This window comes from Panicum virgatum, chromosome 4N (genome assembly GCF_016808335.1).
Source record: "Panicum virgatum strain AP13 chromosome 4N, P.virgatum_v5, whole genome shotgun sequence".
In the NCBI taxonomy this organism is placed as follows: domain Eukaryota; kingdom Viridiplantae; phylum Streptophyta; class Magnoliopsida; order Poales; family Poaceae; genus Panicum; species Panicum virgatum.
Genome location: NC_053148.1, coordinates 42,134,148 through 42,273,210, shown reverse-complemented (window position 1 = coordinate 42,273,210; position 139,063 = coordinate 42,134,148). Strand labels below are relative to the sequence as shown.

The 139,063-nt window shown below is 46.8% G+C and overlaps 13 protein-coding genes, 1 long non-coding RNA gene and 1 pseudogene across 19 annotated transcripts; 9 read left to right on the top strand and 6 right to left on the bottom strand.

The window, feature by feature from the left end:
- Positions 1–12,331: 12,331 nt before the first annotated feature.
- LOC120669412 (translation initiation factor IF-2-like) lies at positions 12,332–12,907 on the bottom strand. Its single transcript, XM_039949171.1, has one exon. The coding sequence runs from the start codon at positions 12,905–12,907 to the stop codon at positions 12,332–12,334; it is 576 nt and encodes a 191-aa protein (XP_039805105.1).
- Positions 12,908–21,926: 9,019 nt separating this feature from the next.
- LOC120671226 (oxygen-evolving enhancer protein 2, chloroplastic-like) lies at positions 21,927–23,523 on the top strand. The gene is made up of 3 exons (XM_039951508.1): positions 21,927–22,533; positions 22,677–22,960; positions 23,053–23,523. Exons 1-3 carry the CDS (start codon positions 22,119–22,121, stop codon positions 23,311–23,313), a joined length of 960 nt encoding a protein of 319 aa, XP_039807442.1. The 5' UTR covers positions 21,927–22,118; the 3' UTR covers positions 23,314–23,523.
- A 6,446-nt stretch (positions 23,524–29,969) lies between these two features.
- On the top strand, positions 29,970–33,641 carry LOC120671224 (triacylglycerol lipase 2-like). Of its 4 annotated transcripts, XM_039951507.1 has the most exons (10): positions 29,971–30,307; positions 30,780–30,978; positions 31,425–31,659; positions 31,738–31,878; positions 31,953–32,066; positions 32,149–32,292; positions 32,382–32,422; positions 32,730–32,809; positions 32,920–33,015; positions 33,089–33,526. In XM_039951507.1, the coding sequence occupies exons 3-10, from the start codon at positions 31,492–31,494 to the stop codon at positions 33,409–33,411; spliced, it is 1,107 nt and encodes a 368-aa protein (XP_039807441.1). In that variant the 5' UTR covers positions 29,971–30,307; positions 30,780–30,978; positions 31,425–31,491; the 3' UTR covers positions 33,412–33,526. The 4 variants fall into 4 exon arrangements, with proteins under 4 accessions (XP_039807438.1, XP_039807441.1, XP_039807440.1 ...); XM_039951504.1 differs by having other exon boundaries at positions 29,970–30,307; positions 30,780–31,659; positions 33,089–33,641; XM_039951506.1 differs by having other exon boundaries at positions 29,978–30,227; positions 30,780–31,659.
- Positions 33,642–42,039: 8,398 nt separating this feature from the next.
- LOC120671222 lies at positions 42,040–45,361 on the top strand. The gene is made up of 3 exons (XM_039951503.1): positions 42,040–43,033; positions 44,430–44,733; positions 44,833–45,361. Exons 1-3 carry the CDS (start codon positions 42,152–42,154, stop codon positions 44,967–44,969), a joined length of 1,323 nt encoding a protein of 440 aa, XP_039807437.1. The 5' UTR covers positions 42,040–42,151; the 3' UTR covers positions 44,970–45,361.
- Positions 45,362–47,192: 1,831 nt separating this feature from the next.
- On the top strand, positions 47,193–52,137 carry LOC120671220 (plant UBX domain-containing protein 4-like). Its single transcript, XM_039951501.1, has 4 exons — positions 47,193–47,859; positions 50,091–50,376; positions 51,356–51,451; positions 51,547–52,137. Exons 1-4 carry the CDS (start codon positions 47,264–47,266, stop codon positions 51,904–51,906), a joined length of 1,338 nt encoding a protein of 445 aa, XP_039807435.1. The 5' UTR covers positions 47,193–47,263; the 3' UTR covers positions 51,907–52,137.
- A 116-nt stretch (positions 52,138–52,253) lies between these two features.
- On the top strand, positions 52,254–59,743 carry LOC120671219 (protein STRUBBELIG-RECEPTOR FAMILY 8-like). 2 transcript variants are annotated; one of them, XM_039951499.1, is made up of 16 exons: positions 54,534–55,059; positions 55,137–55,269; positions 55,861–55,932; positions 56,016–56,081; positions 56,160–56,231; positions 56,323–56,394; positions 56,517–56,588; positions 56,680–56,745; positions 56,842–56,907; positions 56,992–57,308; positions 57,612–57,868; positions 58,076–58,347; positions 58,434–58,569; positions 58,716–58,855; positions 58,942–59,098; positions 59,303–59,739. In XM_039951499.1, exons 1-16 carry the CDS (start codon positions 54,972–54,974, stop codon positions 59,453–59,455), a joined length of 2,139 nt encoding a protein of 712 aa, XP_039807433.1. In that variant the 5' UTR covers positions 54,534–54,971; the 3' UTR covers positions 59,456–59,739. The 2 variants fall into 2 exon arrangements, with proteins under 2 accessions (XP_039807434.1, XP_039807433.1); XM_039951500.1 differs by lacking the exons at positions 54,534–55,059; positions 55,137–55,269 and adding an exon at positions 52,254–52,294 and having other exon boundaries at positions 59,303–59,743.
- On the top strand, positions 52,304–54,537 carry LOC120671221. Its single transcript, XM_039951502.1, has 2 exons — positions 52,304–52,901; positions 53,460–54,537. Exon 2 carries the CDS (start codon positions 53,563–53,565, stop codon positions 54,502–54,504), a length of 942 nt encoding a protein of 313 aa, XP_039807436.1. The 5' UTR covers positions 52,304–52,901; positions 53,460–53,562; the 3' UTR covers positions 54,505–54,537.
- A 1,128-nt stretch (positions 59,744–60,871) lies between the features above and the next one.
- On the top strand, positions 60,872–69,212 carry LOC120671217 (annotated as a pseudogene). Its single transcript, XR_005673544.1, has 9 exons — positions 60,872–61,197; positions 61,881–62,101; positions 62,619–62,684; positions 62,865–63,002; positions 63,193–63,270; positions 63,368–63,418; positions 63,524–63,558; positions 67,316–67,424; positions 68,724–69,212. The product of XR_005673544.1 is annotated as a nudix hydrolase 2-like (transcript).
- LOC120671218 lies at positions 63,790–68,641 on the bottom strand. Its single transcript, XR_005673545.1, has 2 exons — positions 67,850–68,641; positions 63,790–64,077 (listed from the first exon to the last, which is right to left on the bottom strand). It is a non-coding gene; the product is annotated as an uncharacterized LOC120671218 (long non-coding RNA).
- A 6,998-nt stretch (positions 69,213–76,210) lies between the features above and the next one.
- Positions 76,211–79,416, top strand: LOC120671214 (nuclear intron maturase 4, mitochondrial-like). Its single transcript, XM_039951497.1, is given in 4 exon segments — positions 76,211–76,430; positions 76,530–77,633; positions 77,636–78,885; positions 78,887–79,416. Coding segments are annotated over 4 exon segments (2,466 nt in total). The 5' UTR covers positions 76,211–76,351; the 3' UTR covers positions 78,920–79,416.
- Positions 79,417–81,293: 1,877 nt separating this feature from the next.
- LOC120671215 lies at positions 81,294–83,664 on the bottom strand. Its single transcript, XM_039951498.1, has 3 exons — positions 81,998–83,664; positions 81,829–81,875; positions 81,294–81,733 (listed from the first exon to the last, which is right to left on the bottom strand). The coding sequence occupies exons 1-3, from the start codon at positions 82,122–82,124 to the stop codon at positions 81,434–81,436; spliced, it is 474 nt and encodes a 157-aa protein (XP_039807432.1). The 5' UTR covers positions 82,125–83,664; the 3' UTR covers positions 81,294–81,433.
- Positions 83,665–85,885: 2,221 nt separating this feature from the next.
- LOC120671213 (alpha/beta hydrolase domain-containing protein 17C-like) lies at positions 85,886–96,752 on the bottom strand. Its single transcript, XM_039951496.1, has 7 exons — positions 96,251–96,752; positions 88,424–88,460; positions 88,063–88,299; positions 87,945–87,992; positions 86,739–87,172; positions 86,545–86,624; positions 85,886–86,242 (listed from the first exon to the last, which is right to left on the bottom strand). The coding sequence occupies exons 1-6, from the start codon at positions 96,577–96,579 to the stop codon at positions 86,558–86,560; spliced, it is 1,152 nt and encodes a 383-aa protein (XP_039807430.1). The 5' UTR covers positions 96,580–96,752; the 3' UTR covers positions 85,886–86,242; positions 86,545–86,557.
- Positions 96,753–99,462: 2,710 nt separating this feature from the next.
- LOC120671211 (amino acid transporter AVT6A-like) lies at positions 99,463–102,796 on the bottom strand. The gene is made up of 6 exons (XM_039951494.1): positions 102,522–102,796; positions 101,474–101,914; positions 100,925–101,077; positions 100,626–100,829; positions 100,080–100,545; positions 99,463–99,994 (listed from the first exon to the last, which is right to left on the bottom strand). The coding sequence occupies exons 2-6, from the start codon at positions 101,895–101,897 to the stop codon at positions 99,862–99,864; spliced, it is 1,380 nt and encodes a 459-aa protein (XP_039807428.1). The 5' UTR covers positions 101,898–101,914; positions 102,522–102,796; the 3' UTR covers positions 99,463–99,861.
- A 443-nt stretch (positions 102,797–103,239) lies between these two features.
- Positions 103,240–104,572, top strand: LOC120671212. Its single transcript, XM_039951495.1, has one exon. The coding sequence runs from the start codon at positions 103,362–103,364 to the stop codon at positions 104,280–104,282; it is 921 nt and encodes a 306-aa protein (XP_039807429.1). The 5' UTR covers positions 103,240–103,361; the 3' UTR covers positions 104,283–104,572.
- A 28,989-nt stretch (positions 104,573–133,561) lies between these two features.
- LOC120670612 (protein GLUTAMINE DUMPER 5-like) lies at positions 133,562–134,262 on the bottom strand. The gene has a single exon (XM_039950758.1). The coding sequence runs from the start codon at positions 134,170–134,172 to the stop codon at positions 133,822–133,824; it is 351 nt and encodes a 116-aa protein (XP_039806692.1). The 5' UTR covers positions 134,173–134,262; the 3' UTR covers positions 133,562–133,821.
- Between the last annotated feature and the right edge of the window lie 4,801 nt (positions 134,263–139,063).

Genomic DNA, 139,063 nt, shown 5'->3' with positions numbered 1-139,063 from the left:
CAGAAGCGTTTAGAGGGTCCTGAATCTAGCGACCATGTCTGGGGCTCGAGCTATGGGCCGAGTATGCTCTGATACCATCTGAAACAGACCGGGTTCCCGAAAGGTGAACCCGACCCTCTGTACCAGGTGAGGTAAGCCCTAAAGGAGCTGTCTGTGTGTGGTCCTGTTGGATGGACCAAGTGCTCGTCTGCCTGTTCCCATTGGTCCACCCACGGCTGTATCTTGGTGAGCCAATCATCAGAGCATGGCAAGCCACTCCTTGACAACCTACAAAAGTGGACCACGAAGAATCGTTAGATTCGACATGAATGTATGAGCCAAGTTCATTCATAATTACTTGTGGTCCTGGCAACTGACACGCTCCAACGCGGTGGGAACCAGAAACTCCTGGCGCTGCCCAAACTGTCTCATGACTCTCCAGGGGCAATATGCCTCAACCGCGATGTCATAAACCAGGACGGCTGTAGTAAGCCACAGGCTCGCATTCATGGAGCAGTGCGAAGACAGGCCTGCTGGTGCACGGGTAGCCACAGCCTCTGGGCTGTAAGGCTCCCAGACAACATCCTCGGGCGTCAGCATATCGAGCTCTGAAACAAACTCAGGATATGCGCGTCTAACCTGCGCATGCGCCCAGGACTTCTGCATTCCGAATAAGTAAAATTAAAAGTGCGCTAATGCATCATGTAACAATGAATAACAAAATTAGATTTGTTGCGAACGTACCTGACGCTAGATCCAGATAGTTCCCATAGTGGGCCTGTCGTCCTCCTCGTCGCCGTACATGGCCCCGTGGTAAGGCTCGTGGCTGACCATGGGCCGACCAACGGCTAGCCTCTCGTACGACCAAAGCTGTAGCAGTAGTGGGCACCCTGCCAGGATAGCGTTTCCATGTGTCTTCATGCAGCCGTCGCAGAGTCCACGATAAGTGGCTGCAAGTACCGCCTCACCCCAGCTGTAGGCCGGTACGTCCTCGTCTCCATCCGCAATCTCCTGTGCATACGGAAGGAGAATCCTATCGACCGAGTTGCCATGAGTGTTGTTGAACATGATGTAACCAAACAACCAAAGTAGGTACGCCTCCAGCGATCTGGTCACACTGTACTCGTCGGCATCCGCAGCCAACAGGACAGGCTGCATAAACAATTAAGATTAATGGTTTCAACTGACAATGCAACATGTGAATTGTAACAATTAAATTTAAATATACAATGAATACGTACTGTAAACTGTAGGAACCAGGTCTTCGAAGGACCTGCTGCTCGCGGGTGCGGGTTGATCGGACCTGCTTCTTCCACGCGGTCAACCAGGGCAAAACGGGCCTCCAGGTCATCCTTCCACGAGGCCGCCACCACACGCGGACCTACAGCCTCCCCGACGATAGGGAGGCCGAGGAGGTAGGCCACATCCTGCAGCGTAGGAGTCATCTCCCCATACGGGAGGTGGAACGTGTGTGTCTCCGGCCTCCATCTGTCAACGAGCGCCGTCAGGAGGGATCGGTCGAGCTGAATAGGCCCACCCTCGACAAGACGACCCAGAGTCAGTAGACCGGCCTCACGTAACTACATATGCCAAATTCTATTCTAAATCATAATTAATTTATAAACACGTCTCTAATAGTACTGCAATTGTAATAATAAACGCGTAGTACTAATTTTCTAAACTAATTTACTACTACGTAACTAAAGTATCATTAAACTCCTACTTAAATGGTTCTACTATAGCACTAATTAAATTAAATTACTCTACAATATCAATGGAAAAATACATAAACTAAATGTACTAAACTTGCAGATCACAAGTGCGGAATCCGGCAGGGCTTCGCCGCTTCCCTTCTCCTCACCCCTCTCTTTTTTCCTGAATTTTTGGTGGAATTTTTGGGCTCAAATGAGAAGAGAATGGGGGGTAGAATCCTTATATAGAGGGGAATGACCCGGTCGCTCGGGGGGGGGAGCGACAGGCCCCCTGTCGCGCCTGTGGACGGGGCCCACCGGTCGCCCGAGGGGGGGGGGGCGACAGGCCCCCCTTGCACGCGCGCACCCCCGGCCAGGGACCTCGTTGTAAATTTAAAGAAAAAAATTATATTTAGGGCATGTCGCCCCCCATAGGGCAACCGGAGTATATTTTTGAAATTTTTCGAAACGGACATATATTTTTGAAATTTTGATTTTTTGAATATAAAAAAGAAAAAACCGCGTTGTTGTCGGTGTCGCACAAGCCCACGAAAGCGAATGGCCCAGCCTACTTGTACGTCTTTCTTATTTCCTTTTTTTCCAATTTGTACACCACCATACACACTGTCGTCACCCTCGCACATAAAAGGTCCAGAAACAATAAACGGAAGGCAAAATATAACATCTTTGACGGACACTTTTTTAAGGTCATGTTGGTTGGCAGACATGGTTTAACATCAATAAGAATCTAGGTTGATTTTCTTTAAATCGTAGTTCAACATATTCTTAAACCTGATTCAACAACCAATGAAACCAAAGTCTAACACTTTGGGTAAATCGGAAATGTGCAAACATGTATATTCAAAATACATTTGCAATTTGAAAGAAAATTGAAACCAAAGTTCCAAATCCAAAGGAAATTTCTTCAACTACCCATACACCGCAGTCACCCATGTGTTGCTGGGCTGCTACAACAATCGCGCGCCCACACTGCTGGCTGCTAGCTTCGACCTGCGCACCCACACATTTTATATTTTGAATAAAATTTAGCAAATATAAATAGCTAGTTTAAAAATCAATACACACAAAAGCAGGACAGCGACGGAGCTACGCTGAGGAGTGTGGGTGCGGCTGGACTCACAAAATTTCATAATCACTTATAATTTCTAAATTTCATATCTCACTAAAGGTACTAATATGTTATCCCTATGAAATATTTCCTTGCTCTTAATGGGTGACTTATATGAATCATGGTTCAAGAAAGGCTCAACTGATACAATTCACAAATGATCTAAGAGCTTCCATGCAAATGTTTTGGCTAGGTCGGCGAGGAAAACTACACTATCCGTTGCCTCTCCTATATAAAGGGCCCAATCAATTATGAGGGGTGGACTCAGAACCCCCGTACTCCAAGTGGGAGATCCACATGGATCACCATCTAAATGGGTGATTCACCCACATACTGAGATATCCATAATGGATCACTCACTAGAAGAGAAATTTAAATGGATGCTGTAATCTGCTTGTGTACACGCAGTTAGTTATTTGCTCACATGCATAACTTTCATGTTTGCATTGTATAAACTCTATATATCATCGATATTATTGTTTATTCTAACAATTTGATCAACCTAGAATATTTAAGTATTACCAGGGTATAGCTAACTTTAGATTTTTTTTCTCAAGTCAAACCTTTTAAACTTTGATTATGGATAGTAGAAGAATCATAAAGATTGACAACATAAAAATGATATCGATTAATTCAAAATAAAACCAGTTATCATAACATGTGACCTTTCTATTTAAAAATTATTTTTGAGATATTATTGGTCAGAGATGAAAATATTTGAATTTGACTAAGTCTAAAGTTGCTATATTTTGGAACGGAAATAGTCTAAAACATTAAAAGTGGAATCCTTATTAATCCATTCGGCCATGGTGGTTCTAATAGCTGCAACAACCAGCAAGTCTTATCATACTAGATGTGCCCTTGTTGGCTGCAAGCTGTATATTTATGGACATTAAGAGTAATACGTTATACTAGTATTATTTAGTGTCTGCTTAGTTAGCTTCCAATCTTTTCCCAGCAAAACTAAGATATGTCATTAAAATTTGACTATCATTGGTTCGTGTCTAAAAAATTGGCACTTCAATATTTATGACCAAATCATGGAAAATTACTATAACCTTCTTAATGAGAGAGAAAATAAGTATTAGCCTTATATTTAGGCACTAAACTAAGTGAATATCTAATTTTCCCCCCATACTTTGGCGTATCCTGATTTTTAGCAAGCCATGATATTAGCTTTGCCATGGTTTTAGCTAAGCAAAAATTGACATCCAACCAAAAAAAGCTCTTAATTGTAGTAATTAAGCTTTGGTCCAATTTTGAATTTGGCTCTGGCCTGGAATTTTCTGGGACTGCCCTGGTGACAGGTGCACTGCCATGACCGTCTCCCTTGTGCCTGCCAGATGTGCAGCCGACATGGATGTCCCAGGGTTCACCAACGGTTCAAGAACATGTTGTTTCTCTTCTTTCCCTGGCTCACACCTGGCCTCGCTACACGCACGCTGAAGCGGTTGCTGCGAACGGCCCAGCTCAGAATGGTGCAAACACTTTCCATTTTACCTATTTTTTAGTTTCACAGGTAGGGTACGGGGAAGGCCACAAGTTCACATGCTAGCCCATAGAGAGAGAGAGAGAGCCTTCGGATTGGTTAGTACAAGTTAGGTATGTTCCATGTGGGGTGTGCACATGTTGGGCATTGATCATGTTGTGATAGGGCTTTTTATATTTTTATTTCAAATTTAGCAAAAATAAATATCAACTTTTAAAATTAGTACAAATAGGTTGTGATTGCCATGACATCTGAACATCTATATATGGGCAATCCATAATGGGTCTTCCGCTTAGAATGCTGAGGATCTCCCTTAGAGGGTGATCCGTATGGTTATCTCACTAAGGGTACTAATATGTTATCCCTATGAAATATTTCCTTGCTCTTAATGGGAGATTTATATGAATCACGGTTCAAGAAAGGCTCAACCAATAAAATTTACAAATGTTTTGGCAAGGTTGGAGAGGAAAACTACACTATCCGTTACCTCTCCTACATAAAGGACTCAAGAAATTATGAGGGGTGGAACCAGAACACCCATACTTCAAGTGGGAGATCACCATCTAAATGGGTGATTCACCCTTAGACCGAGATATCCATAATGGTTCACTCACTAGAAGAGAAATTTATAAGGATTGTCTGATCCTTGGTGATCCGGTGACAAGAGACTATTTGTGGTAATTCTATTTAAGATTAATTATGTTTGAAGATACTATTGGTCAAAGATGAAAATATTTGATTTTGACTAAGTCTAAAAGTTGCTATATTTTGGAACAGAGGTAGTATAAAACATTAAAAGTGGAATCCTTATGAATCCATTCGACGATGATGGTTCTATAGCTGCAACAGCCAGCAAGTCTTACCATAGTAGATATGCCCCTGTTGACTGCAAGTTGTATATTTATGGACATTAAGAGTAATACTTTATACTAGTATTATCTAGTGTCTGCTTGTTGACTTCCAATCTTTTCCCAGCCAAAACTAAGATATGACAATTAAATTTGACTATCATTGGCTCGTGTCTAAAAAATTGGCACTTCAATATTTATGACCAAATCATGGCAAATTACTATAACCTTCTTAATGAGAGAGAAAAGAAGTATTAGCCTTATATTTAGTCACTAAACTAAGTGAATATCTAATTTTTCCCCATGCTTTGGCATATCCTGATTTTTAGCACGCCATGATATTAGTTTTGCCATGGTTTTAGCTAAGAAAAAATTGACATCCAATCAAAAAAAAGCTCTTAATTGTAGTAATTAAGTTTTGGTCCAATTTTGAATTTGGCTCTGGCCTGGAATTTTCTGGGACTGCCTTGGTGACAGGTGTGCTGCCATGACCGTCTCCCTTGTGCCTGCCAGATGTGCAGCCGACGTGGATGTCCCAGGGTTCGCCAGTGCTTCAAGCACAGGCCGTTTCTCTTCTTTCCCTGGCTCATGCCTGGCCTCGCTACGCACGCGCTGAGGCGGTGGCTGCGAACGGCCCAGCTCAGAATGGTGCAAACATTTTCCATTTTACCTGTTTTTTTAGTTTCACAGCTAGGGTACGGGGAAGGCCACAAGTTCACATTCTAGGAGAGAGAGAGAGAGAGAGAGAGAGAGAGAGAGAGAGAGAGCTCATAGTGAGTTTTTTGTGGGCCTTCGGATTGGTTAGTACAAGTTACGTATGTTCCATGTGGGGTGTGCACATGTTGGGCTTTGATCATGTTGTGATAGGGCTTTTTATATTTTTTATTTCAAATTTAGAAAAAATAAATATCAACTTTTAAAATTAGTACAAATAGGTTGTGATTGCCATGATATCTGAAAATCTATATATGGGCAATCCATAATGGGTCTTCCACGTAGAGTGCTGAGGATCTCTCTTAGAGGGTGATCCATATGGATATCTCACTAAGGGTACTAATATGTTATCCCTATGAAATATTTCCTTGTTCCTAATGGGAGACTTGTATGAATGACGGTTCAAGAAAGGCTCAACGGGTAAACTTTACAAATGTTTTGGTAAGGTCGGAGAGGAAAACTACACTATCTGTTACATCTCCTATATAAAGGGCTCAAGAAATTATGAGGGGTGGAACCAGAACACCCATACTTCAAGTGGGAGATCCACATGGATCACCATCTAAATGGGTGATTCACCCTTAGACCGAGATATCCATAATGGATCACTCACTAGAAGAGAAATTTATATGGATTGTCTGATCCATGGTGATCCGATGATAAGAGGCTATTTGTGGTATTTTTTCAAATAACATCATTTACTCTTCCTAAACTAAAATGAAGAAAGTATAAAAATAAAAATGTTTTTGTGATGCATTTAAGGCTACTTGTTATATCTTCCTTTACATTCGTTGAATGATGAATGACATTTGTTCGTACAAGAAGTTGACACTTTAATCTTGAAAGGAAACCTGACTAGTAACCCTGAAAAAGAAAACCTGATCCTTAACCCTCTCATAAAAAGGACAATTTTAAGAATTTTTAAATAGATTTTTTCTAAATATTTAGGTAAAAAATAAAATAAAATAAATAGATAATTTCTTCAAATATTTTTAAATTATCTCCTACTTCTTGAAATCATGCATTTGAGGTAGTTTTCTAGAAAAATTGTTAGAAGCATTTTTCTGAAAAAAAAAACTGATGCAAATAGGTTTTCTATTAACTTAGTACAAAAAATCTGTTATACTTGAACTTCTTATGATACAAATATTTTGTTTTAAAATTTTCTATAAACATAGGGGGGTAAAGGGGTGTCTCATCTAGTTTTTTCATAGGCATATGCAAGGAAGCATGCCAACTATGGATAGCGAAATAAGGAAACAAAAAGGAGAAAAAGAAGGGGACAACCAATAGAAAGCATGAGCCAACAACATTATTTTAAATAGTGGGTTATAAGATTTAGCATTAGTTTTTCAAAATACTGCTATTGTCTGCTATAACCCGTTAAATCCCACTATACCCCTCTAAATCCCGAAGCGGTGTCCCTCTGAAACCGCTACAGTGCCGGTATAGCTCCTCTATTTAAAACACTGGCCAACAAAATATCGACGAACACACCCCCCCCCCCCCCCCCCGCTCCTAACACATATTTGCATGCCTGCCCGAATGAGAATCACATGCCTCTCATAGGAATAAATCAATTTTCATCAACTAAATAAATAGACTTATTTGTAATTTGGTAATAGTCAAGGATCATATGGAAATTTACCAAATTTCGTTTCGTGTCCCCTTCCTTCTCCCGCCGCCTTCCGCAAAAGGGGGTTTCCTTCTTCCCCAAGATTATGCTCTTCCCCCAATATTTTAGGTTTTCTAATTTATATGGACATGGGCCCATAAAGCCTTATTTGCTACCACGAGGTTGGCCTGGTTCCCTAACTTGGCACAATAGGCCCACTCCTAGTGGGCCTGTCTCCACAAACCATCAACTTTTAGGCTAGCTCTTTTTCCAACCTGGTCCCCTCTTGGGCATAGGCCACCGGAGTCCAACCCGTTTAGGGTTTGCCCTAGCTAAGAGCTCACAGTGAGTGGCATCAACGGTTTGATATGTTGTGGCAGTATTGTGCGCAATGCTAGGAGGTCCAGACGATGGCTCGGCTCACCAAAGCAATGAGGGAGTAGGCCCACATGGGGTCTAGCTACCTCATTAGCTGACTTTCATAGAGGGCAGAATGCACAATGGCACGCGCACATCGTCCCAAAAGAATAGAAATGGGTTAGCTTCCATACCATCATATACACCAATAGTTGTCAGGTAACACGTATGACCAACTCTCGCACCCCCCGGGCAGAAGGGAATGGCTTGACCATGGTGAAGTGGAGTCTCAGAGCTCATCCACCCCTCCATGGTGAGAGTGGTGTGGAGCTCGACCTCCATTCATGGAGAAGGGTAGGAGGAGATGAAAAAACAGCCAGGACAGGACTCGTTCACGTGGTGGCAAGCAACGACCCCCGTCAAGGTGATGAAGGTCTGCAGTAGCCTCCAGCAAGGTGAAGGTCAAACGACCAATGAATGGTGATGGTTCAGCAACAACGCGACAAGTCATTGTCCGCTAGACATAATAATTAAAATGGATCCATTTTATAGTTATTATTATTTTTAAATAAATAAGATTCAGATAGGCTACATTTTTAGAAAAAAATTGATACCAATTTCATATTTTCTAATATATATGGAATTAATTAGTTTTGATTTTTAGATATAATCAAAACTTTTTATTTATTGACTTTTTTAAAAATAATATATGGATTAAATTTTTCAAATTTTGATAGTTGGATTGCTTTCATTATCCCGTTTTGTAGTTAAAGGTTGAAAGTCGGAGAGTTGTGGTAGTTTGAGGGCGGAAGTTGAACTTTTCTCGGCATTAGAAATATGCTGCTAGTAAAAAATATTGGACTACTAGCATAAGTATTAACTTGGAAAGCATAGAAGAGAATGAACAAGATAATCGTATGGAAAATACTGCATAAAACATTGGAACCATAGTTGTAAAACTAGTATTTCTTTGGTAGCATACAAGAGAATGAACATGATAATGGCTTGGTGTGTAGTTAGTTTTTTACTGCAACTGCTCATGTACAGGCAGTTGGTTGCTCACACGCATAACTTTCATGTTTGCATTGCATATACTCTACCATATCATCGATATCATTGTTTATTCTAAAAATGTGGTCAAACTTAGAATATTTAATTTGGTATAAAACTGGATTCCTTACGAATCCATTCGGCTGTAGTTCTATAGCTGCAACAGACAGCAAGTCATACCATAGTAGATGTACCCTGCTGGCTGCAAGCTGTATATTTATGGACATTAAGAGTAATACGTTATACAAGTATTATTCAGTGCCTGCTTGGCTGCTTCCAATTTTTTTTCCCAGCCAAAACTAAGGCATGTCAATAAAATTTGACTACCATTGGTTCGTATCTAAAAATTAGCACTTCAATATTTATGACCAAATCATGGCAAGTTGCTATAAACTTCTTAAACCTTATGAGAGAGAGAGAGAGAAGAAGTATTAGCCTTATATTTAGGCACTAAACTAAGTGAATATCTATTTTTTCCCCATACTTTGGCATATCCTGATTTTTAGCAAGCCATGGTTTCAGCTAAGCAAAAATTGACATCCAACCAAAAAAAAGCTCTTAATTGTAGTAATTAAGTTTTAGTCCAATTTTGAATTTGGCTCCGGGCTGGAATTTTCCGGGACTGCCCTGGTGACAGGTGCACTGCCATCACCGTCTCCCTTGTGCCTGCCAGATGTGCAGCCGACGTGGAAGTCCCAGGGTTCGCCAGCGATTCAAGCACAGGCGGCCGTTTCTCTTCTTTCCCTGGACCCTGGCTCACGCCTGGCCCCGTTACGCGCGCGCTGAGGCGGACAGGCGGTGGCTGCGAACGGCCCAGCTCAGCAAGTGTACGTCCAGCCGCGGCGCGGGCGCTGACTGCAGATGGACCTGCCAGGCCGCCGCTTCCTCGAATTGTCGAGTCAAACGGTCGTGACGATATCCATGCACGGCATCTACTAGATAGATGTTGTCCAGCGCGGCTTTGCTTGCGTTGGTGGTGGGTGTTCCATCGGCGCAGCAATGCGATTGTCTTGGCATGCCAGCACGCAGCACTCGCGCACCAACCAACCCCCGTGATAAATTCTCTCAGTAAGTGGTGAATGGGACGTAAACACATATAGTCAAGTTGGATATGGATAGTCAAGTTATGGCCGGATCAGCAAACAATTTGGTAACAAAGGGTTGGGAAAGTAAAATGGAATGTGTAAGAGATGAGAGAATTGTTTGAGAGTGCTAGGATCGAGAGAGAGAGAAAGAGAATCCAAGTACAATATGGGGGTATCTTAATTTGTGTCGCGTAAATCGCGCATTTTCACGAGCAACGACGTGTGGTAAACTATGACGTGTGCTGTCATCCACATCAGAAAGAGTCACGAGAATGCCACTAAGCTACGACTGTTTATGGCGTATACGACACTGAGTCCCTATATATACCCCTAGAGGCCACCGAACAAACGCATCGACGCCGCCCCTTTCCCCTCTGCTAGCCGCCTCTCACCTCTTCCCCTTCTCGCTACAACCCTAGCCCGAAATCAACCAGATCCCACTTCTCCTCCTCGATTCCCCTAGCCTAGCTCACCACCGATGCGAATTCGCGTTGAAACCCGTCAATCTCCATCTCTACCCGACGAAATAATATAGAATCAACACTATGATCTCCGGTACCACAAAAGGGGCTATAAGCCTCAAAATTGACGATTTGCAAGTTTTGTGATGTGAAGGAAGGTTATATTTCAAGCCTCATCAACGACATGAAGAATCATACGGTCAGATCTGCTTGTAGATCTGGTAAGAACCATGTTCGTACTCTTTTTTCCGATTTGTTTATTTCTACGGGAATGGATTTCTATATAGAATTAATTCTCGCTACAACCCTAGCCCGAAATCAACCAGATCTCACTTTTCCTCCTCGATTCCCCTAGCCTAGCCCATCACCGATGCGAATTCGCATTGAAACCTGTCATCCTCCATCTCTACTAGACGGAATAATATAGAATCAACACTGTCATATCCAGTACCACAAAAGGGGCTATAAGCCTCAAATTCGACGGTTTGCAAGTTTTGTGATGTCAAGGAAGGTTATATTTCAAGCCTCATCAACAACATGAAGAATCATACTGTCATGAAGAGTCATCTGCAAGCAGATCTGGTAAGAACCATGTTCGGACTCTTTTTTTCCGATTTGTTTATTTCAGCGGGGATAGATTTCTATATAGAATTAATTCTATCATCTCTGGTGCTACAAAAGGGGATAGAAGCCTCAAGTTCTTGAATTTTCTAGAGCACATAGAAACCTCAAGTTCCATAACAAGTATTAGTCAAAGCTATGTGAGATCGAGGAAGGTTATATCGCTAGTGTCGTCCACAACATGAGGAAATATCCTATCATCTACAAGCCACATCTGGTGAGAACCCTATCGGATCTTTCTTTCGAATTGCTTATTTCATGATTTAGGATACCCGTGTCTCATACAAGTAATCTAGATATATAAAGATACCCGTGTCTCATACTTAGATACCCGTGCTTCATACTTGCATTTTTTTTTTCTCCTTACCCAAGTACTCTCAAATAACTCTCTCATCTCTTGCCCATTTCATTATTTTCCAGCCTGTTACCAAGTTATTTTTTCTAGTGGATGAAAACCATAATCAGTCGACTAACAAAGATCTAGATATATAAAAATCCATCTCTACAGGATTGCTTGCGCTTTCAACGTTGGTAACAAAAGAACAAGCTTTTCCATTTTTCTTAGCAAGTGGTTCGCTTCTCCACTTTTTAACTGAATGCACATAGAGCCTGTGCAGATTAGAACAAAATAATCATTAGCTCCGTCTCCAAGAACACAAATCGTCTATCCTTTTCTAGTCCAGGTTTTTTCACGTTTCGTCCCCTACTGCCAAACAAAGGAAAGGTAGTACTTATCTGAGAGAGAAGAAAAGCTAGAAATTAGCGTTAAATGAAAAACTGCTAAACAATATTTTGGAATACTAGGTGACAATTAATGTATGCTAATTTGGAAGCATACAGTGAAGAACATATTGTTTGGAAAAAAAACGGCTGCTAAAAATTGGACCACGGAGCACACGAGAATGGTGATCAGGCTGCTGAAAAACGGCTGCAGTTTGTTTTTTTTTTCTTCCTTTTTTTACTGTGATGTGTATATTTATGTATATGCAGTGAGTTTTTTTTCCAGACACAGGGAAATTGAAACCAAAGTTATATTATAACATAGAAAATAAACTCATACTATTGTGAGTTTGTGACATTCCACGGTCAGGAGACCAACACAAGTCCAGGTAATTAAACAGGAACACACACGATAAGATACGGCATTATAGAAAGACTACGACGACATTATAGAAATACGGTAAATAAGATAGCATGTCCAAGGAACAAAATCGCAGCCGCCGCGCACGCAGTCACCGGTCACGCTCGTCGTCCACTTCGCCATGGCACGGCCACTGCCTCCACACTGCGCCTCACCAGAAGAAGGTGCGCGCAGCAGACGAGGACGCGCCGTCGTCGGTGAAGTTGTCCCCGACCACGGCCTGATCAATCTCGATCGGGCGCTCTGGGGCGGCAGGCGAGAGGGACAGCGACGCGCCGGCGCTGACGGGCCCGGCGCTGCTCGCCGGACGGTTGAGGTCGGGCGCGACGTAGGCGCCCGGCACGAGAGTTACCTCGAAGAACGCGCCGCCATAGGCTGCGGCGTGGATGGCGGCGGCGGGGGTGGACGGAGTGGCCGCGCGACGGTACGCGAACACCGCCGCCGGCGCGCGCTGCTGGCGCTGCGGCTGTGCCGGCGCGGCCGCAGCCGCCGGCGCGGGCGCTGCCCAGTGGGGAAAGGGCACCTGAGCACGGGGCGCCGGCTGCTGCTGCTGCTGGCGCGCGGCAGGCTCCTGAGCGCGCGCGAGGTTCTCGGGCGCCCCGGCCGCCGCCGCGGGCGCCGCGGGGGCGGGGAAGTTGGGCCTGGCCCAGCGCCCGAGCAGGTGCCGCGCCGCGGCGTCGTAGGCGTACGCGGCCTCCTCGGGCGTCGCGTACGACCCCAGCCACATCGGCCGCTTGATCGCGGGGTTCCAGACTACGGCGACGTACCTGCTGCCGCGGCTCTGCACGCCGCGGTACCTCCGCGCCGGCAGCGGCGCGGCCCCGCGCGCGCGCCGCTCGTCGCGCGCCGCGGCCGCCGCCTGCCTCGCCAGCTCGATGAGGCCGCCGCCCTGCATCTCCTCTCCCCTGGCCTGGTGCGCGCTGCTGTGTGCCGGTGTCTTGTGTGATGATGAGCGCCGATGTGACAGGAGTTCGCGTGTTGTTATAGAGGCCGGCCGGCCGGGGGGGTGCTCGCGTGTCGCGTGTCCCGATCGAAGCCAGTGCAGGCAGCCACTGAGCCACGCACGCCGCCCAGGCAGCAGCGCGCCCCCCGGCTCTCGTCGCGTCACTCCACTCGACCACCTCGCGTGCCGCGCTTGCTCCGTCGCCCCGGTCGCGCGAGCGGTTTTCCCTGTATTTCCTCGCGCTCTCGCCCCGTCGCCCGATCCGGGTGGCCTAGCGTCCGGCCGCTTGCGCGAGTCAAACAAAGGTAGTGATGGTGTCCCTCGCGAAACAAAAGGCTGGAGATGACGTACGGCGCGGCCGGTTTTGCTTGCGCCGGTGGTGCTCGATCGGCGGCAAAGGGCATTTCCGGAATCTCACTGCATTGGAAGCGGGAGGAAGGAGAAACGGATTCTTTGTTTTCTTCATGAGAAAGACCAGCCGCCTCTTGGATTTTTTTTGTTTTCTTCGTAAAAGCGTCGTATCCTAGCAATGGCAACGCAAGGTTCCGCATCATTATCTTCTTCATTTTCTTGTTTACTTCCAAGTTATTACTTGTATCAATAATATAATAATAGTTCAATATTTATTCTTAGCAGCTTTTCACATTAGACGCTAGTTGCTAGTTTTTCTTCTTTCGAAAAAAACAAAGTTACTAGCTTTTCTTTGTTTGGCAAGAGGATATGAAACGTGAGAAATCTAAACAAGAAAGGGATGCTCGGTTTGTGTTCAGAGGTATGTAGAATCAACATCCTTCTATAAAAAGAGAAATAGGTAGAATCACACAATAATTATTATTTGCTTTATTTATACCAGACTCTATGCATGCTTTCCGGTGAAAAGTCGAGAAGTGAACCCTTCCTTAATCTATACTATAAAAATTGAAATATTTTAATACATTTCTTACCAAGATTAACCCACCCACCCTCTCACAAATCCCCTCTTTAAGGCCCACATGTAAGGCTAAATGTTTGACACCCACCCCCTCACAAATCCGCTCTTTAAGGCCCATATGCAAGGCTAAATGTTTAACAGCACCATGGCAGACCCAAAAAACTAAATGAAGGAGAATGATTCCATCGTTTTGACACTATTTTTTCACATGTTTTTTCTTTACCCGCATGTGTACCCACTTCTAATCTCGCCCGTCAATCAGACCGCCTCCCCCTCGCGACGCGCCCTGCCCCCCTCCTCCTCCTCGCTCGTGACGCCGCCTCCTCGCTCGGGACGCTGCCTCCCCCCGACGCTCCCTCCTCCCTCGCAACGCCGGGTCCCCCCGACGTCGTCCGCCCCAACTCGCGGCTCTTGGGGGCGCCAGCTTGGCACCCTCAACCCCAACGCGCGGCGCCGCTATGCCCCTCCGCGCGACCCTCGGGATGCCGCCCCGCCACGACGCACAGCCCTTGGGGTGTCGGATCGGGGACCTCGACCCCAATGTGCGGCGTTGCTCCGCCCTGATGCACGGCCCTCGAGACGCCGCCCCGCCGTGAAGCATGACCCTTGGGGTGCCAACTCAGGACGGTGTTGCGGCCGGCATAGCCATGCGGGGCCGCGGCTCGCGACAGGCACGGCCGAGCAGGGCCAGCGTGCTCGGCGGCACGGCGCAGGGGTGCTCGCAGCCCACGGCGACGACGCAGGGGCGCTTGCAGCCCGCGGCAAAGGCGCGACAGCCACGGTTGCTCCCTGAGAACTTTCTCATGCCCCAGGTCATGCCGGAAAGTATCTAGGCCCCTAATTCGAGTTTTGGTAATTAATGACAACATCTATGGACGAACAATTTTTTGAAAGAAATATGAGTCTAGGTTGGTCCATGGGTGAATGAGCATACCTTGTTGTCAAGGAGATATTTAGGAGATGATGTTCAAGGCATGAGTTCAAGGCAAAGGTATAAAATAGAGCTTTTTCCTTTTGCCGGTCATGAGGTGATGATTAGAGGATGAAAAATGACCGGATTAATAGGATACATAGCTGTACTATCAAGAGGGGTCCTTGTGCCTTTGCTTGACTGTCCTTTAGTGCCATTTTGCTCAAACTATTACATTGCATGCATGAGGGCTAACACCGTTTGAAAAATGGCAAAGACAAGTTTCAAAATGTGAGCTGACTGCTAGGAGCGGACGGTTCGGTCCCAGGGGGCGGATGGTCTGCCCCTCCTTGGAAAATCTAGTCAGAGACACTTGTGTCTCTAGTGGGCACTGAAAATGTAGGGTGGGCGGTCTGGCCCAATAGGGCGGACGGTCCACCCCCTTAACTTTGTGTTTGGATAGAACCATGGATGACTCTGTGTGCGCTGAAAGGTTGAACGGCGGAAGGTCCGCACCAATGGAGCGGACGGTCCGCCGGTCACTTGTAAAGTTTGTCCAGAGACATTTTTATCTCTGGTGCTCAGGGACTTTGAACAGCGGACAGTACGCCCCTAGGGCGTGGACAGTAGGCCAGGGCTGTAAAGGTCATCTCTCACACGTAATTGACTCACGGTGTTTTGAATTGCAGACGGTCCGGTTTCTCTGAGGCGGACAGTCTGCGAAAGCTCTGTTTTTACGGGTTTTGAGTGTAACGGCTAGTTTTGGAGAGGGGGTCATATATTTCACTTGCACAGCTGTGAGAGTGCCCTATTGGCCACAAAGCTTCCTTGACATACTTGATCTAGTTTCCTCCTCTCTCTCTCTCTCTCTGCTTAGAGATTGCATCCTTGTGAGTGTGAGAGCATCCTAGTGTATTGCATCAAGAGTTTGAGTTTTGTGATACTAGGAAATCTTCAAGCAAGCGTCATTGGCTTGTTACTCTTGGGAGTTGCCGCTCCCTAGACGGCTTGGAGAAGGTGATTTCGTGGAGTCCTTCAAGAAGATTGTGGAGGTGCCTCGAAATTAGTTGTGAGAGGTTCTTGTGCTCACCTCGCCGGAGTAGTGAAGAGCAACTCTAGTGGAATCGAGGTTTGGAGAGGTTCATAGATTCAAACCGGCTCAAGATCAAGAACATTCTTGATAGAGGAGCGGTTGACTCTTTGAATCCACCTCAACGTGGATTACGAGTGACCGGCAAGTCATCGACACCACGGGAAAAATTTCTTATGTCAAGCTCGGTTATTTCTCTTGCTCATTTCAATTCTTGCAATTTACTTTGAGCATTTACTTTCATAGAGCTTAAATTGCCTCTTGTCACCCTAGGTTGCAAACCCCACTAGTGATAGGTTTTGCTAGACATAGGAGCTCTCTTGTATTACTAATTAAATTTCTTTAGTGTTTGTGTTTTTAGTTTGGGAAAAAGTCCGGTTTACAACCTTGAACTGTCGCGAAAGTCTGATTTTCAACATTAAACTACAAAACAGGATAAGATAGGTCATTCAACTATCGAAACTAGTAAGTTTGACTCTTAGGGTGGTTTCGAATGTGACTTTGTATTTTTAAGAAAAATTAAAAATTCTAATGAGATTTATAAAATCAAAACTAATTATCAAAAATTTTCTAAAAATTTAATTTATCTATTATTGCTCTATTTGAATCTTATTTATTCAAAAATAATAGGCACAACTACAAACAACCAAATACTATGAACATAAAAAATAGATTAGAATAAATGACTAGTACAGTGCCAATAGATATATTACATTTTTAGGAAAACTTTTATACCCATTTCATATTTTTTTATTTAAAATAAATTACTTATGAATTTAATAGTTTAAATTTGAATATTTTTAATTTTCATAAAATGGAAAACCATCTTCAAAACCTCCTAAAGGGCCAAATTTGTCCAGTTTCAATAGTTGGATGGTATATCTTATCCAGTTCGTAATTTAAGGTCGAAAATCGAACTTTTGTGATAGTTTAAGAGTGTAAACTAATTCTTTCCCTTTTAGTTTTAAATCACCTAGTCACCCCTTCTAGTCGGTGTCCTTGATCCAACGATGCCCCCCACCCGCCTCCCTGCCGACTACTTCCCCGACCGCGTCCCCATCACCATCATCGACACATTGTCCAGGTGCCCCCATCCCCCACATCTCGGATTTATTAGATCTTCGTGGAATAATGGAATTCGCGTTTTGCGCGGATGGTACATTTGTCTCTTTTCTTTGTATCCTTGTGGTTGCAGCCCGGAGCAGAAGCCGAAGTTGATCATGGAGTGCCAGGCAGCCGATACGGTGGTGCTCACGTACGCCTGCGATCGACCTGCCACGCTGGAACAGCTCAGTTCATTCTAGCTCCCCGAGCTCCGGCAACTCCAGGTAATGCCACCCTACACATTAGGGCGGGGGTTCGTGGTGTAGGTTTAGAATTTAGATCTGGTGTGTTGTCCTTCCTATCTTCCCCAACGTTGTCCTACAGATCGTTTCATCACCACCTCTATCTTGCCAAACAATCCTCCACCATGCACACTCCAGCGTCGAGAAGACTAACGTCAGACTGTGCATGTGAAAAAAACCGACAACGACCTTGCTCCATCCCGCTAAATCCTCCTTGTGTCACAGCAAGGAAGGGGGAGCCGAGGAGCTAAATCAGGAGCGCCCCGCCACTAGTTGCAGGTACTTGTTTTGCATTTATCTGTTACCAGCTGCGGTGAGGTGGATGGGCGCTATCTCAACCCTAGGGTCAACATCGGCCTGCTTGATGGAGCCGCGACTTGATTTGCATCTCCAATTTCTCACGTTGGTACATCATCCAGACTTCATCTCAATATTACTCCATGTTTTTCAGTTGCTTGCCACAGGTAATGGACAGGTACGGGAGCTCACAATACTCCATTGGAGCCAAGGTTACCATACTTCATCTCAAAATTTCATCACAAGAGCTCACAATTCTCCATTGGAGCCAAGGAAAACATTTGTAGTATAGATATTGCTTGCTTTCCATTAAGAAATTAGTATTTGAGTTATTGCTATCATGTCTCATTTATCCTTATAGAGTTACTCTGTCTCATTTATTGCGGTGATATACATTTTACTTTACTAGTACAGGGGGATAAATTTTGGATCAATTTTCATGTAACAATGTGGTAGTCTTTGCCTGCCTATTATTTTCTCTTAAGTAGTTCCTTGGCTGATATTTTGATGAATGATTAGTTTAATCAATTAGTGTTCTGGTAAGCTACTAGCAAGCTTGCTCACATGCTGTCTAGGTGATATGTTATTATTTCTTCCTTGCGGGTTAATTCCTTGGCTTGGTCATTAGCTATTAAGGTTATGGTGTTATGTTGGCCAGCAGGGACATGATTTTCCGGAGCTGGATGCACTTCTCTTTATTTTTAGGACATGCAGAGCAAGATTAGTTTGTACATATAGGACATGGAAGAGTGGGAGCCAAAGGCAATGCTGCTGCAGAAGTGTAGACCTGGTAAGAACTCTTATTGTCGGTTTTGATATTGTATTTTCAAATCAACATCTCTTTGATTTTTAAATGTGGATGCAAATTATCAAGATTAGAAAATTGATGAGTTTACTATTTAGTTTTTAAAATTCCTATTTTTTTAGTGACATTGTTACATGGTATGCAAAACTCAGGAAGGTCACAACTCTCTGCATGTTTTACTTGATCAATAAATTTAGATAAAATATGTATGTTATTTGATATAAAAAGATTCAGGAAGATAATAACTCTTTGCATGCAGAATGGTGTGGGAGTGCATAGCGACTGGGGTGGCGATGACCTCCCCAAGTGGCAATGGGATTGGTCCCATGGCTTACTGTCTGCCCTCGATGGCTACTACCGAAGACTGACACAATGCGATCAGCCAGGGGTAGGAGATGGATGTTGGACAAAAGCTTTGAGGTAATGTTGTCTTCGTTGCTCATCTTGTCAAATGCATAGATAGTATTCCATTCCTGCTCCCACCTGCTCCTTGCATGCCACCATATGCTTGATGAAAGGCAAGGATCGTAGTTGTCCATGCAGTTGTTATAATATTTGTTGTTTCCAATAATAGGATGACTAAAGTGTTTTGATGCTGAGATCAATTTAGCATCTTGGTCCAATTATCAGTTCGATACATTTAGTATCTGAAGTTTCAAGTGCTTAGGATTTCCTGCAGTTTGAGGTGGTTAGTGATTTAACTCATGCCGTGTACATGCCTTCCTTTTTGACTGATGGAAGACAGAAAAGAAATTCTTTTGTTGTTGATGTGCGATCTAAAAAGTTTAGGAAGAATATGACACATGACCATTGGTTCTGGACTTCTGGATACAAGAGCAACTCAAAGCTTTGCTCCCTCATAATTGTACAAACTAAATTTGAGTACTTATATCAAACACGGAGTAGTCCATGGGCTACAGATTTTATCTAAATGATATGTCACACGGATGGTTTTTGGGTGATATGGCTGCTTTCTTATTGCGCTTGTGAGAGCTTCATTCTCAGCATGATCATTTATTATCGCTGTGTGCATATGTTGATTTCTTGTACATTATTAACTCAACAATAGGTTTTCCTTCTGTGTTGAAGATAGACTCAAATCTTTGCTTTGCAGGTCCATCACAGTACCAGCACTCTAAGGATGTGGAGTTGTCCTTTTTAGGAGTGAATGATCTTCTTAACCATAACATTGATAATAAGGTGATTTTGCTTCTTTTTTTCTAAGTGCATATGATGTGTTGTACTTTAATTTTTTGCATACTCCTATTGTATTGGAAACATGTTTTTTTGCATACTCCTATTGTATTGGAAATAACATGTTTTTCCATGCTCCAAATATTGCATTAAGAACTTTTCAGCTCCCGTAACATGCTTTGCCATGCAAAGGAAGCAATTGCTTGATATGTGTAATTAAAAATCAACAAATTGTGGAAAGAACATACTTTGCTATGTTGCAGGTAGAGCTCCTTTTTAGCAATTCACATTGGTTGAAGAAAAGATCCCTGTAAGGTAGCAATTATAAAGATGATGTACGCTCATCTGACATGTATACTATCTGATTATTTTGCTCACACAAAAAGGATGAGGTGACTGAAACTTCTATTAAAATAAACTAGATCGATGTTGTGCATATGACTATTTGTGGTTCAAAAATATGTTATGGATTCTCCTGGGATGTTTGAAATACTTGTCTTGAATTCAAAATGTTTTCAATTTTATATTTGAAATGTATGAGCTATGATAAATGGGGCAATAAATCTAATCATCTATGAAGCATACTCCCTCCGTCCCAAAAATGATGTAAATCTCGCTTCTCTAGGAGTCAAATAATCTTAATTTTGACTAAATTTATAGAAAATAGTATTAAAATTTATGTTACAAAAAATATTATTAGATTAATCATGTATTATATTTTCATACTAAATTTATTTAGATACATAAATGTTAGTAATTTTTTGTATATAAATTTGGTCAAATTTAAGATTGTTTGGCTTCTCGAGAAGTAAGATTTATATTCTTTTTGGAACGGAGTGAGTATGTAGGATAGTTGCCATAATCCCATGAGCACCCTGATTAGATAGGGCATCCGTGTCCATCATAAGGGATCAGGTGCTGCAGACAAGCAAGATATGAATTTCGCCCCGCTATTGACTTGTTTATGTCATAAATTGTTGAGTATAAATAATTGGCGTATGGGTTAAAAAAATTTTAAGTGAATCGTTTTAATTATTAAATTGTTGGTTACTTGATTACTATTTTTTTAAAAAAATATCCGTACCTCATTTATATCGTTAGTATAAATATAAATATAAATTTGATTTATATTATATTCTATTAATAAAATTCTTATTTATTAGGTTTTTAGAACACGCGCCGCTCCACTAGTCTATCTATAAAAAGTTGAAACAATTGAAAACCTTTCTTACTAAAATTAGGCTCATCGTACCCCTCACAGAAACCCCACTTGTCAGAACAAAAGGTTTGACAAAAGGAAGGGGGAGATTGATTTCGTCAATACTTTCCACTAAAATCCTAATACTGTTTACACCAGTAATTTCATATACGCACCTCTTGTACCCGTGTATTACTTTCATTTGGCACACACTTTACTTTTCTTTGCACATGCACTGACCCATAATTCACGTCATTTTATTTTAGAAGGATAATAATTTACATTATTGTTTAGGGAAGAAAAAGGAAGACATTTATTATTTTTGAAAGAAAAATAAATGACATCGTTGCTTGATGGAAGAAAAACTACATGTGAAGAATGGAAAGCTGGAGCAATCGGTGAATGTGAGGAATTTCCTATTGGAAGCTAAACCATACATTTTTCTCGTCCCTTTTCCTATCCTCAAACCGAATCAGGGCTTGTGTGCAAAGCTCCCATAAAGCAGAGAATGAGCTAGTGGAATTATATTTATATACGTAAGGGAAAAAAATCGGGCCAAAGATTTCACAAGTTTTTTTGGTGTATGAAAATCCCAAGTCGGTCTATACACAAGGTTGTCAGGATCATGATCTGGATCGTCGAATATTTATGATACCACGATTCTTCAGAGACTAAGCAAAAGCAATTCCGATACCACCAAGTATTATAATTTTCATAGTATCTTAGTTCTAGAAGAGGGTTTTTGTTTTGTAGATCAGTAGCACAGTAGGATCTTATTTAGGATGTCAACCCAATAGAAATTAGTAAAACTTTAGCAGTATATCTAATTAAAGTTGGGTAATTTCTATGAGAAGCTGAATTTTGTCAGTTTGCTCATATATTTTTCCTGGTTTTCATGCTGCGATTCATTAAAGTAATTTGATAATCGACGTGTGAAAAATTTTAAATAATGGTTGAGAAGAGATAAAATATTATTTAATGTGGGTTCAAAACAATGTTAATATACTGCGATGTACGAATTGTTTTGGAAACATTTGTTACCAATTAAAATCTCGCGTCGCGAGCGCACCCTCTCCTCCCTCCACGGCTGCCACTCCGGCGCTGGGGAGGGAGCTCGGGGAGGACGAGAGCTCCGCGCCGGCGCCGGCCAAAAGCAAAGTGCTGTGCGGAGGCAGAGGAGAGTTGGAGCAGCATCGCCCAAACATCGCGGTCCGACGTGGCCCAATGACGCGTCGCGGAGCCTTATCCCCTGATCCAAACTCCATCCGCCTGCCGCCCAGCCGACCCCACCGCCCCCTCCTCTCGTTAACACTCGTAGCGCCCGGCGCATCCACAGCTCGTCTAGACTCTAGAGGAGACAGTCGCAGGAGGCCAGGAGAAGCAGCCGGCGAGCAGCAAGCCATGGCGTCCACCACCTGCTTCCTCCACCAGTCCACCGCCCGCTTCGGCGCCGCCGCCGCCTCGGCGCGCCCCCAGGCGCCGCGGGCCCAGCAGCTCGTGTGCAGGGCGCAGAAGCCGCAGGACGCCGCCGCCGAGGGCGACGCCGCGGTCACCCGCCGCGCCGCGCTCACGCTCCTCGCGGGCGCCGCCGCCGTCGGCGCCAAGGTGAACCCCGCCGCCGCCGCCTACGGAGAAGCAGGTAACGAGCTTAGCGTTCTCGATCGATAGATTTGAGACGCCAACGTCTATCCCAGCTCTTATTAGCTATATTGGCCGGCTTGAGATCGATCGATCGGTTCTTGATTGACACGCGCGGATGCAATCGGCCGATTGCGCTCGCAGCCAACGTGTTCGGGAAGCCCAAGACGAACACGGAATTCATCGCCTACAGCGGCGACGGCTTCAAGCTGCTGATCCCGTCCAAGTGGAACCCCAGCAAGGAGCGCGAGTTCCCCGGCCAGGTGCTCCGCTACGAGGACAACTTCGACGCCAACAGCAACGTCTCCGTCATCGTCCAGCCCACCACCAAGAAGACCATCACCGACTACGGCTCGCCCGAGGAGTTCCTCGCCCAGGTCGACTACCTCCTCGGCAAGCAGGCCTACGCCGGCAAGACGGACTCCGAGGTTCGTAGCTACCTCGCATGCATCTGCTGATTCTCCGGCGACCTCCGCTCCGGCGACGGCTACTTACCGGCGGTGCTTGCGCGCGCGTGCAGGGCGGGTTCGAGACCGACGCGGTGGCCACGGCCAACATCCTGGAGAGCTCGGCGCCAGTGGTGGACGGGAAGCAGTACTACAGCGTGTCCGTGCTGACCAGGACGGCGGACGGCGACGAGGGCGGCAAGCACCAGCTCATCACGGCCACCGTCTCGGACGGCAAGCTCTACATCTGCAAGGCGCAGGCCGGCGACAAGAGGTGGTTCAAGGGCGCCAGGAAGGGCGTCGAGAAGGCAGCCAGCTCCTTCAGCGTCGCATAAGCAGTGCACGCATCATCTGTGTGCCGGAATTTGTTTCTTTTGGTTCAGGGATGCTTACGTAGATAGAGGTTGGGCATGCGTGTGCGCTCCGGCCTTTGATTGTACATGAGAACAAAGACCAAGGAGAGCTCCATTTCGTCCCTGCAAGGATTGATTTCTGCTCTCACGATGTTTAAGAACTCCTAGTACTAATAATGCTTCGTTTTTGTATCTTGGTGCTCTAGGTAGGGGGTGCGTGATATACTAGTACTTCCTCCCATCATCTAAAAGTAGATAGTAGTGCAAGCTTCTTCCAGGGGGATTTCTTCTCCACATTCATCCACACAAGAACATTTGACACACAATATAGTCATGACCACCAGCTCACTGATGACAGTGTGAAATGTTCTAGAGAAGATATATATTTGTTTGATAGGATAAAGATGGAGAAACTCTAGAATTGTAGAAGAGTATAGAAAGTGGACACATGGCAACACCATATGGGCTATGGAGTCCTATATATGGGGTCACTCCTCTCTCCCAAGCCATGCCAAGTAGAAGCAATTTACAGATGGTATAAGTAGCCATCATGGAGAGCAGGGGCGAAGCCAGAAAAAAAAAGGCACGGAGGTCGGAACAAACTTACAATACCAACTTGGAAATATAGTATCATGCACAATGTCGATAATTGATAAAAGTACAAAGGGAATGTTGTGACAAATACAAAATAAATTTTCATCCTTTCACAGTAGTAGCTGCCTTATTATTTCTTCTTTCTGCAGCTACGATCCTCCATCTTGTTAAAGCGATCTATCACATCATCAATTGGAATTTTGGCTAGAAATCCTTGTTCCACAAAGCATATGATACAATCGTTCATAAATTCATCGCCAATACGATTTCGCAATATTGTCTTCACAATTTTCATTACTAAAAAGCATCTCTCGACCGATGCAGTGGCAATAGGAAGAACTAGTACTAGCTTGAGAAGCCGGTAGACCAAAGAAAAAGAAAGATTCTTTTGAGTATCCACCATCAACCTAGCAAGCTCAAAAATAGTATTCAAATTGGCAAATCTTTCATCAGCTCGCACATTATCAATGTAAATCGGAAGCTCGCGACCAAGATCCTTCAATTGTGTTGAATTGAAATCATCAGGGTGTGACTTAGCCAATTCCATCAAGCTCTCAAATTTGAATGCCTTAGCAATCTGTACCCTGAAGTTATTGAAGTATTGGACAAGCTAAGGCTCTTTAGTGATATTACTAAGCTTGTTCAGATTGCTAAGCACTTCAATAACTTCAGGAGAGAGTTTCAATACCTTCATGCCACGAAAAGCTAAACCTTGATTAAACAAGTATCGGACAGCTTTAATTGAAGTTCTCAACCTAATCAATTGCTGCTCTTTAGTGATATTACTAAGCTTGTTCAATTGAGCACCAATTGATTGGCCAGGCTTCAACAAATTTTCACATCGTTTCACAGCTGTATTATGAAAACTATCACATTTGGTGCCTACATGATCTCGAAGCCTCTCAGATTTGTTCCAGCCATCCCAACCATCAATTACAAATGCATCATTCCCACTTTGGCCCTTGTGGCAATCTCTAAACATGTAGCAGTAGAAACAAAAACACTTATCCACCTTTTCACTATACTCTAGCTAATTGTATGTTGTGAACCATGTAGGTTGACATCGACGTGGATGACCAGTTATCATTGTTTCTGGAAACTTAAAACCAGGTTGTGGTTTAAAAGGGCCTCTAATCAGATACTTTCGTCTTACGTCATCTTGTAGTGTTTGGCCTATGTAATCTAATATTCTCCTTCTATCTGCTGGATCATATGGAAGCTCATCAAACTTTACCTCACGACATGAGATTCGTGAAGAATGATGAGTAGAATGATTGGTGTTTAATGCATCACCAACTCTTCTTGAAGTGCCTCTACCAGGACTATCATCAGCAGTAGCTGGGGATGATTTCCTTTTCAAGAATCGTTCCAGCGTGCATTGATTTCCTATCAAGTTAGTCAATTTTCAAGTGTCAACATAATTTAACACTAAATTAGATACTGAATGCAAAACAAAAGTACCTAATTTGCACCTTTTCTTACCTGACATTTTGTTGGATTGTTGGAACGAGGAGCAGAACTATTGAATAAAGTTTTTTCCTAGGATGCAAGCAAGAAAAAATTCACTTTGATTATGCTTTCCCATCACGTTGCTGAAACAAAAAAATAAAAATATTAAAACCTAAGATCCCTGCTGATTCCAACCCAAAAGAAAAACCCTAAGTAATAATCAACTAATCAAGTAAGAAGGAACTAGATTATTAATTGAGTAGCAGTTGGGGTTACCTCCTCCGAGGCTGGCTCCTATCATGATTCATGGCCGAGCAGATGCACGAGAGTAGGTCGATTTGGCCAGTTGGCCTTGATTGAGTCGGCACAAGAGAGAAGAGGAATAGTCGCAGAGAGAAAAGGAAGAGTCGCTGTCAGACTGTAGATCGATTTTTGTGGGTGGGATCGTTTTCTTGTTGTTGCCTCTGCCTGATGGACCCTAGTATGCCTCTGCCCTCCTGGGCCAAGTTTTATATGCTAGTATACATTGGCTTGGGCCAATTTATGGTTGTGCATTTTGCTCTGCAACTTGCAACGAGCTGCTAGCCTGCTACGGTGCTACTTGGGCTGGGCTTACTGGGGTCTTGTTGATTTTTTACTGGGGTCCTACATGGTGAAAATTTGATAGCTACTGAGAGTTTCACGGAAGTCGTCGGGGTCGGCGGACCCCGACGCGACCATGCAGTTCCACCCCTGATGGAGAGTTGAGTGACATGCCATCAAATGCCATTGGATGGCATGAGTGGAGTGTGGTAGGGGAATGAGCGTTGGCTCCAGAATTTGTTTGCAGAAGTCGAGAATTTGTTTACACCAATGTTGCATCCATAGACAAAGTAGTTATTTACAGGCGTAAGAACTACTACTGTTGTAAATCAGTTTTGTCCTTGCCAACAGCACATCACATGAAAAACAAATGTATTTCTAAACTCATAGTTTGGTTATGTCATCAGAGAGTTCCACCTCATTTTGGCTATGGAATATCATGTAATGAAGAAACTTGGCCCTAAGCTCAGAACTGAATTCCTGTATTTTTCAGAGGCATGGGTTACATATAGAATTAGTACCAAATATTGAATTAAATAATGAACCTAAGATGTATAAGATGGGTGTTAAGAAATTACTGGGAATTTATAATCAATCTCTCATTTGTCATCATTATAGTGCTGAAGGAAAACTGGGAAAGCAACCCTACTAATGCTGCCAGACTTTCTAATGATGGCACTGCCTCGGCTTGAAACTTGCCTTCTGGTCCTGTAAGAGGGAATTCTGGAGTGATCGCCGCATTTTGGCTTTATCTCTTCTTTAATTGAGACGCGTGGAAAACAGGATGTACCATCGATCAAACGGGCTATTTCCATCTATAAGCGAAAGTTCCAATCTTATCTAGAATTTCAAATGGACATAGTACGGCTCAGTTTGTGCTGCCTTTTTCCTGACACTGTGATTTGTTTATGAGGTTGAAGTTTTAGATAGACCCTTTCACCCACCAGTTCTCGCTCCGATTTCCCTTGATATGTTTAACCTGGCTCGATCTCTGCTATTTATGGTTCACCGTTGGTAGAAAGCCTAGTACCATTCATTAATCAGTGATTCTTTTATTGGTTACTTTAATTAACACTTTGTGGAACCTGTCTAATATCTTTTTCCTGAATGTAAGATGATGGACTAAATGTCTGCCCTCATCTTTTCCAAGGTAATCCAAGATATCAACTTGTTTGTGACGAAAGTTAATTACATATAATATCCAACGATTAGTCCAGAACATTGGTAGAAATATCTGCGTATGACCAAATTATAGAAAGGAGTCAAAATCAAATATTTACCATAAGCTTTCGGATAGTACAAATTAAAAGCTTGTACTTACATGATGGGCAATTACAATATCCTCTGGCTCGTACAAATTTTTAAGGGACTTGACCAGATCTTTTTCGTCAAATTTTCCAAGGCGAAATGGTTTAGGATGCAGAGATGCCTATGATTTATACCAATATAAGAAACATTAATGAGAAAAATTGATGAGTGGAAAATTAAAGAATCAAAAGTTATAGATTGAGTATTATTCAAGTAAAGCAACACTAGGGCTGCCTAAGTGCAGTATAAACAGAATCTTGATCTTGTTGTCCCATCTTTTATCAAGAATATCCCAAGCAACTTTGTAGCGACTCTCATCATTGTCAAACCTCTCAGAAATTTCTTTCTTTGTCTCAAGCATTAATCCATGGAAGAATCCCATCTCTACTACATCACTGTCCATTTTTCCTTAGCACATTAGCCAATGAATTCCCAAAAAAAAAGCACATTAGCCAATGGCTCAAAGAAATTAGCTACCATGTTAACATTTTTCCAAAAGCTTTTTGATCTCACCACTTTGTTGGCTTTCTTTCCCTTGGCCTTATGTAGGTAACCCAATTCATTGAGCTCATCTGATCTGAACAGCCTTGTCAACTCCTTTCCTGTTGTCTAGCAAGCTTTTCAGATTCAAATAACCAGTGGCAAATCGAGTAACCCAGAGCGAACCAAGTCTTTTCCCAAGAAATTTCCTCATCAAGTCCAACACCCTTGTATGAGCATACAAGAACACAATCGCTTGTCTTGCACTAGCAATAGTTTCGTCAACTATTTTAAGTTACTTGATGAGGACATCAACATGCTAGATACAGCCAAGATTTGGTCTTCTATGAGTTGCAAGCAGGGTACAAAATAGCGGACTATAACCCCGCTATAGCCTTTTATAAGGGTCCCCGCTATGCTATTTGTATGTGTGCTGCTATGGTAGCTATGGGCGCTAAATTAGACTATAGCTGCGCTAAATGATATACCTTTAGCGCCGCTATAGCCTTATCCTTAGATCTATTTTGGTCTTTTGGACAAGTGAATATTTGATTGTATGAATTTTGTTGTATTTTCAACTTAAATAATGTTCACGTAGTCCTAGAGACATATTTATGTTTATGAAATTCGCTAATTACTATATTTTTATACATCTATTACTTGTATTTTTCATGGTTTAATGGTTTAGTTGTAAACCGCTATTTACCATAGCCCGCTATAGCCTCCGCTATAGCCTCTTAGCCTCCGGAAAAGTTACGATGCTATTTAAAACCATGGTTGCAAGATATCTCCAACTTGGTCATCGTGTCCGGTTCGGAATCAGCCGACCACCCTGGACGGAATTGGCCACATCTCCCGCATACGACATCGAAACGAGGCGTTTTTTGATGCGTTGGAAAGCTAACGACGAAATCGTAGCCCCAGCTCTGCAAATCTCGTGGATGATTCTGTATGACCACAACAAGATGTTGTGTCACTGGTTTGGGCCAAGGAGGTCTTGTATGGTGTTGGCCTTAAGCCCAGGTTGTGCCCCCCTCCCCCCGCCACCCCGGTCGCCCCCAAACCCTAGGATCCCGCCTTTTTCTATCATAAACACAGCGTCCGCCACCTCAGAGTCTTGGGTTTTATTTAGATCTAGTTTTCCATCGAGAAACAGACATAGTTCATTGTAATTGTGATGTCGAGTCCTTTTGCTGTGAACCAGGGCTCCCGTTCTTCTTCTGCACCATTATGGCAATTAGTCCTTTTGTGATTGAGCTTGGACACCATATTCATCTTTGCTTCATATACATCTGCAATTTCAGATTGCGCGTTTATCCTTTCTTGCTTGTGTTCTTTGATTCGCTTGCAGGAAAAGCCTTCTCGATGAGGTCAATCGAGTTGTGCTTGGTTGATAACCAACAGAGTAGCGGTGTAACGGTTGCAGAACTTCGAATCGTGTCTGATTAGAAGTATGGATCGCCAACGTCAAGTCTCCACCAATCGAAACTACCATACTGATTGGAAGATCAGGTGCAATCCTGGAGCTGAACCAATAGAGCTAATATTTGTGGCCTTCGCACCTCCAATTGACGAAATCGTCATAGGCGCCCCGCTGTCGACGGGTACATCGCCTAACACGTCGTCTACCATTGAAAGAATAGCACAAGGAACCTTAAGAGCTAAGCTACGCTCAGTTCACTATTAAATTTAGTGTCCTTCGTAACACTGATTTAGTGTTTGTAACACCAATTTATTATCAGTTCACATTGATCGATCAAGTCCAGATCAAGTCCAATGGATGAGGAGGATCAAGGTGGGGTGGAGGAAGCAGAATGGTATTGCAGAAGAGGAGGATGTGAGTGGAGCTGTGGAATGTGAGATCTTCTTTTCTCGTCAATTTTTTTAAGTTTGTTTTTTGAAATTTTTTCTTCCAAATTTTTCTAGTCAAATTTTTTTTTGCCTCTCAATTTTTTTCCTTGAAAAAAATTTCAGTAAAAAATTTATCAGAAAAAAATAAAAAATTTACTAATAAATACGGTCGAAAAATCGACCGCACGAATCTCAACTTACAGTCGCTGTAAACTAGCAGCCCCCGCCCGCATGACATAAACCTGCGGGCAGAAGAAAGCTACGGGAACAATGGAAAAGTAGTTGAGAAATATTCTCGTGCCACAGCCTAGTTAGGAAAGCAACGGCACATCGGCTGCCCTAGCCCACTTAAGCAGCCAATCGCAGGCCCTCGTGGGCCGTACCGCAACAACCAGGCCGTCAGGCGCAGCAAGCGGCGGCCCGGCCCCTTCTGCGATAGCGCGACCCGCTTCCGCGCGGGACTGCGGACATTGGCAGCCACCGCGGCCGGCGCCGGTCGCACGTGTGAGAATTCCGACTACCGGGAAGACCAGTGCGGCCGTGCAGCCGTGCGGCGGGTCTCCACTTGCCCACGCCGATGGCGGGCATACAAGATGCATGGCATGCATCGGAGGGACCGGAGCGGAGGGCAGGTAGTCATCCTCCTCAGCTCATCACCTCGGACGCACGCCACGTGTTCGTGCATATGCTCGTGAAGGCTTTCCTGAGTAAAGTACGATGCTCTTCCTCATTGATTTGTAGATTAGTTCTCAGAAACATTATCACCCTTGTGGCTAGCAATTGGTCAACGCGAGCCTCCTGATATATCCGAGACAATTTGCCCCCGGCTTCTTTTATCTAGTGACTACTGAGTGTTTGTACGCGAGCGTTAGCACAATTGGTGCAGGAGAGCCGAACTGTTGTGGTTCATATGAGCACTCGTCTTTGGCCGTCAAAATGTAGTCTATTTCAGAGCATACATCTTTAAGGGGCTGATGTATAGTGCATCGTTTTTTTTTTTTTGGTGCTTAGTGACCAATCAGCTTACTTTATGGCAAACAGATGTTATCGTATAATTCATATGCAAACAAGTTATCTCCGCTATCTTCAGAATGCTAGGATTTCACCCTTCTTTTTTGTATTGTCTTTCATAATTTCATCTACAAATTAGTTGGTTTTCAGCTCCGATCCTCTTGTTCATGCAGAACTGATGAACGTGGTGTATATAAGTGCATCTGGATAGCGTCCTCCAGTGACGCTACTTGCTTCTAAATTGCAAATAAATTCCATATGCCTTTTCGTCTGCAACATTCCTAGTGGTCATGAACAGAATTTGGGATCACAGAATTGTTGTGAAGTGAGATCTACGCATATTCATTTCTGATCATCAAGATGGCGTGACTGGTATTATGACAACTAGTTCTGTTTGTTTCACCTGATTAGCTCATGGTTATGCAATCTCACATTCAATACTTATAATTACAAAAACTACTGTAATAGTTTGTGTTTTTTTTCTCATTCTCATGCTTCCGTGACAGAGAAAATTAATGCATAAATAGAAACCAAACTCCAGTACATAGCACAGCCAGTTCTATAAATTAGCGTTCCTTACCAATTTGGGATTCAGCTAAGCTCAGTCTCATTCAGAGATCATCCCTGCAGCTAACCCCCACCCCTATTCTTGGAACCACACAAAATTGTAGTAGTCTACATCCTATAGTTATTTTCAGGGTTTGATACAAGAATACGATTCATTTCTAGTGCCAAAAATCATAGTTCTGTATTCAGATGGCTCGGAATCTTTATCTACTCTGTTTCCTAATTCTTTTCATTTCCTTGAACCTGCGAAGCGTTCTCTCATGGAGGATCCAGAACTCTACAGATGATCAGTGCCCCCCGCAACCCCATCCTTTAGGTATGTGCAAGGCACGAGTAGCAGCCTATGGCTATCCATGTGAAGAATATCAGGTCACAACAGAAGATGGCTATATTCTTAGCTTAAAGAGGATCCCCCATGGTCCTTCTAATGCTGACAACTCGACTGAGGATAGGACACCTGTACTTTTATTCCATGGGCTGATGGTGGTAAGGACATTGTTGAACATAATATATACAATTTGAATGCTTTTTGTAACTAAAATGAATATGCTGTTGATTGGACAGGATGGTTTCTGTTGGGTATTAAGTACACCAAAACAATCGCTTGGCTTCATTTTGGCAGACGGTGGCTTTGATGTTTGGATTGCCAACTGTCGTGGAACAAAATCCAGTCGAAAACATACCACCCTCACCCCAGAAGACCCGGTTTGCATCTGTAGCTTGATTAAGAAACTGGAAGTCGTATATTTCAGTAAAGAAATACCTGCATCTCTTTGCAGGCTTTCTGGGACTTCACATGGGACGAACTTGCTGCTTATGATCTTCCTGCAGTACTTCAGTTTGTCTACAATCAAACAGGAGGCAAGAAAGTCCATTATGTCGGTCACTCCCTGGTATTCTTATGACCCTATTTATTATTTAATATTACCAATCACTTGGCTCTTGGAACCATGCTAAAACTTTTCTATTTTCTAGGGAACCTTGATTATTCTTGCAGCCTTCACAGAGCACAAGTTAATAGACATAGTGAGATCAGCTGTGTTGCTCTGCCCAATTGCTTATCTGCACAGGATGAGATCCAGACTCATATTGCTAGCGGCTCGTATCTTCCTTGCAGAAGTAAACCATTGTAGAACCTTCTTATTCTTATTGTTAATTAGAATGGTCATGTTCAATGTATTACCTCTCTCTATTTCTGTATCATGCAGACAATTCACATGCTGGGTTTTCACGAGTTCAATCCTGTTGGGTAGGCATCTCTCTACAACTTCTTGAATTTCTTATCAGGAATAATATAAAGCATGTGGGCTTCAATAACATTGCCTTTCAACATACTAGTTATGAATAGTTGTTTGCTTAAACTCTCTGATGAGCTCATGGAAGCTGGACTGCTGGAACTTAAGATGTTAGAATAGCCTAACAAGGGTTCTTTGCTTTATTATGAAAAAGAAACCTTCCACTGATCTGTTTAGAATGTGAAGATTCTGTGTGCTGTTATTTTGGGTAACCCATCTCAAATCTCATATGTTGCTAGAATGCTCTGCTGTACTACACAGGCGAGTTGCACAAGAAGTTTTGGGCGAAGTCTGCACCGACCCTGAAGTTGACTGTTATGATTTATTTGGAGCTGTAGCCGGTACTGGTGTTACCTCCACTTAAATTAATTCCAGCCAATATATATGATGCTGATACTGGGCCGTTATCATACTAACTGTTGTTTCAATGAATTTGATCTGATGACCAAAGGACCGGACTGCTGCCTCAATACTTCGACCACATGCATCTTCCTGCAGCATGGTCCACAATCGACCTCTGTGAAAAACATGATTCACATGTCGCAATGTAAAAAATCTTTCTCAGAAACTACTGCTCAAAGCCCAGTTGCAGCACTAACGTTTCTGTTTCTCAAATGTAGTGGTCAGGAAAGCTGGGGTCAGAAGGTACGACTATGGAAACGAGAAGGAGAACATGAAGCACTACAATCAGCCAGAGCCCCCGCTGTACAACCTCTCGTCCATTCCACCCCATGTCCCCTTGTTCCTCACCCATGGTGGCCAAGATTTTCTCGGTGATGTCCCCGACACCAGGCACCTCCTGCGGACGCTGGTCAGGGAGCACGACAGTGATGACATTGAGGTGCTGTACATGCCTGACTACGCTCATGGCGACTTCGTGATGGGTTACAATGCTCCACAGCTCATATACAAGCCCATAGTGGAATTCTTCAAGCGTCACTGACACTGAGAACCTATGCTGCAGGTCACTTTATCATAAGCTGTAGCCTGTAGCAAACATCAATAGTTTCACTGTTTCAGATCAACTTTCAGTCTATGAAGGTTTGAATTACACCTCAGTCTCTGCCTTGCCCTCAAAGAGGCAGCTTGTCAGGCTATGCTACGGTTTTGTTTACCCAGTTTGTCTGCTAATATATTGCTTCAAGCAAATACAAAATTCTTGGCTTGTCACACTATCTCAAAAGTTTGAAATCCTTTTCACCGCTGGGTTTGAACTTCGGACCTCATTTCATTTTTGTTTGCCACTGGGTTCCGAACACTGAAATGTGGCCCAAACCATATCCACGGTCCAGTGCAAGAAGGAAATGCTCCAGTTTGAAGGCTTCAAACTCTCAGAGCTGCTCCCCTGTAAATGACGGGGTTGTTTCATCTTCTTTTGTGTGATGCCACTACATGCAGCTTTCTTCAGATTTATGATGCAGAGCAGATCGGGCCTGACATTATTGCTCTATTAGAGCATATCAGGACAGGCCAGGCCTGTTTTAACCGATTGATTATTGTTCCCAAAATTTAGAGCCCAGTCTAGCCCGATCGATCACCGTAGGTTCAGGCTGGGCAGAAGAATTCAGCTTAGATGCAGAGTGTCTTTTGCCCTCTTCTTCTGTTCTTCGTGTTGCTCAGGTCCTCGGGTAGTCATTTCCATAGTCTCCTACTCTCCCAAAGCCAGAGAGGGGGAAAAAAAGTCCATCATCAGTGATGGATGCTCATGTTCCCATGAGAAATCAGAATTCAGGAAAGGGCTGACGAAGAGGAGTTTGGCGCCGCTACAGCCGGCAGAAGAGCCAACAGGGCCCAGGTGTCCTTCTGCACTGCCTGCCTGAACTTTTCTGCGAGACGGCCTCATGTGTCGTAGCGGTGCGTAGCGGCTGCCGCTGAGCTGGGAGCGGTAACTGTTGCCATCAAGGCTTGATGGGCCCTGAGAGATACTTGCCGGCCTGAGGTTGCAGCGAGCTGGAAGGTGATTGCGCTTGTCATCTCACGATTCCGACGAATTACGTGCTTATATTAATCATCACTAATTTATTATTATACCCGGTTTTCAGATACTTCCTTCGTGTTAGTAAAGAAAGTCGTTTTGAGTTTGTCTTTGATTAAATATTTTAAACTTTAACTATAAATAAATTCTTCCGGATTGAGTTTGAAAATATGAAAGCGATTTAATTAGATTTATTTTGAAATGTAGTTTCATAAAAGTGTATATTGACTGTATTTTATAATTTTTTATAGCAAAAATATAGTGGTTAAAGTTTTTTTTGGAGATCATGTCGACGTCCGAAACTACTTTCTTTACCAACATGGAGGGAGTATGAATCATGTAGATTTTAATAAGATAATTTTGCATAAGTTCTTACTCACGTTCCAAAAACCGGCAAAGAAAAAGGAGAGAAGGAGAAGCTGCCCCAAGCGCATTTGTTTTCTCAGGTTTGAAACAGCAAGTGAGCCTTCTTCTGCTTCAGCTATTCATTTCCTCCTTTTGTGTCACCAAGAGTTGCCCTACATAATCTGGCTCTGCAAATCATATGTGGATCTCCTCCGTCGCCTCACAGATGTGTCATCTGTGCTATCTCACCGACCGCAACTGGTCCTGAATAGTGCCCCGCTTTAACCCCATTAGAGTATATCCAAGAACTCTTGTATCTTGGGCGAGTTAACTAAAAAAAGAAAAAGAAGATAAAAAACGCATATCCAACAGAAACTCTATCTATCTCGTCTTCTATCCTCGTTTTCTATCCAGAGGGTGCCGCTGGGCATCTTTGCCTAGCGCTGAACGCTAGTCATCCCTTTTTGGATTTTGGAGAAACTGTTGAATTTCATCTCTTTTTCGCTAGCTATTTCGTTTTACATAATAACTATATCAAAATTTTAGCTATTTATAAATACAAGAGCTCTCGGAGATACTCTTATTCTCTCCCAATAATGTCATGCCCCGGTCAATTGTTTTTATTTCTTTTTTATCTTTGGAAATCAGTTAAGTCAATTTGTTTCGGCCAGACCAATCCGATTAATCAAACCAAAAGTAATGCAATTAATTTTTTTAGAAAGAAAAGTACTGCAATTATTGAGACAGGTTTCGTCACTCCGTGCCTTTGACGCCTTTGACACTGTGACAAACCCGCTGAGTTAAAACACTTAATTAAGCGTAACCACCATCATTTGGCGCATTAGCTTAATTAAGTGTAACTTGACAGGCTGTTTCCAACCCACAAAAATCGAAACTCTCCTAGACCCTAGTAGAGTGATTCATAAGAAGATGATTGACCCAAAAAAATCACTTAAAACATCCTAAAACGATCAATCCATTTAGCCCTAGCTTGAGTACCTTCTCAAGTTGGAACTGAAGCCACCCCGTTAAAACTAAAGCCACCCCAGGGAGGAGCACGTGGAGTAGAAGGTCCTCCACGCCGATTGGAGGCTCCCTTGTCCTTGAGATCAAATTGAGAGGGGGTTGGAGCCCTAGGGTTGGGGGGGAGTGAGAGCGTGAGGGAGAAGAGCTGACGGGAGAGAGAGAAAGAGTGATATGGGCTGGTGAGTGAGTGAGAGAGGTTTAAAACGTTGGTGGAGCCTCGGTGACAAAATCACGCCCGGAGTATCCGGAAACAAACCCGGAGTATCCGGATTATTCCGGAAGTTCCGGATTCACACCCGGAAGTTCCGGGTTCACAATGATTTCCATAGATAAATTGCGATTGAGTCGACTTGATTTGTTTTGAAAATTTGTTCAAACATCAAAACTGAGTCATTTGGCACCCCAACTATATTTTTAGCTAAACATTCTTCTTTCCCTGTTCCTACCTTTTAATATTATTTGATTTCAAAAATGACGCGAACTTTTATTTAGAAATCATTTCAAAAGAGATTTTCTCATTTCACAGGTTAAATTGCTAGCAAGAATTTCTTTAGTGGTTTTGTTCAGGCAAATTTAGTGCTAACAATCATATTAACCATGGGATTAACTTTACTGGGTGTTACAGACACCATCTTTTGGCCTCTCTTCCGTCGAAAGAGAAGGGCCGTCTTCTGACGGGTTCGTATCAAGCAGCCCTTGCGACTTGCAGTGAGGGATAACGAGGCGGTGTCAACTTCTCCTACCCCTGATAAGAACCGAGCAGTATGTAACATGCCTGATAAGCCAGTCAGAGAAAGAAGAAAACACCTGGCACCTGGCTCCCAAGTTTCCCCAAGTCAATCAATCAATCAACAATCAGTGGAACCGGAATGCGACACAGCACAAGGCCGCAGCACCCGAACTTAAAATTAAAATTTTCGTGCCCTACATAATTTGTAACATTTGACTACTAATTATGAGTATTAAATATGGATAACTGACAAAACTCATTCCACAATCCTCGATCAAAATCGCGAGACGAATCTAATAAACCTAATTACGCAATGATTAGATAATATTGTGCTACAGTAATTAATCTTTAATGATGGATTAATTAGGCTTAATAGATTCGTCTCGCGATTTCCCGTCCATCCGTGTAATTAGATTTACAATTAGTTCATGTTTAGCACTCCTAATCTTCGATTGAAAATTGCTACAGTAATTTTTCCCAAAAAAATTTGGAAACTAAACACGCCCTCTATCTACTACTGGTGTGGATCATGCGTGACCAGGGTTAACAATTTCGGCGGAATTTCGGTAAAAAATTTGTTTCGAAATTCAAAAAAATTGTAAAAAAATATGATAAAAAACTAGGTGCTTTTTTGAGCGAGTAGCACTTGAAATCGTTCAAATATAAGTTGATTTGGTTGGTTAAAATCACTAAATGGTTTCAGACCCGTTAATGTTGAGTAGACCCGAGCGGATTTTGGTGATTTCCCGGCGAGAAACCGGTGAAATCGACCGGATTTCGCCGCGGCTCCGGGAACTTAAGGTATGAGAAGTTTTTTTTATGTAGATGCTTGTTGATGTCGATCTAAGTTAGTTGATTTGATATTCTAGAGACCATGTGACATAGAATGCATAGAAAAAATCAGTTAGTTGATATGTATGAATTGCTAGTTTTAATGAATTATTAGTTTATGTGATATTCATGGATTGTTAGTAGGTATTCATAAAAAAGAACACGAGTTGCTACTTCATGTGATATTCATGAATTTACACCTTACTATTCATGAACTTCATGTGTTAAATGGTGTATTTGTCATTGTTTTGTGGAGTTATATATATATATATATTATGCATTATAAATTGTCAATATACACATAATCAGGAGAAACTCTGCCAAAATTTTCAATTTTTTCATATATACATAACACTGACATCATTTTTCTGTTAATATGCATCATTTTCCGGTAGAAAAATCACGAAAATTTCGCCCGGAATTCTTCGGAATTTCGTTTTTGAATTCAAAAACCCCTTTCGTTCAGAAATAGCGAAATCCGCCGAAATTTCGGCCAAAATTCCGTTTCCGGTGATCGGCGGGATTTTAAGAAATAACGGAAAGGTTAACCCTGTGCGTGACTCAGCACCCGGCGCTTCGTCACTCGCCGAGCCGTCGACTTCGGAGCTCGGGAACCTGAAGCGTCAGGGCACCGGCAAACGACGTCCCCCGCCGTCCGGCTAGCCACGGAAGAAAGAAAGGACCCGGGCCGCGGCGACGGCGCGACGCTTCGAGAACCTTGCGCTGCCGCGACCGGAACCGGAGCCCGGCCGGATCACATGGAAATGGATTGATGGCTCGTCATGACGCGCGCGGGAGATCGATCTCGACCGACCGACCTCACAAGCTGCGGCTTTTTCCGCTGCGCACCGTCCGGCGCGAATCATTTCGGGTCTCGCGACGATACACCTGCCACGGCTCTCGGCCTCGTTTTTTTTTTCCCCTGGGCGCCCCTACGAGAATCCCCTGCCTGTCGGGCTCGCTCGCTGGATCCTTCTTGATCCTCCTCCTGAAAACGAAAGGGGTCCCATAACTGCACCGAGTTATCGTTTGCGCAAGGTTGGAATGGGCAAGAAAAAAATCAGGAGACCGGCACCCGGGTTCCTGTGCTGCGCAGAGACGCGGCAAGGTTTCCCTTTGGCGCCGGCCAAGCGGCGGCGGCACAGGCCGGGCGCGCGGTCCCTTTCCGGCTTGCCGCGGTACAGGGGCCGGACACGCCGGGTGGCAGCCGAGCCAAGCAACGCCGGTACGCGATGCCCTCGCCGCGACGACGTCCGAGCGCGACGCGCGCGCGCCGCGGGAGGGGGAAGGCGCGCGCGGTCGCCGGTCGGTCTCCCGCCGCGCCGCGCCGCGCCGCGCCGCCCTGTCCGGGATGCCGCCGATCCGCCGCCTGTCGCGTCAAGGCTGGCCACAGGTGGTGGTTCGTGCTCCTGCTGAAAGCATGTCAACGTTGGCACATTGGCGGATGCGTTACCCCGGGGACAGCAGGTGTGCCCTCTGCCACAAGTTCTCTTGGTGCAGTTTCAACCTAATGCCACGTTACGGAAGTGTTGGTGCGACACCATGTGTGTGTACGTGTACCTGAAGGATATGACCCATGTTACTTCCGAGAGTTCCAAACGATGCAAGTAGACAGATCCAGTCAACTCCAGCATCCTGCTGATCCAATCTCGGCTTGTCATGGCTTATCTTCTCTCACATAATACTATTCATTCTACCAACCGAATACTATTTACCGGATCAACCAAACAGCCTCTATCTATATCTAGGCCATTGCTTTGTGTAAAATTTTGAAAGAAAATCTTTTCACATTTAAAGTATTAAACATAAACTCATCACAAAACTAATTACAGAACTCGCATGTACACTAAAATAAATTTATTAAAATTAATTAATTCATAATTAGCACTAAATGTTTACTGTAGCGAATTAGTGTCTAGATTCATTAGATTCATCTCGTACTTTACAAACAAACTATGTAATTAATTTTTTATTTCATCTAAATTTAATACTTTATGTATGTACCGCACATATTAGATGTGATAATTTTGGAATTTTGCATCTAAACAAAATCCTGCTATATGAACATACGACCCAATCTTAGAGCAACTCTAAGAAATTCTCTATATCCATCCTAATTGTTAGGAATACAGATTTTGATGGAAAAATAGCCTCCAAAAGCTTCTCTAAGTGGTTATCTAAATATAACCATCATCTATTTCGGATTTCTCACTAGGCAAAGATAGATAACGAAAATAGATCTCTAGAGTGTAAACAAAATATAGAAAAGCTGTTGGAGAGTGAAGATGTATAGAGAGCGATTTTTATGTACATGACTCTCCAAATGATAATTTAGAAAGTAAAATTTAGAAAAAACTCTTGTAGATGCTCTTACACTATCTGATTATTCGAAAACAGTGGTTACGAGAGCCGATACAGCGGCGGCGTGCGCGCGTGACACAATGCTGAGTTTACAGTTGACCGTAAACTCAGCAACTCCCGGTTGATTTCCATTCCCTTCCTGTCCCCCGCAGCCTTCCCCTTCCCCATTCCCCCTCACCATTTCCTTCCCTTTCCTCTCGACAGATCCGACCGGCGGCGTCCTCTTCCTCTCGATGGATCCAGGCGGGATCGGGATCGGCACGCCGCCGCCGCCGCCGCCGCCTCCCATTCCTCCCTCAAGCCGCGCTTCCCTTCCCTCGCTGAGCCGGCTCCTTCCCCTCCCTGAAGCCGCCGCGCCTCCCCTGCCGCCGTCGATGGACCGCCTCCCTGGGCCGCCGCGGGCTCCCCCACCGCCGCGCGCCGCCAGATCCGCCCCCCTGGGTCGCTGCACGCTCCCCCGCCGGCGCCGCCACGAGATCCGTCTCGCTGGGCCACCGCGCGCGCGCCCGCCGCCGCCGCCGCTCGGATCCGCCTCCCTAGGTTGTGCAGCGGGGATGAGCGGCGCGGCGGGCCGCCGACGGGAGGCGGTGCCGAGGGCCGGCGGCGTCGGCGGGGGAGGTAGGTTATTTTTTATTTTTTTTATATATCAAATTTTTTTACCGACCTAAATTTTGACCCAAACTTTTTTTCTTTTCAATTTGAAGCAATTTTTTTATTCTATAAGCATTTTTTTGTTTTCGGATGCAAATTTTTTTTTACTAAATTTTTTTTGCTCTGAATGTAAAATTTTTCTCGTCAAAAATTTTTCTCTCTCCAAAATTTCTCCTAGAAAAAATTTCTAAAATCGAAAAACAACAAAAAAAATTTCTAAAAAAGGAAAATACGGTCAGGAGATCGACCGTAAACTAGCAAGACCCGCGCGTGACTCCGTCGGCGAGATGACCGCAACCGACTGCCGCCGCGCCTTCAGCGCCCGCACGTATAGATGGCCATGTAGCCCAAGCCCGTCAGCCCGGCCCAAGGCCCGTTATTTTGGCCCGGCCCAAGCACGGCCCAGCCCGGTGACCTACAGGCTCGGGCTGGCGCGGCCCGGGGGTGCAGGCCGTGCCTGGGCTGCACCCCAGGCGTGGGCCGGCACGGGCACGGCACGGTCCCAATTGTCGGCCCGGTAGCGGCCCGGTGCCTCCTGCTGGCCCAGCCCACGAACCCCCCTGCCCCATATAAAAATGCCAAACTCCACCCTCCAACCCTAATCATAAAATTCCCCTCCCCGCCGCCACTCACGCCTCACCTCAGATCCTGCCCGCCTCCTCTGCCCCTCCCTTTTCCTCGTCGCTCTTCCTCGTCGGCACATCCTCCCGAGTCCCGCACCGCCACCGCCACCGCCACGAACGGCGCCAGCGTTGCCGCCACCGCCTGGTCCCTATGGAGCACCTCCTCCTCCTCCTCGGCCCTCGCGGGGGCCACGGCCGGCGAGCTCGGACTCAATCGGCGAGACGCGCCTCGGCGAGAGGATCCTGCGCGGGTTGATGAGGCTCGGGAGCTTGGACGATGGCGAGCTGCGGCCTGCGGAACGATGGCGCCAGGGGCTGTGACCTGTGAGCAACGCGGCGCGCGGGGAGCTGTGGGGCTGCTTCCTCCAGGTGGTGGCCGTCCGCGGGGAGCTGGCTGTGCAAGGCGGCGGGGGGTGCACGGTGCAGGTGCTGCCGGTGTGCCAGGGTACCTCACGGACACGGCGGCGAGCGGGACCCGACAGCGGTGCGCGCGGCCGTGGGGCGGCGGGGTGAGCGGTGCGCCGTGTGCCAGGACTAGGCTGTGGGCCGGCACGACACATTTTTTCGGCCGTGCTTCATGGGCCGGCACGGCCCGAAAAACGGCCCATAGTGGGCCAGGCACGAAGCACGCAGCGGCCCGGCCCGCGAGGCACGACGGCTCGTGAGTCGTGACGGCCCAACCAATAACGGGCCGTGCCGGCCCGACATCGTGTCGGGCCGTGCCGGGCTGACCCGACGGACATCTATACCCGCACGTCAAAACCTGTCGCCGTCCTGCCTGCCGTGAAGAAACTGGTAAAAAATCGCCGTTCCCCCTCCCCCGCTGGCCGGATGGGAGTGGAAGCATCCAACCCTTCCACTCCCGGTGGCACCCCCGCCGCCCCGCCACGCAACCCCACGCCGCGCCGGATGCCTAGATCCCCTGCGCACGCAACCCCGGCACAAGCCACTCAGCCTCAGCCACCATTACATAAACCCGCTCGGATTCCACTTGGATTCTTCCACCACCACCACCACCAGTCCACCACCCGCGTCACGCCACACCACGCCACGCGCGCGCGAGTCCGGGCCGGGCCGGGCCGAGCCGAGCAGAGCCACGCGGCCGATCGATCGAATCGACCGAACCAGTCGCGTTCGTGCCATGGGGCGGCGGCCGAGCGCGTCGGCGGAGCCGCTGCTGCCGCCGGCGCTGAAGCGCGGGGTGGCGGCGGTGGAGCGCTGCGCGTCGCGGGCCGACGACGAGCTGCGGTGGTTCCGCTCCTGCCTGCGCTGGGCGTGCATGGACCACTCGGGCCCCGCGCAGGCGGCGCTCTCCTGGCTCCTCTTCCTCGCGCTCGGCGTCCTCGCCCCCGCCGCCGCGCACTTCCTCCTCGTCCTCCGCGACTCGCGCCGCCCCTTCTCCGCCGTCGTCCAGCTCTCGCTCTCCGCCGCCGCCGCCGCCGGCTTCCTCTGCCTCTCCGCCTCCTTCCGCCGCGTCGGCCTCCGCCGCCTGCTCTACCTCGACAAGCTCCGCACCAAGAGCGACCGCGTCCGGGCCCACTACACCGCGCGCCTCGCCTTCTCCTTCCGCCTCCTCGCCGCGCTCGTCGCGCCCTGCTTCGCCGCCGAGGCCGCCTACAAGGTCTGGTGGTACGCCACCTCCGCCGCAGGCGCACCCTTCTTCGGCGGCGACGTGCTCGGGGACGTCCTCGCCTGCTCCGTCGAGATGGCCTCCTGGATGTACCGCAGCGCCGTCTACCTCCTCACCTGCGTCCTCTTCCGCCTCATCTGCCACCTCCAGGGGCTCCGGCTCGAGGACTTCGCGGGGACGCTGCTCGAGGAGGTCGAGGAGGGACGGGCCGGGATCGACCGCGTCCTGCGGGAGCACCTCGACATCCGCAAGCAGCTCAAGGTCATCAGCCACCGCTTCCGCAAGTTCATCGTCGCCGCACTGCTCATCGCCACCGCCAGCCAGTTCGCATCCGTGCTCCTCACCACGCGCCGCGACTCCGTCGACGACCTCCTCAACACCGGCGAGCTCGCGGTGAGTTCTACTTCTGCTACTGCTTAATTGCTCGACTCCATCACCAATTTCTGACGCCCTGCATCCAATTAGGCACCGATTGTCTAATTTATGACGCCTTGCATCCAATTTGGCATCCCAAATTATCTGAACCACAAACCCTGATCAAGGAGCGGAAACTTTACAGCTTCTCCTTTCTTAACTTAGACGAAACGAACAATTGCCCATGTGTCACGTTTAACTAGTAAGCTGCAACTGGGCACAATAGAGGATCATTGATGGATTGCCGGCCTACTTGAGGGGATCAAGAATTTGGGCAATAACCCAATCGAGAAAACACGTGGTCTGAACACTGATTTGGACCGAGAATTCTCGATGGTCGTACTGTGACCTCCTAGCCTCGTTAGTTAGTCCCAGTGTGGTCTTAAGAAACAGCGAAGCTGAGGTGTGACGGGATATATAATGCTCAACTAGCTATCTGTCTGGTGCTGGATCTTAATTCTGAAAAGATATCTCCTCCTGCACACCTATTCCTTCATTTCTGGAGGCACAGTGGCAAGCAAAACCACTCTGCCAAGATGCAAGGACAATTATAGTAGTTGTAATTGATATCACAAGCAAACAGCTCAAAGCTAATCATTTTGAGCTACTACTACCAAGGAGATAACTGATGAATATAACTTGGAAGTTCCTATTGCAATTTTACACCAGCTGTTTATTACTGAATTTCGCAGCCACCATTTGCGATTTCGCAGCATAGGTTGTTATCTAGGCGTAGGCAGGATGGCGATTCTTCTGAAAGATAAATGGCTAATAGCTAGTTAAAAGCATTTTGAACATGCCACAGTCAACGAGTAGGATTCCTGGTATTCGCCTGCATGCCCATTCAACAACAGTCCCAATGTTTTGTTTACTAGTAATAGAAAAGAACAACTGATACAATATTAGAGTCAGACTGCGATTTATGTCAACAGGCGATTTCAAAGGGTGTGTTTAGATCATTTTGCATTTTGCATTTTTGCGTTTTTGGAAGGGAATCTTCAATATTTGAAGTATTAAATGTAGACTAATCACAAAATTAATTACAGATCTCGTCTGTAAACTACGAGACGAATCTAATGAGCCTAATTAATCCATCATTAGAGTATGTTTACTGTAGCATTATGTAGCAATTTAGTGCCTAATCACGTCATAATTATGCTCATTAGATTCGTCTCGCAATTTACAGTCTATTTGTGTAATGCGATTTATTTTTTGACTACATTTAGTACACCATGCAAGCGATTTATAAAAAATTTGCATTTTGCGTTTTGAGATCCAAACAAGGCCAAAATCCAACAGTGGTTCAATGTTTCTACCACTTTTTCTTCTTCTTGCTGAATACCCTGAATTCCTGACGTCTTCTCACGTTTTCCAGCTATGTTCGGTCGTGCTCATGTCCGGGCTCATCATAATCCTGAGCAGCGCCGCGAAGATCACCCACCAAGCGCAAGCGCTCACGGGCCACACCACCAAGTGGCACGCCTGCTGCACCATCGCGCCCGTGCCGGACGAGGAAGGGGAGCCCGGGTCCAACCAGAACTCCATGATCGAGCAGGACCCCTCGAGCGACAGTGACACCGAGTCCAGCGAGGAGACCGGCGACGAGGACCTGCTGGAGAACACCAAGATCCACCTTCCACAGGCGCACGTCATCTCCTTCCAGAAGCGGCAGGCGCTAGGTAACCAGCCCGCCATTGTTGGCTTAAAAACAGCTCCTCCGCATCACCATTCTCCTTTTGCTGAAAGCCTGAAACTGTTGGGCTTCGCTTGCATTGCAGTGACGTACCTGGAGAACAACAGAGCCGGGATCACGGTGTTCGGGTTCACGCTGGACCGATCGTACCTGCACACCATCTTCATGCTCGAGTGGACACTGTTCCTGTGGCTGCTCGGCAAGACGATCGGCTTCTCGTGATATGAAATGGAAGACGGCGGTGGGGGGAACGGTGCATATACATACGGCGTACGTCCAGGTGGTCGTTCGTTCTTGGAAGCTGAAACGAGTTTTGGGTTGCATTTTTTTTTCTGGTGATGACCTGTGCGTTATTGGATCGGTGTGAAATGGGGGAAGGCCTTTTCGTGTACGCGACCGGCTGGCGCGAGAGTGTTTGTGCGTGCATGTATAGTAGCGATAGCGAATTCGTATGGCGCTTGTAAATTGCGTGCTGATATTGCCCGTGCATGTAGATGCGTGTTGTAGAGTATCTGGGATTTACTTAATTTTTACGATGTGAAGATTATTGGGTTCTGTTTCAGTTGTTTGCATACGTGGAACTCGTGAAATGATATTTCAGATTGTTGGCCCTAGCATTTCCTGAGAAATATTGTCTCGACCAATTTGTTACGGACTCCTTTGGTACAGTACAGTGGTGGATGCAAGCATTGTCGGTCGTTGGTTCGTGGAGAGATCGGGGATTAACATCCATTACCTAAAAATTGCTACTGACTCCTTGTCCAATCAGACGGCGCTCTCCTGGCGACTCGGGGGGCGACCGCCGCGCCTCAGCCCGCCTCCCTCCCAAGCCGCCGCCGGTGAGTGTCCGGGCGGCGGCGGCCTGCGGCTGAGCTTGCCCCCTCGCCCCTCCTTTCTTCCTCCATTCGCCCACTTTCCCCGACCTTCAAACCTAGGCGCCATGGCTCCACCGCCGGTGTCGGATCCGGCCCCTTCCTCGCCAGATCCGGGGTCCGCCGGGCCGGATCTGGCCGTTTCGCCTGGCTCCCCAACCTCCGGCCAGCCTTCCCTCTGTTGGCGCGGTGCCCTTGGGGGCGCGGCCCTTCGGCGCGCTTGGTTGGGCGGTGGTGTTGGAGACGCCGCCGCCGCTCGCCGGGTGTCGTCCTCGCCGGTCCCCATCTCCGTTTGGTCCTCGGCAGCCGCTCGTTGGCTCGGGCCGGAGGCCGCGTCGCCGTCGCGGCTGGTCCTGCTGTGGCCTGCTGCGTCCTGGTGGCCGGCTTGTGCTGCCGGGCGGGCGGTGGGTGCGGCCGTGCGTGCAGTTGATGGCTGGCCTCCGCTTTCCGGTGGGCGTCCGCAGTGGGTCGTCCGGCGGTTGTGTGCTGATGCGGCCTTCTTCGATCTTTGGATCTCGGGGGGGATTGGGGTGGAGGCGAAAGCCTGGGCCTGCTTGTGGGTCAATGACGGCGACGCCCGCGGGCGTCGTATACCTTGTTGAAGGTGTCATTTTTGCCCCTCTCCCCCCTCCTCTCTGGTGTGCTTTCCGGATGAAAGCCTTGACCTTTTTGGTCGGACGACGACGGCACCGGTGGCGTCGCTTCCTCCCTGGAGGCGTCGTTGGAAGCTCTGCTGGTGGTGGTTGTCTGTTCTCTTCGGAGAATGTCCACATCTGCGCCTGCCTTTGCTCACCTTGTCTACTTCGCCGGGTTGTTTCGGTCGTCGCCTGGCGGATGCTTTGCCGCCTTGCTCGGGTGGATGCTTTGCCGCCATTGTCGCTTTGGTTTCGAGCGGATGCTTTGCCGCTTTGTTAGGTTGGATGGATGCTTTGCCATCTTGTTGTGTTGTTGATCCTTGCACTCTGATGTTGTAGCTTCTTTTAGCAGGTTTAGTTGTGGTCGTGTCTAGGTTTGCGGGTTCGACTTTATATCTCCCATCTTTCTTGCTGTTTTTTGTTGTTTGGGTCGTCTGCCACTTTGTGGTGTTTTTCCCTTAATAGCCTCCGCCTATTAAGATTGTAATAGTCGTATTGCTTTTTTTAATGAAATACGTGCTCAGGCACGTTTGCGAGAAAAAAAGGACTCCTTGTCCAATCAGGTACTACATGATGCGTCGTATACTCAGTGTTGTACACGAACACGAGCGATATATAATAGGCCCGACACTCTTGGTCTTGTTTCTATGGGAAAATATGTTTATAGTTTCTTGGGAAACATGTTTCCCGCCCCCTGTTCTGATTTCTGAATGATTTTAGTTCATGCGCTCAACCAAATGAAAAGCCTGGTAGCCTACAGTCAGAAAAGCGAGGCTTGCCCATCAAAAAAGAAAAAAGAAAAGCGAGGCTTGAAAGCCCAATTTGAACTCTTGACCTGCGAAGGCCCAGAACCAAGCGCCTCCGCCAAGGCCCAGACGGCAGACTCCGAGAAGGTCAAAAAGGCAGGAAAAAAAATTGGGAAAAAGCAGACGGCCAAACCCCAGCCCCGGCCCCAGACGGCAGACGCCAGCCGGCCAGACCACCTCGACACGCGGCCGCCGCGGACGAGATGGCCGCCGGAGACGCCGGCCGCGCGCCGATGCCCGCGGACGCGCAGTCGCTGGTGGAGTCCTTCTGCGGCATCACCTCCGCGGCCGCCGAGGAGGCCGCCTTCTTCCTCGAGAGCCACAACTGGGCCCTCGAATCCGCGGTCCGCTCCTACTACGACTCCGTTGACGGCGACGCCGGCGCCGGCGAAGCCGGCGCAGCCGATTCGGCGCCCCCGCCGCCGCCCCCTCCCGCCGACAGGGGCGACGAGGATTCGGAGGACGAGGACTACGTGGGCGGCGGTGGCGGCGGCGAGGACGAGGACGACGAGGACTACATCGGGGACGACGACGGCGACGATGAGGACGCCGCGGTCGTCTCTGCCGCTGCGGCGGCGGAGGGGAGAAGGAGGCCGTCGAAGAGGCTGAAGAGGAGCCACGAAGGGCCGGGTGGGAGCGGTAGCGGCAGCAGGGCGGGTGGGCGTGCGAATGGCAGGGGAAATGTCAGGACGCTCTCCGATCTCGGTGGGGGCAAGCGGGGCGCGGGGTCCGACGAGGACTCCGGAGAGGATGATGAGTGGGCGCCACCACCCGAGTACTACACCGGCGGCGAGAAGAGGTGATTTCTGCTTGTTCTACTGGGTTTGGGGATAATTGTCTCGTTCTGAACTAGTATATCATAGAGGCACTGATCTCTAGGGCTTTAGGTTGTCTTGTTTACCTTATTGTCTAAAATTTGTGACATAGAATTGCATGCTGAGGTTTGAAGGGGTGTCCTGCTGCTGTTAGGATCTTTGTGTTTCGATTAATATCCATTTTACTGAATTTTAATCTTGCGCAGGCTCTGCTCCATAAAGTTGTTTTGGACCCTAGTTCATGTCCTGATCTGTTCTTCAGCATTATATTAAGCACAATTGACGATGCATGTAACCATGGTGCAACCCTTTTGACAGTGGTGCAATGTCCTTGCATAGGCTAGGAGTTTATGTTCTTATGATGAAGTGCTAGAGGTTATGCTTAGTACTGAGCTGGAGGGCTATGTGTTGGTTGCGAAGTTAATAATGAGAGAAGGCATTCATAACTTGATCGTCAAGCCTGAATGCTAACAATATGTTAAGTTCTGAAGTTGTTTGTCCCGTGATATGCATCACTCAGAAGCCATTGGCCCAAACTAGCTAGAAAAACATGAGATCAATCATTTGCTAATGGCCTCAAAACATTTGCAAAATTTAGTGGGAACCCAAAGATGTCACAATAGTGATTTTATTATTTCTAAGAGTAGCCTGTAGTTCTGAAATCATTCAAGTGTTGTTCCAGGTTTCATTATGCAATTACTAATCTTGGCATAAGATGCGGATGAATAATACTTTCCATCTCCTTTTATTTTGTTGCGTGTTTTTCTTGACGAATGATGTATGCTCCTTGTAATCATAATAAGTTACTTCTAACCTCTGTATGGCACTGGGGGTGGATTATGGTAATCTCTTTCTGTACAGCTGCTTTTAGATATTTAAGTGTTTGGCTAACTGTGTTCTGTTTAGTATAAAATTGCAAATGAAGATATTAATGTGGATCATATTACAGAAAGTAACCCCAATGAGGGCCAAGAGTTCAGTATTTTATGATTGAACATTATTTTATTTCCTGAGCAAACTATAGGACTTTTCACATATTTGTTTCTACAGCAACTTAAAAACAACTGTGGTGCAGCGCAGGAACTGCAGCAGTGACCCCTAGAATGATACGGCCATGAGCTCCTAGCAGTACAGATTGTGTGTAGTTAAGAAATATATTATACTTTTGTCTTTCAAGGTGGTCGGGCGTCACCTGCAGTGATAGCTGATTAGGCAGGCTATGGTTCATCGGCATTAGGCCCCAGCTAGGATGGTAGGGCCTAGTGCTTAGCTGAGCTATTGATGGCTGAATACCATTGTCAGTGACAGACCTTTGGAAACTTTTACAATGACAACTAATTGCTGATGATAGCAGGTTGAATTGGTGAGCCCAATAATGGTTAAACTTGTTGGTTAGCAATTTATTAAGTATAACTCCTTAATTTGAATCTTTTCGCCATTATAATAGTAAGGAAAATGAACTACGCCTGAGTTTTGAATGTTGGTGCGTTCCGGATGGCTTTGTAATCAGCCCTTTTTTGGTGCCATGTTGAGTCATGGAAGTTGTCTTATTACTGCATCTGCAAGTAACCTGTTAAAATTTAAAATTTTCATTCTTGCCTCATCTGAACAGGAAATTGGAATAGTACAAGTTCTGTTGCATGCTAGTTGCAGATTGTAATAGTTATGTGTTTCTGTTTTGCTTTTTTTTGAACTGTTATGGAGGAGTTACATTTCCATGTCATATTGTGGCTGCACTGCTGTACAGGAAGCAGGCATCAGTTGGCTGCTAGTGTATCTGATCTGTACATTTCGTCGTGGGTCATTGTGGCAGAACCGCCCAAATTAATCCGGCTCAAGTGCGCTAACCATCTCCATAAAGGCAAACCGGTTAACACGCACTTCAAACGGAATAACCCGACAGCACTGCCGGATTACTCCGTTTGAAGTGCGTGTTAACCTGTATTGCCTTTATGGAGATGGTTAGCGCACTTGAGCCGGATTAATTTGGGCGGTACTGCCACAGTCATCTTGACTAGACTAGTGAAATCATCAAGTTTTAAGGAAAGCCTACGTCTGCTATTTGTATTAAACTACTAAACTGTAATCTGGCAAGCATGGAAAAAAAAACTCAGTAACCAACTTTTTTGACCTGTCCCTGTCAGTAACTTCATCAATACGCTCTTGTTTTTTATTTATATTTTATTCCTAATAACTTTTGTTTCTCTATCTTCAGTGGAATGGTCGTTAGAGATCGATCAAAACGTAAAAATAATACGGATGAGGTATTCAAGCAAGCTAAAAGGAAGGGGGCTAAGCAAGGCCATTTTGAGCCTCGCCGGAGATCTACTCCAAGGAACTTTACTGGGACTGGCAGACTTTTGACAGGTGAAACTGTACAGCGTGATACACCAGAGCCGCCAGAAGAAATTGTTCACATCTACTTCTGGAGCAATGGCTTTACAGTAAATGACGGTCCACTTAGAAGTTTTGATGATCCAGCAAATGCATCCTTTTTAGAGGTAAAAAAACTTTGTTCTTTCCAACATCACACATCATATTTCTGTCTACTATGCCTGATTTTATGTTAGGTACCACCCCCCTTTTTCATTAATTATATATATAACTTCAGCTTTTCTCTTTGTTCCGAATCCAAAATGGAACCTCTAATGATGATTTTTTTTAAAAAAAAACAGTGTGACACATAGCCAAGCATTTGTACCCAGGTTTGTCAGACTTAAATGAAATAGATTTCTGATGGAGGTGAATCCATGGATCATGTGTAATAATCTTTTATTTTCACTCGACTTAGCACTATTGCCTCTCAGCTGGTTTTTATCATTACATCTCGCAACTGTTTGATTTTTAACTGGTCCCCTATCAATTTAATGTATGGCTGGAGCTGTTTGGTAGGTGAGGGAGGGGGGGGGGGGGTTAATAAGCAATAGCTTCAGATTTTCCTACTAGGGAACAGACTGTTTCTGTTTGAGAAATCTGTCTCAGTGTAATCCTATTTCGCATTTGAATTTAGAGTGAGGGAAGGAAAACCATTCAACCCATTGTCAAGATGGAAGTAACACTTTGGCTTATGTTTACCAAGTTATATGGACCAGCTAATTCAGCAAAATGTTAAGCTGCTAAGCAAATACTAATTGAGTTTTATACTTGAACTCTTGCCTCATACAAAAGGTCCACCACCAGGTATTTGACATAGTAGAAGAGGGCCACCGTTTTTTTCTCTCTTAAAATTGCATAGTTCATGTCTCGAACTCAGGACTTCTTTGCTCTGATGCAGTAATACTTCAGCCAAAAGCCTTACGGTTGTGGTGCATAGGATACTCACCAATTGTAGCATATTCTTGTAATATTTTCGTTTAATTTTGTTGTGTCTTGGATTGTTCACTCCTTTGGTTTGTTGCTCTTTCCATGCACGATTGTGTTTGCTTGGACAGCTTGGTTGTACTGCATGTTAAAAAAGTTAATTGCCTTTTTTCTGATTAGAGCATCAAGAATTCTGACTGCCCAACTGAACTTGAGCCGGCTGATGGGAAATCTAAGGTGAATGTGAATCTTGTGCGGAAGGAAGAAGAATTTACCGTAAGTTTCATTATCCAAAAATGTTACACCTCATCAATTGTACCTCAAAGTGCTTAACCTTACACTAAACAATATCCATAACTGCCTTGCTACAGGAGCCAGTCAAGCGTACTGCTCCATTTCAAGGGGAACGAAGAACTCTTGTGGCCCCTTCTGATAATAACACCTCCAGTGCTGCTGCTTCCAGTACGGACACTGCCCCAAGGACAATCACAGTGGACGATTCTTTGCCATCAACCTCCCTCCAAATCAGGTTCGCAGATGGCAGCCGCTTGGTTGCACGTTTCAACATGAGCCACACAATTAGCGATGTGCGTGCATTCATTGACGCAACCAGGCCAGAAGCCAGCGAATACACGCTGCAAGCCGGATTCCCCCCTAAGCCGCTCGAGGACGCGACCAAGACCATTGAGGAGGCCGGCATAGCCAACTCGGTGATCATTCAGTCAATCTAGCTCTCCGCCGAACAGGTGTCGGCCATACTCATCAAATATGCTAGGCATCTGAAGCTAGCACCTTCCTTGCTCTTCTCTTCCCACATTTTGTTTCTCAAATTTAGCTTCCGACCTTCCATGGCTTCATCGTTCATTAGCGCTACTCGAGGTATTGGGGTTGTAAAACAGAGGGATCTGGGTGTACCCGTCTTATTCATCTATAGCACATACTAATCACTTGGCTTGCATGTCTCCCTCAGTGTTTGGTGGGTTAAAGTGCCCTCTTGTTCTTATCTGATCCCCCGCTGGTTGGTAGAATGTCGGCACTTGTGGACAAGGTTGGTTGCACCAGATGGCCAATTTATTCCTGATTGCGGTTACTGATGTCCGGACGATTGCGATGTGCGAGGTGAGTTGTGGTCTAGCTCGCATATGATAACATGCTGGAATAATTTTGTTTAATCCCTTTTGGTCCAGTCTGGTCGATCGCTAGTCTTTTCCAATGCTAAATGGCCATTCCTTTGTTGACCATTGTTGCTTGATCAAGAATCCAAATCTTAATAATATGCATTTTTCTTTTAAAAAAAGAGATACTGCTGTGCATGGGAGTTGGCACCGTTGTATCATTTCCTTTAATCTTTTCTCCTGGGGGACGGTTAAACCTCAGTGCTGTAGGTAGCTGGAATGCATCCTCCGAGGCTTTTTGCGTCAAATTTTCATTTCAAAATTTGCCGGTCGCTGTCTAAGAATACAGCGAAAACCCTGCATCATTGCTTTAGCTAGCTGCGCGTTGCTATCCGGCTTTCAATGGCGAAGAACCTCGCATCCGGTTTTAGCTAGCTGCATCATCGGCGCCATCACTGTTCCGTTACCCCTTCATTTTCAACGCCAATCCTGTCACCGTGCCGGTGGCCCGTGGCCGCGGCGTGGCTTCCGAAGCGTCGACAGCAAGCAGACTGGGAGTGATCAGTGACCGCAGCAGATGAGTTCTCGTAGTTATCACCTCTCTGATCCAGGTCGGACTAGAGATGGCAACGGGTACATACCCGTCAGGTATTGGCCACCTATACCCGTACCCGCTAGAACTAAGTTTTATCCGTCGGGTTACCCGTACACGGATAGGAAAATGTTTCCATACCAGTACCCGGCGGGTAATTTATACCCGACGGGTAACCCGTACCCGAAAAGCATACCCGAGAATTACATATAAATATCACATATTCATATGAAAAATAATTCATTTCAAACTAAAATTGGAGTGAGTGTGGAGTAGGATTTGAAGGAGAGTTCAACAATATATATACTAGAAGGGATTAATTGGATTTGGGCCAAATTCATAGGCCATATGGGCTAAAATGAGTTAGACACTTAAGATGACTTATTTTTTGTGCGGGAAATACCCGCGGGTAGGCGGGTATGGGTAGTATACCTCCGCATCCGTACCCGTCATACCCGACGGGTATAAGATTTTGCCCAATAATATATCCACGGGTAGAAAACTTATTTCATACCTATCTTCTTATCGGGTAAAACCCATCGGGTACTCGGATTTCGGTTACCCATTGCTATCTTAGGTCGGACCAGCCTGAGCCAATCGAGTCGACGAGCACCACCCAACAAGTCGGTGACGGTGAGTGTCCGCGTCCGCTCGGCTGCCCCAGCGCCAGAGAGAACCCAATGATTGGCGCCTCCCATCACTGTGGTCAGCCGGGCATGATGGCGCTGGTGCCTCCATCCGGTCGGGGATCCCTGGATCACGGCCCTCACGCCTCGCCCGCCGTTCCGTACGCGCCGGAGCTGGCGACACCGGGCACGGGCACGAGGCCTCGCCGGAGGCCGCCGACAAGACGGCCGGGCGCGCGGATTCGTTTGGTTGCTAGCTACCTAGCGCGGCTCATTTACATAGTAGCGACGACGCCGGGCGGCCGGGCTGGAACGGCCAGCACGTGCCGAGGCCGAACGCGACGCGGGGGCGCGCGCACGGCGTGGCCGCCGATCGCTGCATCGGGGTGTGGCTGCTTCTCGCCGGCCGGGGAGGTGGGGGGTGAATCTCGCCGCAGGACAAGACAAGATGTACAGGCCGGAAGCTCAAGGTCGCCTTGCTTGGTGCCGCGTTTTTGTTTGATTGGGGGGCGGCTTCGCTTCCCTGTCCTTTTGGCACGGCTCTTTGGAAAGTTCATCCGCCTGCGGGGCCCCTTACCGCCGGTGGGCCCCACCTGTCACGAGCAGGGGCTGGGGGACCTCGAGCTCACACTACTGTCTCATACACATGCACTGATGCTCATGCAGGTCATCACAAAGTCACGTACGGATACACAAGCAGCGTCCGAATCAGAATCCCCTCGGCACATGGCATGCCCATCGACACCGTGGAGAGGGAAGAAGAAACGGGGGAATAATCAACACGAGGGTTACCGGTCGCCACCAACTTTTCTTCGCGAGCTGCTGCTGCTGCATTCAGTAGTTTTCTGGTTTGAACATTTGCCTACTGACTGTACAAGGCGAATGGTGCCGTTTCGAGCTTCATCCGTTCTCTGCAGAGAGAAGAGTTGTCGGTCAGTCTCAATCATTCTGGCACCCGTCACTCCGAGCACCCACTTTTTTTCTTCAGTAGTTTAGGGCTCACGATCGTCCTCGACCGGCAGCAGCCAGCAGCGCACGAGCAGAGCATCGGTGCGAGACCCGGGTCGCACTCCACATTTGGTAGTGCCCATCACGCCGCCCCGCTCCGGCCACCTCCCTCTTCATTCTCCTCCCACGCATTTAGATAGAGATCGATCGGCCCGGAGCGAACCCACCGGGCGCCCACACTGCCCAGCACAGAGAGGAATTAAGCTTTGCCGACACCACACTGCATCCCGCTCCCGCAGGGCGCCCGGAGCAAGCATGGCATCGCGCGCCGCTGCCCAGCGCGTGAGCTGGCGCTGATGGATAAAGCCGTGGTGATCATCGGCCATGGCCATGGTACGTCCTAGCTAGAAGAGCACGGCGGCCGGAAGAGGGAGTTCTTTTTCCCCTGTAGTATTTGAGGGACAAGGGGCGGAGAAGAGGGACAAGGGGAGTGATCGTGCAGGGAGAGGCCAGGAATGGCGGCGCCGGGCGCCGCTTCGGCCGGCGTCCTTTTCGTCCTCGCGCTTCTGGCGGTGGCGGGAGCCGACACCGACGCCGGCGACGGTAATGCTGTCCGGAATGCCGCATCGCTTTTCCGTTTGCCAATGCATTGTGTGTGATAGGTGCTCTGGTTCTTGCAGTCGCGGCCCTGGGGAACCTCTACAGCTCCTGGAACAGCCCGGCGCAGCTCACCGGCTGGTCCGCCGCCGGTGGCGACCCCTGCGGCGCCGCGTGGACGGGCGTCTCCTGCTCCGGCACCGCCGTCACCTCCCTGTAAAGACACTCTCACTCGCTCGCCAATTCTGAACTTTGTACCCATGAAGACGGCAAGATATTCTGCCACGTTCTGTCAGTCCTGCTTTGACGAAATCTGAGCTGTCGGTGCTTCAGTTTTGGTCTTTTTTCTCCCCAACTGCAACTCCCCTCCGTGGAATGGGATAGAGGAAAGGCGCTCATGTATCTGAATCTTTATTCTCATGCTTGCTGGAAAGTTTGTTAGTGGTGCCTAGCATTTAGAAGTAGTACATCCACTGCTGCTGCTACTCTGCTTTTTCCCAAAAGAAGGGTTGCTGCTGCTCCTGTTATGGCCAAAGTAATATAGTAAGCTCAATGATCATACTGTCTTGGTCCATGGTATAATATTGATATAGTGTACTGCCTTTTCATGCTTGCTATGAAGAGAGTTATGGTCAGAGATTATGTAATTCATTAGAATAAAAAATATTATGTGATTCTGCTCTGGTAAAATAGTAAATGTTATTCAGCATTTATAACTGAAGTTCATAAGCCTTTAACCACAATTGTTACTTAAAAAGTTATGAATAAAGTACATTGAATTATTCTGTTTCTTTCGACACTTTGCAGCAAACTTTCTGGTATGGAGCTGAATGGTACTCTTGGTTACGAACTGTCCAGTCTACAGGCATTGAAAACAATGTATGAGCTAACACTTGAGATTACAATTCTTCAGCGTTTAGTGTCCTTTTCATAATTTATAGCTTTCGTTTCTTATCTTTCAGGGATTTAAGTAACAACTTCTTGCATGATTCAATTCCTTACCAGTTGCCATCAAACCTTACCTATCTGTAAATTCTCCCAAACCTGTACATGTTGATTCTTTCTATTTGGTTCTGGCAAAATTTTTTTATTTAAAGTGAATACAGGAATTTGGCTAAAAATAACTTGTCTGGTAATCTCCCGTACTCCATATCCACCTTGGTTTCACTTGAATACCTGTAAGTTGCTGCACATTACAAAGATGTAATTCGTTCTGTGATGATCCTTATAGTTAACACAATCTAACTGCAAGAGAACCACTGCATGCAGCAATCTCAGCCACAACTCGTTATTTCAGGAAATTGGCGAACTATTTGGAAGCCTCAATTCACTTTCAGAACTGTAAGGTCTACTGAGCCATTGAATTATTAGTTATGCACATACTATTTCAATATTGCACATCCTCTTCCTTATCAATTAGGTATAGATTTGCCCTAAAAATTCAGTATTTAAAATCCTTTCAGAGACATATCTTTCAACAACCTGACGGGCAATCTTCCAATTACAATGGGATCACTGTCAAAAGTTTCTAGCCTGTAAGTATTTAGATCTTCCATCATTTGTACTTCAGATTTTCAGTTTCATGGTTCTGAACTTCTGATAGTTTTCTTCTAACCGGACATGTAGTTGCATGCAAAACAATCAACTATCAGGCACAGTTGATGTCCTCAGCAACCTAAGCCTTGCGACACTGTAAGTGACTTCCCACATATCAATATGACTGCTAATTTTCCCTTCATAGCATTTTATCTGGTAACTTATTATGTCTTGTGATCTACCTTCAAACAGAAATATTGCAAACAACAATTTCAGCGGCATGATACCACAAGAATTCAGCTCCATTCCAAATTTGATGTATGCACCAATATGCTTTACTTCCCTTTCTTATGGAAACCGTTTGTATATTCTGTGCTGATGTTTAGTGCAATTGTACCATAGAGTTGGAGGAAACTCATTTGTCAATATGCCTGCCTCCCCGCCACCAACTCTCACACCACCAAAGAATCCACGTGATCAGCCAAACCATCCTCAAGGACCTGTTAGTGCTCCAACTGCCGCTGACACTCCTATTGATCAAGATGACAAGAAGCTGCAAACAGGTCCTCTTGTAGGGATAGCTGTTGGCTCCATAGCTGTTGCTTCCTGCGTACTTTTCATGTTGGTATTCTGCCTTTACAAGGCCCGGAAAAGAAATGATGATGGGAGCAGTGAACCAAAAGATATTGTAGGTTCTCTTTCAGTAAACATAGAGAGAGGTATGCTCCTATTTCTTTGTGCATTGTAGTGTTCTGTTACCATACTAGCATTCTTGTCATTTAGTGGTTCATAATTTATCAGATAAAGATCGTGAGATTGCTCTATTGTTGCTGGTTAATGAATAGGAAATAAAATTTTAAACATGTACTTCTAGAAAATGTAAGTATAGCAATTCGGTGAGAAAAGATGCAACAACAACTTTTTGGTAAAATGTAATTACGAACCAGATTATGGAGGCCTGGCTTCCTAATCTGTAAATGCTACTTTGTATCTTCTCACCCCTTCATGTTTCTCTGTTGCAGCATCTAATAGGGAAATCCCGATCTCGAACAACAGCCATGAAAATGCTGTGGTAGCAACTTCAGATCTCCAAAAAATGACTCCTGAGAGAGTTTATGGTGCAAATGGTTCTACTGCAAAAAAGGCAAAGGTTCCTGTGACGGCCACTTCATATACGGTTGCTGCTCTCCAAGTTGCTACGAATAGCTTCTGTCAAGACTCTCTCCTAGGCGAGGGCTCGCTTGGTCGTGTTTACAAGGCTGATTTTCCCAACGGGAAGGTAACAGCAAACCCAAATACCTGACTAACTGAAAATTGCGAGATGTCATTTGTTTTTCAGATTCACTCCTTACATATGGCCAAATACAAATCTTCTCACATAGCATTGCTTACAACATAGCCCTGCATTCCCCTTTTTCTATGCTATTTCATTCATGAGTTTACTTTCATCCTGACTCTGAAACTGAATTGGGCGTTGTGATAACAGGTACTTGCTGTCAAGAAGATAGACAGTGCCTCACTGTCCCTGTATGAAGAAGAAAATTTCCTCGAGGTCATCTCCAACATTTCACGGCTCAGGCATCCAAACATCGTGCCTCTCACAGGCTACTGCGTTGAGCACGGGCAAAGGCTCCTCGTGTACGAGTACATTGGAAATGGCACGCTTCATGACATACTGCACTTCTCTGACGGGATGAGCAAGAAACTCACATGGAACACCCGTGTGAGGATAGCACTGGGCGCCGCCCGCGCTCTAGAGTGCGTCGCCAACTCCAGCAATCCAGCATCTTCAGAACCCCGTGTTGTTCTGACCTGACATTGCAGCATCTGATCTGATTCTCCAGGTACCTGCACGAGGTGTGCATGCCCCCTGTCGTGCACAGGAGCTTCAAGTCGTCTAACATCCTGCTCGATGAGGAGTACAGCCCGCATCTGTCTGACTGCGGGCTTGCTGCTCTCTCACCAAACCCTGAGAGGGAGGTAAGCGATGCGGCTGCAAGCCCGTCAACGCCAATTGTTTCAGAAGCGTCGTCTTCAACCTTTTTCTCTAGTTGCTTCTTGTTCTTCACTTTTTCTCTAGTTGCTTCTTGGTCTGAAGAAGGTAGCACTGCGATGCTGGACACCAGGTTTCAGCTGAGGTGGTTGGCTCGTTCGGGTACAGCGCCCCGGAGTTCGCCATGTCAGGAACGTACACCACGAGGAGCGACGTGTACAGCTTCGGAGTCGTGATGCTGGAGCTGCTGACAGGCCGGAAGCCGCTGGATAGGTAAACATGCTCGCTGAAACTTTCAGAAATCAAGACGGCAACTTGTTCATGATGCGATTTTGGGTGTGGCTGCGTCGTTTCTGCAGGTCCAGGGAGAGGTCCGAGCAGTCCCTTGTCCGGTGGGCGACCCCGCAGCTCCACGACATCGACCTGCTCGCCAGGATGGTGGATCCGGCCATGGACGGGCTGTACCCTGCGAAATCGCTCTCCCGCTTCGCCGACATCATCGCGATCTGCGTCCAGGTACATTCTTTAACCCTTTCTCCGCTGCATCCATGTCGCCATCTGGCCATTGGAGAAAGAGAAAACCTTGTTCTGCATGTCGAATGGTAAGAACTGAAATAGGCTAGTGCGGCCGCCATGCGAGCCAAATCACTCCCTTTCAGAGGTGGACTAAAGATCACCCTGACGTACGTGTCTGTGCTTTCGCGTGGTCAATGTTTGCAGTCTGAGCCGGAGTTCCGGCCGCCCATGTCGGAGGTGGTGCAGCAGCTGGTGCGGCTGATGCAGAGGGCCAGCATCATCCGGCGGCAGTCAGACGATCTCGGGTACTCGTACAGGGTGCCCGATCGCGAGGGCGGCGCAAGCGACACCTTCTGAAAGTTCAGAGTTCGGACTGAGAACAAAGCTGCTTTTCAAGTAGCATACTGCTTGGAATCGGAGCAACGAATGGGCAAGAAGATGATCTTGTTTGTGCCCTGTGCTTGTGCTCTGTTAATGTGATGTGCAGTGCTTTGGGGTTACTTGGATCGGGGCATGCATAGTGTGCGTTGGTTCTTGCAAGTGGTGATTATACAGTGAATATATAGGAGGGAAACATGTGGGTTTTGCTGTGTCAGACTGTTGGTGCCTGCGTTTTTTTTAAGGAAAAGACTGTTGGTGCCTGGACTTCTTGACCTGCCAACGCTGGCGCCTTTCGGCTGCAGACGGCGACCTGCCGCCCTGCCTGGATTCGAGCTGGCCCGTTGCCGGGATTCGAGGTCCGGTTTGCGGCGCCGGTTTGCAGCGCCGGGATTCGAGCTGGCCCGTTGCCTGGACCGCATGGCGATCATGCGGCTGACGGCCGGTGCCCATGTGTCAAACGCGAGATAAGATGGGGATCCGCTTGACGCCGATGGCTTTGGGATATTCGTCCGGGTCAACATGCAGCACTAACCGTCTGTTTGTTTATTTGAGCCGCGGCTTTCTGAAAAACTACTGCAGATTTTTTTTTCTAAAAATATAACAGTAATTTTTAAAAGATATGTTGAGCTTTTTGTGCTGAAAAAAATCATAAAACTGAGTTTCTCTGCTTTCCATAAAAATTAGTTTTTTAATTTTTCAATTTTTCAGAGAAGCTGCACGAGAAGTTTTGTTGTTTTGCGTAAGACCTTAAACTTGGTCGTCATTTAGCTGGGTGACATGCTCCTGCCCTCTGGACTGTCAGTGAGTGGATCTTTTTTATGCTTAAGTGAGTGGATTGGATCAACGGGATAAATAGGGAGGATTAGGCAGGCGCGTAACGACAGATTTAGTCAGATGGTCACGTCCCCGGCGCCGGAGTGGACGGATCGGAGTGGTTCGACGTCCAGTCACCAAAGCTTGAACCAACACGTAAAAGCCTAGTCGCAGGAGCGCGTAGCGTAGCGTTGCCATTTTTTTTTCCGACCGGCGGGTGCGCCAGCGGGAACGGCCACCGAGCCGCCGCCGCCGCCGCCGCGTCGCTTTCCCGCTCGGCCCCAGCCAGCAGCGTGGCCGCGGCCCCGCCCGCCGCCCGCCGCCCGCGGCCCGCCGCCCCGTTCCCACCCAGAAAGGCAGCCGCGCCGTGGCCGGTCGTGCCTCGTGCGTGCGGCCGTGCGCCGCGCGACGTCCGCCTGGGCCCGTCCCGGCCTGCCGGGCCACACAGACACGGCCACGCCGGGGCCACACACCCGCGGCCTCCGCTTCGCCCCGGGCAAAGCCAAACCGACGAGCGAGCCGGCAACCGCGCCGTGGACGAGTCACGAGACGAGCCCCCCCAACCTCTTCCCCCCGCCGCGCCGCGCCGCGCCGCGCGCGCCACTGTGCCCGCGGCCGGCAGCTCCCTCCCCTGGGCAGCTGCTGCCACCTGCTCCTCCCCTCCTCCCTCCCAAATAAAGCGGGGTGGGGATGCGCTGAGCCGGATGGCCTCCCACTCGCTCTCGCTCCTCGTCACGCGCGCGCGCTCCGCCACCTCCTCCTCCCGCGCCGCCTCGCCGCCGCCGCCCCGCCCCACCGAGGCCTCTCCTCCTCCTCCTCCTACTCCGCCTTCGCCTACGCCTCCCGGGCGCGATCCCTCGGCGTCCGCCCGGCTCGCCCCCGCGCCGCGCTCCACGGCACCGGAGGTGCGTTCCTTCTCGACTCACCCAACACTCGCCGCGCCCGACCCGTCTGGCTGCCGTGGCGTTCAGTAGGCTCGCGTCGCGTTGCGGGGGAAGGGAAGCGGATCGGGGGAGCTGTTTTCGCCGCCGCAAACACCCCCGCACGGGTGCTCGCCGATGGTTTCGCCGCATCAGGATTGGCTTCCTTTTGGAATCGCCGTCGTGCTGGTGCCTAGTTTCTTCTACGCGGCGTCCTGACGCCCTGTACGTCTGACGGCGGCGCTAAACCACCGTGGTCATCTGACATGACACCACCCGAGGTCCCTGAATCCGCACAGAAATCATCAGGAAATGGAATAGGTGTATGGAAGGGGTCACTAGACGTGGACCACGCCCGCTCCCATATTCTGGGATTCCGGGTCTTGGTCTTGGATCTAGGAGAACGGGAACAGAAATAGGTGGATGGACGTAAAGGGTGACGACGATGGACAGTCAAAGAGAGGGGCATGGCATGCACGATGACAATTTAGCGGCTGCTGCCTTTCCCACCCATCCCAAATTACTCACCTTCCCCACACTACTGACTACCCTTTTCGGATTGTCAATTAGTTTGGGCATGGTACGGCGAGACTGTTTAAGCTAAATGCTGTAGATGTGCACCTTTGCGCAGCTGCAGTTCATGATTTTGTTGCGTCTGACTTTGGTAGGTGCAGGGAGAGGACGGATAGGCGAGCTAGGCCGCAGAGCCATGTCAGGTTCGACGAATTCAACAGTGGCCGCGGAGTTGGCTGTGGCTGAGAGGAACATCGAGCGATTACCTTTTGTGAATGACAAGCACGGAGGTGTTATTATTGAGATGGTGGCTCCGATGGATCCTGGAGTGTTTTCAGCTTCACTGAAAGCAGCATTGGCGAAATGGAGGGAGCAGGTGACCCCCCTCAACCTCTAAGTTGCCATGTATTCTATCATGTTGTGGTGACTTGTTTAGAATCCATCAGCCTATCCCAAAATTTTAAATTTGTACAGTGGATAATCTATTTCATAGATCCATGGTGGCACCAGTGTATACTGTATAGTAGGATCATGAAATTAAAATTTCATGGTGCTCTGCATAACAACTATGCCAAAGATTTAATTAGGGTGTATATTTCTGTGACGGCTGAGGAGCCACAGCCACCAACCATATCCAGCATCTGACATATAGACACGCAGAACTGTGCTTGCACATTATCATCGTCATCATCATTCGCTGGCCAAGTTTAAAAAAAAATATTGTTAGTTATTCATGGGTGTCTTAACTCTTAAGCGGGAGAGGTGCAGACATGCAGTTACAAACTTACAATGCATAACTTGCTCTTGCTTGTTATTGAAGTAGAATTTTATCTCAGAATTTTACATTTACCAACCCCATGGTTGTAATTTATTTTGTACTTTTCTCTTTGTAGGGAATAAGAGGTGTCTGGATCAAATTGCCTATTACCCTTTCCAACCTTATTACACCAGCTGTGGAGGTAATTAAACTTACCTTTTCAATATTTATAGTTGTATATGACTTGATGTAACCTGTGTATTCAATATTTGAGTCACCATAACTCTATTGTTTTTTACTGTTTAGATAGTAGTTGGTAACGTTCACAGTTTGATTCAATTGATTTTATCTCTGAAATGCTTTAACTTCATTGTGTATGTAGGAAGGTTTCTGGTACCATCATGCAGAGGAAACATACTTGATGCTTGCGTACTGGCTTCCAGAAACAACACATACGCTACCAGTAAATGCAACCCACCGTGTCAGTATTGGAGCTTTTATAATGAATGACAAAAGAGAGGTACAAAATGAATGCGATAATTTTTAAGGATTTAGCTTGTTTATTACTCTGTTACCTCCTTTAAGGATCCTAAATAACTTTGTTAATCAATTATCTATCATTATGAGTTATGACAACCAGATATTCTATTAAGCATCATCCTTTGACAAGGTTTTTATCTTCCTTATCCCTGAAATTCTTGCTTTTGCAGGTCTTGGCTGTACAAGAAAAGAGTGGTGTACTTCGAGGCCTTGGTGTATGGAAATTTCCAACTGGAGTAGTTGAACCAGTAATAATAATTCAGATCTGAACATGTAGAGATATTATTCGTTGTCTGTTCATTACCAACTTGTCCTGTGGTATTCACAAGATATTGGTACTTACAGGGGGAAGATATAAATGTTGGTGCTGTAAGAGAAGTAAAAGAAGAAACAGGGGTATGTATTAGTGTAAACAGAAGTCAAGTTTCTAATAAACTTTGTCTGGTATAAAATCCTGTCATGGTTGCTCATACTCATTTGTTTTTCCTTTCTGAATCTCAGATTGATGCAGAATTTGTTGAAGTGCTTGCCTTTAGGTAACAGTTCGACTTCTGATTCCAGTTTTTTCCTATATTTATCTAGCATAGATGTAGCAGATCCGCACAAATTAAACCGGCTTAAGTGCACTATCATCTTAATGAATAATCAAGTTTCCACGCACTTAAAATGGTGTAATCTGGCAGTCCGTCGGGTAATTCCCGATTAAACTACTGTACTCCAGGATCACAATTGCACTAGAAGACTCGCACGAAGACGAGCACAGGTGATACAAGTATACAGAGATTCTCAAATTAATTTACAACAAGGGTTTTACATAAAGGTTTTGAATAAAAACTAAAGAGTTTAAACACACAGTGGAAGTTTAAAACAGCGTTCAAAATACAATAAGTACTACGAACGACGATAAAAGTGGGCCTCACATCCTGCCCACCGATGTGATGCCAACCTGCCCGAACTTCACGGGGAAGACAGGGCCCACTCGACGGTCCAACCCTGAGGAAGCGGTTGTCCAATCCAGGACGCACAGACCTCCTCGAAGTCAGCGGGAATACAACCTGCTCAGAAGGGTTACAACAACAACCCTGAGTATACTAATACTCAGCAAGGCTTACCCGACTATGGGTATACTTAGCCCAATATCTAGACATGCAAAGATTTTTGGCTCTGGAGTTGGTTTTGCTGAAAAGCTACTAGTAGTCAATCCTTACTTCCAATATTTTAGCTCAAGTTTAGTATTCGAGTACCAACTAGGTTCGCTATAGCATCTAGAACACACATGGTAGATCAAATTATCTTTCAGTAACATACAAACCCAACATTTCCATTCCGTTCTCATTCCACTTCTTTACTACGATGTGACAAAGTGACCAAGATTCTCTTAACCGAGAGAGATGGCGAATCGATCCGATTTAACCTTGCAATGTGGACCTAACTCACACGACACGCGTAAACCCCGTCGGGCCACACACGTCAACCGTTCCCATCTTCGCCCCGACGTCTGAATCACGCCTGCCAAAATCTGGGTGAAGGGTCCCTCACAGCGAACTCCCGGAGAACCCGGAGGCGACATACACTCCAACACCCGCCATCATACCACTCCCAGAGTAGCAGGTCGCGATTCAAAGTATCGTTGCAAATCAGGTAATTAGCTTATCGGTTTCGACTACCTCCTACTCCCGGCATATGGTCAGTACTGTTCAAACTTGATCAACACTACCAACAACGGTACGATCCTCAATTGACATAGGCGGAGGCTCTCTTTCCATCCATTTCATATCCGGAACCAACTTCTCTCCGCCCGGTCGTCATTTCTCTTTTCTTATTGATTCATTTCCAAACCACTTTCCATAGGAAACAAGATCGTAAATCTCGCGAGTGACAGGAATCACTCGACTTCTACCGAGATCCTACTTAGCAAAGCATTTCTAACGACATCTGAATACTAGTATAGATTCACGGGTACCTAGGGAGAACATGCATACTAGGGTTCCATCCAACTCCTAGAACGTAAATGCATAAATACATAAATAAACCTTAATATACTAAATTAGGGGTTATGCTCCGGGGCTTGTCTTGTAGGTCAGTGGGGTTAGCAATTTCCTCCGTAGCTTGCTCAGCTGCTTCGTCGGCTTGCGGTTCCCCGGCTTGCGGCTCCTGGATCGGCTCAACGACCAACTCGTAGACGGCTTCGTTCGTGGCGTCTATGCGTATGAAAAAGATGACATGCAATAATTAAAATGGTGCATGAAATGATAGGAGTGCTCATGATGCAATGCATTTCAAAACGATGCAATGCAATGCGGTTAAAAGAAAGACATGACTGGCAATCATTTACCGAGCAATTAAAGAGAACCAAGCAAAAAGAAACGACTTGGTGCTACTAGGAGGGTTCAGTTTCCAACCCAGTTTAGCCTGAAGTGTTTCCTTTCAACGACACTACTAAACTTGCTTTAAGAAAGCTAGGCGCATACAATAAACAGGAAGAAGCAATAAGGCATTGTTTAACAACGGTGAAAATAAAGGAAGACTAAAGCTAGGAACTAGCTAAACACAAAAACTTAACATGCCATAAGGATCTGGTAGCACAACTTATCAATCATGAAAAACTACTGATAAGGAATGCAGAAATAATTTACCAACATTTATTGATGGCCGAAAACATTTATTTTAGCCCTAGAATGAAAATCAAGCAATATTAGATCCACAAATATGCACATAGGTTATGCACCTGAAAATTTTTCAGCGAACTACACGTACAAAGAGTAAGCTACTACCAATTTTTCATAATTTTTAGACAAACCGAACAACCGATACAAAATATACTAGCTTAAGCACAACCCAAAATTTTAGCAGGGCAAAAGTGACATTTCACAAGCATGAGCATTTTTCCTCTGAAGATCTTGATCTAAGCAACCCAACAAAATTTAGTTTGTATTTTTCGCATTTTTCTATATTTTTTACAATTTTTCAAAGTTTTCAGCCGAAATAAATGATTTTGGAAAAAGAAGAAAACCTAAATAGGGGGGCTGACGACTGGGCCCCACCCATCAGTGGGAGGGAGCCCAGCCCAGCTCCCCTGCTCGCGCGCGCGCGGCCAGCCATGGCTGGCGCGGCGGCGGCGCGGGGTGTTCCCCGCCGGCGGCGAGGCCGGTCGGCGGCGGGGCGCACACGGCGGCGTCAGGGCAGGCCGACGGGGCGGGGGCGCTCGGCCGCACCGCGGGGCCCCGTGCAGAGGCGGCCCGCGGCGGCGCTTGGGCAGCCGCGGCTGCGCGGGAATCGAACGGGGAAAGGGCCGGGGAGGTAGAGTGGATCACGGGGAAGCTCACCACGTCGTCCAATCGAGCGGAGAAGGGCCGGAGTGGTTCGTCGACGTGAGGGGCGGAGCTCCGGCGAGGACGTCAATGGCGGCCGGCGATGGCGGGGCCGATTCGGCCGGCATAGGGCTCAATCGAGCTCGGGGATGGGTGGAGGAGTTGCGGGGCGAGGCTGCACGGCTTGGGGCGCGAAGAAACGAAGTGGGGGCGGCGGGGTTTGGCCGGCGCAGAGCTCGGCGGCAGCTTAGCTCGTCCTCTGCGGGACGCCAGCGCGAGGAAGAAGATGAAGGGGATGGGAAACGGATAGGCTCGCGCGTGGATAAGGGCGAGCTCGTTCGGACGCCGAGGTTCGCCGTGACGGCCGACGTGTGGCGTCGCTGACGGGGTCACGCCGGTTGCGGTATGGGCGTCGGCGAGCACAGTGACGCCACAGGGAGGAACAGTGAACCCGTTTGACCGATTTGGACTTGATTTTGACCGGATCAAACTCAAAATTTCATATAGGAATTTGAAATTTGACCAAAATAAAAGTTGTAGAGGAAGGGAAGATCTACAACTTTGCTTTTGGGCGAAAGTTGATTTGAGGCTCGGATCAAGGAGAAAAACGTGGGCGAACACGGCTAGATTGAGGTTTACTATGCGAACTCGATTAACGCTAATGACCTTGCTTAGGCCCATAATTAGCAAGTTAACAGGTGATTAGCACTTTGATTAACACAGGGGCGTTACAATAGACTTACCAGGTATCTTGTCACACTTACCCAATATACTGACACCAGAAAGAAAGACAAGTATTATTCAACATACTATGTGCAGATATTTTTATTTCTTAGCTACTGTTGTTATATTAGAGAACCAAAAAGGGAAAAAATGTTATTGCTTTGCATTTCCATTCAATATGAAATTTACCTGAGTCCCTTTTTCCTTTATTTTCATTCTGTTGATGCAATCTATTGATAAATCTCTGTATCATTTGCAGGCAGAGCCACAAAGCCTTTTTTGATAAATCGGATCTATTTTTTGTATGCCTGCTACGACCACTTTCATTTGACATTACTAAGCAAGACTCAGAAATAGAGGCATGCCAGGTACTTGGAACCAAAACACCAACATCGAATTGTTCATGAATTTTCCCGTCAAAGAAAATTGTTAATGATTATTTCATCCAAAAAACCTACCTCTTAGGGCATCCCTAGTGTGTGAAACAAGGGGGTCTTAAGACCCTTGAGTTCAACCTCATACATAGTAGAGCCGGTTCTAGGAGGGGGTTTTAAGACGAAGAGCTTGAGGACCGGCCTCAAGCTTGTGTCCCGGCCTTAAAGAATAAAAAAATGAGAGAGAAGGGAGAGAAGAAATGGCACGCGAGAACGGAACCGGATCCGCTGCAGTTACCTCCTCTGTAGTTGGGTCATTGCCACGTGGGCCCCACGCGTGCAGGCCCCACACGCAGTGACTCAACTGCACGGCGGCCAACTGCAGCGGAGCCTCGTCCCGCGAGAACGGCGAGCGAGACCTGCGGCCCCCGTCGGCTGGTGCCTTGCTTCGATCCGGAACCAGAAAAGCCCAGCGTCCAGGTGACATCATGCCCATGGCCTCCAACGTGGGTGAGCTCCTCCCACAACGGACCTTGCTGGGGAAGAAGAGGGCGGAGCCGGCCGCAGAAGTCAACGCCGGCGGCGGAGGTTCCCTCCGGCGCTCCCGCAGGAAGCCCAATCTGCAAACTCTACGATGAGAGAGGCTTAAGATCCATGGCGTATAGATGTGGAATCGGCTAGCGAGCAAGCAAATCGGCGGCGGCGACGAGAACTGCAGCGATACCTACGCAGGGGCTCGGAAGAGATGGGGAAAGTTCCGCCGCGACGTGCGCTGCTTTCTGCCTTGCGGGTGAGCGGTGATTTTTTTTTCCCGTGTGGAGCCCACCCTAAAGTCTCTTGCCGGTCTCATACATATTTTTTTTAAACACCCAGAGCACTGGGAAATCATTTAAAAACTTGAATGAGCACCTAACGACACGTTCAGACACAGATGAAGCTGTCAGAAAAGTCTCACAATACGCCTACCGGGCAACACACGTGCGCACACACACCCACACACATATACACCAGTCCGGTCCCCTTTGGGAAATACCCCCGTGCGACACCGGGTTGCTCCCGACGGAATCGAACCCTAGTGGGCGGGCTGGCCACCGCCAGAGCACTCACCACCGAGCTATCAGGTCGTTCGCCGGTCTCTTACATATCAGGAGGAGGCTTTATCTTTTGTGGGACCCAGCTTAACGTCCGTGGCGACCTCATACACTCGTGATGCCCTTAAAGGTTTTGCTTCAGTTCTTCAAGCAGCATTTGACCAAATATTTGCTTTGCTGACACGCTACTTCTCAATTGCAGTGGGTGCCAGTGGAGGAATTTGCAGCGCAGCCATTTGTCCAGAAACACGAATTCGTGAAGTACATCCTCAAAGTGGGTTTAGCTAAAGTGGACAAGGAATATGCAGGGTTTTCGCCGATCTCCGTAAAATCGGCATTCACAGATAAACTGTCCTCCTTTTACATGAACAGGAGGGACCTCGACAGGGCTTCAGGATCAAGCAGTCAGTAATACACATGAATTCAAGATAGTTGAAAACTTGAAATTTCGCTTTGGTCTGTGAAAAGGGTCTGAAACTTTGAATCATTACTTGATTGTTTTGTTCACCAATTGGTAGGGACCTTCGGCACTTGATTTTGAGCGTATGTTGCCTGCCGCTTGTGTCTGTAATTCAAAGGAGATATAGGAACCCAAAAGTACAGCTGAAACTGTTGTGCTTATGGATTTGTATTTGTAGGTATACATACAGACAATAAAATGCTGGTTGGAATTGACTGGAGACTTCTGCTTGGTCTTTGTGTTAGACCCTGAATTTTTTTATTCTATTTATAATTTAACTTTCATTACGATATGTTTTTTTACTAATTACGATATGGGTTTTACATGATGCTGACTCTTGGATCCGCCTGTCTGCGTAATGGGAATGGGGTACCTATAACCCGAGACAAGTGTACAATTAAGGGAAGATGGCCCACTAGTGATGTCAGAAGGTGACATCAGCTGGAAGGACCCTGGGAGCCCCAGCCTAGAACGACCACCCATGGGAATGGGCGCCCACAAGCAGCGGGCCGGTCCCGGCCTGTCGCGAGAAGCTCGGGGAAGGAAATACCTTCCCCATGAAGACACCCGCCTATTAAAAAGATATTTACCAGGCGGGAAATCCCAAGGATTACGGCGCCAAGCCGCCAGGCTCGATACGGAGCCCGAGGAGGTGCGGTTTTTCTGTAAAAATATTATGATTATGAGGGAGTCATGCGCTCAATAAGAAGATGGACGGCCGAATAGCTTATCCCTGGGCGACGTCCCGTCGAACAGTAAATGGACGGTGACCGGGGCCCACCACCATTTACTGCACATCCTGTCGCGGTAAAACCGGAGTGGCTCGAGCCACCTCCCGGGGTAGACCCGAGGTCACCTCGGGACACCAAGGCCCGCGGGGTGCCTTCGAGACCGCCGCGGAACCCACTGTCAGCACCGATTGATGTTGTGGAACAAGAGAGAATATATGGTGCGCGTAATAAATCTTTTTCAAATTTTATAAATACAGGATCATCGCGATTAAAAACGAAATCTCGCAAATACAGGCGGAATACATCCATTCCCACTTTCCTCCGTATTTATCTATAAATACAGAAACAGGTCAAAGAAAATATAAAAATACGGGCGGGACAGAACATGATTCTTTTCCGTTGTTTTCATCCTTAGTCCAAGTGCTCCAAGGACTGCGGCTCCGCGGTAGGATGGGGTGTGTGCAGATACAGATTCAATAACATCGCACGTGACATTCCCGTGACTCATTGTTACGGCCTTTTTTTTTATCAGGACTCATTGTTACGGCCTTACGGGACTATCACCGTGGCATTGACTTAGGCTCCGGCTCCGGCTCCGGCTCCGGCACTGTTCAACACTGTAGCGCGTAGCGGGAGGAGCTAGTGAAACCTGGCTTCAGCAGCTCCACCGGTTTCTCAGTTGACTGTAGCAAGAGCCGGTGCGTTTTAGCTCCGTGCTACAGTGCCGCACAGTGCCGCGTCACTGTACCACGGAGCCGGAGTCGTCCGTCGGGAGCCCTCCCAAAGAGGCCCTAAGCCCTGCAAATGGGCTGAAAACCAAACTATATCCATATCAATCATTCTCAATAGGAAAACTAATATTACCTACACCACTCCAAACTACCACTACCACCACAAACCAATCCAACACAAACATTTCAGCTCATGATGTAATAAACTATTAACCAAACTATGGTTACAATCCAATAAAAACTCGTTTCTCAAAAAAATTTATAGTGTAGATTTTGTCATACTGTTTTGCACAAAGTACCTGCTAGTTATACTGAGTGATCTCCAATAAATTTCAGTCAATTTCGATAAAATTTTATAGTGTGAACGCGAAGTTTTATTTCTAGGGTCCGGCTCTTGATGCAGAATCCACGTGTAATTCTAGCCAGAGTGCTTTGCACAGAGTAGCTCCAAGTCATACTGAGTCATCTCCAATAAATTTCAGTCAATTTCAATAAAATTTTATAGTGTGAATGCAAGATTTTATTTCTAGGGTCCGGCTCTTGACGTGGGACCTACGTGTGATTCTAGCCACACTACTTTGCACAAAGTAGCTGCTAGTCATATTGAGCCATCTCCAACAAATTTCAGTCAATTTTGATAAAATTTTATAATGTGAACGCGAGATTTTATTTTTAAGATCCAGTTTTTACGGACCGACATTTATATATAATAATCATATTGTTTTGCATAAAGAATCTATTTCAGGCCACCCCAAACCACTCCAATCCATATGTACATAGAATCCACTCCACCCATCCCAATAGCTAATATAACTCATTTGAATTTATCCAAACACAATGCATATCAAAACCCAATTTATTAAACTCATTTCAACCCAAACCCTTGTCAGAGCGAGGCATTGTCATTGAGTCTCAATCCCGCGGTGGCTCCGCGGACGCGGCGGGATGGCGGTTGGAGGGCCCATCTGTCGGCGCCAATTCCTGGCGGAAGAAACGTCAGAGACAGATAGGGATAACAACAGTTTTTTTATTTTTTTATTTTTGTTTTTTACAAAAATATATTTTTATTTTCGAATTTTACAGGAATATACCCCCGCCGCCGTTGTCGGGCGGCCGGGACCTTGTCGCCCCGCTACGGGGCGGCAGGGGCTTTTCTGCAAAAATTTCGCGAAAATTTTTGTAGAAAAGCCTCTGGAGGACCGGCCGCCCAGTAGTGGGGTGGCGGGCCCCGGCCGCCCGGCAGCAGGGCGGCCGGCTCCCCCGCCTTTATATAAGAGTTGGCTGGTCCCCCCATTCCTCATTTGCAACACTAAAATTCCAAAAACCAAGAAAAGAGAGGGAGGGAGGGAGGGAGAGAGGCGAAGTCCTGTCGGATTTTCGAGCCGGCGAATGCAGGTAACCAAAATTCTTCTACGCTTTACAAAGAGATTATGTTGTAATTATTTTTGTTGACACAATAGATTAGCAATCAGTTTGTGATACAGTACATTAGCAATCTGATTGCGCACTTGTGATTGCCAGAGCTCAACACCATGGCCTCCTTAGGATCCACCTACATTCCACGGAGTAAGGTGAGGGAAACAGTCCCCCAAAGAGTCCAGGTGCCTATGTGCTTTTGCGGATCTTTGTGCAAGTTAATGAAATCCAGGGTTTTGGGGGATGATTTTGGCATGTGGTTCTTCATGTGCGAGAATTACAAGTATGATCCGCCCAAGCATTACGGCAAGAATCGAGCAAAGGTACTACAAAACACTATCAGAGTTTGCCACTTTCGGATCTGGTAATGACTTCTAACATGATTTGGGGAAAGACTCCACCGCCTCTATGTGATTTCATGCAGTGGTTAGACACCGAGCAATCTCAGCAGGATAAGGACCATGTTGAGCGTCCAGCAAGGTGGGCTGCACAAAGGTGGCAACGAATGCTGCATGAAGAATAGATGGATGAGAAGCGCAAGAAAGATCAGAAAGATATTCAGAAGAGGATTGCAGAAGTGGAACGTCAGAAGGCAGAGGAACGTGAAGCTGACAGGGAGAGGAAGTGAGAGAGGGCCCGTCGTGCTAAGGAAGCAGGGCCTGAAGCTATTAGGAAGGTAAAATATCCCCGGTGCACTCAGTAAAGCACCATCATGTAATCCCGACATTTTACATTTCCTAAGGCATGTCAGGTTTAGTCACAATATGAGGTTACTGTGTTGCATATGCCACTGCTTTTCATTGTTAAAGTACCAAGTTTACAGCAAAGGTCTCAGCGTTATTTACCGTAGTAGTAGTACGAACGCCTTAGACCTTTGCTTTGTAATCATAGTATTGTTTACAAAATTGTATTGCAAGCCGGGAATTTATGGTTCGTAACCTACCTTATCCTTCTATTTTCAGTACATTACATTCAGTTAGCAATCTAATTCAAGCAATCTACACATTTAGAATTACAACCAAGAAACCTTACTACACAAATATCTTCGTATTGTTACATACTACCATCTGGTTCAAATACATATCCATACATAACGAAATCTAAACGCGACGGGCTCCAAAATCCGGAGGCAATCCATCGGTGGGATTCCCAGAAGGTCCAACCTCGACACCAGCATTATCTTTATGCATTTTAGGGCACTTCTTGTAAGTGTGACCGTCTGCTCCACACAGGTTGCATCGTTTTTTCTTCTTTCCTGCCTCAGACTCATCCATTCCGTTACGGATATGAAGTGCCTGCCGTCGACCTACCACTCTCCTACCATCTGGATTGTGAATGTACATTGGAGGGATATTTGGTGTAGTGAATGATCCCAGACTACTTATGTCATATATCTCATGGCCCCAAGTGTGCACAATGGTTTTCTTTCTGTAATATTCAGAAACAAAAACCCCAACTTTCAATCCAGATTCTGAACATGCCGCAATGACATGGGAGCATGGTAAGTGAAGAAGTTGTGGCTTCTTGCATCTGTAAAACACCTTGCCTTCCGGCGTTATCAAGCAATCCTGAACCACCCTTTGTCTGCGGACACCATGACCTGTCCTGTCCTTGCATAAAACCTCAAACCTTTGATCCTTTGTGCCCATGGAGACCACTCTGTGATAGTGAACCTTTTCAATATTTTCTTTCATGTATTTAGTGACCATATTAAAAAAAATCACTCGTGGATCATTAAGTAAGACAGCAGCTGCCTGTTACTGCTATCTGAAGTAACTTGTGCATCCGTACATGCTGAACTCAACTATGCCAACAAGAGGAAATCCACAAACATGACGCATTACCATGTTGTAACACTCTGCGTGGTTGCTTGTCTCGATCCCATATCGATGTCCACCAGTGTCGTATAGAATTGACCACTTCTTCTTAGTTGCATTCTTGATCCACTGTGTGAAAGGTCCGCCACCTGAATGTCTACGGCTAGAGGTTGAAGCTTGTTCCTTTAGTAGCTCGGTGCACATATTATCTAGCACCTGCCACAAAGCATCGAACTTCCGCTACTGATTCTGAGTGCACAACCTCTTGAACAAATTCATAAGTTCCTTCTTTTTGAAGCGCTCATAAAAGTTTGCACCCATATGCCTTATGTACCACCTACTCACAACATCTGGCCATAGAGGAGGTTGTCATCGACTTCCTTCATGTAGTTGCCTTATTGCTGCTAGAAGACCTGCATGCCTGTCACTGATGAGACAAACATCAAGCCTTGCAGCAACAACGTGAATCTTCACACATTCAAGGAACCAGTACCAGCTCTCTGTGTTCTCATTCTCAACAAAAGCAAAAATGATGGGAACCACCTGCTTGTTGTAATTAACTCCAATCGCTGTCAGTATTGTCCCCTTATATTTCCCTGTCAATAATGTGGCGTCGATACACAGAACAGGAAGACAATACATAAATGCCCTCACACATGCACCAAGGCAGAAGAAAGCACGAAGCAGAAATACAGGTCCCCCATACAAACTCGGTACAATGTAGGTATCAGTCGCGCTTCCATGATTTCTCTGCACAATTGCTGATAGCATATGAGGCAGATTATCATATGATGCCTCATATGTGCTGAACCTCATCTCAAACACTTTTTGTTTTGCCCGCCAAGATTTTGCATAGCTGATTTTGTATTGAAAACGGTCGTCTATGTCCCTAATTATCAATTTTGGCTCATAATCAATTTTGTCGAGAATCACCCCATACATCTTCTTGGCCACGAAAGTGGATGTGATGTTACGGTGATTTTGCGCAACAGCAGTTAATCTACATGTATGTGGTGTAACAATTGAACACTCCCAATGTGTCTTGTACTTGCTCTTATAGGCATGTACTCGCCATTGACACACTTCACCTCATATTCTTTACTGCTAGACTTCACAATTTTGAATTCCTTACTCAACGATATAGCCCAAAACTTCACAGCATCCTTCACAGCTTCAATGCTAGGATACTTTGCCCCCTGCACAACCTCATTCTCTCTGTATTCGTACTCATTACTCTTAATATCCTGTATCACTAGATTTCCAAAACCCCTGTCTCGCCATTCACCTAGCAATGGGTAGTCTTCATCGTCTGATGAGTCCCCACATTCTTCCACCATTCGAGCCTCCTGGTCTTTATTCTCTACAGCTTCCACTAATCCAGTTATCCGCTCCCCCTCATCAGCTAAACCTTGCGGCTCAAGTTGAATGACATGCACGTTATGATCTTCTTTTTCTCCTACCTGACTAGCTATACCTTGCGGCTCAGGTTCTATGACATGCGTGTTCTGATCTTCATTTTCTTGTTCCACTGCTTGTTTCATATGAGATGATGTACTTATTGACCCTTCACGGAAATGAGCTGTCTTCTGGTGAATCTGAATTAGCATTGCAAGAGGCCACCCGCGGTTAAGAGCTGCTTGCATGTAAGTCCGGCATTCTTCGGTATTTGTTATAAGCATCAACTCCCAGAAATCCCCTTGTTGCCCAATTCGTCACAGTCTGAACAGTTAGGAAATGAGTCTTTGGATTCACATTGAATATCTCATGAAGACATTTGCGTATAGAACTAAAACTCCTCTCTAAGAGTTTATCTATTCCGCACTCTCTGCGTTCAAAAGCTGATAGATTACTCCATACGCATCATGAGAAATAGTAGTCACCATATGAATTGAAACGAAACTTGCTCGACATATCTGGCCACACAATAATGATATTAAACTGATTGCTAATCTACTGTGTCAACAAAAATAATTACAACATAATATATTTGTAAAGCGTAGAAGAATTTTGGTTACCTGCAGTCGCCGGCTCGAAAATTCGACAGGCCTTCGTCTCTCTCCCTCCCTCCCTCTCTTTTATTGGTTTCTGGAATTTTAGTGATGTAAATGACGAGTGGGGGACCAGTCAACCCTTATATAAGGACGGAGGAGCCGGTCGCCCTGCTGCCGGGCGGCCGGGGCCCGTCGCCCCGCTGCTGGGCGGCCTGGGGGGCCGGCTGCCCCACTGCCGGGCGACCGGTCCTCTAGGGGCATTTCTGCAAAAAATTTCGTAAATTTTTTTGCAAAAAAGCCCCTGCCGCCCCGCAGTGGGGCGACCAGGTCCCGGCCGCCCGGCAGCGGGGCAGCCGGCCTATATTCCTGTAAATTTCGAAAACGAATATATTTTTTTTTGTAAAAAACGAAAATAAAAAATATAAAATAAAAAATGCTGCTAATGTTCTCAGGCCCAAAAACTTTGCAGCCCACTCGCCGGCCCACACCAACCTAATAGTGGTCAACCAGCCAGTCTGACTGTCTGACTGACCGGCCGAGCCGAGCGCTCTCTGCCCTCCCGCTCCCAATTCCCCAGCTCCAGCCGCCGAATCCTAGGCGAGGCGGCGGCCGGCGGCGTGGCCAGGCCCCCGGCAGCCTGCGGCGAGCGAACGAGCGGCCCGAAGCGGCGCCGCTCGTGGCGCCATGTCCTTCCTGGAATCCGGTCGCGGCTGCCTCCTCCGAGAGCTCTCCAGGAGGTCCCTGCCGTGGCCTCAGCGGCAAGGTACTCCTCACTTCTCCCTCACCCCAACGCCAACGGCCAACCCCAGCGCCGAAATGCTGCGGAGTGCTAACGTTTTTGCCGTTTTCTGTGCTGGAACAGGACTCTACGCCGCGTTTGTCCGGCGGTACAGTGCGCATCACCTCCCTCTCCACGGAGTAGAGGACGAAGCGGAGCAAGCCATTGAACCGCGGCCTTCGCTGCCAGTGTCTCTGGCAAAGAGCCTGGCCTCTCTTGCGGAGGAGTCAGCCAAGGCCTTCCAGAGGCAGAGGAAGCCGCTCACGCGGATGGAGCGAAAGCGGTTAGCCGAGCTCCGCATCAAGAAGAGGGTCAAGGCGCAGTACCTGAACGGCAAGTTCTACGACCTCATGGGTAAGGTTGTGGCAAGTGCCGAGACACTGGAGGATGCGTACGATGTTGTCCGGCTCAATTCGAACGTTGATCTAACGTCTGCAAAAGATGATGTCTGCTTTGTCACGCTGGCAGAGCATCTGAGGAGTGGTGAGTTTGATGTCAGAGCAAATGCTTTCTCAGTGGTGGCGAAGAGAAGAGGAGAAGGGTGCCTTGTTCTTCCTAGGCTGAACTTGAAAGTGGTTCAGGAAGCGATAAGGGTAGTCCTTGAGGTTGTCTACAGGCCTCAATTCTCAAAGATATCACATGGTTGCCGCAGTGGGCGAGGGTATCACTCAGCCCTCAGGTTTGTATCGGATGAAATCGGGGTTCCAGATTGGTGCTTTACTGTCCCACTGCACAAAGAGGTTGATAGCAATGTAAACTCTAAGCTTATTTATCTGATACAGGAGAAGATCGAGGACACCCAGTTAGTTGCATTCATGCAAAAAATGTTTGATGCCAAGGTTATCAATTTGATATTTGGTGGATACCCAAAGGGCCATGGGCTGCCCCAAGAAGGAGTACTTGCACCAATCCTGATGAACATATATCTTGACAGTTTTGACCATGAGGTGTTTAAGATTTGCTTGAAACATGAAGGCCTTGGTTCAGAGGCAACAAATGTTTCAGACGACCATGGGTCAAATTTGCGTCGCTGGTTTCGGAGTCAACTTAAGGGGAAAGATGAAAATAGTGAAGATCAAACAGATTGTCAGACAAAGATAAAACTATATGCTTGTAGGTATATGGATGAGATTTTTGTTGCAGTTTCTGGATCCAGAGATGTTGCAGAAGATATGAAATCTGAAATTGTCGCTTAAGAAAATCACTTTATTTGGAAGTTGATGATAGGTTGCGTCTTATGCCAGTCAAAAGGAATATGCAGGGGTTACAGTTTTGTGGTGTTTTTGTCAGGGTGGAAACAAAGGAGAATGCTAAACTGAAAGCTGTGCATAAGCTTAAGGAGAAGATTGGTTTGTTTGCTTCTCAGAAGCAAGAGATTTGGGATGCTATGAATCTTAGAGTAGGAAAGAAGTGGTTGGCATATGGTTTGAGAAGAATAAAAGAGAGTGAGATCAAACCACTTGGCCTTAGCACCCCTTTGCTGGATCACATTGCAAAATTTAGGAAAGATGGAATGAAGACAGATCACTGGTTCAAAACTTTACTGAAGGTATGGATGCAGGATGTCAATGCCAAAAATGAGCTAAATGAGGATGTTCTCCTATCTAAATATATTGCTGAACCAGCACTTGCGCAAGACCTTAGGGATGCATTCTACAACTTTCAGAAGCAAGCTAAAGATTACATCTCATCAGAAACTGCTGCTACGGAAGCATTGTTGTCCAATTTGAAGAGGGCGGAATCAATTAGTACCTTCACTGACGGTGGTATCATTAAAATTCATGCTCCTCTTAGCTATATTCAGAAGTGCCTTCATCGATATGGTCTAATTAATCTCGAAGGTTTCCCTAGGCATGTGTCGGCCCTTGTCTTGCAAGATGATGAGTTAATAGTAAGTTGGTTTGCAGGAATAATCCATCGTTGGATAAGATGGTTTTCTGGGGTTGACAATTTTAAAGAACTTCAGCTTATGTTTGTTGAAAGTGTCAGAAAATCCTGCATCAGGACACTATCTGCAAAGTATCGGATGTATGAAAAATTGACAGAAAAGCGGTTTGAACTTGATGATCATGGCATTCCAATGGTTGAGGATTTTGAGGCAACAATTAAACCTTTGGAATCTAGTTACTCTTTTGCTTCCACTGATGAAGCTTTGATGTATGGCATTTCTAATAGTGGTTTATTTGTGTTAACACTGTCAAGAGTTAGAGTCCCTACTCGACAATTCAACTGCTTTGTCATGGGCTGCCAATCTGCATCACCAAGTATGTATGTGCTTCATGTGAAGGAGAAACAACGGTTTCCTGGATGGAGGACAGGTTTCTCGTCATCGATTCATGGGAGTTTGGATGGTAGACGAATTGGATTGTGCACCCAACATGTTAAAGATCTATATTTGGGACACATCTCCCTTCAATCAGTTGATTTTGGTTCCCTGGTTAGATGACTCGAAGATGATACCTGTGGTTTTCTGATAGTTGAAGGCTTTCTACTGACTCACAGAATAGTAGGTTCAGTGCTTATAAATCCATAAATGGTTGTAGCTAACCATAGTACTCATTTTGTGAGAGATAGCTTAAGTGGTATGTTTGTGGACTTCAAACTGAAAATGAGCCTACATTTTGGCTTCCTTTTGTGAGTGGTTCAGACCTACAAAGTTCAAGTTTAGTGGGCAGTTCTCCAATGTTATGAAATGCACTTGGCACTAGGTGAACCATGGGGTGGCGCCTAAGCACTCCGTAAGTAGGCTGGATGGTGATTAGGTGCTAGACGAGTAGATGTATTCTAAGTTAGATGGTTGTTGAACCTTGATTTAATCATAGTATTTCTAAAATTTGTGCAAATTTGTTGCACTTATTTTAGGAAAAAGAGTTTGATTCTTTTAACTCACCTCTCTCAAAGCAAAAAGAAATGGATGTAGTGTATTCATGTGTAGTGGAATGCAAGTTTGCTTTGAGCCCTTCTGGTGCTTTCTGGTTCTTGTCATGGTAATTTTCATATCAAACTTTTACCATCCCTTTTATGATTTCACAAGATCAAGAAAGCAAACTTTTGTGCCATAAATAATGATGAAACAGTACACGTGCAATTATTTTTGAGAAATTTCTGCTTCTCCTGCATATACATATGTGAGTGATAATATCTGCTGAAACTCAAGTTCGTTTGACAGACTATTGCATTGCAAGGCCTGCTGGACTGTTTCAATGGTTGTAACTCGTATACAGAGGCAGTTGTCGTGTGACAAGTTCCTAACTGAATCAGGCAGCAAACTGTATAAACAGAACTGAAGGAAAAAAAGCGGGTTGATCTGATCTGATCTGATCCAAGGAGAACTGTTCATGTAGAGAAGTGCAGAATGCACTCAGGTTCACAAGATGTGGTTGCAATCACATGTTGCATTTCCCATTGGTGATAGACTTTGGCAAAGGTAGCTTTCTTGTGATAATTGTTTTCTTCCTGCATACTTCTTTATAGTTTATTTAGCCTGTCATCTGGATCATGAACTAGTTCTTATAAAATACGTTTCTCCTGCGATCTCTTTATAATATCATTACTTGGGCTTGACTATGCATCTCTGCCACTTTAACAATGAAGGTTGTATTTCAAAAGTTTGAAAGGTTGCGGTGTTGCACAATGGATTTCTTTTAAAGGAAAAAGTGAAAACACCATGGGTTATCATGAACGGGGGCATATTATTCCTTGCAACACAATAGAACGGGAAACATCACTTGATCATACTGGCTCGCCACTAGATCATTAACTTAGGTTAAAATAAAAGACTAGGATTTGGCATAAGTTCCTTATCCTTAGTTATGAACAGGTCTCCTCTTATGGGGAGAGGCATGGTAGTCCCTGTTAAGAAATTTCAGAACCTCATCACTGGCCTCTAGCATTTTCTCCTTTGAATCCTCATTTATTCTATATAATGTGCTGCGTACGATTGAATCCCTCAACTTTTGTTTGAGGCCTGCATTTGAATTCATGGCAGAATGCTTTGATGGCAATATTCTGAAATGTTGAGGATTTGGCATGTTGAGTGCTATCACAGATGTGCTTCCTTCTGGTTTTACTCTTTTCATGGATGGTCCTGCCTGCATCCTGGAGCTATCCTGAGAGATTTTACTAGGAAATTAGTAGTGGTCCGTAATCCACAATTAAGGAAACACATGGCAAATAAAAAATAGATAGATGATCATTGTCATGATGACTTTCTGGGATATTTGGATAGCGGTTCCTAGAAAATATTTGTCTGGTATAGAGTAGTAGTACCTCGAAATTATGTGTTAATGAATTTCGAAGTCAAGAGTAAGCAGTACCTCGAAATTACTTCCCCATTTTACTATCTGAGAACATTGTGTAGAGTTTTGACCTATCTAACATGTACAGGTGCAAGTCCACATATTGCTGGTAAGAACAGTCCGATAGCATGAAATGCGGAAGTATGAACTTGCATTTTTCTAAAAGAAAAAAATCATGAAAGTACTACAAAATATAAACTCATGCTAGCTTTTGACCAAGAAAACATGTATATATAGGATGTCGGGAAGGAGGAAGAGATCACCTTTAGGTTTGAAGGCGCACGTGGATTAGTTGGGTCTTTCTTAATTTCTCCTGCATTAAGAATGTAACAATATTCAAATTGAACATAAAATGCTGATTTAGGATTTCCTGCTTTTCTAAATGCTGATTTAGGATTTCCTGCTTTTCTATTTTAGAAATATTAGTGTTTTGCAAAGCTTGTAACAGCTAGAAAATTGAAGAATACAGGTAAATCTTGAATAAAATGATGCAGAAATGTTGAACCTTTCCCAAAATAAGGCATAACTTCAGTATCACGACATGGGAAAAACAACAATTTATTATTTTATCATAACTAAACACATGTATCTAACAAGAAGGAAAGCCATATTTGACATATAGGATGGCAAACCAGAAGAGAGAAAAAAAAACAAGCTAGTTATAGTTACTTGTCTGTACCCTATCAACTTCTAGTTGTTCTTAGGAGGGTGTTTCCGGGGTGAACGGTAATCAGCAGTGAAGGGAATGTCTCCATCAAAGTAAACCTTTGGTGGAGGTTTTCTACTTCTAAAATAACAGTTCATACTCAAATCCTTCCTTCCTCCTTGCCCGCATTTTCCAACAGAAGTTTTTGCACCTGAGCTTGTTTTGCTTCCAGAATTATTTGCATCCTTCTGCTCCGTGACTGCATCTCCAATAGCTAGCTTTCGTCCTGTCAATACATTGCTTCTAACATCCTCATCCGTTCCGGTTTTGTCAACACTCAGGTCCTGCATTTGGCTCATCATTAATTACTGTATTCTGGGATGACTCCTGGCAGGCTACATAATTCTAAAACTTAAATGAAAGTGCTCCCGATTCTTACCAGCTTGATTTCTGCTCCTCTCTTGCTGCCAGTTACCATCAGCAATTCTGAAAACAGACAGTAAGTGTCAGTTTGTCAAATATCCATTCTTACACTGAAAAAAGAATGAAGAGGGAAAATAAACTTGACTCAATTATGCAAAAACAAGACGAGAAGTGTTGATACCTACCTCTATGTGCAATAGTGACAAAGGGGCCAAGGGTGGCTGAGAGGATGGCCAGCCCGAGCAAGAAGCTTATACAGTTTAACGGCTGCATAACTAACTGTCTAGCCCTGCTTTTAGGTATGTCTGTCATGTAACTAACGGAAAGGGCAGGAGAAAGAAGAACAAAGGAAGGGTGGATTTATAGGGTTGCAGAGACATGGGCCCTCCATTGGTCAAAGACTCAAGGTAGAGTTGCAATATCTCTTGTTCATAGAATGCTGCACCTGTACTTTTAATCCATACAACATTCTGTGGCCTCACCATTTCTTATTGGCTTGAGTATATTCATGTGCTTGGAACTACTCAAAGTTTGTCCATTGCCATTTGCCAAGCAGTAGTTTCCAAGGATCTCATGCATTGTAAAAGTGCTCCAAGGATCGGCAAATTGCTTGGGATAGAAGATTTTGGGTGCCTTGGGCCCTCTGCCCACAGTGCTGCTGCCAATGCACGCAGTGAGGAAGAAGAGGCAAACTTCAGTGGCCAACTAGAAAGTTTTCCCGGGACCAAGGCCGGAACCTAGAGTTTCACCTCCCATTGATCTTAAGTAATGCCCTCGGTGCCCCCACATGTACCTTAAGCCATATTGATCCGTCAGACTCCTAGGTGGTAGCACAAAATTTAACTGCTGGTGAATTGGTGGGTGTGAACCAGACGCCCTCAGCACGCAAGGGCGCGCCTTGTGTTCGACCGCCGTTGTCGGTTGCATTGATCAAAAGGACTTGGGAGAGTGAACGCATGAAGAATCTGTCTTCCTTTTCATTGGATTGAATTTGGTCCCGTTTTTTAGCACATGATTTGAGCGTAGACTAACCAGATGGCTTTCCTCTTTTCAGGTGTTGGGCGTGACAAGTGGCTGCGAAAAGCATGAGCAGGATGCCAGCTTGAGCTTGGGTTCCTCTGCCTGATTGTACGTGCTGGGTACAAGTCCCAGCCTCCCAGGCCTCTCTGCACCTGGTGTGAAACTTCATACTAACGGTACTGTGGCTGGAATGTACCATCTGAGACAGTCAACACGGTCTTCTGGGACTCAAGTGGCACCAGCTGCGTGGCCCAAGTCTCGGCATTGCGGTTCGCCTGTATCGCGCATCTGAAGCCAAATGATTCAGAGTACCGCATAGTTCATTTTGTCCAGACCGAGGCCGTCCAAAATCCATCCTTTCTTCGGATGTTGGGGGATTTGCTTGTCATGCTGTATTTGTGATAGAATCATTGAAATGGGGAAACTTGTTTTCCTTCTAGGCACAGTGACATGAACAACCCTATCTTTGGGCCCTTCCAACTGTGGTAGTATCTGAAGCCTCCAGTAATAGAAGTTTTTCAGTCACTACTGAGAAGGGCAGAGATTTGGTCTGCTTGCAGTGTGTTGGACTGGTTGTGCATCAAAGTCCTTCTGTACAAGGGCAAGCCGGCAACTTCATGATAGACCATCACATGAGCCAGAAAGCAGAATTCTTACATGCTGCTTGTTACTGTTAGTCTGTTTACTGAATGAATCGAACGAAGGATTGCAGTCTGATGCACCCAGATGAAAAACGGATTGGAGCAAGCAACCGTCGCCATCTCGCATGGCGTCAACGGAACACCGTGCCGTGGCGCCGCCACCGTGAATGCCGTCCGGCCACGGGGTCCGATCCGGGCGGCTGTGGGAAACCGGTGGAGAAGCATCGGGCGGCGCGCCGGGGAGCCGGCCTCGGCTCCGGCGGGCGCATCATCATTTGCGTTCATTTTACTGGGAGGAGCACGAGGGCGTGCGAGGTCCCGATTCCCGCCCCGCCGCGGAGCCCGATCGTCGTGGCGGCAGGCGGCGACACATTTTCCTCCTCGCGGCAGCCGCAGCTCGGACTGACCGAGGGGTGTGCGAGTGAGTCACCTTCAAGGGTTTTTTTTTAGTGGGAATGATGACCTCCAAATTTTGGTTGGGTGAACGAAGTGTCTACAGCTTCTTCCTATGTGTCGTCCGTGTCACGCTGTTCGGCCCAGTTACATTCGGCCTCTAAACTAAAGCTCGGCCCATGACGAGCCCAAATAAAAGAGCCTGTCACGTCAGCTGGGTTAGTGTGTAGCTGGGCTTGGGACTCGGGAGCAAGTCGGCCCATACTAGTTGGCTTCTTCGGACCCCTAAAAAAAAATCTGGCTTCTTCGGGGCACCTCGGCCAGTCGGCCTCCCGCCCTCCCCACGGGGCGCGCACATGCTTTTTTTTTTTTTGGAACAAGGGGCGCCCAGACAAGGGGCGTTCGGGTTACCCGAAAAATTCGAGTCGGGTATTTCGGGTTTTGAAAATAGAACTCGAAATTCACTGACAAAAACCAGAACCCGACAATTCGAGTACCCGAAAATTTCGGGTTCGGGTTCGGGTTCAGGTTACCCGAACTACCCGAACCACATACTGAGCAATATGCCGCCGCTCGAGCTCGATGCCATCCTCTGCGTCTGCGGCCAAGCGTTCGCGGGCGCCCCTCCTACTCTCCTAGCGCGTGGTGGAGAAGGCGCGCCCGAACTCGACCGTCGCCGCCGCCGCTGAAGGCTCGAAGTCGAAGCCCCACCCGCCGCCGCCACCAGCGAGACTCCGGGAGCCAGGAGCGGAAGCTAGGCCTGCGGGCGTGGAGGAGGCGGATCCGGCGGGCGGCGGCGCAGACTCGAGCTCGGCCTCCCGCTCCGACGGAGAGATGGAGAGGATTTGAGAGAGAGAGAGAGCGAGAGCGAGACGGAGAGATGTGGCTGGCTGGTGGCGTGTGGGAGCCGCGGTGGCCGGTGGAGTCGCGCTGCTGGGGGCAGTGCCGCGGTGGCCGGTGGCTGCTGGGGAGCGGCGTGGTCGCGTGGAGTACTGGAGTGTGGAGGGCTGGCATTGGCGGCTGGGGGAGAGGGGGTGTGCTGGGGCAGTGGGGTGCCAGGCTGGGGGGGTGTGCAGCTAGGGTTGAAGGTTTGGTGGGCTCGTAGTGGACTGGGCTAGGTGAAAATATTTGAGTTGGGCTGCAATTCGGGTATTTCGGGTACCGTGGTTTGAAACCCGAATTACCCATAATAATTTCGGATATCGTAAGTTGAAACCCGAATTAATGTTTAGGTTTTTCGGGCTCGGGTTTTTCGGGTTCGGGCTCGGATTTCTCGGGTTCGGGTATTCTGCCCAGCAATACTGGCAGACCTCACCGCCGTCGGCCGCTTCGCCCGCGCTCCACTGGTCCCGACTCCCGCTGCTGCCGGTTGGCCGCACGGCAGGCAGAGGCGGCCGCCCAATGTGAGTAGCGGCCGTGCCGGCCGGCCTGCCCAGCGACGTCTCGGCGGCCGCGCTGCTCTTCCGTAGACAGCCAGGCGTCCAGGTCGTTCCTTCCCGTCGAGCCAGCTGGTGCGGCGAGTTCCCTCTCCGCGTAACATTTGCCGAACCACAACCTGCCTGCCTCCAGAGCAGCAGTGGCGCATGCTGTACTAGCTAACCAACCAGTCAGCGGTGTTTTTCTCTAATATTAAATCAGCACCAGTCAATCTCTCATAACAAATCAGCACTACCAGCCACAGCCAGCCCAACAGAATCATTGCCAGATTCACCAGCCAAAATAGTTTCCTTTTTCAACTTTCAGTCAATATTTCATCAAAAAATTTCGACGATCTAGTTGGTAAATCAGCCTTTTTTTTTTAAACCAATCTCAGCCTCGGCCAATCATTTCAGCCAGGTACAAGAGAGTGCACCGGCCCAGGGGAAGCAAAGCAATGCGCTAATATGGTCGATAAACAGGAGTACATGATGCACACTAGTAGCAGAAAATAGTGATGAGAGTGAAGGTGAAAGGTAGCTTGCTTACCGCGGCAAAGTAGTAACAGAAAACCACTCCCTTTCAACAGAATGGAATTGCCCAGAGCGAAAACAGAACTCCCAGTTGAAGTTCATAAACATTAATGAACGTGCTTCTGTTGAACAGGAAACAAAAAAAGTGCGATAGAACAACGTATTTACAGTTACAAAAGAACAGTGCTCCCCATTGCCTTGCGGCCTTGCGGGGGCGGCTTTTCTTCAGACATCAGATAAGAGGTGAATGGCTTCCAAACAGGAAGGGGAGCAATTCAGGGAAAAAAATTCAAACCCTCATTCAAGCTAATACACCTTTTCCAGTCACACTAAAAACACCCAATTGAATGAAGTATACAAAATGATTTTTTGAAAAAAAAACGAAGTGTACAAAATGTAATACATACAGACGACTATCAGGCACTAAAAACTCGGCCGGGTGGGGAAAGACCGCCCCACCGGTATTGACTTTCTAGAAGAAGCCTCGGCTTCCCCGACCGAGAAAATCCCCGAACCCTGGCCCCGCCCTGACACTGGGGGCCGTAGCCCATGGGAACCCTGCCTGGGCCATATAAGGGTCCTCAGGCCGACCTGGGCCGTCCACACCAGTGCATTGGCACCGAGGCCAGCGAGGGGATTTTTTTACCCTCAGGCTGAAATTCGCTCCCACGGGGAGTCGAACTCAGGACCTGAGGGGTGCCGCCGGAGTGACTAACCATCAGGCACTAACCTACCGTTACTTTCAGCTCCCAGAAGCTGCAGTGAAGCAGTCAATATTCAACTTGACTGATCTCATCATCCCTCCAAATCTGCGACATCGAGGCATTGCAGGAGTCAAGAGGACATAAAACGGGATATCTCGTGGAAAAAATCCACAATGAAACGAAACGTAAAACAGAATGCATAGAAGCGAATAGACAAACCTGTCAATGCTCTTCCGTGGCCTGTCAGGTTGATGCACACTAGCCCGTGGTTTGTCAGGTTGATCCACACTTTTTCTGTTTTTATCTCTACGGTCTATGCTGCCCCTCGGTTTCTCCCATCGATCTGTGCTTGGTCTATGATCAATGCTTGACCTAAGTTTGTCCCTAATATCTGTGCTTCTCCTTGAGCTCTGCGCGCCTTCGGATCCAGTTTCACTAGGATCTGAAGCACCTGAACTCTCCGGAGATTCATCTTTCACTGGTGGTGATTTCTCTATTGCTGTAACAAACCTTTTCAGGTGCTTAATGTATTCTGGATATAGCTCCAAATTACAGTGGTTTCCCCCTTTGACCCACAGGGGCTCATACTTCACTTTAGATAGCTCCCAAAGCGTCCTCCCATGAGAACAGGCAACAACCTCATCAGCTGTACCCTGCACCAAGATATGTTTAGCGCCTTGAGGTGGTAAAAAAAAAACTTTGCAAAACCAATCAGCAGAACATCTTGTAACACAGTAATTGGACGTACTAGTTCTTAAAAAGGGAAAAGCATGCCTTCCAAAATGGCAGAAATTACAACATAAACATTAGGATTCCTTCAATCTGTGATGAAAGGTTATGAAATACTTATGCCCCTCGTGTATGGCATAAACTGTGATGAAAGATTATGAAATACTTATGCCCCTCGTGTATGGCACCCATAACCACCAGTTTATATGCAGGAATTTATGACATCTCAGTCAAAAATACAGGCAAAGGACCTTATGGCGTGAACTCTGGAAACTAAAAACAGTATTCTAGTACAGCGCTAGAATAGTGTATTCCTTCAATCAACAGTGAGAGAAGGTATGATGGTACAGAGAGATTGTCTAACATGTAAACCAATTTATTGACCCCAAAAAGTATCATGTCCCCATGAGCAAACTGTGTATACACAAAATTGCATTAGGTCTCTCCACTGAGATAAACAAAAGGTGCAGAGCTTAATAAAAATGTCTGAACATCAGTAGTAACAACAATCTTGGAACATATTTTGAAAATAACACAGTACCAAAACATATATAACCATCAAATGTAAAAGCCTTGAACCCAAGTTCCCTATCTGCAGTACAGAATTTAATGATAACAGAAACACAAATGCATGTGCCGCACATGGAGACTGGAGTTGAACATTATTTTAAAATATGCTGTCAGAAGAATACTCACATGGATTACCAACACAGGACATTTGACCAGAGGAATTTTGTCAATGTTCTGTAAATAAATTGGTAGTGATCAGATCAAGTATATGATCAAATTAGAAAGAATAAAGTAAAGTACTCACCTTATATATGTCAAACCAATATGTATGTTTCACAGGATACATCACTCTTAAACCGGATGAAATTGGGCTATGTAGTACAACTGCTCGCAAATGAGACAAACGGGATGCTAAATCCAAAGTAGGGCCACTTCCAACTGATTGACCATATAAAATGATGTTTTCCTCAGAGGCTCCATATGTTTCAATAAGACACCTATAGACAGCTTCTATATCAGCATAAGTGTTTTGCTCACTTGGCTGCAGAATCAAATGGAATTAAACAGGTCAGTCATGCTATATAAGGTGACCTGGAACTCAGAAAATAGCATGAAAGAAAACGGGTAAAGAGAAAGTACTTTCCTAGAAAAATGTGAGTTTATACCTTCCCAGATGATTGTCCGTACCCCGAATAATCGTAACTGCAAGGAAATATCAATTCAGACTTTCAGAGGTTACTAAAGCGGAGTAATATAGGCACACAAAGTTCATGACTGATGAGGCATCAAAATGAGAAGCATATATATCGTGAGCACAATAGGAAGTTCAAAGAAAGCCGTAGAGATAATGCATAATAACCAATCACACTATAGCTTTCACTGTGTCAAGGCAACAGTCTGATAGGTGCACCAGTTAAAAAGTCAAACTATATATCAAATTGTAGCTAGTTCTCTACCATATAAAAGGTAAACTAGGATGAAAGCTATAATATGGCAAACAATAATGTTCTTTATTCAGTACGAAACAAAATGGCAAAATCAGAAAATTTAAGTGGGAGTAAAGAGCTGACCAGATACTTCATACCACAAGATTTTATATTAGTTAATGAAGTGTTAGATCTACTGTACAGTTCAATGATTCTGATCAACCAACAGCTCTTCCCAGCCCATTAGTAAATATAGCCAACAACCCAGAAATGCCTAAGCCCTCAGCAAAACCTGATAACGGGCAATTTTCTGGTTTTCTCATATTCACAAACTCAAAGCCATGTCAACCCAAGGGGCTGGGGGATACATACTTATAGGCAGCCAGGGCAGGCAGCCATTGCTGCAGTGAGGCAGCAGTCAAGCAAAAGATGCTAAGATGCTAGTCAAAAGAACTAAAGCTAGATGCTATCCTAGCAAACTGACTGTCCTAGCAAACTGAAATATGCTAAAGAAATAGATGCTCTGGTCCTTGTAAGAACCCTATGCCTTATCCATCCAGCACAAAGACTTATCCATCATTCCCCCCCTAAGTCTTGTGCGTCGTCTTGTGGGAGGATTGGACCATCCCGGTCCTGGAGCAGAGCTCAAGGAACTTGATCCTGCCAAGGGGCTTGGTGAGCAGGTCTGCAAGCTGATCCTTGATGTTGATGTAGCTTGCCTTGATGCTCCCGTCCTCCAAGCAGCCTCGGATGAAGTGGTACCTCACCCGGATGTGCTTGCTCCGTTCATGGAAAACGGGATTCTTCGCTAAGGCCAGGGCGGACTTGCTGTCCACCCTGAGCTCCACCGCTCCAATGTCTCTGCCGAGTAGATCACCAAGCAGTCGAGCGAGCCAGAGCGCCTGAGTCGACGCGGTGGAGGCCGCTATGTACTCGGCCTCGCAACTGGACAAGGCCACCACCTGCTGCTTGACCGACTGCCAGCTAACAAGGCACTCGTCGAGGAAGAAGAGGATCCCGCTCGTGCTCTTGCTAGTGTCGATGTCGCCGGCGTGGTCGCTGTCGCTGTACCCGACGAAGTGTGCCGCTCCAGGGCACCTCGGGTAGTGGAGACCGTGGTCGAGAGTCCCCGCAACATAGCGGATGATCCTCTTCACGGCCTGCTGGTGCTCCGTCGTCGGTCGCTGCATGAACCGACTAACGTAGCCGACGGAGAACGCCAAGTCCGGCCGTGTGTGGGCGAGGTAGCGGAGGCTCCCCACAAGGCGCCGGTACTGAGTAGCGTCCACCTCCTCTGTCGTGCTGTCACGGCTCAGCTTCAGCCTCTCCTCCATCGGAGTGAGAGCTGGGTTGCAGTCGGTGAGCCCGGCGAGCTCGACGACGCGCTTGGCGTAGGCGGTCTGTCGAAGTGTGATCCCGGAGTCGTCCTGGTGCACCTCGATCCCCAGGTAGAAGGAGAGAGGCCCCAGGTCGCTCATCTGAAAAGTGGCCTTCATCTCCTCCTTGAACGCCACCACCTCCTCATCCTTGGTGCCGGTGATCACCAAGTCGTCGACGTAGACACCCACCAGCAAGGCATTGCCTCCATTGCCCCGCCGGTAGATGGCCGCCTCGTGCGGGCTTTGCTCGAAGCCCATCCCCTTGAGCGTGGAGTCCAGCTTGGCGTTCCACGCCCTCGGGGCCTGCCGCAAGCCATAGAGGGCCTTGCGCAGACGTAGCACCTTACCCTCCTTGCCGGGGATCGCAAACCCCAGCGGCTGGTGCACGTAGACCTCCTCCTTCAAGTCGCCGTTGAGAAACGCCGACTTGACGTCCATGTGATGGACGCGCCAGCCCTCCTGGGCAGCCAGCGCAAGGAGAAGTCGCACGGACTCCATCCGTGCCACGGGAGCGAAGGCATCGTCGAAGTCGACTCCCTCCTGCTGCACGAAACCTCGTGCCACCAGGCGAGCCTTGTGCTTGACGACGGTGCCGGCCTCATCCCTCTTCAGCTTGAACACCCACTTAAGGGTGATCGCGCGGTGACCACGAGGGAGATCAGCAAGCTCCCAAGTGCGGTTCTTCTCAACCGCGTCCATCTCCGACTGCATCGCGGCACGCCATGCCGCGTGTCTCTCGGCCTCTGCGAAAGACCGAGGCTCGCCGTCGTCGCACGCGAGGTGCAACTGCGCCTCCAGGTCGTGAGGCACCAGTCCCGGCACCGGCTGATCGCCGAGAAGGTCCTCCATCGTACGGTACCGCAGTGGCTCACCGTCGTGGTACGCGTCGATGCGCTCCTCGTCGTGAGAGAGCGGAGTAGCGAACTCCACCGGACTGTGCTCAGCATGAACAGGTGCTGTAGTAGGCGTGCCCGGAGGAGTGGCTGCCGGTGCTGGAGTGCGCGGCGTCGCCGGCTGTGGTGGTGCAGCCGAGGAACTCGGCGCAGCCGGAGTCGTAGCTGAAGAGCGTGGTGCCGCCGGTGTGGCGGGCGCCGGAGTCGGTGGAGGCTCGGGGACTGGGGTAGGCACGCTCGGCGAAGAAGAGCTGCCTACTCCCCCGGCTCCCTCGAAATGGACGTACTCGACGGTGAAGTCGTCGTACGTCAGAGCCGAGCCGTCGTCCACCGCCTTGTCCCACGCCCATCCTCGCCCTTCGTCGAACACAACGTCGCGCGCCGTGCGCACACGCTGTCTCCGGGTCGAAAATGCGGTAGGCCTTCGAACCCTCCGCGTAGCCGATGAACACTCCCGGAGTGCTCCTGTCGTCGAGCTTGCCGATGTGGCCAAGCTCCTTGGCGAACGCGAGGCAGCCGAAGACCCGTAGGTGGGAGACCGCCGGCTTACGCCCATGCCAAGCCTCATACGGCGTCATGCCGTCGAGTGCCTTGGTGGGCGAGCGGTTGAGGATGTAGACGGCCGTCACCACCGCCTCTCCCCAGAAGACGGCCGGCATGCCCCTCTGCTTGAGGAGGGCCCGGGCCATCCCCACCACCGTCTGGTTGCGCCGCTCGACGACGCCATTCTGCTGCGGGCTGTACGGCGCAGAGTAGTGGCGCTGGATGCCCTCATCCGCGCAGTACGCTGTGAACTCGGCCGCCGTGAACTCGCCGCCGTTGTCGGTGCGCAGCACGTGCAACTTGCGGCCGCTCTCCGCCTCCGCAGCAGCCTGAGCACGCCTGATGGCGTCCGCAGCCTCTCCCTTGCTGCCGAGGATCATCACCCACATGAAGCGGGAGAGGTCGTCGACGAGCAGCAGGAAGTAGCGCCGTCCTCCTGGTGTGGCCGGTGTCACCGGGCCACACAAGTCCCCGTGTACGAGCTCGAGCCGCTCTTGGCTCGGAAGCTCGCCTGCTGGGGGAAGGAGTGCCGCCTCTGCTTCGTCAGCACGCAGACGTCGCAGAGCTGCTCCACGTGGTCGAGGCACGGGAGGCCTCGCACCATCTCCTTGGCGCCGAGCCGCTTCAGGGCCTCAAAGTGGAGGTGCCCAAAGTGCTCGTGCCACTGCCATGCCTCGTCGTCCCTGCGAGCTGCAAGACAAAGAGGCTGGGCCACCCCGACATGGAGGATGTAGAGACGGTTCTTCCCTCGAACCACCCTGGCGAGAAGCTGGCGACGGTGGTCCCAGATGCGGAGGACCCCGCTGTCGATCACCACGCGGGAGCCGCTCTCATCGAGCTGCCCAAGGCTGATGATGGAGTTCCGCAGCGCTGGGATGTAGTAGACTCCGGTGAGCATCCGGTGCTCTCCGGACTTGGCGGTGAAGATCACGGAGCACACGCCCTTGATCTCCACGGCGGAGAGTCCCCGAACCTGACGGAGCCACCTACGTCGACGTCCAGGTCGGAGAAGAACTCCCGCCGCCCGGTCATGTGGTGCGTGGCGCCGGAGTCGAGGTACCAGCCATCGACCCTGTCGTCGTCGGAGCCGTTGCCGAGGAGAACCCGGGCACGCGGCTCGTCGAGGTGGAGTAGAGCGGTGACACGCGGTGCCGCCGGATGCGGCTCCATGTCCCCGTGGAGTAGGAACAGAGCCGGTTCGTCATCCGGTTGGGCCTCCGCGACGTGGGCTTGGCCCCCACGCCTCCGCTGCGGGCAGTCCCTGGCCCAGTGGCCGGGCCTGCCACAGTTGTGGCAGGCGTCGTCTCGTGCCGCCTTGGGCCTGTCAGCGGCGCCGCCCTGAGCATCTCCGCGGGCGCCACCCTCGGCGCGCCCTCGTGCCCCGGCTTGGGCACCTCCGCGCCCCTTTCGCGGCTTGCCGCGCTTGCGGCCACCAGTCGAGGAAGAGGGCTCCCCCTCCTCCTGTCACCTCGCCGAGCCTCCCACTGCTCCTGAGTGAGGTGGAGCTTCCCACCGATGGAGATGCCTCCCGAGGGAGGCTGTGGCTCGTCGCTGTCGACGACCTTGAGGCGACCTATCGCCTCCTCGATCGTCATGGTGGAGAGGTCCAGCAGAGACTCGATCGAGCGAGCGGTCTGCCTGTATCTCTCGGGGACGCAACGGAAGAGCTTCTCGACGGCTCTCTCCTCGTCGTAGGTGTCGTCGTCGAACTGCACCACCTTCTGCAGCAGAGTGTTGAGACGGAGGGCGAAGTCATCAACATCCTCACCTGGCTTGAAGGCCAGGTTCTCCCACTCCTTGTGAAGTGCCTGGAGAATGGTCTTGCGGGCGCGGTCGCTGCCGATACGTGCCGCAGCGATGGAGTCCCAGGCCTCCTTGGCAGTTCGCTTCTTGGAAAGCGTGAACTGCATCTCGGGCGGGGCTGCTGCGATGAGAGCATCCAGCACCCGTCGATCCTCATCGTAGTCGACGTCGCCGTACCGGACTGCCTCCCACATATGCCGCACCTGGAGTTTCACCTCCATGACTGCGGCCCATTCGACGTAGTTGGTCTTGGTGAGGGTGGGCCACCCACCACCGGGACCGACGTCCCTAACCACCGCCTGGTGGGCCGTGGTAGCCGGGGGCGCCGCCGCGCCACCCCAGCCAGGGAGCGCCGCCACCGCCCCTGCGCGCACGCCGCCAAGGGGCCGCGGCCAGCCGCCAAGGGGCGCCGCCTCCAGCCGCCGGGCGCGCGGGCCCCTGGACCGTCCGCGGGCGCGGCCGCCGGGCGCGCCGCCGTCAGGCCTCCCCCCCCACCACGGAGACCCCGCCCCCCCCCTTTCTCGCTTGCCCCTGGACCGCCGCCGGGCGTGCCGCCGTCCAGGCCGCCGCCGCCGGGTGGACTGCTGCCCACCGCGTGGTCCGCTTCCCGCGCTCTCTCCCTCTCCACACTCCCTCAAGGTCCTACGTCGGCGGTGGCGTTTGCCGGCGGATGGAGCCCCGCTTGGAGGCTGCCGCGCAAGGTCCTCAACCTCGACCTCCGCCGCACGTGCATGCATCCTCCCCGCCTCTGCTTTCCACCTCCGCCCTGGCCGCCGCCAGCTCCGCTGCAGCCAGCCTGGACGCCCTCGCCGCTGCTGCAGCGGCTTGTGCCGTCGCTCGCCTGCGCTCCTCTGCCGCGGCGAGCTCGGCATCTCGCTGACGCCGTGCGCTCGAGGCGACCGAGCGCTGAGACGGTGCGTCGAACATGGCGCGCCTCCAAGGGGCTGCTGCGTGGAGAGGACGCAGCCTCAGACGAGCTGCTGCTCGTCTGCTCGGGTGAGGAAGGTGGAGTAGAGGGTGCAGCAGGTGCTGCTGCGCTAGCTGCTGCTGCTGCGCTAGCTGCCGCTGTTGCTGCGCTAGCTGCTGCTTGGGAGGGAGAAGTGTAGGAGATGTCTAACCTACAGGAAAGTACGGCTCTGATACCAGATGTTAGAAGCTCAATTCTAACTCTTATTGAGCTGAGAGGATGACAATGAACTTGGGGCAATTTTCTGGTTTTCTCATATTCACAAACTCAAAGCCATGCCAACCCAAGGGGCTGGGGGATACATACTTATAGGCAGCCATTGCTGCAGTGAGGCAGCAGTCAAGCAAAAGATGCTAAGATGCTAGTCAAAAGAACTAAAGCTAGATGCTGTCCTAGCAAACTGACTGTCCTAGCAAACTGAAATATGCTAAAGGAATAGATGCTCTGGTCCTTGCAAGGACCCTATGCCTTATGCATCCAGCACAAAGACTTATCCATCAGGACCATCTATAAGCATGTCCTCCAAATTAGAAACAATAATAAAACTTGGATTAGAGAAGCCAATGGATAGGACAGCTATTAGAACCAAAGTGAAACCAAATAGGAAGTACTTTATATATTTCAAACCTCAAACTTGAACATAAAACTTTTAAATTGAGAAACTGGACTTCAGCTGGGAAGTGTTGACAACTTTCAACAGTGGCTAACCATTGGAGTCAAGGGGAAAGAGGATAACCACCGCTAACAAGAAAGCATGCTGCAGCACATTTCACTTGGGACGTGGAGGTTGTTACTGAGGGTTTTACCCAATAGAATGGCAACAGAAAAGTTGAAGTTCATGCTGCCAGTGACTGTGTGTCACCGCAGGGCCAGCGAGGCAGAATGTAGCTTATGTTAGATTACCTTCAGCAAGCCATGGGTTGGTAATAGCAAGTAAATTTTGTAGAGCGCAAGCAAACAATGAGTAAGAAGAAGTGAGCATCAAGCATGACTCTATCGCTACATATGTAGTCGATCTCAATCGGGCACATCTAGAATACATGGATTAGTAATATTGTTCAGATTCTAACCAAAGATTACCTAGGCAACATGGGTCCCACACTCCCACTACAACTAACATAGGAGTTCTATAGTACTAACTGGATTATTTAACACTCGATAACAAGTCAAACTAGATTCACAGCCAAAAGCTCCAATATAGACGACCAGTCTTCCTACCCCAGATCCAAGAAGTCCATGAAGTTCCGAGCAACTCTGGTACTGATGAGAATGAAGCAGACGTGCCCCTCAATCAACAGTACAGCACATCAACATCCAAACTTTCCAGTCAGCTTAAGTATGCACTAGCAAACAATTACCAGCTTCAATGAAACCCACCAACTGTACACCAGAACCGCCTTTCTTTCTGAACCACACATCCAGATAATCTGCACTGTCGCAGCCTAGGACATTCCCAACGATATAACAATTAACACTACATAATATCTGAACCTTTGCCCCGTGGCACAAACATCCCAAACAAGTACATTTTGCAATAGTGTAAGACTAACCTTCCACAGATAGTTAGATACACAATCCAACTGCGTGCACGACCTTGAACACTTTCCCCCCATAAAGTTAACTCCAATTCTAGATTACAATTTCTATCAATTGACATGAAAGATTTCTACCAATGAAAATGAACCATACAATTAAGCTCCTAAAAAGCAGCTACAGAGTCGAACATTGCTCGATGAATTGCAAGATCCCAAATTCACCCGAACAATCAAATGCAAGCAAGCAAGTTCTAAACTAGAACATAAAAGACTTGCATTGCCAACAATAACAGTCCTAAAAAGATGCATTCCTTTCTACCCAATCAAGCGACCTGATACTAACAACACAGCGTAATAATGAAAATGAGCTGCCCACGACAGGCAGGATCTCGACGAGAAGCATCCAATGCTCGCAGCAAAGCGCGGCGAGACGGGGCGGCACGTACCCCATGAGGTTGACGTTGAGGTGCGTGCTGAGCTCGACGAAGAGCTCGTACATCTGCCCCAGGTCGGCGGCGTTCCCGTGGGAGTAGAGCAGCGTGAGGCGCGCCCCGGGCTGGCGCACGTACATGGCCACCACCTCCGTGCCGCGCTTGGTGGGCAGCCGGCGCGCCTCCACGCCGCGGCCCCGCGGCACGGCCACCCCACTGAGCTCCACCACCTCGGAGTCCGCCGCCGCGGCCGCCGGCGACGGCGGCGGCTCCACCCCGTACGACGGCGGGGTGGGCGGGAAGAACGCGAACCGCGCCGCCACCGTCGACGCCACGGCGCCCATCGGGAGCCCCGCGACCGCGCTAGGAGTGAGCAAGGATCCGGGCGGGTGGCGGAGGAGATGCGCGCGGCGTGGCGAGAGCTCGGTTTCTTAGTGGAGGCTTTCGCGGAAGCTGCCGCCGCGACCGGAGGGGAAAGGGGGAAGCGGAGCGGAGCGGCGGGCGGGGTGGTTTGTTAATGCGAAACGGAGGTGGGCCCCGCCGTCTGGTGTTTAGCGGTTTAGCCTGGCTGGCTGGCCGGCCGGCGAGTCGGCGACCGGAACTTCGGTAGGGTTTTTGAGGTCGTGTTTAGATCCAAAATTCTAAAATCTAAATTTTTTGTAAATCGTTTGTATGATATATTAAATATAGTTAAAAAATAAATTGTATTACAAAAATAGACTGTAAATCGCGAGACGAATCGGATGAGTCTAATTAGGTCGTGATTATGCACTAAATTGCTGCAATAAATTTACAGTAAATGTGCTTTAATGATGAATTAATTAGGCTCATTAGATTCATCTCGTAGTATATAGACAAGATCTATAATTAGTTTTATGATTAGTCTATATTTAATATTTCAAATGTAAAAATTTTCCTTTTAAAAATCCAAAATCCAAAATGAACTAAACACACCTGAATCTATAAACCAAAAGCCCCGCTAAATTCGGGGCAAATTTGGATGCATTATCAAGCAAAAACGGGAGAGAAAAAAAAGTCGGCGACAGTAAAGAACACGGAAAGCTAGCATGTGAAAGCGGGCTCGCTTTAGTGCTGCCGGCGGCGGCAGGGACGCCGCCGCTTTCGGGCGCGTCATCCTTCGCTTTTTTGCTGACTCGAGGTGACCAGCAGCGCCTCTCCATGACAAGCGGGGCCGGGGTGGTGGGCCCCACCTGGCAGTTGATTTTTGTACCGTGGGTGGGGCCGCTGGGCAGTACAGATACGGACAGGTTAACAAACTCCGCGCCCTTCTTTGACGCCTCGTGAGCTAGCGTTAAATAAACCACTCCTTTTCTTCGCTTTTTTTTTTTTTTTTTTTGCGTTTGATCGTCTCATGCCAACTGAACTCTGGGACAGGAACAGCTTGTGTCTTTTGGAAAGAATGTCAGGCTGGCAACTAGGTCGGTTGCTGCACGTCTCGTTCATCAAAAAAGAAAGTTCGAATTGGGGGCTTAGATTTGCATTCGTATGTGATGTGAAGCATGTTACTGCTGCTGCATCTCATCGGGAATGCAGGAACTCGTCAACGGCCGACGACGCTTCACACGCAAACAAAACAGCTCAGTCTCCGGTGAGCCGTGAGCACCCTTGATGTGATTTGCAGGCCGGCCAAGCAGGGGTTAAGAGACTTGATGTGATCTCAAAGACAGTGCAAACGTGAAGCTTAAGCTGGATAGTTGGTGAATGGAACTTGGTGTGTGAAATAGAGAACGCAACATCTTCTGAAACACGGAAACAAACAGAGAACATCTGAAACATCAGTTCAAGAGGATAGTTTCGGACAGGGGAGGAGCACCTGAGTGAGATCAAAAACACTTGCTTTCAGTCTCAACAGGATGTGCATGACGCGTCAGTTGAAGAGCAGGCTGTGCATGCTCATTCAAATACCTTGAAGCAGGTGCTACCAAGGTTCAAGGATCTGAAACCGAACAAGAGTCAAGCAAAACTCAAGACGTGCAACCGGAACACGTAAACGCCGTGAGAAGGCGTATTCTCACCAACCAGAATGTCTCACCTTTTTTTTTTGAATTTAAAAATATCCATTCAACTTTCAGAGGGACCCCATCAAACTCAAAACAGATTCACGCAGGCAGAACCCATGAAGCGAGATCAAACCCATGAGAAGCATAACAATGGTTGCGTCCTTGCGTTTACCAGCTTAACAAAGGAACCGATGGTGCTCATAATCGTAAGGCGTAACACATCAGCTGAGAAAATGGATTTTTCAAAACTTCATGCCTGGCCACAAGCCCAAATTACAATTCGTTTTGGCTTTTTTAGATACATATATTTTGCTATACACCAAGCGACTAAGTCCTATCAACGAGCCCTTACCATCTTTTTCACCAACTAATTGATATAGATTGTCGAGAAGAACTAGCCACAAATCTTTGACATCGCAAAAGTTAACCAAGCTGCAAAACACGTCTGCGTCCATCAGTGAATCATTCTCTTGTTGACTCCTGCCTAAACGTCTCAACTTGTGGCTCTAATCAACCCATCTGTAGCTAGTTTATCATACAGTCATACTCATTGCGTTGATTAGACTGTCGTTACGTGACGAGTTTCCGCCTAACCAAACTCATCATCTACTATAACACTCTTGTAGGCAAACACATCAATCCTACTCGTGCACTAGGACTTTACTAGGGCTGCTGCTGTGCCACCTGAAACGAGTTGCTAGTCTCTTTCTCTTCATCTTTTCTTATTTAGGATAAAAAAAAAACAGGTTGATGGTGACAGAAAGATAAGCTCATCGCAAGTAGAGATCCCAACGATTCTACAAGGTGTACTCATTGGCCCACTTGGATGCTAAGAATCGTAAGACGATAAGGTTTTATTTGCATAAGGAGGGAGAATTGTGCAAAAAAAATAACGATTTTTGCTTGTCCCAGGGGACCCTCATCTGAGAAGGTGTCGATCAGTAGCAGCCTGGGCCCCGGAGTGCCTAATTTCGGCTCTTGATTACTTGGCGCCCTGACCTTTCAAGATGCAGAAAGATTCAGCACAAGAGGGTGTGCCTCTTGGCCCCAACAGAAGGCAAGAACACATGACCAGTCTTTCAGTACACGTTATGCAAGGTGCTGTATTTCTGATACAATATTTCAGACCTCAATGGTTTTGCAATGCACTTTCAGGAACATGGAACATCACAGGCAATCAAGGAATTTTGCGAGTTCCCGTATAAATGAAATGATGGTAACATGGGAACGGTTATCATTATATTCTTCTTATTCTTGTCATCCACATTTGAAACATTTTAACTAAACACGGACATTGGTACAACTTTACATTATTGTGGAAGAAAGCCTTTTCCGAGCCATACTCTCTTCTCCGCTAATACAAGCACATCGAATACACATATATTGCAAGCAACTCAACTGGACGCTGAGCCGATTTGTGTACAGAAAACCACACAACTTCAAGCATCCAATTCTTCAATTGGCTGGATTCTCAGGTGTGAACAAAGAGATCATATCCCTTCATGCATGCAAGTGCATCAGCATATTCCTTCATAGAATCTGAATTTTGCCATACGAATCTGTGCTTCCTGCATCGACGGGCAACTCTCCTTTTAAGCCTGAAGTTTAGGCCACCTCCTTTTTACGGAACATGTTCATTGCATCACTGTATAAGGCAACAGAATTTGAGAGAACAGCAAGCACGATCATGGTCACAGCAAGGATCTTGTCACGCTTGGTAGCAATTCCATAAGAATCCCTGCAAAAATTAAGTCATGTTATTACGTGTTACGTAACATGCACAGGCTAGTAGGCTATATACACAAGAATAAATATTTAGTTACCTAAGTACGACCATGGCAGGAAAGATGAAACCGATAAGGACAGCGGCTGTGGCACCAGTAAACTGGAATGCGTCCCAGATGCTTGGTATAAGAATTGCAGCAAGATAAATTACTGTAAGGAGAGCGATGGTGATGATCGCAAATCTCTTATTGTCACGAGAAATGTGCCTCCATGTAGGGAAGAGCAATCCATCCAAGTTGAGCCGAAGGGCAAAGAAGACAATGGGAAAGACAAGCATGACATGTGCAGCATAGCTCACTCGCACTATATCATCAAAGACTGAGCTGAACGGGATGCCTAGATTTGCATCAAAGTTGGCAAGCACGTCATCCAGTGTGCCCTCACCAAAGAGGAGATATGCAAAGAAGCTTGTGGCAATGTAAACACTGGAGCACAGGACCAGAGATGTTCGCACGATAGGTTTGATCTGTGTTCTGTCTTCAAGTTCATTGTCAATGCTGTGAACTGCGGAATCATGAAAGGATGAATTTAGAATCTGAATATTTGAAGAATCAGAAAAGTATCTGTGCAATGGTAGTGCATACCGTTATAGTGGCAGATGTAAGCAGTAACAAGAACAGGCACAGCTGTAAAAAGATTCCAGATAGAATTAAGACCATCTAATTCTGGAAAAAGTTTGGGCATTGCTACAGTTCCATTGAAGAGCTTGATGATAGCAATTCCAGCAGTAATTACGACAAAAACCACTGCCAGGGCAACAGATAGCGCAGATGTGTACCTCAATGAATCTGCAGGAAATGACAAGATTTATTTTAATAAGATGCAGCTTAACAGGAAATATGTTGAAGGATGTTTTTCCCAACATGCAAACATGTACACATACCCAAACGCTTAAAGCTCACCAGTGGAGCAAACACCAGAAGAGCTGTAGCAAGAAGAACAATAGGACGGGAATTCCACAAATGAGCTCCAAACCAGCCCTCCAATATACCACGATGATGAACGCCAGATGATGTTGTTCCAGACAATACATCACCTATCAAAAGTTTAAGAATCGGCATTAATCGAGGTTCATTGCATATAAAGTTGTTCATTTTAAGGATTCAGCAGGAAAATTTACTTCTCTTTTTTTTTTAACAGGAGAGAATCTATTGTCAGGAAGGTTGTAACTAAGTTTCTTGAATTAACCAGATAGCAATAGGAAACCCATATCTAAAAGTGGTGATGAAATTTGAAAATATGTGCTGAAATTTTAAGCAAAATTGGAATTATATGGGGCTCCAGAGGCATGCTGTCATCGTCTCAGTTGAAAAGGACTACTAAGTATACCTGGAGAAATACATTTCTCATACCTAATCATTTCATCTGTACATCTAAAAATGTTCAAAAGTAAGATTGGAAGTAGAAGGCAGAATGCTGAGTTTAAGAGTACCAATGATAATCATGTAAACAATTAGCACGCCGACGTTGTTTATGATGACGGATGCCTGCAGTGCAATTCTCCCCCATTGTCCAAAAACCTCACCCATCAGCCACCCATATGATGTAATCTTGCCCTGGTGGCTGCACCTGACAAGCATGTCGATGGATGCCTCTGTGAGCAGCGCCACAATGATGATCATCAGAATTCCTGGGATGATTCCCAGCATCTTGATACTTGCTGGCAGGGCCATAATTCCAGCCCCAACTATGGTGGTCGACAGATTGAAAACTGCCCCTGAGAATGAAGCACCGTTGAACTCATGAAACCCATCCTCCTCCTCCACCTTGACTGGAAGAAGTGGCGTGGTCTCATCTCTTATTTCCTTACGCGCTGATTGTTGGCTCCCGTTTGAGGATCCATCTCCGATCCCCATTTTTATCTCTCACTCCCCTGGATGGGAAACATTTCCAGTCAGCAATTCAGTGCAATAGATTACTGATTAAATGACCATTTATATTACATGTTTTTTACTCAAATATTTCCTGTAATGAAATATATCTTGCTTTAAGTTGTGACACTCAATTTGCATTTCCATTTCTGATATTATTTAGAAATAAAAAACACCTTAAGTAGATGTGCAGTTTTGATAAATCAATACAGATCGGCCAAAAGAAAAGAAATGATAGCAAGTCTTCAGTTCATAGTTAGAGTATGCAGAAAAAATTAGCTTCCTCGAATAAAAGGAAAGAAGAGAATCGAAGTGCTAATCAACCAGTTGATCGTACAAGATACCAAGGAAGTACTAGGCCAGTTAAACTTGCCCCAAATTCCAATCTTTCCAACAAAATTCACACCACAAACAACTTGGAGGCGATCCACCATTGCAACTAGCAAATACATTCGTGGTTAGCTTGAAATCGCCGCACTCGGACGGAACCATACAAGCGAAATACGAAGAGCCTTCATCTACCGAAATTCACCTCAGATGAACCCAATCCAAGCAAGAACCAACCACGAACTCTATGCAAAGAAGATGTGAAGAGAGATAGGACCAAACCTTGCCGCAACTCAGCTCTCTGAATTATGAGATCCCTTCCGGATCTGAAGCCAAACAATGAGCCACTGAAGGCACTGGTACTGAACCAGAGCCAAGCGGGGAGAATTTGTGGGAGACCTCTCTCCGCCTGTCTCCGGTCTCCGTAGCCCAGCTGCAGGCCCCGTCGCTTTATAGCCAGGGAACGCAGAGCTGCATCCAGGCGATGCGATGCAATCAAACACCAGCCAAACAATGGATCCAACCAAACCCCGTCGCTGTCCACGCGCTACAGTTCTGAGTTCTCCCCCGCCCGGAACCGGATCCGCTGCAGTAACGTCCCCTGCAGTTGGGTCACTGCCACATGGGCCCCACTGCGTGCAGGCCCCACACGCAGTGACTCAACTGCGGGGGACGTAACTGCAGCGGAGCCTCGTCCCCCGCCCACGGTGATCCCCCCGTCGATGTCGACGCTACAGCTGACTGGCCCTGGCCCCTGGCCCCCCTCCCTTGGAATCTTGCGGGGGACGAGGTGGCGTCAGGCGATTGCATTGGCTTGCCGTCTCGCTCTTCGCTCTCGCGCACAGTTTCGCGCACGCTTGTGGCTGCTGCGAGTTCGCGACGGCAGCTTGGGCTTGGTCTACGCAAACGCCTCCTGAAGACGTATTCTGTGTTTACGTAAACAAGGCAGGAAGGCGTGTTACCGAGGCGCCTCGAAGGCGGAGACGTCTGACCACGTGAGGAGTGGGCAGACCCCACACCAACTCGAGGCGGGGAGCCGAGGACGCCACGCCTCACACGGCGACGGGGACGGCCGCACCACCATCCCCCATCCATCCGTTCCCCTCCCCGCCGCCGCCTCCCATGGCGGACTTCGGCGACGAGCTCTTCCTCGACGTCGGCGACGACGGGTTCGGCGACCTTTCCTACGTCACCTTCTCCCAGTCCATCGAGGAGGATCTCGCCTGCCCACGCAGCCTCCTCTCCCCGGGCTTCGACCTGGGAACCCTAAGCCCCACCCCGGGCTCCCCCTTCTCCTTCGACTCCGACCCCGACCTCCGCGCCCTCTCCCCCACGCGGCTCCGCTCCCCGCCCTTCTGGGACTGCCTCGAGGACGAGCTCGCCGACCACGGCTTCGAGTGGGAGGAGATCGCCGACGCTGCCCCGGGCGTCGGCGGCAGGGCTGCAGCCGCCGATGCTGGTGGTGGTGGAGGCGGAGGGCGGGGACTAGGACCCGATGTCGACGCCGACGTGTTCGGGTTCCTCGACGAGCGGGAGTTGCTGGGCGCGATGCAGGGGATCGACAGCGGGGACGGCGACTCGATCTTCTCCCACGAGCCGCCGTTCGACTTCGGCGACGGCGACGCGGAGCTCGACGGCATCTTCCGGAGCGGCGTTGGCTGGGAGCTGCTCCCGGTGCCGCTGGACGAGGACGACTTCGAGGTGCTGCCGGGGCACCTCGCGGATGCGGCGGCGGGTGGGGCCCCGCCGGCGGCGCGCGCGGCGGTGGAGCGGCTCCAGGTGGTAGCCGTCCGGGGGGAGGAGGCCGCGCAGGGGTGCGCCGTGTGCAAGGACGGGATGGCGCAGGGGGAGCTCGCCACGCGGCTGCCCTGCGGGCATTTCTACCACGGGGCTTGCATTGGGCCGTGGCTCGCCATACGGAACTCGTGCCCGGTGTGCCGGTACGAGCTGCCCACTGACGACCCTGAGTATGAGCGGCGAAGGGCGAGGCGCCGTTCCACCGGTGGCTCGACGGCGCAGTTGGGTGCCCCGATGCAAATTTGAACTAGGGCGACTTGGTGGTATGTGTTGGATGCAATTCCATTATTTCACTGAAGTGAGAAACCTCACTAATTGGGTGCATGCCAGTAGAACAGTACTTCTATGGTCTTCAATTTTTTTTCAGGATTTAGTTGTTGTGCTTGGGAGTTGGTAAGAACAATTGTTGTAACATTTGTACATATGTCTTGTTGCTTCAATAATATAGCAAACTCTTTCTCATTGTTGTTTCGGAGAATTGTTAGTACTAGTAGATTGGATGCAATTCCATTAATTCACAGAAGTGAGAAATCTCACTAATTGGGTGCATGCCAATAGAACCATATTTCTATGGTCTTCAATATTTTCAGGATTTAGTTGTTGTGCTTGGGAGTTGGTATGAGCAATTGTTGTAGCATCTGTACGTGTGTTGTTGCTTCAATGATAGCAAACTTTTTTTATCATTGATGTTTCAGAGAATTGTTATTAGAATATTTACTAGTGTTTCCTACATGCTGAACAAGTTGTGGCCAACTGGCCATCAGAATATCAGAATAAAGTTCATAGCTGCTTGTTTTATGTGCGTGAGGTTTCAATTTAGCATACCAATCTGTTGGCTTCAACTGACATTACAGTGTAATAGCTATTGCATATACTGTTATTTATATTTTTATGTAGTTATTTGCTTATGCGAACTTGTCTGCCCCACTGTAAGTAGTACAATTCTCCAACTTGCATAAGCAAGCCTGTCAATGAGCTAGTGCAAGATGGGCAAGCGCAGAGGGCCCCCACCCTGCAAGAGGGCCCCATTTTCTTGCCACAAAGTAGTAGCTTCATTAGCTTAATCTCTGCTATTACAGGTTAATTAAGTTCATGTGCATTAACTTGGCCATTGACCTGCCCCTCTCTCTAGGCTGCTGTTACATGCATTCTTAGGTGGATATTTGATGCATCTATATTACAGTTGCTAACATGTTTTCATTTACGGTAGGCCATAGGTGCAACTGGATTTTGCTAGCAGTTCAATTGCTTAAAACTGTATATAGATTATATACACAGACTCTTCCCAAGCCAGAACTTATCTAGATCAATTTCTTTGGATCCAATACTATTTCACAAATTGGTTAGGAACAGTGAATGGGAATATAATAATTAGTGTCCACTAAATTGAGGTCCAGAAAATATTCTTTTGCTATGATTATCTCAAATATTTCTCTTTATCTATAAACACTAACCACATATGATATTTATACTAGTAGGAAACATCTATTGATGGTATGACTTTCTTTTTGCAAATATTCATATACTAATATTGTAGTTGAATATTACTTTGCCCTCTTATTGTGAGGGTGTTATTTTTCAGTTTTGCTCAGAGCATAATCCTAATTGATGTATTGAAATTTGAACATTTGGTTTACCCCCTAAAAAGTTGAAACCGTTTTACAAGTGCTTTGAAAGGCAAGTGGGCAAATGAAGCATGCAATCACTGCTTAGAAGTAGATGATTGTTCAGAAATTTAAAAGGGTACATTTGGTTTATGTATTTTCTGTACTTGGTTACAGCTAGATCAACCTGCAGGAACACACTGGAATAAAAACAGTATTGTTAGAATAAAAGATGGGTTCTCTTATGCTTATTCGGGAAAATAACTAGAGACATAACATTTTTTGTATTAAAATGTACTAAGTGTTTACTCAGAATCTGCATTGCAGTTAATAGCTCTTATGAAACCGATCAGCAGCTAAATTATTCTGATGATATTGTTACAAATGGTGGCCTGCTGACTATTTCAATAGTTTTGGCTTTTGGAGTGCCTTCGTGTGTGCCCTTTTCTAGAGTACTATCATGTAACTGTCCATGCTGTTCAGTAATCTGTACCCACTGACTGTTTGGACGATTAACAGACAACCATATCAGGTCAGATGGCTTAATAACACTGGTTATGGCAGCAGTGTTTAGCAGTAGATGGTTGTTTTGAAATGTAAACTAGTAGATGGTTGTTTTGAAATGTAAACTAGTCCTTGCAAAATGGCCTCTTGATTTTCAACCGTCATTGACTTCAGCTTACATTTGGTTTATGTATTTTCTGTACTTGGTTCCAGCTAGATCAACCTGCAGGAGCATGCTGGAAGAAAACAATTGTTGTAGTATGAGATGAAGCTTCTCATACTCCCTCCGTCCCAAATTACAATTCATACTCTAGACATAGTGTACACCTAGGTGCATAGAATAATAGATATGTATCTAGAAAAGCCAAAATGAATTGTAATTTGGGATGTAGGTAGTACTATGCTTCAGCAAGAAAAATAAGGAGACATAACATTGATGTTACCTTAGAATTCAGTCAATGCTTTCTACTCTGTTTCAGCCTTGTGCTGAATTAATGCTCTTCTAAAGCCTAGTTGCCAGCTGGGAGTGTTCTTAAGTAAACATTATTGATCATTCTGCTGATCTGATATGAGCGTCATTCTGCTGATTATATTCTATAAAGCCTTTAGATCTCCTTTATGTGTTCCCACTTCTAGAGTAGTAGTTTATAATTATAAGTGCCCATGCTGTTCAAAAATGGTCATTTACCGCGATGAGACCTAGGGCCTCGTGTGGACTGCAGCCATACGTTGAGCCGCTGGGTACGCGCTGGTGCTTAAGTACGTGTGGATAGGATCTGCTACGACTGTATTTACCTGCAGCCCTTGTAATGCGAGTTTGTTTTTAAGGGGTAGGCCCTATGCAAACAACAACGCGAATGGGTAGTTAAACTTTGAGTTCTAAGAATGTTAGGCCACTAACATGCATTAGAACATATGCATCCTCCAGCATGCAACTCAATAAATAAATATGATAAATATTATTGAGCAAGAATATTCTTGGACAAAAACTTTTCCTTGATACTCCAAGGATTCATGGCAACCACAAAGAATTCGGTTCAATCGATGTTAGGTTTTCTGTTGATCTTGTATAAGCAACTTGGGGTTGATTCCTCCTTTGAGTTTTTCTTCCTCCAAATGTTCCCTTGGTTTTCTTTGGATATCCAGAACTGCGTTTAAGCAAGTGCGCACAATGGCTAGCATTTGTTGATTCTACACAGTTTTTAGAAGTAAACCCTCAGCCCTTTTGCTTTCTCTTTAAATCTCGGGACGAGATTTCTTTAAGGGGTAGGATTGTAACACTCCGGTGTTTAAAATTCAAAATTTGGAAGTTAAACCAATTTTGGCACAGCCGGACCGGTCGGACCGGTAGGCCAAACCGGTCAGACCGGACCGGTAGGCCAAACCGGTCGGACCGGTCCGGGACCGGTTGGACGTCTTTAAACCTAGCCCTAACCTTTTTTCCATCCTTATCTGTTCACTCAGCTCTCTCTTTCTTCTTCCTTCAGACAGAGCCGAGCTGAGCTCGTTCCCTGCCGCCCCTCCCTTCGATCTCCTCCCTCCGGTCGCCTTGCTTCGATCCCTTGCGCATAGAAGTTCCCCACCACCTCCTCCACCTTCCCCAACCTCCAGCCTAGCCTCTCCTCGGTCGAATCGGCGAGAATCGAAGCTCCAAGCCTCCATGGACAGTAGCTCCGCCCCTCACCGTCGATCCGCCTCTCCGGTCGTCCTCCGCCCAAACAAGTCCCCAAAATGGGTTCGTGGTGAGCTCCTCATCCTCCTCGGCCTCTTTCCCCATGGATTTTGGCGCCGAGCCGCCCGGGACGCCACCGGCCATGGCCCTGCGCCATGGTTCGACTAGGACCGGTCTGACCGGTTATAATAACCGGTCTGACCGGCGGAGCATTTTAATTCATTTGACGAAAACTTGCAGATTGCATAATAATTCAAGGAAAAATCCTAAAAATACAAAACTAGTTTTGTTTGAATGCTTAGATCTAAATCTCCAGGGGGAAAATATTAATTCTTGTGAAATAACCTTTTTGCCTCCGATAAAGTTTAGGTTGTGTTTTAGAATTGTTTAATTATTTTCGGTAATAGGTTAGTCTAAAAATAATGAAACTAGGGCAGTGGCTTGTTTTAGGAATGTGTAGTTCATTGCAAAAGTTACAAGTCTAGAAAACATCGTTAGTATGGTAATCAACGTATCCGTTTACTAGTATGCTTATTAGATAATAACTAGTTTATGTTTGAGAAAGATATTGGCGCATACATGTAAGGATCGAAGGACCAAGAGCGGGGGTGAATTGAGCCTTTTTCAAATTTCTAAAACAATTAAAGCAACCTTAACCTATGCAATGCTAGTAAGGCTCAATTCACCAACCGGCTAACTAAGCAAGCTACACAAGCTAACAAAGATACAACTAGATATGAAACTAAGCAAGGTAGAGCTAAGTTATGATATCTAAGGTCAATCACATGAATAATTGCATGAAAGTAAGTGCTTGAAATGAAAGAGTGGGCAAGAGACAACCGGATTTTTTCCTGTGGTGTCGATGTGTTGGCACACACCCCTAATCCACGTTGTGACACTCACTAAGAGTCTTGTCACCTCCCATGTCACCGAGACTTGGGCGCTCACTAAGAGTCTTCGTTCACCATCCCGGCGTGGTGGAGCTCAAGCCACGTACAAACTTCTTCGGGCTCCCACAATCCTTGGCAAGCTCCGGAAGAAACACCTTCAATCACCAAGATCGCCTAGGTGCTGCCAATCACCAAGAGTAACAAGCTAGGGCCTTCACTTGAGCAAGAACCGATCACCAAGAACGGATGCACACAAGCTTCTCTCTACTCAAGTCCTTAGTCTTGCTTCTTGAATGATTGAATGAACAAAATGTGTGGAAGATGAAGCTCAAGGTGGCTCTCAATAAGAGTATAGTGTATGAATGTTGCCTGGTGTCAAGAGAGAACAAAATGACCCATTGGAGGGGTATATATAGGCAGCTCACACGAATAGAGCCGTTAGACAAAAGCTGCCAGAAAACTGCTTAGCGCCGGTTAATCCGACGAACCTCCAATAGCCAGCGTCGGTTTAACCGATGAATGTAAACTGCCCACTTGGAAAACTAGTCGTTACAACTTGGGCAGATTAACCGACGTATCATTGGTTTAACCGGTGAGTGTAGTTGTCCACTGATCAACTGAAAAACCAGCTCTCTGGACAACTGCACCGACGTTAACTCAAATTCATCGTTGGTTTAACCGGTGAGTACAACTTCTGAAATCCCTGGAAAAACCATCTCACTGGTCAATTGCACCGACGTTTGATTTCAAACATCGTCGGTTTAACCGGTGTATAGAACTTGAAACACCCTGGAAAAACCAACTCTGGACTAATGCACCGACGTTAACTTCAAACATCGTCGGTTTAACCGGTGTATAGAACCTGTCCAGACTCTGATAACTGCGTTTAACCGACGTATAGAAAAGTTGAGTCGTCGGTTAAACCGGTGTATAGACTTTTTCTGATTTTACCTTTTCTGATTTGAGTCTTTGAATGAAATCCAAATATTCTTGAGATATAAGTTGAAAACCATTTATTTGAACTTCTTAGAACCTGAGTGACCATAGTGTGCATTCATTTTTAATTGACCATGTCCATGCTCAAGTTACTTGGCCTTAACCCCTCTTAATAGTGTGATCACTACAAAACTATAAAACCTATACTAACCTAAGTGTCTTTCTCAACCATACGACACTTAGGACTTGAAAGATCCTTAGTCTTGATATATATTTGAGTTGAATACCGAGATCGCCTTTTTGAATAACGAAATTTAGGGGCCTCTTTAACAAATGACCAAATGAGCGATAATGATTCATTAAGCTGCACAAACTCATTAGTCACAATAACGGTTGTCATTAATCACCGAAACATACCTAGAGGGCCTAGATGCTTACAATACAATTAATACATTTTATCTGTGTAGTATCATGCAAATTTTTGATTCATCATTAGAATGCACGGATACTCCAGAAATTTGTGCCCGGACAATCTGGGCTAAAACCCGGAGTCTCCGGACATGTGGGTTTGTAGCTTCTTAATTGTTAAGCTCATCATGAGTAGGCTTAAATAAATAGTCTTAGTAATAAGGACTAGCTTCTTGTATGAAAAGTTAATACTTAATTATGAATTGTTTCTAAACTAGCATATTTCCCAATCAATTAAAGTATTCCTTTTAAATAATCCCTTAGAGTTGTCTAACTATTTTAGCCTCCTATGTATTATTTCTTTGAACTCACCCCGAGGTTGATTGAGTAAAGAAAGAGTCTAGTAGCTGTAGTTCGCAATATATCTACTTAGGACATTGCTCGGTTAGGACCAGTCTGACCGGTCGAAAGGACCGGTCTGACCGGTAGTGTGCTTGGGGTAATTTGGACCGGTCTGACCGGTCTGATGGATCGGTCTGACCGGTGTGGCGGCAGCTGAGCGGGTAGGGTTAGGGTAGTTGGTCCGAATCATTAGCAATTCCTCTCAGTTATGGGTTATTTTTGTAAATGTGTCGTTCATATATGCATTCTCTCATAACATATGCATATGCACACATGTAGATTCCGGTGCATGCGATCTCGTGACTGTGGAACAGGCGTAGCCGTGAAGCCCAAGAGCTAGCGAAGCAGGATTGAGAAGGAATTGTGAAGACCCTTGAAGACCCGGCCCAATGGTCCGAAGGGCCCAAGGCCTTACTAAAATTAACACTAACTTAGTGTTACCCTCAGGCAAGCCCCGGTGCACATCCTTTTACTTCAAACTATGACACCTATATTTATGTTGCTATTACTTGTGCATTAGGTTTAGAAATTATTTGGAACCCTAGTTGCATGATCGCTAGGTTTCCTTGAGTTGTACTAGTATGTAAAAGATGATAGAAATGCTATGCTTAATAGAACTCGGCAGAAGTCGAGTGATTTCGGGTCACTCGCGAGATATAGGGCATTTAGTTAAGTTAAATATATGGAATGTTGAATTAGGTAAGAAAGGAAAAGAATTTGGAGACCGGGCAGGGAGAGGTTAGCCCCGTCTGTGTCGGTTAAGGACCGTTCGTTGTCTGGCCCTGTGATTGAGTTTGAACAATACTAACCGCATACCGGGAGTAGGAGGTAGTCGAAACCGGTAAGCCGAGTACTGCTTTGTTTCGAAAGTACAGGAACCCGCACCCAACTCCTAGGGCGAGTTGAGTAGTCGCGGAGAATTGGGATGCATATGTTTACTTTTGGTAGTCTCACGTTGAGCTCGGCTAACCATATATCGTTGGGCTGGTTCCTGTAGTTCGAGGCGGCGAGGGAAAAGGTTGGTGCGTGGGGTCCGACGGGGCTTTTGCGTGCCGTGTTGGTTACGTCCACCTTGCAAGGTTAAATCGGATCGATTCGCCGTCAGTCGCTCTCGGATATGAGCACCTTGATCACAGCACCGCATCGTAGTGATACAATATGGAATATGGAATATAAATTTATGATGATGGTTACATTAAATTATAGTATATTTACTCTACCATGTGTGCTCTAGTTGGTTTAGGCAAATATTAGATTATAGTTAATCTATATAGAACCTGGAGCTAAAATATTGAAAATAAGGATCCACCTTTTAGAGGCTTTTTCTGCAAAATAAACCACCAGCCAAATGACTTTCATGTCTAGATATGTAGGCTAAGTATACCCAATAGTCGGGTAAGTCTTGCTGAGTATTAGTTGCTCAGGGTTTGTTGTTTACCCTATTTCAGGTTTAGGAGCTAACTAGGTGTCATATCGGTGGGCTCGATGTGGCGCCTTATATTCATGTCTCGGTAGTTCTCGTACTATTTAGTTTGTTTTATTTATACTCTAGTAAAAATACTCTGTAAGTTAGTTTCTTTCCCGTTGCTATTTTTTCTTTTGTATATTTTAAATTTAAAGCTGTGTTGTAAAAGCCTTATTGTTATTTTTCTATTTTATAATATTTTATCATGCTGGTATCTTCTGCGCTCACCTTCGTGCGACACTTCTGGTGTGTTTCGATCGGCCTGTGGGTTGGAAACAGCCTGTCAAGTTACACTTAATTAAGCTAATGCGCCAAATGATGGCGGTTATGCTTAATTAAGCGTTTTAACTCGGCGGGTCTGTCACAGCTGGTATCAGAGCTGAAATGCACCAGGGGGTACCCGCATGTTTATTTTAGTGTTTTGAAAACTAAAAATGAGTTTTAAGAAAGTACATTTCTTTGCGTTTAAGGGATTAGCAGAGGTTAGTTCGTAAGCCCTATATAGTGTAGGTTATATTAGGTGGCTGTAAATAGAGTATTAACTAACTCCTAGTCATTTATTAGTGTTGTATATATAGATATATATTGTGATTTTTTTCCTGCAGGTACACTGACCCCGCTTACATAGGAAAGAATTAGTAGTAGACGGCTAGTATATATGTAGGGAGAGTACGTATTGTACCACCGTAATAATTTTCGTATATTGCCATGGTTTAATTGGCAAGAATTTTCTTTGGTAAGGACGTGTAGGTCATACATGCAGCATATCGTGCACATTGTTTTGCTTTGAGTGTTTATTGATATTCTTGTATAAGTTTCTTCGCACCATGTACACATCGTTTTTGATAATGTCGGACCTAATGTGGTTAGAAAAGCAGTAGGATAAATGTGTTGTATTTAAACCAAATCTAATTGCTGGCTCCAACAATAGACATGCGAAGCTACGACTCTAGTGGTAGGGTCGGTATTCTCACTTCTGAGAATAAAATCTTCTGATCAATCTTATTCTCCTGGATAGTCAAAGTAAGGATGTTATCTTCAGATGAAACTCTGGGTTGATTTTCTTATAGTACCTTTCATTCCATAATCCGCTAATCTTATCCTATCCGTGTCCCAATGACTATTTCAGTTTATTCAAATATAGAGGTTCTCTATTAATTGATCCATGTTAATTTGAGATCGTATGTCCTTGTCTCTAGATTATTCATTCTAATGCTTGAAGAAAATTCATCCCAGACATCCTTAATGGCTGACAACATCTTGCTATTCTTCTACCAATAATACACGTTATTCTAATCGCCTCGGTTCCTATATCTAAAGTGAATCCGTTTACATTTTTGGCTTCTTGCTCAAATAAACATGAATAAATTAAAAGTTTGATCACATACAATGTTGTCATCATGTATGACTAGGGTCGCACGTTTCTTGCATTGCATAATCACATATTGTTTAGTTCTGAGACTGGCATGGGAAACCCGAGTGACCGACTGACTAAGGATAGGACTCGTGGTGTTTTCATAATTCGTAAAGCTTTTTCTGATTACTTGTGTTACTTGGGTTGCTCTCTATGATTTCCTACATAGTGGTGATTGTCCCTCGGACTATAGTGCCGCGACGAGACCTAGGGCCTCGTGTGGACTGCAGCCATACGTTGAGCCGCTGGGTACGCGCTGGTGCTTAAGTACGTGTGGATAGGATCTGCTACGACTGTATTTACCTGCAGCCCTTGTAATGCGAGTTTGTTTTTAAGGGGGTAGGCCCTATGCAAACAACAGCGCGAATGGGTAGTTAAACTTTGAGTTCTAAGAATGTTAGGCCACTAACATGCATTAGAACATATGCATCCTCCAGCATGCAACTCAATAAATAAATATGATAAATATTATTGAGCAAGAATATTCTTGGACAAAAACTTTTCCTTGATACTCCAAGGATTCATGGCAACCACAAAGAATTCGGTTCAATCGATGTTAGGTTTTCTGTTGATCTTGTATAAGCAACTTGGGGTTGATTCCTCCTTTGAGTTTTTCTTCCTCCAAATGTTCCCTTGGTTTTCTTTGGATATCCAGAACTGCGTTTAAGCAAGTGCGCACAATGGCTAGCATTTGTTGATTCTACACAGTTTTTAGAAGTAAACCCTCAGCCCTTTTGCTTTCTCTTTAAATCTCGGGACGAGATTTCTTTAAGGGGTAGGATTGTAACACCCCGGTGTTTAAAATTCAAAATTTGGAAGTTAAACCAATTTTGGCACAGCCGGACCGGTCGGACCGGTAGGCCAAACCGGTCAGACCGGACCGGTAGGCCAAACCGGTCGGACCGGTCCGGGACCGGTTGGACGTCTTTAAACCTAGCCCTAACCTTTTTTCCATCCTTATCTGTTCACTCAGCTCTCTCTTTCTTCTTCCTTCAGACAGAGCCGAGCTGAGCTCGTTCCCTGCCGCCCCTCCCTTCGATCTCCTCCCTCCGGTCGCCTTGCTTCGATCCCTTGCGCATAGAAGTTCCCCACCACCTCCTCCACCTTCCCCAACCTCCAGCCTAGCCTCTCCTCGGCCGAATCGGCGAGAATCGAAGCTCCAAGCCTCCATGGACAGTAGCTCCGCCCCTCACCGTCGATCCGCCTCTCCGGTCGTCCTCCGCCCAAACAAGTCCCCAAAATGGGTTCGTGGTGAGCTCCTCATCCTCCTCGGCCTCTTTCCCCATGGATTCCGGCGCCGAGCCGCCCGGGACGCCGCTGGCCATGGCCCTGCGCCATGGCTCGACTAGGACCGGTCTGACCGGTTATAATAACCGGTCTGACCGGTGGAGCCTTTTAATTCATTTGACGAAAACCTGCAGATTGCATAACAATTCAAGAAAAAATCCTAAAAATACAAAACTAATTTTGTTTGAATGCTTAGATCTAAATCTCCAGGGGAAAAATATTAATTCTTGTGAAATAACCTTTTTGCCTCCGATAAAGTTTAGGTTGTGTTTTAGAATTGTTTAATTATTTTCGGTAAATAGATTAGTCTAAAAATTATGAAACTAGGGCAGTGGCTTGTTTTAGGAATGTGTAGTTCATTGCAAAAGTTACAAGTCTAGAAAACATCATTTAGTATGGTAATCAATGTATCCGTTTACTAGTATGCTTATTAGATAATAACTAGTTTATGTTTGAGAAAGATATTGGCGCATACAATTAATACATTTTATCGGTGTAGTATCATGCTAATTTTTTATTCATCATTAGATTGCAAGGATACTCCAGAAATTTGTGCCCGGACAATCTGGGCTAAAACCCGGAGTCTCCGGACATGTGGGTTTGTAGCTTCTTAATTGTTAAGCTCATCATGAGTAGGCTTAAATAAATAGTCTTAGTAATAAGGACTAGCTTCTTGTATGAAAAGTTAATACTTAATTATGAATTGTTTCTAAACTAGCATATTTCCCAATCAATTAAAGTATTCCTTTTAAATAATCCCTTAGAGTTGTCTAACTATTTTAGCCTCCTATGTATTATTTCTTTGAACTCACCCCGAGGTTGATTGAGTAAAGAAAGAGTCTAGTAGCTGTAGTTCGCAATATATCTACTTAGGACATTGCTCGGTTAGGACCAGTCTGACCGGTCGAAAGGACCGGTCTGACCGGTAGTGTGCTTGGGGTAATTTGGACCGGTCTGACCGGTGTGGCGGCAGCTGAGCGGGTAGGGTTAGGGTAGTTGGTCCGAATAATTAGCAATTCCCCTCAGTTATGGGTTATTTTTTGTAAATGTGTCGTTCATATATGCATTCTCTCATATCATATGCATATTTACACATGTAGATTCCGGTGCATGCGATCTCGTGACTGTGGAACAGGCGTAGCCGTGAAGCCCAAGAACTAGCGAAGCAGGATTGAGAAGGAATTGTGAAGACCCTTGAAGACTCGGCCCAATGGTCCGAAGGGCCCAAGGCCTTACTAAAATTAACACTAACTTAGTGTTACCCTCAGGCAAGCCCCGGTGCACATCCTTTTACTTCAAACTATGACACCTATATTTATGTTGCTATTACTTGTGCATTATATTTAAAAATTATTTGGAACCCTAGTTGCATGATCGCTAGGTTTCCTTGAGTTGTACTAGTATGTAAAAGACGATAGAAATGCTATGCTTAATAGAACTCGGCAGAAGTCGAGTGATTTCGGGTCACTCGCGAGATATAGGGCCTTTAGTTAAGTTAAATATATGGAATGTTGAATTAGGTAAGAAAGGAAAAGAATTTGGAGACCGGGCGGGGAGAGGTTAGCCCCGTCTGTGTCGGTTAAGGACCGTTCGTTGTCTGGCCCTGTGATTGAGTTTGAACAGTACTAACCGCATACCGGGAGTAGGAGGTAGTCGAAACCGGTAAGCCGAGTACTGCTTTGTTTCGAAAGTACAGGAACCCGCATCCAACTCCTGGGGCGAGTCGAGTGGTCGCGGAGAATTGGGATGCATATGTTTAGTTTTGGTGGTCTCACATTGAGCTCGGCTGACCATATATCGTTGGGCTGGTTCCTGTAGTTCGAGGCGGGGAGGGAAAAGGTTGGTGCGTGGGGTCTGACGGGGCTTTTGCGTGCCGTGTTGGTTACGTCCACCTTGCAAGGTTAAATCGGATCGATTCGCCGTCAGTCGCTCTCGGATATGAGCACCTTGATCACATCACCGCATCGTAGTGATACAATATGGAATATGGATTATAAATTTATGATTATGGTTACATTGAATTATAGTATATTTACTCTACCATGTGTGCTCTAGTTGGTTTAGGCAAATATTAGATTATAGTTAATCTATATAGAACCTGGAGCTAAAATATTGAAAATAAGGATCCACATTTTAGATGTTTTTTTCTGCAAAATAAACCACCAGCCAAATGACTTGCATGTCTATATATGTGGGCTAAGTATACCCAATAGTCGGGTAAGTCTTGCTGAGTATTAGTTGCTCAGGGTTTGTTGTTTACCCTATATCAGGTTTAGGAGTTAACTAGGTGTCATATCGGTGGGCTCGATGTGGCGCCTTATCTTCACGTCTCGGTAGTTCTCGTACTATTTAGTTTGTTTTATTTATTCTCTAGTAAAAATGTTCGTAAGTTAGTTTCTTTCCCGCTGCTATTTTTTATTTTGTATATTTTAAATTTAAAGATGTGTTGTAAAAGCCTTATTGTTAATTTTCTATTTTATAATATTTTATCATGCTGGTACCTTCTGCGCTCGCCTTCGTGCGAGACTTCTGGTGTGTTTTGATCGGTCTATGAGTTGAAAATAGCCTGTCAAGTTACACTTAATTAAGCTAATGCGCCAAATGATGGCGGTTATGCTTGATTAAGCGTTTTAACTCGGCGGGTCTGTCACATGCCCACACCTTTGATCTTTTCAGCAGGTGTTCCTCGTGCTCGTGGTGGTCGGCAACTAGTGGTTTTGGTTGGTTTTGGCGAGGATACGCTGCGTCGCTGACGTATCTACTGATGTAGTGACGTGAGCTACGAACACGGATGGCCAATCTCTGAACTCTGAAGGGGAAGGAAGCCATGGATGGCGGGAAAAGAGTTCTCTACTGCACTGTTGGTTCTGCCCCCTGTTTGTTCGCTGCTACACAGGGCCGGCCCTTCGATGATGCCATGGGAAAAACTTGTCGGTGGCCAATGGTGTCCAAGACCAGAGCTTTGTTTCGCCTGTGTCCTGCACAAGCTTGGGTCGGCGGCCGCCGGTGCTGCTCGCCGTCGCCGGCGGCTACCTCATGCTGCGTCACCGAAAACCATCCCATCCTTTCACATGGCATACTGTATGCAATGGCCGTGCTAATTTGATATGGAACAATATAATTCGAGTAGAGAAGTTTTACTGCATTCCAAACTGTAGTAACGACTAATGACTAGCGTCTAAGGCTCCAAGTCCATCGGCTACAAGCCTACAACTCATACGCTCTGACCTTGTGGACGATCAGATCAGATCATGAACCAGCAAAAGCATGGACGGTGTCCAGAGATTGATCCAGGGTGAGCTCGACGATTACTTCTCACAATGGTAAGCTTTTAGCTCAGCTATGCTGAGAAGGCGATGATCATGATCCTCTGTTGAAGGCAGGAGCTCGATCGACGATTACTTCTCGCGATATAGTCAGATAGCTACGCCTGTCTAGTTCGTTCCCGTTGGCGTCCCGGCTTCCTCATCGCCGGCTTCCTTTCCCCTCGCCGCCGCGCGCTGCGCCTCGGCGGCGTCGAGCCTCTCCCGCAGGGCGCGCGCCTCCTCCCGGAGCCGCGCGCCCTCCCGCGCCGCCCGCGCGCGCGCGGCCGCCACGCGGTTCAGCTCCACGGCCAGCCGCGCGTTCGCGGCGCGGAGCTCGGCGACGCGCGACGACAGCACGTCCAGCTGGCCCCTCCGGCGCGCGCGTCGCGCCGCGCCGACTCGCGGTTCGATGCCTGCCGCCTCGCCCTCCGGTCGTCGTCGCGCGCGGCGGCGGTGGCGGCACCCGCGGCCTGCAGCTCCAGCTCGCCCGCGCCCGCGGCCACGCTCGCCCCGGAGCTGCCGCCGTGGCAGCTGTAGCTCCACCACGGGTCATTGGTGCCGCCACCAGCCGCGCCGCCAGAGCCCGAGCCGTGCTGCAGCAAGTAGAAGCTCGAGAACTCCGCTGCGCCGAGCGGGTGGCGCGCCAAAGTCCCGATGTCTCTCTGCATGATTGATTGGTCTAAAGCGCTAGCTAGCTGTTGCTGGCACCTCTGCAAAGTTGCAATGAGGAGGAGATGATTGGGAAGAGATTTGCTGTATTTAAAGGGAGAGTCTTTTGATCATGGAAGGAGGGAGGGAGATGATGTAAGGAGATTGTTGAGGTGAGTGAGTTCCTTTAAACTGCAAAAAAGAGCCCTAAAGTTGCAGGCATTGTGGCGAGAGCGAGAACCTGTCTTTCCGCGTGCCATTGCGTGTTCATGCAGGATTATCCTGTCGATTTTCGGGATTGTCCTCTGATTGCAATTTTTTATCTGTCGAGTGCCACACGCCAATAATCGTAGGGTGATAGGGAGGAGATAAGACTTTGTTCAGAAACATTCTTCCCCGGTGGAAATTTCTGCCATGAGGTCGCCTCAGTTCCTGTCACTTTCTCACCACTGGAAATTTGCACGCAAAGCATGGGCTTGACAAATTTTGCGTCTTTTTTTTTATTTTGAGGGTGGAGTTTACACTTTCTTACTCAAGTATGCAGAAGGACAAGTATTGTGACCTTGTGCCACGAGATGCTTTGACAAGAACATTTCCTTGCGGCAAAGCTATGACGTTGGCTTTAATGCTTTTTCCTGCGTTAAGATATGACAGCAATATGTTTTCCTATAGCGACGCCACAAAGAAACACTTGGTAATAAAGAAACCAAATAATGCCAGTAATAAGCCAACTGTTTGGTGCACTTTGGTGATTTGGGTGCATGCATGATTGCGATGTTTCTGGTACTGTTTGGTCAATCCTTTAGTTTGGCGTCATATAGGGACCTTTGATTTGATTCATATATTCTATTCAGGTTTTGTAGAGAGCTAGTTTTCGCCTACACAGGGCAAATTGGGTAGGACCTCTGGAAGTCTGAATGCCCTAACAGACATCATTAGACTGAAAAATGATGGTTGCAACATCTGCATAATTCCAGCAGTAGCAAAGATTTTTTATATATATTCTTTTGCCATTTGCACTTTGTTTTATGAACCCACAATCTACACAAATATGATATCTCCTAGGCCTCCTAGGCTTAGTTTGCATACCATAATAAAGTTTTTATTTTCCTTACCTGCCAATGCCATTAGGGACAATACATAACTGTGTCCCAGAGTGGTGTGTGCTGAAGACAACTGGAGCTGTCTAAAGCAAAACTTGTATGTGTGGCATGGTGTGGTACCATGCACAGAAGTTTAGGATAGCATATACTATACAATTATCTAAATCAGAGGTTACAAATCAGACGGCATAATGTTTCTTTATGGTGACTTAAGCTGACCATCAACTTTTGAAACACCAAGCTCTGTCTTACCCAATTTTCCCAACGACCACCATGAGGCATGAGCACAACAGCAGGTTACTGTCTTAGCCAAACTCTGCTTTAGTACTTTGCCGACCACCACGCTGTTTTCATTGATAGCTATGTTATATAGAAACCAAAACGCTTCAAATAAGTCATCATCAAATATTCAGAAATAATGACAATTGCTGGTGTCGAACCTACACTTCCATCATATCTTTGGGCCAAGAGGAATGTGCCGTTTACTGTACAAAAGAACATTTTCTAACAGTAGAAATTACTTTCTACTCCACCTATCCCAAAAAAAACCAGCTAAGGTTTTAAATTCTGTACCATTTAAATTGCAATCCTAGAATTTAGAGCAGCAAGTGGGACCCGCCATAATAAAACTAAAGACCACATCTGCTTAGTTCTCCACAGCCACATGCATTTTCCATTTTACCCCTCCCTTCCCTTCACCTCCTCATCCGCGCACCTTATCATCTTCTCCTCTCCATTGCAGCAGTGCTAAGGCAAGTCTCAGGGTGAGTTTTATGGGCACAGTTACCAAGACTGGAAACTAGGTAACTGTGCTAGATGAGTTTTATGGTGATGAAATTCTCCTCACATCCCATGAAACTCCAGCTTTCTCTCTCCTTGCCATGTCAGCAAAATTGATGATATTTAATGCTATGAAACCCTCTATGAAACTCCCATTGAGATTGGCCTAAGGCTGTCGATGATGGTGGACCCATCAAAGGGCGTGGCAGCGGGATCCGCGGTCGCTGGGTTGGTTTTTAGCTGTTATACCCTTTGCCTCAGTTTTCAGCTGATGTAAATAAAACAGTTTTCACTGTCAAGAAAAAATAAAACAGTTTTCAGTGACGGCAATGGTTGGTTTCTTCCATCTAGATGTATTGAGAGACCTTTCAATATACAAACGGGCAAGAATGGGTGTGATTAGCTGGCTGAATGCCTTTTGTCATCCACAATTGCTAGTGCCTTCAGCTTTTAGTGCAGCCATGCTTGTTTTCTTGTGACGATTGCAAGGTCAAATTGAACTAAAAATAAGCGGAAAACAACATCACCAAGCAAGAGCAATCGCGTGGCGAAATTGAGAATGTCGCCGCGCCTTGCTAAGATTACTAATAAGGGAAACCAAAAGTATAATGACCTATATCTAGGATTGCTATGCGCAGTCACCGTTTGTAGCATAACATGGGAAGCAGGCGTGGGGATTAAAGGTGTACGTACGTAACAGTCCATTAACAGTTTTCAAATCGTATTATCCAAACTAGACGTAGGAGCACCGATAAGATGACTAATCGTGATTAGTCATTGATCAGGATGATTAGTCTAGGCTAGCGAACCTAGTTGGTAGTCTAGTCATTTTGTCTAAATCCTCTGATACTTAGGATGTACATGTATTAAATAGATGGTCAATTATAAATTATACAATAGAGAATAAGTAGACAAACCATAAAGATTAAGATTCAACCGTAGTTGGTTGGTCCAACATATAAATATCTCACTTAATAAGTACCCCTAAGCAAATTGTTAAAATCTAAGCTATAGTTACGAGAGATTAGTAATAGATTACAAGCCTGAAGGAGTGTATTATGAATCGGATATTAGTCGTTCTATGTCTAATCGGACGACTAATCGTGTCGATGACTAATCGGATAGCTTGCAATCTAGTTGAGCTAATTGAATCGGTGGGTATAATCGGTACCAAGCAACTGATAAGGATGATTAGTCGTGACTAATTGTGATTAGTCGGATGATGATTAGTCGTGACTAATTGTGATTAGTCGGATGATCGGATAACTATCTGGTACAAAATGGAAATTGGGGGACACAGTATATAGCTGGTTAATTAACAATAAGTTGAAGCAGCATAAGTTCTTCTTTAATTCTTCCCTTTCCTTCTTCCCTTTGCCAGTTAGTACGATGGATCAGACGTGCCCAAACATGCTCCACAATCCACACTCACGACACGTGTGGATGCATAGACATGTGCTCATTTGGTTTCACGCGGGAAAGGCACCGGCGTCCCGTTCCCCAACCGTGTCCAGCGGATGCCATCCCCTGCGACTCTGCGAGGGATAAGGGGGAATGGAAGCTCGCGCACGGCCGGGCCCCCGCGCCCGGTTTGAGGCTTTGACTTCGGATCGGAACCCATCATCGACCACGACCATGCAGGCGGCAGCCACTCCGCCGCGCGCCTCCCGGCGCCGAGGTCTCCCTCTCCCCTGCCAACGGACGTCAAAAGGCCCGCGCCCCGACGCCCATTTACTCGCTCGCTCATTCCTCCACCTGGTCAACCGCGCCTCTCGCCTGGGTCTGCGGGTCGTGTCCTGGCAAGATGCTCGGTGACGGTGCCTGCGAAGTGCGAACGTTGCAGAAGTCAAACATGAACAATGGTGTTCAGTGTTCACCAGGTAGATGGGCTACTGGATCGTTTCCTATCATCCTATGTCAATTCAGAGTTCTAATCTGAGTGCAACGTCCAGTTTCTTTGGACATGGCAGTATCGCAAGTCTGAATCCATCCAGCTAGAGTTATATATCCAGCTAATTTTCTCCAGACTAGGCGTGTAGCTCGCGCAAATTGCGCGGCTAGTATTGAAAATTCAAAAATTCGCATGCAGTTGTATCCTTACTTAAAGATTATATTATTTTTTACCATACATCACCCTGTTCATTATCGTAAATTATGTCTTATTGTTGGTTAAAACAATTCAAATATGATCTACTTGTAATAACAATTTAATTTGTTGAGCTTTAATAATATTATACATATAATTATTCTTATTTTTGTTTTATTTTATTTGATTGTTGTTAGCGTTAGTTTTTATTAATAGTATATGTTTGTAACTGATACATAGTTAAATGGTATTTTATAATTAATTTTTCATAATGGCATCGGTGGGTAATTTTTAGTTAGGCACATGGGTATTTTAGGCTAATTTTATTATAATGACAGTGGTGTGTAATTTTAATTTTTAAATTTTTCTTCGATTAATGTGAGAATTTCTAGGCCTTGAGAGCGAGCGTGGAGGCTCCGTTTGTTGGCCAAATAATAAGATAATAGATTGTGGGAAGTGTCCAGCTTAGAATAATAGCTGAGTTCTACTACTTCGATCAGTTAAACTCTGAATAACCTTAGGCCAGTAACAGTGCACAGTTTCATGACACAATTATTAGACTAAAAACTAGAGAACTTTGCCAGATGAGTTTCATGGTGATGAAACTCTCCTCATATCCTATGAAACTTTATTATTCTCTCTCCTTGCCATGTCAGCAAAATTGATGATACTTAATACGATGAACTGTGGTTTCACTCTGTCGGATGATGTATGGTGGCGGCACTACGACGACAAGTCCTGCATGACGATGGCCTACTCGGTGTGGTGCAGTCTGGTTTTCTCAACTCCTTGTCAATACAGGATCGTGTTTCGACGATAACTTCCTGCAGGAGAAGGTTGATAGTCACGACATCTTGGTTTGCTCGGCCGCTGTGGCCCTGCGCCTGCGGTTCTTAAGTGTTTACTCGTATTGATGCCCCAATCCAACTGGATGAGAGTTGAGGTGTGGAGTTTCCCGTGTTGATACCCAGTCCAACCGAATGAGTTGCAGTGTTCCTTATGTTGACATCCCAATCCAACCGGGTGAGCCTTCTTTTTTCTTTTCTTTTCTTTTTCCTGCCTATGGTCTTCTAGGACTATAGTCCTGTGTTTTTCTTGTTAGAAGCGACGGCGAACAAACGATGAAGAACAGAAAGATCAAACCGCAAGAGACACGAGGATTTAATGTGGAAAACTCCTCCAATGCGAAGGGTAAAAACCACGGGCGCCAGCCAGCAAGAACTTCACTATATCAGGTGTGTGTTTACAACGCCTTGCGGTGGCTTGCAAGATGCGGCGGCTTGCAAGAGAAACAATGAAATATGGAATAAACTCTAATCTAGGGTATATGTACTGTTCCGGCCCAAGCCTCCCGACGACAGGCCTCCGCTCCGCTCCGTCGGAAGTTGGCCTCGGAAATTGACCTTTTTTATACAGAATTTAAATCACAATATAACATTTCTGCTATATCAACCAAACTTGCACTACCTTGTCAAGTTTTCCACTCCACGCGTAGTCGCGTACCTACCTTCTCTATCCTTCCATTCTCCTTTTTATTTTATCTCGACCAGTAGGTTCTGTTCTCTGCCGCCCACATGCTCTTCTCTTCCTAGCACTCACCGCCTCCCAACGCAGCAGGGCTGCAGCTCCGTGCTTTTCCCTGTGCCGCGCGCTGCCGTGTCGCTGTTGGCGGCAATCGCGGCCGCGGCGACAGCGCGGAGCTGGACCTGACCGCGAGCGCGGCGACCTCATCGCCCCGGCCGGCGACGCCCCCATCTCTCCAGGGGCGCACGAAGTAGATTTGCTCTGGCTGGAGCTCCTCACCCGGGGCGACCGCCGCGATGGTGACGGGCCCTCGAGCACCATGAAGCCGCAGCTGACGGCGGCAGCGGCCATGGCGCAAGCATGACCATGGAGTGCAGAGGTAGCACACGAGGCGAAGAATCTTGACGACGCATGCGGCAACCGTATATTTCAAGTGTTCTGGATGTTAGTATTGTGAGTGTTTTATATGGATATTGTAAAAAGTAAATTTAGATGTTTTTTTTTTGGAGGGAAACACAGGGGGACGATAGGTCCCCACCTGAATAAACTTCCATAGATGCCGGCAAGCCGGTGATGGAAGGTGCATGACATCTAAGTACATGCGTGACCTTGGAAGGTCGAAAGAGTACAAAAAGAGGACAGAAAGAGATTACAAGAGCCACATTTAAGACCACAAATTATTGCTCCTAACTCCTATGACAAAGCATCTTCTATGACAAAGCATGTTATTGTTCGCCGACCAATGATATTTTCAAGAGACTTCACTTCGACAATGTCCACTCCACAGGCAACTGTAAAGCACCGAGTCAAAATTGACAGACGACAGTTGTGATCACATCATTGACGAAGCACATCCAGGATCCAATCGACGCCCTCCGACGCCCATTGAGGGGAGGAATCCTCAAAGGAGGGAGGGCCGGCGATAGGAGAACGAGGAGATCCAAGAGAGGGGACCATGGTCTTGCTAACCCGGCATTTGATGAGACAATGAAATCAAGGATCCTGGATGGTGACGAAGGAAAGACCTTGGCAGCAACCACATATCTCAGCTAGCAGCTTGTGCAAATATCATGGGGAAGAGCTCAGTCACAGTTGGAGGGCATTAGTTGGGAGGTAGATGACTTCCAAGCTGCGAGAGGATCTCCAAAAGCGATGCCTTCAGCAAGGTAACGACATCAGAGATGCCGCCATCGCCCACCCAGAGACAGGTTGGGTTTTCACCCAGAGATCACAACGCAGCATGGATGCAAGGAGTTCCTGGACGACACCTCCAATGAGGAAGATGACGCCCGAGGGCGCCATTGCCGTCGGCACCGACATTGAGCCGAGCAGGGTTTTCACCTAGGAAGCTCAAAGACAGACATGTACCTCGCCAAGAAGGCACCGGCGAACCAGACTCAGCACAAATGGCGCAGCAGTGGTCTCCAAGAGCGGTGGCGGCAGCACACTGGACCAGCCTCCGCATCTGCACAGGGACCGGGCCACGGCCGGCACACTGGCAGCGGGGGCACCATGCAGATGTGGCCGCGGGGGAGCCGGATCCAACCTCTAGGGCACCGGATCTGGCGCCCCGAGTCGTCACCGCTGTCGCGCCTAGCACCGCCGTCACCGGTGCCACAGCCCACCGCCGCCGCACCATGCAGCCAGCAAGAGGGGGAGCCAGACACGGCCAAGGTCCCTGGATAGCCGCCGCCAAGCAACAGGCCAGGTGGTGGAGGAGCTGCGACGGCGTGGAGGACGGCGACGGCTGCGGGTCTCCCCGTAGATGGCAGAACAGGTCCCTGGGAGGCCGGATCCGACCACGAGGACAGCATGGGCGGGAGGCCCGCTGCACACGGAGTCGTGGAGAGGGCGGATCTGGGCGCCGGAGCCATGGCAGCAGCAAATGGGTCGGAGTTCAACGGGGCAACGAAGGAAGGGACCTGGTGGGGAGGCGAGGGGAAGGCGGAGAGGCCCGCCGCCGCCGTCCCAGCACCCGCACGGACTTCCAGCGAGGAGCTCCGGCGGCGGTGAGGGGCAGGGGCGGGAGGTGGGGTGCGGCGCGCGGTTTCCGCCCGAGTCGCCCCTCGAGCTGACGCAGGCGGGGGGGGGGGGGGGGAGCTTTGTGGTTGTGATCTAGATGTTTTATCTGGATGTTGCATGTTCAATAAGATATTTGAATGTTCTATGCAATGCTCATCATCAACAAATGGCTAACAATATTTTTTCAACATGTTTTGATGTCACAAACACTAATTTCAATGTTGCAAATGTTTCAAACAAATGTTGCATCAGCATGTTCTAAATGTTTCATTTGATTCGGTCATGTTGCATGCAACATTTAACAATGTTGCGGTGGGATTTTTTTCTCTGGACGAGCCGTCCGATGCCTGGCGCTCGGATCGGACGTCCGGGCGCTAGCAGCTTTGATGAATCTTCCATGAAATCCCATCGAGACTGGCCTTGGCGGATCCAGACGGATCGTGGGCTAATCGGGTTAACCTACGTAGCTATCGGATCAGAGTACGCACAGGAGAAGTTTTAGCACCCCGAGGCGGCGATGCACACGTACCAATTTTTTTTTGTTTTACCAGCTACAATCTCATCGGGGCAAGGGCATGCGCATGGCGCATGAAAGGTATTCTCCCAAGAAACCCCATCGTCTAGCTGGCTTTCCCTCTCCGGCTCTTCCTACCACCTCCTCCGTCCGTTGCTGCTATATATATGGATACCTTCCTCCAGCTTCTGTTGGCCACGGCAGCAACGCAGTGGGGAGGGAAAGAGCTAGAGAGATTCGGTCAAGGCAGCCGGCAGCTAGCGAGCGTTCGCGCTCTCTCTGACAGGAAACAAATCAGCAATGATCGTGCACGGGAGGGGAGCGGCGGCCATGGCGCTGGTCTGCCTTCTGTGTCTGCTGGTGGTGGCTCCCCTGCTGGCGCAGGGCGCTCGGCCGTCCAGGAAGCTCTTGTGGACGGCGCCGGAGGAGCCGAGCCACGGCGGCCTCGGCAGCCATGACACTGGCGCCGCCGCCACAACCGCGACGACCCCGGTACGTGAGCATCTCTCTCAACAAGTCTGAACCTTCGTTCCGAGCTATGCATGCTGCTGAAAGAATCCTTTCTGAAATCGCGCTAGCTAGTTTGATGATCATTGCGTTCTTCATTGCACTGCAAAGTACTCATAAGATTTTGTATACCGGCGTTGCTGGGTTTGTATTGTATCGAGACTGAGAACATTACACATACTGCAGTGTCCTTCTTCCATTGCAGCCAGAGGCATGCAACTGCCGGTATAGAAAAGCATATGCACTGTTGCTATTTAATTCTTGCATTGCTTTGTGTTGAGAGCTTGGAGGGCAATAGCATGGGGAGCTGCCCCTGAAGTGGCACCCGGAACGGCAACATCATTCTTGATGCAGCCGACAACAATCCACATGTGCATTCTTTATACTGTATATCTGCATACACACAACACAGCACAGCACAACCATATGATGGGCCATGGTCCAAGCAAGCATACGCATGTTACCTCCACATTTGGGCATGTTACCTCCACACACACACACACAGCGAGCGAGCGAGCGAGCGAGAGAGAGAGAGAGAGAGAGAGAGAGAGAGAGAGAGAGAGAGAGAGAGAGAGAGAGAGATGCTTCTTAGTTAATACAACAGGTCACTGCTAGTATACTAACAGTATTTGTTTATATATATTTGTACTGACTGGGTGGTATGGTCTTTGCTGAATAATCTGCAGGAGCCGTGCAGCGGCGCCAGGGGTTCAGGTAGCAGAGCAAGTGCAGGCACGGGCGAGGCGCGGTGCGAGACGGCAAAATGGGCAGAGATGCACACGGATTACATCTATACCCAGGACGTCAAGCACCCGTAATCTGGTGTAGCTAGATAAGCTAGGTGCTGGCTCGTGAAGCCAAGTTTCTGAACGCCAGTTTTGGTTGGACTTTGGAGGCGTTTAGCAGCGCTGAAAACGTCAGTGTTTCAGTAAATCTTTGGTACTCAAGACAGCAACAGCAAGTCAACGTCGTAGTTCGTTTGGTAGCACTATCCCATGCACAGCCCTTGTAATCTAACCAGCTTCAGTTTATCCAGTTCTTAGAAAGATGTGTGTTCCTCTGTAACTTGCCGAGACTATTAAGCATGCATCTTCGTTCATCATGTCTTTTAGGAAAATGGTGCTGAGGTTTCTTGTAAAGCTATGCGGAGATATATCCATCTCCTAGTGAAAGTTAAACTTGTTGGCATCCACTTTTAAAAAGAAAAACTCGATGGCCCGCCCGCCGGCTGGCAGCCTGAGCCTGCCACTCTCGGGAGAGTCGGGACTCGGGACACAGCAGCGGCGGCTCGCCGCGCGCACCCGCACGCGCACCGAGGGAATGAAACGTGCGAGCGGGTTCGACGCGACGTCGTGTCGAGTGTCGACATCGTGGTGCGAGGACCATGGCAGCTTCTTCGCAGCTGCAGGAAAAGCAGCAAGGCATGGCAGGCTTCATCCTCCGCGGACCACTGCTAGCTCTACTAGCTACTCCTCATAGTAGTAGTGGCTAGGAGAGGCCAAACCAACGGGCGAGAAGAGACGGTGGCCAAGCTGCTCTGCTTTGCTTTTGTATCTGCCGATACAGCGCCACCAACCGAACAGGCCCCGCTGCTCACTGCTCTCCTCCGATTGGATTTGTCCCTGTTAAACAAAGGACAAAAGCGGCCGGGAAAGGCAGGAGCCCTTTGCTGGTGATGATCTGACGCGCAGCTTACTCGTCTCATTACCCTTATCATCCCCATAGCAGTATAGCACTACTGCCGTTGGAATGTTCACCAACTGGCAACCATAGCCAACCACGCTACCAAGAGCTAGGGCTACTACTACTGCTGCTACCCTCGCAGGCTGGCTCCAGCATCCATTCCATGCACTGTTTTGTTCGCGGCAGAGAGGGAAGGGACACTGCTGGGTGAGTGAATGGAGTGAGTGAAGGATCCAAAAACGGCCCGGAATATTCGTGGGCATAATGCTTCCAAGTTCCCAAACACTACAGAGGCCAGGCAGGCCACACATGCATGAGTCGAGAGGCTACTTGAATGGCCTAGCTACGTACTTTTCTCCAATTATCTGGAGTAATTACCTAGTATAGCACTTCACACCGGGAAGTTTGTGGAGCCACGCAGTTGTACCGTGGCAGTGCCATATTTTCCAAAATTCACATTGATTTTTTTTTATTTTTTTAGAACGTGACTTAGCATGTATTTCATTAAGAGGAAAAAAAAAGTTTACAACACCAACACCTAGAGGAGGCCAGCCACCACTTTGATTTTTTTTTATATTAACGACAAAACGATTTTATAAATTATTAAATACTTTGGAAGGTCCCAAGTACAAATGGAAAAACACTAACTTTCTCCGTAAACTAAGGCATGACCGGTCCACCTTATTTTAGAAAGAATTAAGTTTCTAAACATGGCAATAAAGTTGTACAAATGCTTAGGTAGTTTCAGAATGCCCGAAGCCATCATTCTTGTATATTGATCGTGCTCCGCGAATGTACCATCCACCATCGCCTTGAGTAGCAGCTCCTCGCAAAGCTGAGACAGATGTGTTGACACCATCGGAAAGGGAAGAGGGAGGTCATATGCCCCAGGATATTCTGCACGGAGGTGGAGAACGAACGAAGCCGGAAAGGGTTTGCATGTTTTGGTGCTGCAAGATGTGTTGGTGCCATGGTGGAGGCAATCGTGGCCGTGGCCATGGCCGGGGCCAAGCTGCTCCCTGCCCTCTGGTTGATCATGACTCGGCCCCAAAACTCCTAAAAAAGGTCGCCCACAGCAGCAGTCAACAGATACTAGACTTATTGTCTTCTTCTAAAGTTGTTGCACACACGCACTCACGATGCGCCGCTTCCACTAGCAACGGATGCTACTGTGCCATGCATGCTGGTAGTACAAACGAGCGAGTGTGCGCGGGAGTACAATGTACGTTATTATTATCCAGTCCTAAAGGGAGCAAACAAACTGTTAGGAACGAAAGTGAACAGTTGTTCTCTCTATTAATTGATTGTGCTTATATACAAGAACAAGAGACATCTCCCGAAAGACATATCCCTTTGGGATGACCCCTTCGGGGCACCCTTTAGGGGTGGCAGTTCCCCAAATGGGGATTATCCACTAATTACAGAATTAACTAAATATTACACTAATTGATCACTAATTAATTATTTTTCCTCTAACACTCCCCTTGATCAATTTGTCCTTCTTGTGGTCTTGTAATCAATTTGATCTTCTTGTGGTCTTGTAATCAATTTGATCTTCTCATGATCTTGTAATCAATCGAAAAACTACTTGAAAACTCTATGGGAGAAATCAGGAGATGCGATGTAGTATATAACTCCCCCCAAAAACCTTTTAGGAAAAATGTGAGAAAAATCATTAGAAAACCCTGTGGGAAAAACCAAAATAATTTCGGTATACTAGGCAAAACTCCTTAAAACCCAGTGGGAAAAATTTGAAGAAACAACATAATATACAATTACAAATGTTAGTAAACCCTTGAGATAAATTCAAAGTCTTAGTCTAATAACACCTTGACCCTATGGTCAATATCCTTCAAATATCATCTTCTAAAAACCCCGGTGGGGAAAACTAGATGATATAGCATATAACTTTGTGTCAACATTGCCTCATCAAAAACTTTATATGAGAAACCTCAAAAGGAAAAACTCACATAAAGAAAAGAGTACAGTGTATCATATGTCCCAATATCATCCACCAAAAATCCCTTAGGGAAAATGGATAATATGACATAGTCTTGTGTCGATATTGCCTTATTAAAAACTTTATATGAGAAACCCAAAGGGGAAAAACTCATAAAAAAAGAGTGCAATATGATTAACTCATAAAAAAAGAGAGTGCAATATGATTTCAACAAGTTATTAATCAGAGAGACGAGAGACTCTCCCCCTGAAACTTGCAAACTTTTCGTACCAATGTATTCAAGTTCCACCGCTAAAACACCTTATTTGCCGCCAGGAAATGGTGCAAAATACTACTCCCTCCGTATCAAAATAGATGATACTATTAATTTTTTTATTACAAGTTTGACCACTTGCCTTATTTAAAAAATTTATGCAAAAACACAGAAACATGAATCATGATTAAAATACTTTAAATAATGAGGCGAGTCATACATAAGATTTTTGAAAATTATTAAATTTTTTGAATAAGACGAACGGTCCAGCTCAGGATTAAAAGTCAACGGTATTATCTATTTTGATACGGAGGGAGTACACTGCTACGGAATGGTAGAAAAAAAATATTTGGGCAATGGGCATGCATCTTTTGCAGGATTGGTTATTTGTCATCCTTATTACGGTACAAGTGATTCTGGAAATTACTTCTAGTGGCTCAAATGATCCCACATGTCAGTGACACACAGTTAACTGAGATTCCAATAAGCGAGTGACAAGGGATTTCCCCCCATTCGAGTCGGAACTGGACTGTACATCATCCTGACGCAAAAGTCACCTTTGCTACTGCATTATGTATTGATGTGTTTGGCTCCCTGGATGAGAACCTGGTGAGTGGTGAAGGAGAGGACGGTCTTTTCCGGCGACGAGCTAGCGTGACGACGACGACCCTCTGCGCGCTCGAGGCGCCGCTTCCAGGCTAGGGCCTCCTTTTGGAAAGCAGCCGGCAGGCCGGGGCCCACGTGGCTTGACTTGCATTATTATTATTATTATTATTATTATTATTATTATTATTGGACCACCTCTCGATTATTCACTCATCTACCTTTTCTTCTCCCTTTTCTTTTTCTGAGAAAGAAAGATTATTTGTCCACTCTTTGAAGGGAAAATAATATAGTAGGGGAACTCGATGAAGGAATAATCCTTCTGCCACTTTGTAAACTGACCTGCTTAATTATCCTGAGGAATATTTGGTGCTAATCAAATCAGAGAAGCTGAACAAAGCACCTTTTGCTAAAGAGGACGACCAAGTGATCTAAGTAAAGTTGTGGATAGGTGAGCATTGGATTAGCCAGAACTACATAAGCGGGACGCATGATTTCAAATGCGTTTGGCTGGAATTCAGTCATTTTTTACAGATATGTATATGACTCAAAACTCGTCATACTTATTATTTCGGATCGCGCTAACAGGGTCGATTAATAAATTTTGCATGCATGCTTCATAATGTGATTTTTTTAACCAAAAAAGGTGGGGATGTTAAGTTTTGTTAGGAAACTTCCAGAGGAGTATATTTATTTTGAGCAGCATTTTATTAGCTCATTTCCTCCCTAGGTCCCTACGAAATCTTTATTTATTAGCTCATTTCCTCCCTAGGTCCCTACGAAATCTTTATGAATTTGTGTGACTCCTCTGAGCTGCCATTCAGCCACCGAATTTAGCAGCAAACCAGCAGGTGCGGCGAGAACCAACAGATACAACCTGATAAGTGGTGGTAGGTTAAAATATTTCTTTTGGAGGGAGACAAATGAAAGGACGATGCAGGACAGCAGGAGTACAAAGCAATCCAAATGGAGGCACTTGATCGTACAGGTGGGGTAGGGAATTAAATTAAAGTTTCTTGCTTTTATTTGCACTTAGTATTTGAAAAGCTTTTTTTTTTGCACTTAAACGAAATCTAATTGCGAGTTAAAGTTGATGGCCCCTTGTTTTGCTAAAGTATATTTTTTTTGAAACGTTGTTTTGCTAAAGTAGCACGACGCATATGTATAAAACCAGGTGCACAAGTTCTACGCAAATGTACGTGTCGCGAGGCCCTGCCCTGCACTCTGGTTTCCTCTCATGCCGTTGCCGTACGGTGGGCGACTCTGTTGATTTGTCCGCGGCTGCACGGCTTTGGCTTTAGGCTAGCTAGGTGACTGTCTCTTTTAAATCTTCTTTTTTGCGATGGTTTCTTTCTTTTTACTCCCTTTTGGAGGAATAAGCCGTTTGTTTTCTCATAAGGGGCTCAAGTGCCTAATAAATTTTTGAAATTAGAAAGTGCCTACTCCCTCCTTCCCCGTTTATAAGGCATGGTGGAACATGACACGGTCTTCTAAACAATACTTTGACCATTTATTTATCATATATTATATCACTTTTGATTATAAACTTATAATCATTGTAAACTATGTTTGATTATGAATCCAATCATATGAAATTTGCATTATAAAAATAAAAATTTAATAGTCAAATTATTGGTCAAAGATGAGAAGGTTTGAATCTTGATATACGTGTATGCCTTATAAACGGGGAAGGAGGGAGTAATAAATTAAGCATGGAATGACGACAGATTTCACAAGAACTTTCGCACGGAGCCCCTCACGAGATGTAGAAATTGCCCTTCGTCCACGATCCCAAACTAACCTCGTGCACGCGCGCGCCTTGATGATCATTGCCTGGCCGCCGGTCAGTGCGCAATGACTCAGTCACTCAGCTGGAGAAGCAAATTGCGTGCAAAATGGGCCAAATAATCGATGGCGAATGGGATCCAGCTGCTGAACTTACTGAACGCAACCAACAACACAAAAAGGCCGCACGCGTTTCATTGAAGCTGGAAGCTTTTGCGTTGCTGGAACAAACCAAACCAAACCAAACTTCGTTTCACAGATCCCACTCAAAGCCGCCGCCGCCGCCGCCGGCGGCGACTGGGCGCTCTCTCGTCTCACGCCACGGAAGAACTCCGAGCCAAAGAACAAAGAGAAAAAGAAGAAAAGAACATTTCTCGACAAAATTGGCCCCGCGTCGCCGCTCTGTTGGCCGCGCGGGTGGTTCTCGCAGCTACATGGCGTCGGCGGCGCGGGGGGCGGCGAAGGGGGCGAGCGGCTTGGCGCTGGCGAGGAAGGACGGCAGGGCGTCGCCGGCCATGATGACGACGACCCCGGGCGCCTCCCGGTCGAGCGGCACGAGCACCCCGCGCACGGACGCCGGCTTCTCCTCGCCGCCGGCCTCGCGCCGCGCCGCCTGGTGGCGCGCGCAGATGAGCACGAGCAGCGCCACCACGATGAGGCCCATCATGAGCGCGAAGCCCAGGAAGAGGTACGGCGTCGGCGTCCGCCACGGGCTCGGCCGCGCGCCGCCGCCCGCCATCAGCTCCGCCGCGACACCGCCTGCACCCCTCTCCGGCCTCATCACTCTCCCTCCCTCTCTCTAGCTTGGCTTCTGCGACCGACTGCAGAGAGAGAACGGTTGCTTGCTGGCTGGCTGGCTGCGACTGGGAGGTGGCCGTGGGTGGGAGGAGATCGACGGGAGGAAAGGGTATATATAGGCAGCCGGGGGTGGGGTGGGGGTCCTTACTTCTTAAATGTCCAAATAGATAGCAGGAACAATATAAAAATAGTAATGAAAGTAGGTACTTAATTCTCCAGTAAATAACCAGAAAATTCAACCCTTTATACTGTGGAAAGAGGGACTATTTATACCCTTGGCCCTCAGCCAGATATTCTCGAATTGCCCTCCTCCAACTCATTTACAGCTCACTTACAGATGGTTTCAGGGTAAAATTACACAATGAGAGGTGCACAAATTCGACATTCTCACGTATTCACGTTTCACACGCACACCTACTCCGGACGAAGGTTCTGAAGACCTTCGTCCCGGGTTGCATTCTGCACTCAATATTCTTCGGGTTTCGAGAGCCTTCGCAGGTTCTAGCCTTCAGGCTTGTGCTCCTGAGCGATCGATCGTCACCTTCGGCCTCCCGAAGGTGATCCCCTCGATGCTTCGCAGGTTGTGGTCTTCAGGCTTGTGCTCCTGGGCGATCAATCGTCACCTTCGGCCTCCCGAAGGTGATCCCCTCGACGCTTCACAGGTTGTGGTCCTCAGGCTTGTCCTCCTAAGTGATCGGCGGGCTTCCCGATCCTCGGCGTCTTGATTGGCACCGAGCACCTTTCGGACGCTCTTGTTACCCAATACCGAGGCCCTGCAGACAGATTAGGAGATATTTTCGAGACTGAGAATAACCTCCGGGTGCATTACCTAAAGTCCAATCCCAAACAGGGGGGCAGGGGCAGCGGGGAAAGAAGCCGCGCGCGCTCTCGATCCTCCGCTTGCAGCTTGCTCTGCCGAGCTGCCTCCCCCAGCATCCAGCAGGTGCTGTGTCATGGTGATGGTGATGGTTCGGCGGCTGGGTGCTCTATTTCTCTCACATCAAGTTGTGCTGGCCAGCTGCTCCATGCACACGGAGCCAGGAGAGGGCCGGAGGGGTGGGCAACAGCCAACAGGAACGAGAGGGTAGGATTTTTTTTAAAAAAATAAATAATTTGCTTTTATCCGCCTTTTTAACGCCAGTTATTAACTTATTATGGTGTGAGAAATGAACAGGCAGGCCACACGTTAGGCCAGTCTCAGTAGAGTTTCATGAGAATTTTATGGTATTTAATTTTGCTGATGTGGCAAAATATTTATGAAGAAAGAGAAGAGAGTTTCATGAGATGTGAAAGGAGTTTTATCCCCATAAAACTCATCTGGTTCGCTTACTTAGTCTTTGGTCTAGATAACCGTGTGATGAAATTATGCATTGAGACTGGTCTTACAGACCTTTAACCTCTTCATGCCAACTGAGATGGCTTAAAAAAAGTTATTTTTCATTATAAATGTTATGCAGGCTTTTGCCTTTGCCCTTCATTTGGTAGTATATCTTTGCAGCCAGCGTCAACTTGATACAAAAAAATTAGAAAAAAAAGCTTAGAGTAGTACGTACGGCAACTAATGGTAGTAGTGCTCGAGCAGTACTATGTACTTAGGTAGAAACTAAGAGAGATTTACGGTGAGACAACGTTGGAGGACGGATTAAAATTGAGATATGATGCAGCTGGACTGATCAGGTACGACCTTAGGTTGGGCAAGTCAACTAAAAAGAGAAAGTGAGTAAAGAAGGGCTGGGTAGCAAAATTGCGCTGATGATTTTTTTTGAGTTTAACATTTCTGAATAATTGTTAAATTGCTAAAAGTTTGAAAAATACATAGTAAACTGTAAAAAATTTCTAGAAATGCAAAACCATTCGACACATTAGTAACGTCGGACGCCATCTTCCACAAGTACCTTGCATCTCTCTTGTCCGCTGGAACCTCAATGACAATGGTATCACTTTCCGTTTCTGTTTAGGTCAACGGGTGGGCAGATAGAAGATAGAGATCATAGAGTTGCAACTGACAGAGGAGGTTCCAGCGTGGCAAAGAGGGGGCAAGTGCCCCCACCCCGAAAAAAGAACAATTTTCAACCATGGGCGATGATAAAGAGGGGGGGGGGTAAAAAGTAGAAGAAGAAAAAAAAAGAAGAGGAACCCCCTCCTAAACTTCGATATTACATCCACCCTGGTAGTAGGAGCGAAGCAGCAACCCTTTGGTTCTTCTCTTCTAGAAATTTCTAGTAGGGAATTTGTATGCATAAAGTACTAAATAAAATATATTTGCAAAATCTTTTCACACATGGGTGCAACTTTGCGCGACGAATTTAACGAGCTTAATTAATTCATGATGAGCTACAGCAATATTGTAATAACCATCCTCTAATCATACGATCAAAGATCTCATTAGATTCGTCTCTCGAATTAGCAAGGGTTAAAGCTCATTTTGTGAACTATCTTTCTTTAATACCACTAATTAGTGGTCAAAATAGCGAGTAGTTCTAGCGCTGGGAACCAAACAGGTTAGGAGGCGAGGAGCAGTAGCGCTGGGAAACCAAGCAGGTTAGGAGGGGGGGGCGCTATTCGGCGATCGTGCGCCGCAGTAAAGAAGCGGGGAACGAGCGCTGCAGCTACCAAGCAACGCATGTGCAGTGCCAGTAGAAGTAGCGAATAAGCATTTGACTTGCTCCAACAGTACACCCTGTCATTGTTGGTTCCGTGCTCTACTCTGCTTTCTATCTTTTTGGGACAGCGGGTGTGTGGGTCAGTGAATGGGCGGGGGTTTCACATACATATGAATGTAGAACTAAAAGGAAGAAGAAGATTGAGAAAATAAAAATAAAAAAGGTCGCAATATTTAATTAAAAATGTGCAACATTTTTCTAGGATCTCATGCTCAGACGTGCAGGAGGGATAAATTTTTTAAAAAAAATATAATATCCCAATAATTCAGATAATTTTTAATTTCAAGTCAAGAAAGATTAGGGAGTTGATCAAAATTTGACTTTGTCAATCATTGATCGGATGGATGATCGGAGACCATGATTGCGTAGAGCTCGTCGAAGCGAATCCGTTTTACTAGATGTGGCTTAGGTTTTCTGTTTCTATCTACCTACGTCAGCAGTTTTGCCTACTCCTATTCTGTGCCGCCCTCCCCTATTTTCTCCTTCCACCGATTGGATCCAGCCCCCACCGCCTCTCGTGCCGCATCCAGGCAACACGCTGCTCCTCCCAGAAAACACAGAGGAGACCTAGGGTGGGGGGACGTGCTGCTGCCAACTGCCCTTGGCAGCTCGTTTGTTGCGGCCTACGCCTGGAAGGAGGGAGCAGGCAACCAATCAAGGCAGGAGAAGAAAGAGAAGAAAAATCAAGGTTAGGTTTCATTTAATTTCTTTGTAGTCCTTTACAAATTGGGCTACAGAAGATATTAATCTCCAAATCAGTATACAGATGCAAGGGGTGTTGGCCTGGGGTTTATTCAACAGGAAGATCGAGTTTAGTTATGTCGTATGAATTAGGCTGATTTCTTCGACGAATTTCTGGAATTAATTGGCAAGGAATCTCAAGTCGGCCCAATAACGAAAATTGTAGTTCTTGTTAATATCTTTCCGATGGCTCTGGTTTCACTCAATTCCGATTAGCGAATTAGGAGTAGCCCTCGAATCAGTACTGCTGTCCGACTAGGTTAGAATCTGTGCAGATATCTGTTTATATAGTTTAGGCTTAGTTAGAGGCCGAATTGCCCCTGGGCGCTGTAATGAAAGTTGTAGGAAATTTTCTTTAGATGTTCAAGATGTATTTATTTACTGCATTTGGTTAAGATAATCAAAAGTTATGGGCCAAACAGCGAGTAACTCAGAGAATTAGTCGAATTTTCAGAAATCGCAAGAGTTAGTGGTTTAGGCTTTTAGTTCGGGATTTCTTCGAGTATATAGGCTTTCGGTCGATATGAACTAGTTCTTAAGGGTGGTTTATTCCACAGGTTTGATAAATTCTAGTGGCGAGCGTGTGGCGCCGGATTCCCGACAAGGTTAAGGCAAGTGCAATGACGAATCTCTTGATGTGTGATTATGTTTGTGGCTTTCTTGTGCCTTGGGCGACGTTTATTCAATGTCTTTATTTTATATGTTAATTCCTTTAAGAATCATGTCATAATTTTCTGGTTCTGTCAAATGTTCAACATTCGTGCGTTGCCTTTCATATCATTCAAGTGCCAGAGGTTTGTATAAACACCGGTGGTGCAATTTGGTTCTTATGTTCAGATTCCTGTGAATAAGTGTTGGCCCCACTTATTCGACTTTACCGGTAAATGCAAAGGAAGTTTCAGGTGACGTCCGTTTCAGACGAAAACTACTGTTTCATTGGTTATGGATTTTCCGTTGTTCTCATACTTGCGGTCGTTCTTCTGGTTCTGAGTTGTGCTTACTGAGTATTTTTGCACTCTTGTGTCTATTTGGCTTTTAGGTACTCGCTAATCAGGTTTGCATGGGATGGGAGTAGCCACTTCATGATGAGCATGCACACATTTTTGCGATTCATTAAACAAATCTCTAGGCTGAATAGTTCTTTTGACATTAAGAGCTGTGGTGTGGTCGACTGGATGTCGCTTAATTTTGTTTGGTCATGTTGGTCGATGTGGAGTTCTTAAACTGTTTATTTATACCACCGTGCTATTATATGACCTGTGTGCCCACGGATGTTAGAATGTGCAGGGGAGGCTATGCCGAAATTTACTAGAATTTTTATATTTTGTGCAATTTAATGTCTTTAGTAGTAACCTCCAGGTATATCGTTACTTGGGGCGTTACAAAAAAACTGATTGGCTGTTGTTCTCCAACGTAGAACAAACAATGCATCCATATTATTCATACAATAAAGGTTATCTTTTTTGTAAC

Excerpts from the sequence above, each read along its gene's own strand:
- LOC120671215 (XM_039951498.1), bottom strand. The coding sequence starts at position 82,124 with ATGACAGACATACCTAAAAGCAGGGCTAGACAGTTAGTTATGCAGCCG. Across the intron at positions 81,876-81,997 it reads TGTCACTATTGCACATAGAG|AATTGCTGATGGTAACTGGC; the intron begins GTAGGTATCAAC and ends GTCTGTTTTCAG. Across the intron at positions 81,734-81,828 it reads GAGGAGCAGAAATCAAGCTG|GACCTGAGTGTTGACAAAAC; the intron begins GTAAGAATCGGG and ends AGCCAAATGCAG.
- LOC120671220 (XM_039951501.1), top strand. The coding sequence starts at position 47,264 with ATGGCCGCCGGAGACGCCGGCCGCGCGCCGATGCCCGCGGACGCGCAG. Across the intron at positions 50,377-51,355 it reads CAAATGCATCCTTTTTAGAG|AGCATCAAGAATTCTGACTG; the intron begins GTAAAAAAACTT and ends TTTTCTGATTAG. Across the intron at positions 51,452-51,546 it reads GGAAGGAAGAAGAATTTACC|GAGCCAGTCAAGCGTACTGC; the intron begins GTAAGTTTCATT and ends GCCTTGCTACAG.
- LOC120671226 (XM_039951508.1), top strand. The coding sequence starts at position 22,119 with ATGACGCGTCGCGGAGCCTTATCCCCTGATCCAAACTCCATCCGCCTG. Across the intron at positions 22,534-22,676 it reads CGCCGCCTACGGAGAAGCAG|CCAACGTGTTCGGGAAGCCC; the intron begins GTAACGAGCTTA and ends TTGCGCTCGCAG. Across the intron at positions 22,961-23,052 it reads CCGGCAAGACGGACTCCGAG|GGCGGGTTCGAGACCGACGC; the intron begins GTTCGTAGCTAC and ends GCGCGCGTGCAG.
- LOC120670612 (XM_039950758.1), bottom strand. The coding sequence starts at position 134,172 with ATGAGGCCGGAGAGGGGTGCAGGCGGTGTCGCGGCGGAGCTGATGGCG.
- LOC120671211 (XM_039951494.1), bottom strand. The coding sequence starts at position 101,897 with ATGGGGATCGGAGATGGATCCTCAAACGGGAGCCAACAATCAGCGCGT. Across the intron at positions 101,078-101,473 it reads TGTTTACATGATTATCATTG|GTGATGTATTGTCTGGAACA; the intron begins GTACTCTTAAAC and ends AACTTTTGATAG. Across the intron at positions 99,995-100,079 it reads CCTGCCATGGTCGTACTTAG|GGATTCTTATGGAATTGCTA; the intron begins GTAACTAAATAT and ends TAATTTTTGCAG.
- LOC120671219 (XM_039951499.1), top strand. The coding sequence starts at position 54,972 with ATGGCGGCGCCGGGCGCCGCTTCGGCCGGCGTCCTTTTCGTCCTCGCG. Across the intron at positions 55,060-55,136 it reads CGACACCGACGCCGGCGACG|TCGCGGCCCTGGGGAACCTC; the intron begins GTAATGCTGTCC and ends TGGTTCTTGCAG. Across the intron at positions 55,933-56,015 it reads CTACAGGCATTGAAAACAAT|GGATTTAAGTAACAACTTCT; the intron begins GTATGAGCTAAC and ends CTTATCTTTCAG.
- LOC120671221 (XM_039951502.1), top strand. The coding sequence starts at position 53,563 with ATGATTGGCGCCTCCCATCACTGTGGTCAGCCGGGCATGATGGCGCTG.
- LOC120671212 (XM_039951495.1), top strand. The coding sequence starts at position 103,362 with ATGGCGGACTTCGGCGACGAGCTCTTCCTCGACGTCGGCGACGACGGG.
- LOC120671222 (XM_039951503.1), top strand. The coding sequence starts at position 42,152 with ATGGGGCGGCGGCCGAGCGCGTCGGCGGAGCCGCTGCTGCCGCCGGCG. Across the intron at positions 43,034-44,429 it reads TCAACACCGGCGAGCTCGCG|CTATGTTCGGTCGTGCTCAT; the intron begins GTGAGTTCTACT and ends CACGTTTTCCAG. Across the intron at positions 44,734-44,832 it reads CCAGAAGCGGCAGGCGCTAG|TGACGTACCTGGAGAACAAC; the intron begins GTAACCAGCCCG and ends CTTGCATTGCAG.
- LOC120669412 (XM_039949171.1), bottom strand. The coding sequence starts at position 12,907 with ATGTGGCTGGGGTCGTACGCGACGCCCGAGGAGGCCGCGTACGCCTAC.
- LOC120671224 (XM_039951504.1), top strand. The coding sequence starts at position 31,363 with ATGGCTCGGAATCTTTATCTACTCTGTTTCCTAATTCTTTTCATTTCC. Across the intron at positions 31,660-31,737 it reads TATTCCATGGGCTGATGGTG|GATGGTTTCTGTTGGGTATT; the intron begins GTAAGGACATTG and ends TTGATTGGACAG. Across the intron at positions 31,879-31,952 it reads CCCTCACCCCAGAAGACCCG|GCTTTCTGGGACTTCACATG; the intron begins GTTTGCATCTGT and ends ATCTCTTTGCAG.
- LOC120671213 (XM_039951496.1), bottom strand. The coding sequence starts at position 96,579 with ATGGGCGCCGTGGCGTCGACGGTGGCGGCGCGGTTCGCGTTCTTCCCG. Across the intron at positions 88,300-88,423 it reads ACGGACAATCATCTGGGAAG|CCAAGTGAGCAAAACACTTA; the intron begins GTATAAACTCAC and ends TTGATTCTGCAG. Across the intron at positions 86,625-86,738 it reads CCACGGAAGAGCATTGACAG|ATTTGGAGGGATGATGAGAT; the intron begins GTTTGTCTATTC and ends TCGATGTCGCAG.